The sequence below is a fragment of the Pungitius pungitius genome, chromosome 13 (assembly GCF_949316345.1).
Source record: "Pungitius pungitius chromosome 13, fPunPun2.1, whole genome shotgun sequence".
Lineage (NCBI taxonomy): Eukaryota > Metazoa > Chordata > Actinopteri > Perciformes > Gasterosteidae > Pungitius > Pungitius pungitius.
In genome coordinates, this window is record NC_084912.1 from 16,777,166 (window position 1) to 16,915,219 (window position 138,054).

Consider the following 138,054-nt stretch of genomic DNA (forward strand, 5'->3'; position numbering starts at 1 on the left):
TGTCACATGTCATTTATATTAGCTCACACAAAAGCTTTATCCATTTGTTCCTGGCCCGGCCCCTCTGTCAAATTTTAGAACCCATTGTGGCCCATGAGTCAAAACGTTTGCCCACCTCTGCTATAGACCTATCTTAGGAGGGATATCTAATGGAAAACCTAAGTACTGCAAGTTAGACTATTATGCAGTTGTAGGTACAACTGAGCCTGAGAAGGGAAGAAAAGGAGTACAATATGGCTATTAAATGTGACTAGAATGTTCTTAGTTTTCATTTATGAAAACTAGACTTAAACTAATATGCATTTTTGTCTAAAGACCAAGAGTAAATCAAAAATAGCAGCCAAAATTACACACTGATGCATTGGCACAACAAGACGTCGATGGGCACTTAGAGAATTGCCAAATATCAATGTAATTCTGGGATTTGTTAAATGCTATTATCTTCCATCTGCACAGACAACACAGGAACCTGATAAATGGTTGCCCACTCAAGTCAATAGCTGTCATAAACGCCATTGAGTCAATTGCAACACGTTTATATTTATATTCATTTGTTTGAAGACCTAGGGGGAGACCCTGATTCTTTTGTCTCGTGGTTTTTGCAGTCAACTCCACTAACAGCGAGCTAGATGTACGTGCTGCTCTTATTCTACAAAGTGGTATTTATGTGGAGCACTTGTGTATGTGGACACCACACCGTAAATTGAGCCCAGCCCACAGTCTTTAATCCAAACCATCCATACTGAATGTGGAACAGTATTTACTCACACTGTGAACCCATGTAACGATGGAAATACAGAGACATAGCAGAGGTACAACGAGATGTGAGGGGAGGGGCGTGTGTGTGTGTGTTGGGGAAGAGGGGGGCTGCTGAAAACAGAAGAACAGAGATTTATTTTTTTTGCTCACATGTGAATTTGCTTGTGTGTGTGTGTGGGCGGTGTGCGCGCGCATTTTCAGTGGTACCGGTGCTTTGTCTCAATCTGTCAGCCGCTCTGACTGAGATCTATCTTGTAGCAGTGGGCAAGAGAGAGGGAAACCAAAAGAAGGGACAGTAATTAAACCTTTTGGTGGATGGTGTGTGCACTTTTGCATGTTTGTCTTTTTGTCTCTATATTTATGTATGCAGATTTCAGTCTGCATGCTGTCAGGTATGTCAGTACAAATTCATGTTTGTTTAGTGTGTAATTTAGTGTGTAACAAATGTCTGTAAACATCGTATGCATTTACACTAGTCCGCATTTCAGAGTCCGAATAAGGTTCCGAACTGTGTGTGTGTGTGTGTGTGTGTGTGTTTGACACTTTTATTGCATTGGGATAGAAGCAATATCTTGTCTACGAGGCCAGACATGGGTGACAAAATGGTGTCTTAATTTCCTTTCAGGGAGCCAGGACTATCCCCATCAACTCCACATCAGTGCTAAACTCAATCACCCAGCGGGTTGAGCGACAGAGGCTGAGCGACAGAGGCCTCACGCCGCGCTCCATGTCTCCATTAGCCTAATGTTTATTTACAGCCAAATACCCCGAGCAGTTACTGTGGGCCGATTCAATTCATCGCTTTGACTTTAATGAAGTCAGGAGCGGGTTAAATTGAGGAGCTGGGCGTTGTTTTGCTGCAAAGCCACGTCCAGAGGCTGATGGAATTTGTTTAAGTTTCATTAAGGATTAAGATTTGTCGCTTTGGGCACCAGATGATGGATCCGCACTGAGTCATATTTTATGTTTGCGTCCAAATGCTAATCACATTATTAGGGTCCTCGCTACAATTAGTCGTATAGGAACCTATTGTATTTTGAGGAATTATTAGGGCCTGAGCCGACTGAAAGTTGTTTTTGTCAGAATTATTTTTATTTTTTCGCCCCTTCAATCGCACTTTTGGGGCCTTTATCATATTCAAAAACTCTGGAATTTTTGCATGCGCTTCAGAAGTGCGGAAAAACATAATCTGTAGATAGTAAATATCAGAGCCAAGAGAAGCAGTGTAGTCAACTACTGCTGCTAACACAGCCCGTCGGACCTGGATTATTTATTTATATCCGTTAATGAACTTTTCTCCTCATGTTACCCTGGTAACCGCGGTCATTGCAGACAATTTGAATTTACCAATATATAATGCCCTGGAGGAGAAGCATATCTTACTTAATTAATTAATTAAGCAAAGCTCTCTTCAGGAAGACAGCCACGTGGTCATCCAGTGTGTGTAGTTAAAAGGTTAATATTTCTTGATGCAGCAAAAGTGGTGTGATTAGCTGTCGTCCTTTGCCTTGACTGAACGAAGGTGATCCTAAATTTTATTTACTTTTTGCAGCTCGGCAATAGCCTAGTGTTGGTGGATTCTGTTTATGAAACCACAGACTCAGGTTTGAATACCAGCCCTAAGAGTGATTTATTTAGTCTCTTTTTGACCGCGTGTCTTGCTGACCGCTGCCCCCCCCACATGCAAGGAGAGGCTAAGGCCCGTTCATCGCTGCTCGCAGCTTTAATAATTATTATTATTATTATTCTCCCACACCCAGTGTGCTCTTGAGACCTTGGCCTCTAAAAGTTGCATTTTGCCGGAAGAAATATTAAACTATGTGCTTAGGGACCAATTTTAAAGATTTCGAAGGAGGTTGGGGCATGTATGGTATTTTGAGATGCTTTTATTTTGGGATGGAACATCATAATGTCCTGGTTATCCATAAGTGTCACCTTGGGGATGTGTACTATCAACCTGAAGTGGAATGGTCATGACGGTATTGATTGTTTCCTTTTAAATCTACCCTAAAAATGACTAAATGTAGTCTGGTGATTAAGATATTGAAGGAGATTGGCTCATGTATGATGTCTTGAGAGGCTTTAATTTTTAATGGTACATCAGAAGCTCCTGGTTATATGTTGACATAAAAGGCCTAAGACCATGATAATGTCAAAGATAAAGTTTGCAAAGTGGCATTCCTGGCGTCGCTCCATGCGGTTAATAGCCACTGACTTGCGAGTGCTTCGTCCGACGGCCGCAGGGTTCCTCGGCCGCATTTGCAGGAAGTGCTGAACGATATTAGCCTCCTGTAATTATGCCCATTATTTGGTTTAAATAATACAATTCTATAACAGAAGATACAGGTAAGTAAGAAATAAAGGCCTGCCCCTAATACAAGCCTGCGTAAATAAAAGCCCCGGCCACTATTTGGGGATTTACGGTATAGGCCCCATGATTATGAGTTTGGCAAAAGATCCTGGTTTTACTATCAGAATTTCATACTCTGAACTATTTTTTTTATGCTCCACTCAGCAAAAGGATTTAGGTTACCGCCCCAACACTTTATTCAGTTCTCCTCATACATCCATGGTTCTGCCTCAATACATAAGGACACACTACTTCCTGCACTGACACTAAATGCAAGCAAAGTGAATTATGGGGGGTCACAAGCTACAAATATGAAGGGGAATCCCGAGGATTCTTCACCTCCCACTGCAGCTTGATTGTGATGAGATCAAGAAGGCGATTGCGCAAAAAAAGACACCAGTTAGGTTTCAAGTGCTGCATTTGTATCCGGACCACTGTGATTCTGACAGAGCCAGATCCCTGGCGTGGTTTAGGTTAGTGTGGCAATACACAGAGGTTGTGGATGATTCCAAACAGCAATGGGGGCTGTAATACCATCAGTTCTATCAGATCCAGAGAGTATTTCTGCAATGGAAGAAGAGTAAAGAACAAAATTAGAGATGTTTCCTCGATGGGAATTGTTTTGCTCATGACCCAACTGGCCCAACAAAAGCTTGACTGACAAATAATTAATTCAAGTATTTCCAATTTCAAATGATTTCCAATGTTGGCCTCTGTATGTAATAAAACATCTTGTGCATCCAATTCAATTTGAATTGTTAAACCACACATAGCATGTTAACCAACAGATGTGAAACATACCCCACTATGGATGCATCCTCAATTAACCTTAATCCAGGAGGGAAACTTCAGAGAACAATAACGATAATACACATTAATTGTCAGATTATAGACTATTTTTGGCTCAAGTCTTCTTATCGAAACAAGAAATACATGATCAATCAAACAGCATCACAGCACAACAGTGACTGAGCCTGAGACTGCCACTAGAGAGTTGATATCTGCGTCACACTGCAAAGGCCAGACTGCGCACACATACAGACCTCAAATCCCATCACTACGCTGCCTCCACCTGGTCCATCAGCTGTGTGTGTGTGTGTCTGTGTGTTTGTGTGCTGGCTGTAGGTGGGCGGCTGTGCATAGCCGCAGCCAGTTTTGAGAGGGTAATCCATCTCCATCACTTAAATGATTATCCCCATTAATCTGCTGTAAAGTAATAAAGTAAACACCATTCCCTACCCCCCTCCCCTCTCCTCAGCCCCCCACCCCCTCCTCCACCTCTGCTCTGGATGGAGGTTCATTAAGTCTTTAGTACATTAATACGTCTTCATGTCCCTCTACCACTCCCATCACATGGTGCTTGGGGCCCCTAGAGGCCCCGGTGGAGATTCTCTTGTGGTGTGAAGAAAAGGGGAGATTAGAATGAAGTGGCTGGTGTGTGTGTAACTGAGTTGAGGTGATGAGCTCAATGGATTTAATTTTGCATTGCGGGACTCAGATGGCCCCGGCGGTCGCCACGGTAATTTTCCTGATCAGGTTAGAGAATCGTTGCTGTTGGTGATCAATCATCCATGTTGTCACGGACGACTGGGGGCATGGTCGGCATTAAGCCGCATGTAATTGGCGCAAGATTGATGTGGCTATGCATCCGTCTTATGTCGAACAATAGTTTGGTCAATTAGAGGTTGTTAAACTTACACAGTTAAGTACAGATATCAAGAACTTATTTGTGTGTATGTGTGTGTGCATGCGTGGGCTACTTTACAAGGAACACACATACTTGGTGTAGTTGTGCTGTCCCTGGGTGGGAGAATGACAATGACAAGAAAAGTCACCAAAGGTGGAGACAAGAAACTGTGTGTGTGTGTGTGTGTGTGTGTCAAAGAGCAAGAAGGACAGTAAGGCTGAAGGAGATCTGGACTATTTTAAACTCGGACACTGTTTATGTTGTTGAGTGTTGCCGTGCTGCCCCTACTTAGGACTGACTCAAACATACAATAATTCTATCACATATTCACACACAAACCCACACTTACACAAACAAGCACAGACACACACGGTTAGTAGGACAGTTGGCGGTCAATGCCTCACATGTACCATGAAAGTACTGCATTGCTTTTTAAAGGGGTCATTAGTAATAGTGACTCCATAGTAATAAAAAAAAAACAGCCACTTCTTATCAAACACCAAAACTGTAAAGTATATCTTGTATAGTATTCTGATGGAGCCTACGGAGTCACTAACTGTAAAATAAAGATTACAATTTGGGGAGAGAAAAAATTCAGAGCAAAGGATATATCCAGGATGTCAAGCTGTGCAAGCAGGTTCAAAGGATAAAGACAACATAAGAAAAGTAAATCCTTAATTTGTCCTGCAGCTGGGAAATTAACAGGATTACAGCAGCAAAGGTAAAGTGCACACAGACACGTAGTAAAAACAGGATCAAACAATTATGAATAAGCAATAAGAAATCCACTTAAACTCACTAAAAATCATTTGAATACAGAAAATATTTTATACACACAGATATTATACATCAGTATACCTCCCTTATCTACCATATTTTAGAGGACAACTGAAGATAATCTGGTCTCCATTGCTTCTAAGAGGCAGGTTTTAAGAGGCAGCTTTGTCTTTTTCAACCAAAGCAGCTCTTTTAGAAATCCTCCTAATCTGAGCCCTAATGCGGTAAAATATGAACATTTGTTTTGACTTAAATCAGTGACATCAACTTCGACTGGGTGGATCAATTTATGAATAAATGATAATGATGCATAAACATAATGAATGTAGAATGTTCGATTAAAGTGAACTCTTCGAACAGTACATTTTTATGCAAATAATGAATCACACCCTATGGTCCTCACAGATTAAGAGTTATAAGGTTTCTCTTTGGCCACAGAGATGAGAACTTACAGACACCCTCTGTAGTTCATTCCAATTATAATGTGAGCAGAGGAAGTGTTTGAGTCAGTTCACAGATGCTATAGGCTGCCTCGTGCATCAGCATCAACTGCAGAGGGCCCTTGATCGAGGGTTTGAATTCATTGAGTTTAACATGAGAACTGATTTTTCATCAAATAAGCAGTTTCAAAACATATAGAAAAGTGCCATTAGTACAATTTAAGTGCTACGATTTGTTAGTGTTTTAGTCAAGGTAGAGTCTAAAGAAAGACTTGATTACTTTTTATTTATAAACAGCTTTTTTTAGCTTAAGACTTTCCAAAATTGATCCATAAAGCACAGGCCTTTTTTTCCTCTCTCATTGTTTATTGAACAAAATTAAAACAGTTTTAAACTGATCTCTACTCCCTGAGAACCCTCTGGAACTCCTCAAGGAGCCTTGGCAGTTTGTGGTCATTACTTTGGAAATGTCATAGAGACAAAAAGGCACAGATGGATTTGAACGTACTTTCCAGGACAAGGTCGAGGGTTAGAGGCTATCATAACTCCTGGATGAGTGTGTTTCTCCAGCTTCCTGGGGCCGGTCGGAAGCTCTTGACCGCATGCCTCTCAGGCTTGTCACAGTCAATGATATTTATGAGCTGAAAAGCACAGAGTTCACATACTCTGTTTGCCAAACCGATGCTGGTTTGTAGATACATAATAGGGCAAAATATGGTGTGGCTCGTGCTTGGAACCTAAGTTGCAGCATTTAACTGGAGAAGGTATGTGAGAGAAGGCTAAAACATCTGATTTGATGTATTGATGTATTATTTATACTAGTTATTTTTAAAGATGCCAGTCTCTATAAAGCCTTTTGGTCGATGGGAGAATAGGTAAAGCTCTGGAGAAAAAAAAACAATTCTATGTATTCTATGTCAAACTGTAATATACTGTAATCAGTCAATTTTACTTAGATAAAATGTGTTCCTTCTCTTGTTTGCAACAGAGAAGCTGTTTTATTGCCACATTCTTGTGTTCGGGCCTGTTCACATATGCTCTAAAAATACATTTCCGACTTTAGTTTTTATAAATCCTAATTGCACAACTGCTGTAATTCTTCTGATTTTATTTAAGTGTATCCACAGCTATACTTTTTTTTCTTACTTTTTACTTGGAGTTCATGCCTAGCACAATGTTGAGTAAAAATGAAGAAAGTGAACGATATAAAGCTTCATTTTCTAATTTGTGATTTCTAATCAGCATTCCATCCATTATTATGAAACAATACATCTAAAAAATGTAAGCTAATATATTCAGTGTAAAGGCTAAAAAGCAGGACAGAAATGAATATCACTGAATATATTCGTCTTTAATTACTCTAATTTCAATTGTTATTAAAGTCCCCCCGCGGTCAATATGGACTATACTGTGCCACCTTGCTCTCTTTGACATTTAATAACACATCTTTCAAGATGCATGATCTGTTTTTTCTCACTAAAACTCAACCACCACCAAACTTTGCACATACTTTTACTGTTACATTGCAAAGCTCCGGCTGTTGTCATCCACTGCTTATACTCGTACCTAGGAAATATAATGCAGTGGACTTTGTAACAACCCCTTTAATTGATAGCTAGGACATGCAAGCACCCTGCTAAGGAAATCTGCTGATACAGTACAGACCAACAAAACCTGCATGACTTTCACAGGAAAATAATGTTCATATCCTTTCATACCCAAATTCAGTCATGACTTATTTTTACCTTACTTTTTGATATGAAACAGTGTACTTATTTTATTTTATGTGCATACAAACATAACGTAAAATAACTATTTAAAATAACAATTTTAGTAAACTAAATTACTTTGTCTAACATATATAACTATAAAGTATGTTTATGTTAATTATTTATTCTTGTCATTATACTGGTGCTCCTGTTTTTTACCACGTATGTTGTGTGCACTGTCCTGTGAATTTCCCCATTGTGGGACTAATAAAGGAATATCTTATCATATCAACTCATTTAAAAAAAAGGTAAGAGTATGCAAGTCACATAATAGCCATGAAGTACGGAAATCATAACTTGGAAATATACGTTTAAATAAGTCATCGTTGCTCATAAAAGAAAGGCGCTCTCGGTACCACACACCAGGGGCCACTGACCAAACCTTATAATCTGAGGAGTTGGGAGTAAGACTGCGTTGGATAAAGACCTCTGCCCTAGTCCACAGATTCTCAGTAACCCTATCTTGCTGCTGCATGGCAGTGTTGTGTCTAACACCAACCTGTTTACTGCTTTGTTACTCCTCTCAGGTCCCCTCCGCCTCTGATCCGGGCTGACCCGAGATCTGCTTTGTTTTGGGTCAGGACAGTCCATTAAGCCAATTAAGGCTGACCTTTGACATCTGGAAAACCAGGGAGTGGGACAGATCGAAAAGTGTATTCATGCACTCAATCCTCACAACACACACATTCTTTCAACTCTCACCTTCTAATCTGTGTGGTTCTCCAGTCTGTCTTCACCTTTTAAACACTAACCAATTAACTTGTTTTGATGCTAAATCACTGACCAACACAAAAACACACTCACACACACAAATACTTTGGATACAAAATTTGTCAGTTTGAATAGTAGTAGGACTGGTTTCACTGCTCATTCTGCATTTTAGCTCACTATTGCAACGGCCTTGCATAAACTGTTTCGCTTAAAACCATAGAAACCACCACCCTCCTCACACAAGACGATGGAAAAACAGCAGTGACTGCTGCACTTGAGTTTGTCAGTGTGATTGCAACTTAATGAAGTGACAGAGTGGGTCTTGGTTGGACTCAGAAAGATCTGCTCAAATGCTTTAGAGAGGAATGGGGAGGAGAAGGGGTGAGGGGAGAAGGAAAAGGGAGTAGAGAAAAGGGAAAGCAAGAAAGGCGTAGTTGCAGCAACAGGAGGAGGAGAAAAAGGAGGCCCTGGATCAGAAGCTGGAGGTTTTAAGGAGACGTCTCAGCTCGATCTGGACTTGAGCACGTCATTAAGGCAGCTACACACACCCCTGGGGGCTACAAAGGCACCAGCCAGTCTGTTTTTAAATGTATGTGTGTGGGTGGGGGATGTGGGGGGGGGGGGTTATCACTGTGTACACCTATTAAAACCACGGTGTGGTGTGTCTGTGTGTGTATGTTTAGGCTACAGCTTTGTTCATGGTGTATGTTGCTGCGTACATATAATGAGTGCTTGTAGCCCTCTCCAATTCCTTATGATGACAGCCCTGAGTGTGTATGTGTACTAAACACACGCACATCTAGCATCATTATTTTGCGTTTGTGTTTGGTGTGTGTGTGTCTGTATGTCTGTGAGTTTGTGTCAGTGCACAGTTAACAAGTCTAATAAATTTTCATTTTGTTTAGCCAAACGTACTTTACCTTTGTGGTCCTGATCTGGGCAACACTTCTGGAACAGTCTCTCCGAATAACCGAATGCTGATCAGTGTTTTATTCACACTTTCAGGAACCTTCCATTGGAGGAACATTTCCACTCCATGGACTCATGTTCCAGTAAGAACTGTAGTTTGGATTTTTGCATAACACAAATAATAATCAAAATAATTATAATTCTATACTCTTTCCAGAAACCTCTCAAACCAAGCTCTAGACTGACGCTGCAGTAGAGGCTGTGAGAGTCAGAGGTTCTTCTTGGCATCCAACAGAATGATCCCATCTGTCCAGTGAAGGAGGCTAACGTCTCCCAGCTGCCTGTATACTGGTTGGATGAACGAGAGCTGGAAACCAGCACAGCTAACCACCCGTCAGGTCCAAAGTTTGACGAGAACCCCAGGAAGCACGCACTCGACCCACCAGGGCCGAGAACAGGATGGAGGCACCCACAATGCACTGGGAGGATGATGCGTTTTGTTGGGGGCTCTGGGTGCTGACAGAGGCTATAGTTCCACCCGGACGCAGTCCACCTGTTGCATGTATGTAGAGAGAGGGTCAAGATATAAATCCAAAAGCTAGGTTTCCAGATTTATTTATGTCTATGAAGCACAGCCGCTTCTCAAACCTTGAGTGAAAGCAGTGTGTGCTGTCTTGTGTAAATCTGGCACTAAGTGCTGGACAACACGTTTGTATTTCATCCTTTGAATCAATACTTAGACTGAATTGCAATAGCATAATTATGAGTACTTCATATTAACTGTCAAACATTTTATGTGTAGACCCACGAGGCAGTAAACAATCTACCAAGAGTGCTTATGCTTAGTGTGCTTATGATAAAGACGTCAAAACGGTATTGCACTTATTTCATTTAAAATGCTCTAAAAAAAGCAGGCCTTAACAATTTTCTTATTTCCGTATTATTTTTGCCAGCCAGATCAAATTGTATATAGGACATTTAACATTTCTTGTGAGGATTGCTGTCTAACCCTGGGCAATATTGCACTAAACCAGGATAAGGGATTAAGTCGGGATATTCAGGTTATCCTGGATGAATTTAGTTTTGACTTGGTTGCACGAAAGCAGGTTGAATTAACTCCAGCCAAGTAACCGTGGCAATTTATTCTTTGCAGCTAGCCTGCTCCAGGGCAGGCTGACAGCAAAGCTAAGATTAATCCTAAACATGTGTTAAATCAGCTATTGTCCTGATCCGAATCGGGTTCAAAAGTCTTTCCGTTGTCTTCTGAATGTGTTTTGATTTATTTTTATCAACATGCATTACTTGTCACTATTGCTGTTGGGGGGGTAGTAGTCACGTGCTCTGGTGGGAGAAACTGCGCAGTGAGGAGTGAACAAATGTAAATGTGATAAGGGCAATATACTGTATAAAGTCCCATTTACCTGTGTTCCTTCCTGCACCATGATGCCCATTTCTGAACCACATTTTGGATGAAAAAGCACTGATATTGAAACGTGCTTCGATCACAGTGGCAGTATCTGCCCCGAACATGAAATGAGTTTGACACCCCTGTGTTACATCAAAGAGGAGTTCCACATATGCCCATATGAATGGGTGATTGTGTTTGATGTGCAGTACTGGAAAATGTAACATGTTTGAAGAGGGCAGTTTCTGCTGGTGGAACAGAGTCAGTAGCTGTCCGCCGAATCCCTTCCATCACAGGCCTTCCTTGGTTTAAAACAAGTGCCAATTCCTCAGCTGGGGTGAAGCCTGGTGCTGGTCCCCCCCAGTCCCAGACAAATGAACCTTCTTCTTAACTGCTTAAATCAGTTTGGATAAAATATGTGAACACAGTTTATAAAGATGTCTGCATATGGTTATCTCGCATTGTAAATAAGTGTTTGAAATTAGGTCTAGGTCTAGGCAAAGTATGCTAAATAATACATTTTATTCATATACTGCTTGACATGGTGGGCTACACTGTAAAAATATCTTATTTTTACGGAAAATAACTACATTTTTATAGTACTTTTTCTGTTTTTGAAATTATGTAAATACTGTAAGTATTTACTTATTATAGGTGTTTGGTTTGATTTTTTTTTTTTCTCACTCAATCAACGCAGGTTCTGGTGCAGGCACAGGTCATCTCACGACTTGAGTGATGTAACTTCCTCATAACAGATCTACCTGCCAGTGCCATTCAACCTCTGCAGCTCATCCAAAATGCAGCAGCTCTCCCGGTCTTCATCCTACCCGAATCCACCTACACTACACTCCTCTGCTCGCTTCACTGGCTACCAGTAGCTGCCCGCATCTGCTTTCAAACTGTGGTAATTGCGTACCGTGCAAAAAACAGATCAGGTCCAGTCTACATCCAGAACATGGTCAAACCTTACGTCCCTGCACGCTCACTCATCTCTGCATCTGGAAATCTGCTTCTTGCTTCCTTGCAGAGAGATAAACAAAATCCTGACTTTTTGATGTCCTGTCTTGTACATAGTTTAATGAGCTTCCCAATGACATCAGGACAGTGGAAAGCTTCCAACGCACACTGAGAACGCACCTCTACCCACTATATCTGGAGTTGGCAATTACTTATTGGTGACAACATAACCAAAAACATATTCAAGACAATATTTTATTCTCCACATGATTGGTTGGTCCATCCTGCGTGGAGGTTATTGTAATGGTCATGGTGGCATTTGCCATCAGACGGATGTCTGCGTGATAGATGGTGTTTGGTCTAAAAGGGGACATTTAGTTTCACAGCTCTATTGTGTCTACGCCTTCAGCTCAAATGACACATGTTGCTCTAATTTGTCACCACAGACTTGACTGTGGACACGGTTGACAGACTGAGTGCCAATAACAATATTTTATTAATCAAATTTAGGAATATTTAACATTTTGAACCAATTTACACACTTTAAATCTCCACTTTTTGTTTGTTTGGAGCACTACACGCAATTTTCAAATCGGTGTACTTTCTTCAGGTTATTTGTCCAGTCTGAATCAGTGAAGTCTGTTTTACAGAAGGTAACCTATAGCATTAAACACCTGATATTTTACTCTCAGATACTCAAAGGATACAATGTCTAAATGTATTCATAAGTTGTGGGGAAACAAAAAAATATTAATTTCCAGATGAGTAAAGGCTGAGAGTTATTAATAATATGTTGTCCTTTAAAACACCAAAATTCTGTTACCACCAATTTCTGGATTCACAAAACTTTTTGAATCACAGGCAAAACTTTTGGATTAAAAAAAACTTAGATTGCATAAATACAATTGTAGATGTATTATACCTGCATTAAAAATGTTTTTTATTTTAGAGTGCAAAGTCGGTTTGATTGCATAATAGAAACACCAAATACATTCTACAAGGAACATTTTTGTAATTTAATCGACATAAATAACATTTGACTAATATCAACAAAAGGAAATAAGAATTTATTAACTTGATTCATGACATTATGAAAATTAATATTATTATTTGAACAGTAATATATATTTAAAATTTCAAATAAAAGTGCAACTGAAAAATGGTCTTAGTGTGAACTAGGGACATTCTGTTACGTGTGTGTGCTGTGGGTGTGTGTTGTTGGCGTGCGTTCAACAAAAAGCAAGACTCCCACTCTCAGGCTCTCTCATTCACCAATCTAAACTTCGAACTAGCATTCATCCCCATGGAAAGCCCCCCACCCCATGACTCAATTAAAATAATCAAAAGGGGTGTACAAAATGACACAAACAACAGTAGTAGTCATTTTAATGCAAGACTAAAAACTTAAAGAGAACGCTGAAATGTGAATATTTTATTAACTGATTTGACAACTTTATAGATGTATTCATAAGCCAAAGTTTGTTGGTCCACTTACATATTGTGTCATAGGTGTAGATGTGACCTGTATTTACATTTACATCCTTAAAATTCTAACTTCAATCCAATTTTGGACCACTCCGCTGGTCCCAGGCTCTTTCACTCTCTCTGTCTCATTTGCTGGCTGGCTTCCATCAATCACTCAAAAATGGGATTTTCTGGAAGTCACTGACATTGGGATGATAAGTGCACTGATAGGGAGCTGTCAATCACGCAGAAGGAAGGAAAACAGCAGCCCTTTGCCATTTTCTTGCGTTTAAGTTTAACAATATTTAGTTTAGGTTTTTGAAAACATGTCTTTTGTGGTTTAAATGGCTAGGTAAGAACTGTCACTGAAGTACACAAGTTACGTGACAGATACAACAATGTTGCCTCCTCATTAAATGCAGGGAAGACACAGCAGTGTTCTGGATGAAAGATTGCGTTTCTTCGAGCCATCAACCCGTGGGCTTAGATCTGTATTGAAGGTTACATCAATAACATACAATATAAATATATTTTTGTGCATTGTTTGTGGAGGTGTAGCTAGGAATCCTTGTTTGGAATAGCCTGCACTGAAACACACTTTGTTTCATAAACCCAAACAAGTAAACGTCTACAATGGGGGTTTATCTTGAAAAAATTCGAACCATGTTACGATCTGTAATTGGCATAAGTTCTCTGACACATCCAAAAATGTTGACGAAGAGGAACCTAGACTGTCACAGCTTGAAGCCACTAAGCAAGAGTAAAGAGTTTGTGTACAGTGGGCCATGTGAGGGGAGCCACTCTCTGGAGGTCCGTTGTCAAAATAAATCTGATATATTCGAATGAAAAGATGTTTATTCTTCAACAAAGCCCAATGCAGTCACAGTGTGAATCACAACCAAAAATATTCACTTGAAAAGAGCCTCAACGTGGAAAAACCCGTCAGTCTGACGTCTCCCATTCTAGCTAACCAATCTAACTGCTTAAGACTGGCGATATCTTCAGACTGAAGTGTTTATAGTGTGAAGTGGTTCCACCATTTTGTCCATGCGTCATCAATGCGTTTAACTCCAGGATTGACTGTATTCGTGTGTAAACCTCACCCCCCTGATGTCCTGTTTCTCCATTATTGTGGGACACGTGTAATGACAGAAAATAAAAGCAATTTAAACCTACTAGGAATGCTTTTAAGATTCAATTTTCTTCACACAAGCGTCAGTACTTTTTACGTTATAAAAGTTCAAACCATGTTAATAATAAGATTGAGGTTTTGCTCTGTCAAGGATAGTTTCACACGGTTAGGAAGTCAATGGGCAAATCAAACAGCCCGTTCCCCTGACAATGTGCACGCCTGTGTTTGTCTCCACCATGGGATGTGTGGAGGGGAGGGGAGGGGGGGGGGTCTTCATGTTTTGGGCTCTGTGGAGTCCATACAACGCAGAAACCCCTTGGTGGCTGCCGTTTTCCTGTTACTAAACAAACAGGATGATCACTCACTTATCTCTTCATCTCAGTACCTCAAACTGTTATTTCAGACCTGACGGAGAGGGACTTTATTAACGTCTGTCATTCTCAAATATAGCAGCTCATTTTGTTCTACTCAGCCCGGATCCAACACTGTCTAAAGCTACACCGCTCTGGATCCTATTGTGTCAGAGGGGAGGATTAAAGCTCGATACAACCTGACATACTATCCTGTTTGATAATTCATCCATGATCAACCTTTTTCCAGTGGGTTTCCAGTTCACGAATGTTAATTGCAATATGGTGTGTCTCAGGTAAGGACTCAGGTAGACCCCCACACTGCCACACCCACATTCCTTCAGAAAGGGAAAAACTAGTCAAAACAGGAGCTGAAAGCCGTAAACACCAGCCCGGTCTCGTTGAGTCATGTCTCATGTGATCGCTTAGCATTTTTTGCTTTTTGCGCAGCACGAGGTTCACCCAGGAGATTGGTGTTTTCATTTCTTAGATAACTTAGTTTAACTTATTAAACATCCTTAGTTTAACAAAAAACATGAACATTTATGTTTTGCTTGAATTTACAATGATCGCCGTTCCTTTGGCCTTTTATTGCGAGAGTCAAGCATTAGGCCAAAACCAGAAAGTGTAGCTTTTAATGAATATGTCCTTGATGATTACCTGTGCCAACAATAATTGGTCCCATTGTCAGAGAATCACTGAAAAGCTACTGGTCCGGTTTTATTGGAACTTAGTGGAAATGTTGGGCATGTCATCCACTCTGCTGAGAGGGTGATTGGCTGCAATCTTCCGTCTCTTCAGGACTTGTTCGCTTCCAGGACTCTGAAGCGGGCCAGAAAGATTGTAGCCGACCCCTCCCACCCTGAACATGAACTGTTTGTGCCCCTTCCATCCGGCAGGAGGCTGAGGTCCATCAGGACTAAGACGTCCCGCCACACGAACAGTTTCTTCCCTTCGGCAGTCGGGCTCATCAACAGAGCCCGGGCCCCCCCTGACTGTCTCTGACTCCCATGCTCATTCATCACTGTGTCACTTTCACTTGTCACCCATCACTTTGTTTAGCTGGTGCACTTTATCCTTATTTTTATTCCTAATTTTATCTCATCTCCTCTAACTTACTAACCCATAGCTTATATTTTATATTTTATTATACTTTTATCTCATTTGCACTATGTTGTCTTTATTGTACTGTCTTCATGCACCTTCCGCCAAGACAATTTCCATGTATGTACAACATACTATGGCAATAAACGTTTCCTGATTCCTGATCCTGATCTGCGTTCTCCAAATGCCCCTTTAGTTCTAATTAGCACCCCTTAAATCATACCCCTAAGGCATAACTCAATCTGTTGTTGATCGTCGGACAATGATATCACCACTGAGGATAATCCTGATATTTAAATACTGCTCATGTTCATGTATGATAATATGTCTATTAAATCCACATCTCAAAACATTTCATACTTTCAAATGCACCTGCAAGGGCTTTCTTAAAGTGCATTACTGGGCATAATGGATTACAGGGATGCGAGCGGTGTGTGGCAACTGCCATCACTATCCAGAGAAGGGTCACCTACCCCTACAAAGACATTTTTGAGTCAAGGCCAGATGCAGCTTTTGAGTCTCATATGCAGGCCATCAGAAAAAAAACCTCTAATCAGTGCTGGAGTCCTCTGTGTTAAACAATTTGCCTTGGACTACATGCACCTAATTTGTCTTGGTTTGGTAAAAAGATTGCTCATTTATCTTTTGCGTGGACCTGAGAATTGCAGGCTGGCACCAATACTGAGGCAGGAAATCTCACAGCGCATGACAAGGCTGCAGGGTGCCATGCCAATGGAGTTTGCAAGGCAACCGCGTTCTTTGCAAGAAATTGATCGCTGGAAGGCAACAGAGTTCCACCAGTTCCTGTTGTATACAGGGCCTTTGGTTCTGCAGGACATCTTATTGGACAATGTCTATGAACACTTTCTATCTTTGACTGTGGGCATGTCAATTCTCCTGGAGTCGGATTCTCAGAAGAGGGAGGCATATCTTGGTTATGCTTCCACCCTGCTCAAACACTTCATGGCCAACAGTGAATCCTTGTATGGAGCAACGTTCACTGTCTACAATGTCCACAGTGTGCAGCATTTGCATGAGGATGTTACACACTTCAACTGTTCACTGAACGATGTGTCGTCCTTGCCATTTGAGAATCACTTACAGGCATTGAAGCAAATGGTGAGGAACAGCAAAAATCCACTTTATCAAGTGACGAAAAGATTGGCTGAGATGGAACATCACCAGAGGGGCCGATATGTAGGGTTGAGTATCGTTTGAACGATTCCGATTCCTTGTTTCGATTCCGGTTCCCAGCGATTCTCAATTCCGGGTCAAAAAGTTTTAAGATATTTTAAATGAGCTAGCTAACCAAGGGTCTTTCTGAAGGAAATAGTCTGACCTTCTCCATCAATGGTAATTCTATGAACTTTTTACTTTTTATTAACTTTTCTATGAATTTCTAACAGGGCTGTTTTCAACTATAATATAAATATCAAACTATGAACTTGAATATTATATTTACATTATAAATTATGAATATATTTGAACAGGGGTACACTTTCCTCAAGAGAGCTTTATTTTTGAAACCTCACAAAAACACATTTACACATGAGTGTATGATACTGCAGGTACTTAAACGTTACCCTTGGAGTCAGAGGAAGAGGCAGCGGAGGACGGTCGGGGCACACATAGGGTGCCAACTCTCCCAACCCCAAATCAGAGATGCTGACGGGGTAGGGGTTCTAGCAGTCGACGCGGGGGGTGCTAGCACGATCTTTTTTTTCTTTGCAGTGCCAGCCTCACTGCTCATTTTAACAGATAGGACAGCTCCGCTCTGGCCACCCGGCACCCACGCGCACACTGGTCTGATGCGTCACAGATTCATAACAACCGGGAGTTTTACGCGAGTCATTGACTTAGTGGACTTCCACTTCATGACCTCAGAGGTGCTTAATCATATTTGACGCGCACCCTCTTATGCATGAAACAATTTAGCTGCAAATGTTGCATTTTGCCAAGTTTTCGGTTCGTGTAACCACACTTTGGAGCGCCGGCGCACGCTATCCATGTTCGATCGCTCTGTTATTTGGCGCCGGCGGACTGAGAATCGAAACAAGGAATCGAATTTTAAACTTTTGAACGATACCGGGTAAATTGCAAAGCTAGTGCCGATTCCAATCGATTCTCGATACCCAACCCTACCAATATTTGTCTACAAAAACACGGGACTGCTGCTTTCTCCTCAAGGATGACAGTTATGCCTTTGTGTTGGAGAAAAGATCCAACGGTACTTTTGTTGCCAATGTTATTGGGCAGGATGATACACAGGACTTATTTGAGAGTCCCTGCAAGTCAAAGCTCCTTGACATAGTTTATCTGAGAAGCCCCATGGAGAAAGCAAAAAGATGCCTGTTGCAGCCCAAAGACTTGCATAGAAAAGCTGTGTGTTTACCGTACGCAGAAGGGTTTGCCACCTTTCCCCTTCTTCATGACATGGAATGACTGTAACTTGGGGTAACTAAATTATACTGATAAAATCTGTACAAATTGACTGCAACCATTTTATTGAAATCCTTATTAACTATTTTTTATATTCCCAGGAGATGGCTCTGAACCTGGTAAAGAGTCAGAAAACATACGGTTTTTAGAGATTTTGTCGAAAGTGAGTTCATCTAGTGTAGTACCATTCAGATTATGTAGTCTTGTGTGCTGTTGGAAAAATAACCTGTTTATTCATGCTATCTGAACGTTTTTTAATAAACCACCTTACTGTTGTGATGTCAGCGTATATATCTTATAGATGTTTCAACTGATGATGACTGTGGTATGTTGGATCGAACACTCGGTGCTCGATTGTGTTTGACTGTCACTACGAGTTCTGTGATCGTTGGTTCGGGTCTGACAGCAGTGTATGGAATTTACCGCCAGTAAAAGTACGTCGTTCATGTCGCATCCTCGTCTCCGTGAGTTTGTATCTAACAGTGATTTAGATAACCTACATGAGTACCCGACAACTATAACAGTATATATATAGAGCATAAAGCCACAACAGAATTTCAAAAGAAGCTGTAGCGAGTCCAAGGATTCCCGCAAGAGAAAATCCTTCACGTGAGTATGAAATTACTTAATTAATATTTGTTATACCATTTTGGTTTTCATTTACATATGCTGTTTGTTTATCTGAATATATACATGTATACAAAGATTACTCGGGTGCTAATATATATTTTTTATTATATGGTTCCATTTTTATAAACCAACAATCTTCTATCCTAAACAGAATCAAAATCTCAGCGAATGAATCGGCTAGCAAGATTTCCTATTTCACCACCCACCCCACCCCGTGAGTGATAAGGGATATTGCTAAAAGTTTGCTTACCCATGTCAATACTGTAACTATTTTTACTTCACAGAGTATTTGTCTCAGAGAAGTCTGCCAGTGCCCCCGAAAAAGTTTTTAAAAAATGCAAATACTACACCATCCTCTCCACCAAGTGAGTATTAAGGGATATTTACAAAATGTACAAACCCTTTGTCATAACATAATTTTGATTTGATGCATAAAAAATAACTGAAATTTTCACACATATAGCACACAGTCTTTATCCAGAGTCTGAGGACCTTTTTATATGTATATTTTTCATGTCCACCGCAAGTAAGTAAGCGCTTTGCCAATTCTATATTTGGCTGTAATATATACATCAATGACTATGCAAACAACATTTGATGAATTTTCAATGTTTTTTTAAGAATTCCAAAGGGTGGGCCCTGGGAAGTTGGTGGACCTGACAGAAGAGATTCAAAAAATTCAAAGGGAGGTGGAGCCCGAAGGGTTCATCCGAGAGCTCCCAAATTTAAAACGTCCAGAGGACCTTGATGTGCTGGAGGGGACATTAAAAGAGGCAGAGCATCATTGGTAAAAAATAAGATAATGGTTGAACTTTTGGGGATTTTTTTTAAAGGTATTTTTCATGTAAACAACATTAACACAAATACCTTAACATTATACATATTTTTGACAGGTTCATTTGCTGGCCAAAGTCGGGGGAAAGACAGTAAAGGATGCAACCAATAAAATATTGGATAGGTATGAACATCATACAGAGACTAATATCTGCCAACTATAGAAGTCAAAAATAAAATATTAATTAACAACTGAAATGGGATACATAAGGGAGAAATTACTCAAATGAAATTGCATAAGTGACACCATTTTCTTATTCTCAGACTTTTCACAAACCAGTTGATGGCTACTTTCAACATGAAAAGGGGTGGCCAAAAAAGAAAGAAGGCCTTCAGGGTCACTGGGCTGTACTCAGTGATTAAAGGTAGTAAGACTTCTCATGTTAAATACATTTAATGAGTGGTTGTACAGTAAAAGTCATTTCATGTTGATATATTAACAATAATGCTCTTCTCATAATATTTTAGAGGCCGTCATGCGGTCATACAGCAGTGCCACTGAGGTAGAGGTTGATAAGGCGATGGCGGACCATTTGAAACAGGCTCCTGGGGGGGAGGTCCGAAACCAGACCAAAATATTTTTATTGTTTGATCAGAATGTTCTTTTTCAGATTCAGTTCATGTTTATTTCTTTGAAATATTTTTCATATTTTTATTCTGTTATTTAAGAAACATTTTGTATCTTGGAATTATTTTTGTTAATAAATACTAATTCAAATATTTTATTTGTTTTTTTCTCTTGTGGAGGACGAATGTGACTAAGTATGTAACTTGTACGTTTGTAGCAAGTAGTGTATCAGTTGAAAAGACGTCGCAAATTGGTTTAAAAGTGAACGTTTTTTCAACATCTATTCGTAGACGTTGAAATGACGTACACGTTTAGACCACATTTCAACCAGCGAGCATTTCGCCGTTGAAAAATGGTTTAAAAGTGAGTTTTTTCTACGAATAGACGTTGAAAAGACGTCTATGTTTAGACCCATTTTCAATGTGATTTTTAATATCGGTGGTAAAAGTACTAATGTGGACGGAATTTCTTTTTAAACCTATAAAAAAATGCTATAGCACAACGTAGAGGACGACATTTTACCGTATTAAAAATCACGTTGATATGTGGTCGAAACATAGACGTCAAAAAAAGCTTCACTTTTAAACCATTTTTCAACGTCGGGCATAGACTATTCAACGTCTTTTCAACCAAAAAATGCTCACCGGGTAGTTGCAGTCGCTTTGGATAAAAGCGTCAGCTAAATGACATGTAATGTAACTTGTAGGTTTCCAGCAAATAATTTATCCGTTGAAGAGACGTTTAAAAGAGGTTGAAATTACATACACGTTAAGACCACATTTCAACCAGTGAGCATTTTGCCGCTGAAAAGACGCTGAAAAGACGTTGAAACGACGTCTATGGCCCGACGCTGAATATACATTGACCCTTGGTTATTCGTATACGTCTCCGTTTAGACCCGTTAAAAATCACGTTGAAATGTGGTCTATATATAGACGTCTTTTCAACATCTACGAATAGACGTTGAAAAACTCACTTTTAATCCCTTTTGCAACGTCTTTTCAACGTTGGGCATAGATGCAATCAGGAATCATTGCCGTAATATGTCAGACATACATGGAATTTGACTTGACGGTTGGTGCATGACAGCAGACACAGACAGTACAATAATGGACAACAGACAACGTAGAATATATGCTATGGGTTAGTAAGTTAAGAAATAAAGATTAAATAAAAAATAAAGATAAAGTGCACCAGCTAACAAAAAGTGACAAAGTGTACCCAGTGACCACAAGACGTAATTTCAAACGTTGAAATATGGTTGAAATCAGGTCTGAACGTCCAAGACCTCATTTCAACATCTTTTCAACCGGCCAAAAAGTGTGTGATGTCAGGTGGCAGCTAAAGCAGGTTGCTGGGAGGACTCAAACGCAGGATTTCTCGAACAGAGTGCTCTTTAATCAAACACAAAACCAAAACGACGTGCACCAACAGCGACTGACATGAGACAATGACGCGACAAGGGACAACAGGCACACGGGGATTAAATACACAAGGGAGGTGCAAGTGATTGGACACAGGTGGGAACACTCAGGCAATCACAAGAAAAGGCAGGAAGTGAAGTTCACCCAGAGACACGAGAGACAAGAAAACTACAAAATAAGACATGAAGCAGAGCCAAACCGTGACATGTGAAACATCAACGTGCTAATTTGGTCTACGCAAAGACGTGATTTCAACGCATTTCTTAAAACGTCATGAATATGGAAATACAGAGTGTGTGTCGTTAACAATATGCTTTAAGGACATAACAATGCGGACCATTTCAAAGATTACTTATAAACACATCTGTAAAGCGCAAGCGCAGGTTCTTAGACGCTTGCAGAGCTTCCACCGGGTGCAGCGCGAGGGGAAGTGTGTCCGGGAGCAGAGCGACGTGAACGGGCTGATACAACCACGGCTACTGGCTCCAATACTCCAATGTAAGTACGTGAGTGTTTGAATGAAGCACACCTTTACTTGTGCTGCAAAACTCGATACGGGAATAGGCTTGGGTATCGAGTATCGAGGATCGATTGGAATCGGGACTAGCTTTGAGATTTACCCGGAATCGTTCAAAAGTTTAAAATTCGATACCTAGTTTCGATTCTCAGTCCGCCGGCGCCGACCGGAAAAAGAGTCCGCTGATCACCAACAAAGAAGCGTCCACCGGAAGTGTTGGCATAACAGCGATCGAACATGGATAGCGTGCGTTGGCGGTCCAAAGTGTGGTTACACTTTTCGAAACAAACCGAAAACTCGGCAAAATGCAACATTTGCAGCAAAATTGTTTCATGCATAAGAGGGTGCACGTCAAATATGACTAAGCACCTCCGAGGTCATGGAGTGGAAGTAAATGTGTGCCCCGTCTTTGACGCGCTGCGTCGACCGTCCTCCGCTGCCTCTTCCTCTGGCTCCAAGGGTTAGCCCATCAGTGGGAGCAAGGTAACGTTTAAGTACCTGCAGTATCATACACTCATGTGTAAATGTGTTTTTGTGAGGTTTAAATAATAAAGCTCTCTTAAGGAAAATGTACCCCTGTTAAAATACATTCATAATTATATATAATGTTTATACAATATTCAAGTTCATAGTTTGTTATTTATATTGTAGTTGAAAACAGCCCTGTTAGAAATTCATAGTAAAGTTAATAAAAAGTAAAAAGTTCATAGAATTAACATTGATGGAGAAGGTCAAACTATTTCCTTCAGAAAGACCCTTGGTTAGCTAGCTCATTTAAAATATCTTAAATTTAAACATTTTTGACCCTGCCGCTTAAAGGAATCTAAATCAGAATCGTTCAAATTCAAACGAAACCCAACCCTATACGGGAAAGACTGTTATTTTTGGTAAGCTAGTTAGTGTTATTGCAGAGAGTTTGCTAGTTAGCATGCTAGCTTGGAGCATGCTAGCGCTCAACATGAACTGGACCAAAAGTATACGTCATAGAGTATTTCTGTGTGTTTGGTGTTGCTAATGCGTTAGGTTGTTGCTGTTCCCATTTCATGTAGAAAATACACGTTTTTAAAGCAACTCGGCCTAAACACAGATGGCAGCTGAATTCAACAAGTTGTGGCCTGTAAACAAGCTAGCTAACATTTTAAGTTACTGCATGCTTAAAGCATCATTGTAAAGTATGGTACTGTGTAATATACCTGGAAATGTTACTCCAGAAATACCATAGGGTTAGGGTTGCAGATGAATTGTTATCTTCTTTATAATAAAATAAGTAAACAGGGTTAGGGTTATAAATAAGGGTTCTAAAACAACCTGCTGCTGTTATCATTATTATTATTATTAGTCACTTTTTTTATTACTGTCATCATAAACCCAAATTACAAACTTTGAATTTCCCCTTAAGTCTTTGTTGTTCCCTCCTCACAGGTTCCTGTGGATGGAGGTTACATTTGATGGAGGTTGTCCTGCCTTACACCTGGCGTAATATTTCATTTTGGGTTGAACAAAATAAAATGATTTGAATTTGAATTGAATTAACATGTTGACTAGAGGCATCTGCAACTGAGGGGTGTTCTGCGCATTCTGACTCCCTTTACACAAAGAATCATTGAATGACGATGAGGGAGACGGAGCTGATTTCAGGTATACTATCCTGATTCAAGTGACTCAGAGTCAGATCTTGTTACAGAATCTGAAAATGAAGTGCCAATGATTCAGAAAAATGGTTTACAAACACAAAATTCTAAACTAACTGGTTCATGTTGTTGCTGCACTTATAATTTCATAGTTTATTTTCACAAAATATATTTTATTTTTGTATTCTGTTTTGTATAGGAAAAGTGTTTAATGTTGAATGTTGAAATGAATAAATAATCAAATTGTGTTGTCCTTGTTAAGGGCTGTTGACGTACTGTGTAACGTACTTTTCCAGCGAGCAATTTATCCGTTGTAGAGACTTTTAAAAGATGTCTACCCAAATGCTGGGTCAAATTAACTACAATCAAGGTTGTTTAAATCACTATCAATAAAATGGGGCTTCAACTAACGATTATTTTCATTATAGATGAATCTGTCAATTATGTAAACGATTAATCAATTATTTGTTTGGTAAGTAAAATGTCAGAAAATGTTGAAAAACAACAGGATGACATCCTCAAATCTCTTGTTTTGTCCACAAGCCAAAGAGACACTGCAGTTTATTGTCATAAAGGATTAAGAAATCACCTGTTTACATAACATAAAAAACTGTTAACAGGTGTCATTTTCATAACCAGCTGCCCTTGAGGCTCTACTTGCAAGCAAGTTATCTAGTTTGGAGGAACCATCCTGGCATTTCATATATAACACTCTGCAGGAATTCCCACACATGTTCGCATTGCTTTAGGTATTTGAGATCTAATACAAAGAATGCCTTGAAGCAGACATCAATTGCCTGAAGCAGTGTGTCGTGTAACAAAGCCTGTCCAGCAATGATGACGAAGGCCTGGGATGCTTGCCGTTTGTTGTTTCCCAGTGTCAGGACATACGGGTGCGGTTTGGATGCCTTGGCCTCATGTAGGTACCATGTTTGTTCCAGGCTAAAAAAGAAGATACAGTAAGATGGAGCTGTATTACTTGTGCAGTTTAAAAATGTATAAACTATTGAACTGAACAGTTTTTGCCTATCATTTTGTATTCGAGGCTTATTGATCACTAGATAGCAATGACTTTATTTTCTGTCTGATCTCCCGTGAAACAAAATGGGGAAAAAGCAACAAAACTGAAAACTGATGGAAAACATTGTGTTGTAGTTGGTTGTAGCTGGTTGATCAGGTGAATATTCAATTTCCCAAATCCAAGTTTTCCTCTGGATGTAAACATGCTGTGAAAAATGAGCACACAGACCATGGAGCCAGAGATCAGCAGAGGAGCAAACTCTGTTTTCAGCTCCTGCTAGCCGCCACACGGCTCCTTTTTAGCAGTAGTTAATGAAAACAGCCAGTTTTTTTAACACTGTAAAACTTGTGTTAGATAAAGGAATAATACAGCATTAGTCTCCCGTGTCTCTTCTAACTCTGCCTCTGTCCTGAACTTTCACCGTCTGCCGCTGCCTGTCCCAACAAGTATAGTGAAACAAACCTGGATATGTGTTTGTGTGCACAAATTCTTAAATCCAGGAACAGGAATTTTATGTTATTAAAATTCACTTTTTAAAGTCCACTTCACAGCTGGGGGACTTGCAGGCTTATGGTCAATGAATGCCACGTTGCATTCCTCAGTTGTGTGGCGAACCGTTTTTGCACCGCAGCCCCGGCCAACTTTGTAAGATGGAGGAAGCAAGGCTGGTACTGCCTCAAGGCAAGTTCCCCAACAGCATCTGTAGGAAGACATTATAGGTGATGTGGAATGCCACCTGTGATTTTGTCATTCAGTATCCAACTAAAATAAAACTTATGCTGTTACATGCAGCAAATTCCGTCTCTGCAGCTGGTAGGTTTGTAGTTCAATTAATCCCAGTATTAAAAACCGTCAGGGATTTCTAGGCGGGGCTCTCGGAGAAAGGGGTGTGCCCAATGTTTTTTTAGAGGGACACTACCTGAAAAAAGGGAACCCAGAAGCAACTCTGAGTGTGTGGTGAATGTGCCAAAACCACAGAGAGACTGTCACTGTGCTGTGGGCTCTTGCCACGAGTGGGTGTGGTGGCGGGCGTGGTTTCGGCTCGGCTGCAGGGGGGAGAGAGGGGGAGTGGCTCGGGGAACAGTGCCAGGTTGGAACGCTTTACAATCAACTGGTGATAATTGACGTGTGTGTGTCCTCTCCCCGCTATTTAAACACAGTGAGGCGGGCGAGTGAGAGAGAAGGGTGAACGAGCGAGCTGGACGCCGGCGCGTTTGACTGAGCAGAATCAGCGAAATAAACATATTGAAAATCACCACCCTGGTGTCAAGTGCCTTTGTCCGGAGCCGTACCTACCCACACCGTACAGTGGCGCCCAACCCGGCGGAGGATGACGGACGAGGGGCAGCAGGGGATGCCGGCCCAACCAGTGCTCGCACTGGGCCACATGATCAGGGAGCTGGCGGCGATCCAACGCGACCAAGCAGAGGCAAACCGGCAGTTCCTGGGGGCACTCCAGGCCCAGGTGGGGAGGCAGGCCCAGGCGCTGGAGCAATTGGTGGCGCGGTCGGGACCCGTTCAACCACCACCGGGCCCGACAGTGTATGACGGCGGAGGACGACGCCCAGGCGTTTTTGGAGGCCTTCGAGGCAACGGCGGAGGCGTGCACATGGCTGGCGGGGGAGTGGGCAGTGAGGCTGCTCCCGCTGCTAACCGGGTAGGCGCAGACAGCCGCCATGGGGCGGCCCGGCGGGACTATCTGACGGTGCGAAAGGCCGTAGTCGACCGGCTGGGGCTGCTACCGGAGGACCACAGACGGCGATTCCGGGGGGCCAGGCTGGGGACGGAGGACAGGCCATTCACCTACGGGCAGCGGCTCCGGGACGCGGCCGCCAGGTGGCTCCTGCCGAACGGGGTGGGAACAACGTCGGAGGTCCTAGAGAAGGTGGTGCTGGAGCAGTTTGTGGAGGGGCTCCCGGCCCGGACGGCGGCGTGGGTCTGGTACCACCGCCCACCGACACTAGAGGCAGCCACCACCCTGGCCGAGGACCACCTGGCGGTGCACACCAGCGGGCGGGGCGACCGGGAGGGCGCGCCGCCTTCGACCCGAGGAGCAGCGCCACGGGGATGGAGCCAGCAGCCGACCGTGGGGCGGCCCATACCGGCCCCATGGCGGGCGCCGATGGCCCTACACCGGGACCCCCCGACCACAGCAAGCCCCGGCACCCTTCCTGACCCACCGGGGGGTTCTCAAACGCCAGGGCAGGAGTGCTGGAGGTGCGGGCAGCCCGGCCACCTGCGGAGGGAGTGCCCACTGATGGAGGTGGGGCAGGTGATCCGGGTTGCCGGCGCTCCATCACCCTCCCCCGGCCCGGGAGCGACGTACCGCGTTCCGGTAAGAATTCAAGGGGGTACACGCCAGGCGATGGTGGATTCGGGCTGTTCGCAGTCCATGATGCACCAGAGCCTGGTTCGGCCTGGGGCATTGGTGGAAGCGTCGCGGGTGAAAATTAGGTGTGCACTGGGACATTCACGAGTCCCCCATAGTGAGTATCCCATAGTGTCCGTTAAACTTAGGTTCAAGGGGAAAAAATATAGGATAAAGGTTGCGGTTAGCTCCCACCTGACGCACCCTGTAATTTTGGGAACGGATTGGGAGGGATTTAACACGCTAATGGGACAGGCTACGGGGGTGCGTTCACGACGGACACGGACATGCGGTATGTGTGCTGTGCTCAGCGGTGACGCTCGGTCGTTCCCGAGTTCCGCTCCATGGAAGATTTTCCACTCGAGCAGTCTCGTGACGATACTCTACGCTCAGCCTACGACCAAGTGATAAGAATTGATGGTCAACTGGTGCGCCCTGACGCAGCACAGTCGTACCCGCACATCTCATTGATTAGTAGGGTTGGGTATCGTTTGAATTTGAGCGATTCCGATTCCGATACCAATTCCTTGTTTCGATTCCGGTTCCCAGCGATTCTCGATTCCGATTCTTTTAAGAGGCAGGGTCAAAAAAGTTTAAGTTTAAGATATTTTAAATGAGCTAGCTAACCAAGGGTCTTTCTGAAGGAAATAGTCTGACATTCTCCATCAATGTTAATTCTATGAACTTTTTATTAACTTTACTATGAATTTCTAACAGGGCTGTTTTCAACTACAATATGAATATCAAACTATGAACTTGAATATTGTATAAACATTATAAATAACAGGGGTACACTTTCCTCCAGAGAGCTTTATTTTTGAAACCTCACAAAAACACATTTACACGTGAGTGTATGATACTGCAGGTACTTAAACGTTACCTTGCTCCCACTGATGGACGAACCCTTGGAATCAGAGGAAGAGGCATCGCGTCAAACACGGGGCACACGGAGGGGGGGGGGCGCGCAACTCTCCCAACCTCAAATCAGGGACACTTTCGCTGACGGGGGGCTGCTGGCGGTCGACGCGGGGAGTGCTAGTACAACCTTTTTTTTTCTTTGCAGCGCCAGCCTCACTGCTCATTTTAACAGATAGGAGCGCTCCGCTCGGGCCACCCGGCACCCGCGCACGCACTGGTCTGATGCGTCACAAATTCACAACAACCGGGAGTTTTTTGCCAAGTTTTCGGTTTGTTTCGAAAAGTGTAACCACACTTTGGACCGCCGACGCACACTATACATGTTCGATCGCGCTGTTACGCCAACACTTCCGGTGGACGCTTCTTCGTTGGTGTTGAGCGGTTTCTATTTCCGGTCGGCGCCGGCGGACTGAGAATCGAAACAAGGAATCGAATTTTAAACTTTTGAACGATACCGGGTAAATCGCAAAGCTAGTTCCGATTCCATTCGATTCTCGATACCCAACCCTATTGATTAGGGACAGACTGTATAGAGTGAGTGACACTCGGACGGGGCAGGTAAACACCCAGTTGCTGGTGCCGAAAAGCACTATAATCCGATGGCGGGTCACATGGGATACGGGAAAACACTAGACCGGATAATGGCCCAATTTCATTGGCCAGGCATCTGGGCGGACACGCGCAGCTGGTGTGCGTCCTGCCCGGAGTGTCAATTGGTTAATTCACCAGCCATCCCGCGTGCCCCGCTGCGGCCTCTACCGTTGGTGGAGGTCCCGTTCGAGCGCATCGGCATGGACCTCATCGGGCCATTCCACCGGAGCGCACGCGGATACCGATTTGTGCTAGTCCTCATGGATTACGCAACCCGGTATCCGGAGGCAGTGCCATTGCACAATATCTCTGCACAATATCTCTGCAAAGAGCGTTGCGCAGGCTCTGTTTCAGGTAATCTCCCGGGTTGGAATCCCGAAAGAGATTCTAACAGACCAGGGCACCTCGTTCATGTCGTGCACACTGGGAGAACTTTACGGGTTACTGGGCATTAAGTCCGTCCGCACGAGCGTTTACCATCCCCAGACCGACGGGTTGGTAGAGCAGATGAATAGGACGCTGAGGTCCATGATCCATAAATTAGCGATGATGAACGTAATTGGGACAAATGGCTTGACCCTCTGTTGTTTGCAGTCCGGGAGGTCCCCCAGGCCTCCACAGGGTTTTCCCCCTTTGAGCTTCTGTTTGGCAGGTCACCAAGAGGGGTGCTGGACCTTATTAAAGAAAGCTGGGAGGAAGGTCCGATCCCCGGCAAAAATGAAATCCAGTACGTCCTGGACTTGCGAGCAAAGCTCCACACGCTGGGTAGGATATCACGGGAGAATTTGCTCCAGGCCCAGGAATGACAACAACGGCTGTACAACAGAGGAGCCAGGCTGCGAGAATTCACACCGGGAGAAAAAGTACTTGTATTACTTCCTTCTTCCAACTCGAAACTCCTGGCCAAGTGGCAAGGGCCCTTCAAGGTCACACGCCAGGTGGGGGATGTTGATTATGAGGTGGTGCGGTCTGACAGGGGTGGTGTTACACATATATAATATACCACCTTAACCTCCAGAAAGCCTGGAGGGAGGTGGAGTCTGTTTCTCTGATTTCCACAGTATCGGAAAGAGAGGACCTGGGGCCGGAGGTGCCAAAAGCGGTCAATCCCTCCCCGCTCCCGTGTGAGGGCCGTCTCTCTGAGGACCAGAGAACATACATTGCCCAGTTGCAGAAGCGGTTTGCTGATGTGTTCTCCCCCCGGCCAGGCCGGACCGACCTGATAATGCACCGAATCGAGACTCCCCCGGGGGAGACGGTAAGGTCACGACCCTACAGACTACCCGAACACAAAAGAAAAGTGGTTCGAGAGGAATTAGCGGCTATGTTGGAGATGGGGGGGGGTAATAGAAGAGTCCAACAGTGCCTGGTGCAGCCCCATCGTTCTGGTGGCCAAGAAGGATGCGACTGCGGTTCTGCGTGGACTATCGCATTGTGAACGACGTGTCACGATTCGACGCCTACCGAATGCCCCGACGAACACCTGGACCGGCCGGGCACTGCACGTTTCTTTACGACCCTGGATTTGACTAAGGGCTACTGGCAGATTCCCCTGTCAGAGCCCAAAGAGAAAACTGCTTTGTCCACTCCGTATGGTTTGTACCAATTCACCATGCTTCCCTTCGGCTTGTTCGGTGCCCCTGCCACATTTCAGCGGCTCATGGACAGGGTGCTGCGCCCGCATGCCGCATATGGGGCCGCCTACCTGGATGATGTGATTATCCACAGCACCACCAGAGCGGAGCATGTGCGGCGGGTGGACGCGGTGCTGGGGTCGCTGAGGCGGGCCGTGCTCACCGCCAACCCGGGGAAGTGTGCAGTTGGACGGAGGGAGGTACGGTATTTGGGGTAGCACTTGGGGGGTGGGCAGGTGCGTCCTCAGGTAGACAAGACAGCGGCAATTGCAGCCTGCCTGCGCCCCAAGACAAAAAAGGAGGTGAGGCGGTTTTTGGGGCTGGCGGGTTACTATAGGCGGTTCATCGCCGGCTTTGCGGACCTCACCAGCCCCTTGACCGACCTGACCCGGAAAGGTGCGTCAGATCCGGTCCAGTGGTCGGAGCAGTGCCAGCGGGCGTTTGAGAAGGTAAAACAGACTCTCTGTGGGGAGCCGCTCCTCCACACACCCAACTTTTCTCTCCCTTTTGTTCTGTAAGTAAGCTAGGTCGGACGGCTCCCCGGCCTAAGTCGGGCGGTGGGGGTGTGTGGTGGCGGGCGTTTGGCTCGGCGACAGGGGGGAGAGAGGGGGAGTATCTCAGGGAACAGTGCCAGGTGGGAACGCTGGCTTACATGCTGTTACATGCAGCAAATTCCGTCTCTGCAGCTGGTAGGTTTGTAGTTCAATTAATCCCAGTATTAAAAACCGTCAGGGATTTCTAGGCGGGGCTCTCGGAGAAAGGGGTGTGCCCAATGTTTTTTTAGAGGGACACTACCTGAAAAAAGGGAACCCAGAAGCAACTCTGAGTGTGTGGTGAATGTGCCAAAACCACAGAGAGACTGTCACTGTGCTGTGGGCTCTTGCCACGAGTGGGTGTGGTGGCGGGCGTGGTTTCGGCTCGGCTGCAGGGGGGAGAGAGGGGGAGTGGCTCGGGGAACAGTGCCAGGTTGGAACGCTTTACAATCAACTGGTGATAATTGACGTGTGTGTGTTTCCTCTCCACCCTATTTAAACACAGTGAGGCGGGCAAGCGAGATAGAAGGGCGAACGAGCGAGCTGGACCCCGGCGCGTTTGACTGAGCAGGATCAGCGAAATAAACATTTTGAAAATCACCACCCTGGTGTCAAGTGCCTTTTGTCTGGAGCCGTACCTACCCACACCGTACAGTGGGACTGTCAGGTGACAACCTTTAAGAAAACTATTTTAACCTCAAAAAGAACTGAGTAGGAGAAAAGACAGGGAACAGCACAGAACAAAACTGCAGGAGGCTGCTACACATGGTGGAAACCAGGCGAGATGACCCCATCTGTCTTAAATCAAATCAAACCATTTATATAGCACTTTTCATAGATTAAAAAATGCAACCCAAGCGCTTCACAAAAGTTAAACATACATATGTTTTAGACCCGTTCAACGTGATTTTTAATATCGGTGGTAAACCTAAAAATGGCGATGTAATTTCTTTTTAAACCTATAAAATAATGCTATAGCACAAAGTAAAGGACGACATTTTACCAAATTAAAAATCACGTTGATATGTGGTATAAATATAGACGTCTTTTCAACGTCTACGAATAGACGTTGAAAAAACTTTCACTTTTAAACCATTTTGCAACGTCTTTTCAACGTCGGGCATAGACGTTTATTCAACGTCAGGGGGGGGGCGGGCTCTGTTGATGAGCCCGACTGCCGACGGGAAGAAACTGTTCGTGTGGCGGGAGGTCTTAGTCCTGATGGACCTCAGCCTCCTGTCGGATGGAAGGGGCACAAAAAGTTTATGTCCGGTGTGAGAGGGGTCAGCTACAATCTTTCTAGCCCGCTTTAAAGTTATTCAATGATTTTCAACCAAAAAATGCTCACTGGGCAGCCTCGGCCGCTGTGATCATTAATGAGGTCTTAGACGTTCAGACCTCATTTCAACCCGATTTCAACCATATTTCAACGTTGAAAAAACGTCTTGTGCTCACTGGGTTGGGCCTGCGGTGGGTGACGCTGGTTGCAGGAAATCAATTCGTGTCTCCTTTTGAAATAAGGAGATCTGTTTTCTCCTGCAAACCCCACCCTGGAGCTGCAGAGTTGAAAATTGATGCTCGATAGATGCCGTTGCTACTGCCAGATACAACAAACCTCAACGTAAAGAAGCCTGACCACTAAAAGGATTTTCTATTGTATTAAATAATAGCAAAAGCATGATAAATATATGTAATATTTAGAGCATCACGCTGCACTAATAATGCCATTTATATCCATTTATAATTTATTCGTTATTTGTTTTTGTTTTAAGAGAAAACTCTGACTGCATTATATTGCCATCTGATTTTAAATAGAACACCATAGGTTCCATATCCAATCTACACTCACCGCCCTGCTCTGCATCAGTCCCTAATGGTCATTATTGGTGCGCGTCTACCCGGGAATAATGTGCCTCGAAGTGCGGATAGGCTGCATATAGGTTCACCGTTTGATGCCGGTCATTTGGCCAATGAGAGCGGTTCGAGGCCTATCAAATATTAATGATGTAATGACCTTGCGTTAAGTAATTAAGTCCCTCTGGTTTTATGAAGCAACGTGAGACGAATCAATGGGCCAAATGGTTACTTTTTTCATTTAATTGTGTGGAGTGGGTGGATCCCGCGCAATGGTCGTTAATAAGGCGCTGTTACGTAAAAAAAACGCCACTCGTTATTTATGATCTACGATTAAACTGAGTTGCATTCATTTGTTATGGCGGAAGGAACACCCCTCTAATTTAAACCCGCTGTATGATCTGTGATCGTCTCGGATTCATTAATATTTTTAATGAATGCAGCCGAATGCAATGGCCTATCATTTATTTATAGAATTAAAAAACCCACTTTAACTCAGAGGTTTCGGCTAGCTTTAAAATAAATATGTATGTTAAAAAAAACATGTATACCCCTGTTCTGTGCCGGAAACAAATGAGAACGCATCCACGTTTGAGGCCATGTCATCACTCTGAACATGAATTAATAATAACGCCGGCTCCAAAACAATAAATGAGTCGCCTGCATTAAACATCAATCATCTTTCTGTGAATACCGTCCGGTTTGAACCTGCCGGGGTCAATTCATGATGGTACCCGAAATTCCGCAGAATAAATCAAAACAGACGGATGTTTCAGAAATATACGATTAAATGTCATAGTTTATTGAAACTATGGAGTGTTCGACTGAGGAAATGGACTCTAATTGTTTCGGTTAAATAATATTAATAACTTTCATCTTTGTTTTCATAATTATTTATTTTGAGTGTTTCTGCAATCATTAGAACACGATTATAAAACGTAATAACAACAAGAAATTGTTGATAGAAATGTGCAGTTTTATTTTCAATGAGAGAAACAGCACCGTATTGATAGAGCCCTACATCAGCCGACCGGATGGGAACGCTCGTTTTGTTCAAGGTGCCAACATTTAGGCCAAAGATTAAACTGTGTGTGCACCTGCCCCGGGGTGAGTGTGAAGCGGATTATGGTTGTGTTATTGATCTTGTCTTCAAAAAGCTGTTAATCACTGCTTTATGAAGTGCGCCATAAAACCTCCGATGAGCTCATACACTCTTTAGCCAATCGAGTTTTCAGGCCTAAAATTGGGTCTTAATCTCGCGCTGTCTTTTTGGCACTTTGACGGATGTCCCCGCGCGCCAGAAGGGGGAGGGGGCAAACGTTTCCTGCGCTCTCACTCGTGCCCGCACTCACCACAGATAAGGACCAGAGCTGGAGCGGAAGCAGCCCCGTAGACGTAGAAGAGTCCAGGGGAGCGGCGCGTGGAGCGACCTCTGTTCCTCGCGCCGCAGCTGGAAGGGCTATTGGACGGCCATGGACCCCAGAGGGATGCTGCACGTGGAGCCCATCAGCTTCGGCATCGACCAGATCCTCAGCAGCGTGGAGCAGAGCTGCATGCTGGGTGCGAGGATGCCCGAGCCGGACTACGGACACGGGGCCTATTCGTGTGGCCCAAACAGCGGGGGGGGCGGCGGCGGCTACACGTACGGCAACGGCGGATACAATGGCACCGGTGGCTCGTGCGGGATGGCCTCCTTTGGCGGAGCTTATCACATGAACGTGGGCGTGAATGCGAACGCGACTAACGTGAGCTCCGCCGGTGTCATCCGCGTCCCCGCGCACCGGCCGCTGAGCTGCGGGAACTCCTCCGGGTCGCCAATGAACGGGAACATCAACAATTTGACGTCACTGACGTTCCCCTGGATGGAGAGCAACCGGCGCTACACCAAAGACCGGTTCACAGGTATCCATGTTATGCTATGATATAGAATATATAATGTGCATTCAGTCCAAAAAAATACAGCAGAGGAATAGAATCGATCAATAAATACAAATATCATCAAATATCCAATATATCCATAATCATTTAAAAGACGGAGCATTTTTTCTCAGAATGTATAAACGCCTCCACCAGTTGCGTGCTTGCTTCTAGTTGGAGAATCAGTGATTAATGGCTCAAAATCACGGAGTCATTAGGCACACATTTTTACATAAATATTTGGAGAAAAGAATTATTATTTTTTCATACTTAAAAATAATAAATACTATATTTTGTCTTGCTTATAGCAGTTTTATTCATCTACCTTTTATACAAATAAACCGCACAATCCAAACCGTTAGTATAGTTAAAAATTAATTAATATTAATACGAGTTCGATATGATTCAATTAATTAGGGAACACCTAATGACACCTCTTCTTTTGCCTAAGCCTATAATGTGTATTATTGATACCTAATTTGTTAGCTCATTTCTGTTAAGCAGCACGGTATCGGAGACTCCTGTGTATTGTTATAATTTCTCGATTATTAGTATAGTATTCTTTAAGGGTGTTATTTACGTGTGTGTGTGTGCGTGTGTGTGTGAGTGTCAATACGGGTATAATCACAATTTTTAATTTAATCGAATATTTAGCTGAATGCAGATCAAACGTGCTTCAAATATCTTAAATTAGGCCAATATGCTCCGGTTATTGTTGAAAAAGAAATAAATATGATATTTACAAAATACAATTTAAAATGTCTGTTTGGGGGATGAACAATTACAATCCAAATTACTACATTGGATTTCAAAAGGTAAATTGTTGTAATTTAAGTGAAATGGACAGACCACCATCCTCTCCTCTCCTCTTCCTTTCCTCTTCTCCTTTCTCGCGTCCCATGCCGCCTAGTGTCCCTCTCCCCCCTCACTGTGACGCGTCGCGTGGGTCACCCCTACCAGAACCGGACGCCGCCGAAGAAGAAGAAGCCCCGGACGTCCTTCACACGGCTGCAGATCTGCGAACTAGAGAAGCGCTTCCACCGGCAGAAGTACCTGGCTTCGGCGGAGCGAGCCACTCTCGCTAAAGCGCTGAAGATGACCGACGCCCAGGTCAAAACCTGGTTCCAGAACAGACGCACAAAGTGGAGGTTAGGTGGTCATTTTTCATTTATTTTGAAGGTTGAATACCGTGCAAAGGACCCAAGAGGCTTTTTATTCTGGAGGCTTTTAGGGGCCCTCTCACGGTGCACTTATTGGCACAGTATACATCAAATTATAAACAAATATTGACTTCATTAGCTACAGCTAAAGCTAATAGAGTTCTGTTATTTGAGCAGTTGTATAGCTGGAGGCTGCTAGAAGCAGTAAAGACATGCTGTCGGTTCTGCTCAAATATCTTTGTTCATTAATCTGTGAGGCAGAAATGAAACACTTCTGGGGGAGGTTAAAGATAACAATTGTGCTACCTCATATCCTCTGGAAATCATTTCTCAAAAAGGAATGTGGTTAGTAAAGAAATAAAATGTTATACATTTCTTTTTTTGTTTATTTCACAAAATAACCAAATAATGCCTTGCATACCAAAACATAACAGTTCACATCACTTTTGATAAAAAAAGATGAGCAGTCCTAATGCAACTAATCAACCGCAAGATGCTCAGATATTATAGCTTTTACCTCCTGAAGTGCTTTCAAATGTATTTCATTTTTTAATAAGAAAAGATTTGTTTATGTCCTATAGCCTGATCTAAAAACCTGGTGAGAATTGATTTTGAAATTGTTTCTCATGCAGTATTTTCTGATAAATGTAATGATAAAAATAATTCAAAATTAAACAAGAATTATGAATAATTGGCATTTATCCAACAATCAGATATTTGAAAAAGTCTGCAAATCTACATCTCGTAATATAATAGTAAAAGTAATCATTGGCATCATGTGCTTACCTGCAATGTCTCTAAATAGATTCATCATATCCCATACATCTTCCTTTTAACATAAAAGTGTATTTTAATTGTAAACAAGTCTGCTTAAACTTACTGCAATTTGACTTAATTTTAAATTGTTATTTTGGACATCCCCAAAATGATGAATCGCATGAAAAATGTAAAAATATATATCAACAGCCAACATCATTGCATTACTGCGTGACAAAGAAAATAAGAAATATATATTAATGCAGATTTGCTTTCAAAGGGAATATAAGTCAAATATATTTCCATTGATATTGATGGAATTGTGGTTTCTTTGGAAATATTAACTATTAAATGTTTTCCGCAGGAGACAGACGGCGGAGGAGCGTGAGGCCGAGCGGCAGCAGGCCAACCGGATCCTCATGCAGCTACAGCAGGAAGCCTTCCAGAAGACCATCAACCAGCCGCTGACCCCGGACCCGCTGTGCCTGCAGAACAGTTCGCTGTTTGCCCTGCAGAACCTGCAGCCGTGGAGCGAGAACACGGGCAAGATCAGCAGCGTGTCGGCCTGCGAGTAGAGCATGCCAACCACCCCCTGTGGAGGACAGACCCCATCCGGGTTATCAAGTCAACGTTGGGCTCTTTTCACATGGCCGCTGGTGCTGCAGCTAACAACAGCTTCATCGGCACCACCCATCTAGTGGGAGTCCACTGTCTGATCTGGATCCCTCCCAAAGGTCTTCACAGGGACATTCTCGGGACACAAACAATTTGCTCCATGCAGGAGCAAAAAAACAAGAAGTCCCTGAAGAGGACAAGGACGGATGTGCATCAATGAGTTGTGTTCCATAGTTTAGCTTTAAGGGACTTGTGTTTCATAAACAGCATATTTTCATATTGTGTGTACATCAGCGTCTGTCTGTGTTTATCTGCCATGTAAATGGACCTTTTTTTACTCAACTGTAAAATAACAGAGCACTTGTTTTTAGCACCTTTGTATATGAATTCAATATACGAACTCCATGAAGCTAATTCACAGCAATGGACCAGGATAGAACTTGAATTTGACTCTTTTTTTCATAATTTAGGAAGAGATTCATGATTCATTGTAAAAGCACATTCGACCACAATCAAATAGCTTAGATTTCACATTCCTATTGGGCTGTAATTTTTTTTACAGACTGTATTTTCTTATGTTGTGTGGAAGCAGATCTCAGACCTGTGAGCTGAGACCAAACACAAACAAACACCAGTCTTGTGTGTGAGTTCATGCTTCAAACTATGCTATTCATACTGACCACAATAATATATATTTTTGACACTGAAATTAATTTAGCTTCACCCTAAATTCAAAGTCTATCCAACATTTTCAACCTTATGTTACCTTGGTTTCGTAAGAAAAAAATTATTTCCAAGCCACATATAGATTTAGTCCCTCTTTATTAACTTCAGGGCATATAAATTGTCCCTTGTTCCCACCTTCAAGTTTTGACTCACTGATGCTTTGCTCTTTTTTTGATCATCCAGCACAAAACACAACTATGAACGTGACACATTATGCATAAAATAATGAGCAACACGTGTCCCGTGTTTGAAGTTACACGTCATATTTGGAGAACAATAGAATAAAACAGCCATTATTCAGAACAACCGGGACGCAAAACTAATTTGATAAGCAGAACAAACACATTTTACTTTAATTGGAGACGTGGGAATATGCAAGCGTTAAATACAAAATTAAGGGCTGGAACAACTATGCAAATAATCCTTAAAAATATGCTTAAAGGAACAGTGAACATTTAAAACTTATTGGGAGAGATGTAATATAACAAGTATGTTTGCAAATAAGACCTTACATTAGAATTAGCCCTTTATAGTTACATTACATTACACTTATTTATTATTTCATTTTTCATATCCTTAACCCTAATTGATTTCGTTGCCTAAAACTAAGCTGGCAGTGTCTCACAACATTAACCACTTGCACATTAACTTAAATCCCCCCCCAAACCCATGATGAAGGGGCTTCGGAAACACATGACAAGCTGAGGAGAAGAAAACAATGTCAAATAAATCGAACATGAATTCAAGGTCCAATTGTTTAAATAAAGGGTAAAGAAATAGCAACAATGTGTGAGACTGTTCTTTGTTACGTAATAATTCCTGTGTTCATTAATATTATGAGTGAAGATATTCCTGATTAACCCTTTAATGAAAACTGCTTTCATACTTTTATAATTATTATTATTATAAAAAAGTGAAATTTAGTAAGTTAGGGTAACAAGATAACTTGTGTGATAACAAGTGCCTAAATGAACTCTCTCATGAAACGTTACACAAAATGCGTAACGTCATAATTTCATTTGAATATCATACAAATGATGGAATGCTAGGAGAAAGTCCTGTGTTTGTTTTTTGTTTTTATACGTATTACTATACCTTATATTTTTCAATATTCGGGTTACTATCTACAATATACGTTACTATGTACTCTATATGTGTTACAATATAAATATATATAACTTGTTTTAAGGAATCCAACCATCCCATTCATTAAAAAGTGTCATTTAGATGTTCAATGGCACTGGAGGGGAAAGATGACAAGAAACAGGTCAATCTGCAAGAGGTTCAGCTCCAAGATATGAGTAGAGGGTTTGTGTGTGCGTGTGTGTGCATATGTTGTGTGCGTACGTGCCTCCATGCATCTGTGTAAGGAGGGTGATGCTGAGAAAAACTGAGAAGATGTCTCAGTTTGGGTTGTAATGACGGCTTAAACACTACTGTACACAACACACCCTCATGTCTCCTTTGTCGGTCTTACTCAAACATCAACGTAAAGCAAATGTGTATATTTTGATACATATATGAAATTGGAGTCGGCGCAACAGTGAGGCATTTGTGTGTGTGTGTGAGTGTGGGTTTAGTGTGTGACATGACATTCTCCAGGGCGCCTTCTAAAAGGTTGAAGAGGAATGTAAAGGAGAATTTCATCATCCACTCAGAAGTATCTGGACTAAGCTGCTGGAGTTGAGCTACCCTGAAGCCTCCTGGAATGGGTTTAACACACACACACACACACACACACACACACACACACCCTGGGGAGAAAGCATGGTCACTCACCAGAGCCAATAAAGATGAAGCAAGTTAAGTTGAGAAAATACTTCCCCCATTGCATGCCACATATTTTTGTATAGTTATTACCTCTCATCTTGACACAAAGAATGTGTTGAAATGAACATGAAAACGGTTCATGGTTGTGCTTTGGACTTTCTTGTTCATATGTTGATTTTAAGCACCATCTCCCGTTTTCAGAAACCGCGATTAGCCCTTCTCCTTTTTCATGAGTAACCTGAAGCTGTGGAAACTACAGCTACTCTGAGAGAAACCACGATTCTGTTGCATGTAGTTCACATTTATGTAAGAAGTGGTCATCATTGCCATGGTGACGTCACAGATGTTTTGAAGCGTAGAGCTGGACAAAGCCGCCCGGGGAGTAGTAGGGGTTCGTTGTTTTGCTCAGTAAGCAGGACATGTAGCAGCCAGGGTCTGGTCACAGCACTTCCACATGGGCTTCACTTACAGAATCAGAGCTGGTTGCATGATACAGACTTATTGAGCCCGGCCGTTTATTTGCGCATTGCAGCTGCAAGCAAGTGACGAACAGAAATACAAACATTGTGAACATTTTATAGTGTTTTCCACCCATATACAATAACTGGCTAAAGACGATCATAATAGGGGGGGATTACATTTGCACAAAACCTCAGTGTGCTAAATCCTTTGCCAAAATGTGGATGTATTCAATATTAAATATCTGAATCAGACTATTACGGCGACGACACACTGAAGTAACTATTTGTGATTTGTGTCCCCCCAGTGACGTTTAGGAGACATTACAGTCATCGGCTTCTTTCCGTCCATGGGTGATGACGATGTCTGCGCGACATAAAGCGCGACAACCACCACCAACAACAACACAACAGTTGTGTAAGCGTCCGTGGACACGAGAGGAAAGGTCTCCCAACAGCGGACATGTCTCTCCTGCGGCAATGTGCTCCGGCCAGAAGACTTGTAGTACTGTCCAAGTGTGTAGCCACGGAGTCCAGCTTTAAAGGTGTGTGTGTGTGTGTGTGTGTGTGTGCTATCCTACCCTACTCTACGTAGCCGCTTTGTGAGGCTAAAATAACATTACGTTCACAAACCTGCTGGTTCAACGTGTTTTCTCGAGGCGGCTTTTGTTCTGAAACCCGTCCGTGCGCCTCGGGCAGGTTGTTGCCGTGCAGCGAGCGGGACGGTGAAGGACAAGGAGCCGCTGAAGAAAGCCAAAACCCCGCAGGGCCGTTTTGACGGACCCGAGGAGGCGAGCCAAGCTGCTCTGAAAAGTGAGAGCTGTCTTTTTTATTTAGCCTCAAACGGAAGATCAAGATGAGACACCCCCCTGCCCCCAGAGATTCTCATAATCCGACAGATGGTCACATACATACTCCATTAGATCAACATATCTATGGGTGGGGGGGGCGTATATTGTCTTACATAAATATATAGAAATATATTGAGCTTAAGTGTTGCTTTTTATGTTGAGCAACAGCTGAAGTTATTTTACTGTGAATGGACACAAGCAAGGAATTTCTTTATTCATTTTATCGTTTTGCCTGTTTGATTAACAAAACCAATGAGGAAAGGTTTATTGGTCAACCTCGAAATTTACACATCCAAACCCCATTCGAATTTTGCCGGAAATCTATCTCCATTTGATTATAATAAAAGGGTTATTAACACATGTTTAGATTATCCAATTGATAAACAAACGGGTCACTTTTACAAAGTATTAGGGACACCTAGCTAAACCAAATGCAGTGTAATTACAGAGCCCTGCAGAAACTCCTGATATTCACATCTGGTTGAAGCTGTTTCAGATGTGGTAGTTTGCAGAAAAAATTGTAGGAGAGAAATCATTGCATCTTATTTTCAAGCCAAACCATGCTCTTGTCACCCTACAGAGTTCCCCAATGACGTGAACCCCCAAACCAAAGAGAAGGGAGGTCCACGGGGACCAGAGCCCACCCGCTACGGAGACTGGGAGAGGAAGGGCCGCTGCGTTGACTTCTAGTTCCGTATACGCAAAATAATCACACCTGTGTTGTATTATTTTAGCCGATGCCTGTTTTTTGCTGGTCAATTTCTGGAATCAGAAGATGAGAAGACGGTTTAAACAGTTTGTGATGGTGACTGTATTAATACTAACAGAAGTAATGGCATGGCCTGACATCAATCATCTGGTTAATTTGAGCTTCCGAGTAGGACATTTCATTGATTTAGTTGAACCACATACATGGAATAGGGCCCAGAGCTTATTAATTGATACTGTAACGTGTAACGGCAATAAACAAATTGTTTGTTTCCCCCTTTTTCATTTGTGTTCATAGTGTATATTTACAGCATTTAGCCAATGAAAATGACTTGAGAGAATGGCTTTCAGTTCAATGTCATCAGACATCTGTTTGCATGTGGCAAGAGCTATTCATTTGATGTTTGTTGTGATGCAAATATGGCACAGTCATTAGTTTATAATTATGGCACATTTGAAGTGTTTTTGCATTTTGTAATAGATATCAGTTATGTTATGCTGTGTATGTTTTTCTGTGTTGAGAGGCTGCGGTATAATCAGATGAGTATGCACTTATTATTATTATGTCCACTAAAGGGCGGAATAGCAGCACAAATTTTGCTGTTTTAAATTGAACTCGTGTTGCCTTCAAGTGCCATCGGCAAAAAAAAATGTTAAATTTCACTGCGCAAAGCAATAAAAGAGCGATCCCGAGGAGGAGATCCCTGTCGTCAATGACCAATTAGCTCGTTAAACAGCTCTGAGACTTGTTGTCAATGTAACAGCGTATGTGTGAGATGTAACTAAATATCAGGAATACAAAAACTAGGCTTTAAAGCTTCACAACCGCTCTGTTGCTGCAGCGTCGCTCCGCCCCTTCCTCATCCCTCCTGCCTCCTGCGGCCTTCACCGACGTCTGCCCCGTTCAACGGGACACCGCTAGCGCAGCTACCGGTGGCAAATGAAGTAAGTTTGGTCTCGTTCCGACTCCGAGGCACTGTTGTACCTGTCTGGAGATCAGTCGACCTCCCTGGGCGTTTCTTACGTTCATGTCTGACGTACTAAGTTGGGTTTGTCCGCTCTGGCTGGATAAGAATGTCAAAGAGATACCTAACGCCTATTGCTAACCATCATTCCTTGACTTTCGTGGAACACGTCACTGGGTCAAGGAAATATGGTTAAGACAATTCGTGACAAGTTAGGAAAAGAAAACGTCGACTGGCCGACGGACTCGTTTCAATTCATGGTTCTGCCACAACACTAGGTGGAAAAACGTTTTTTTGTTGAAGGCGACCTAGAGAGTGACGTCTTTGTGTGTGGAAGTCAGATACTTTTTCGCCCCGTGCACCACTGCTGCTTTTCATTGCATTTTTTTCGCGGAGATATTTGTCCCGTATTTTCCTCCACAACTTTGTACACCTCTGGGCCGGCAAACAGACGTCTGCAGAGATCCGCGCGTCCTTATAGTCCGCCGATGACTGGTTGTATCAGTGGTCATGTTTGCGTTTTCAACGCAGTTATGACGCGACGGTAAAAGATGAGTGACGTCAGTTAGCAGCTTTGCTTAAACTCACTGATCTCTTTAATGAATGGGGCGGCTTTAATATTGCATATTTTTCTTTCTCCTTTCTCGCTAACATTAGCATTTGGGCTAACGCCTAAGAGGGCGTTTTCACCTGAACAACCTCTACAAGACCACTGATGGAGTCTTTAAGTTCCTCGTACTTTAGTCCTTGTATTTATGGATTATTGAGTTAATAAATATCAAATCTTGCTCTTTTATAAAAGGACCAAATGGAAAATAGAAATCATGTTGGTATCATATCAGCACCAAGTTGGACAGCCTTTCCCTTCAAATCATTACTGGCCTGATGAGTGGAGGGTGTGTGTGTGTGTGTGTGCGCGCCCACCTCTGAGCATGCAGTCTCAATGAGCTTACTCCGGTGAGGATGGGGCATATCATTTCACTGCTGATTGATCCCACACGAAACTAATCCGTGTGATACACTCTAATCAGCACAACATTTACAGTGTGATAGTCACTGCGTGTACTCTGGTAACCCTGTTTCTAAATGACCTGACATGGACTTCCTTGAGCATGCCTATCTCTTTGCGCTCGTTGTTCTGGTTTTGTGGCACATTTTTATCGAGTCGGTAACCATAAAGAAGCCTTTAGCTACTTTTAGGGCCCGATATTTCCCTCAAGAGTTGGTAACTTCCCTCTTTCAGCCAACAAAATGAAAAGCATTAGGAATGCCACTTTAAGGACACCAATGAAGGTTGGGTGTGTGTTTCCAATTTAAGACCTGTATAGAATACTGTAGGGAATACAATGTCAGATGTGTTGTTATCAGCTCGCTCTACTTCTCCCATGAAATGAATGTGGCCATGAAATAAATGCTTCTGGTCTTCATGTGTTGTGTTTCTTCCCCGTTTCACCACAGTTCTCCTGGGAAACATGACCGCTGTTCTTCCACCGGACAGAACACTAACTCACAAGCATGTGGTTCCTTCAAGGTGCTCGAATGAAACCACCACCAATCAAATAAAGTGCCAATAATCCAAAGCAGCACATTTGAACTTTTTTTGTTCTAAAATTATTATTCCATTCCTTTCAGTTGACAAGACCTTCCTACTTTACACTTTGTCCGATGGAAGGCAAACAATACAGCCCAAGATGGAAGAGGCACCTCCCAGAGTTTGAACCTGGCAGGATATTGCCGAGTCCCACGGAGGAAAGAGGGCGGGACAAGATTGTCACAATGACCCCCAGGTCCACATTATTGACAGGCAGACAGTACCTATTGAGAAAGCCTCTGTTCTCTGCAGAACAAGACGCCTCCATCTTAAAGAAGACACACGCGCAGAAGAGCCCCGATGAGGTGAGGAGGATCTATAGACTCGTTTCATTCAGGTCCACCCAAATGTTTCCATGGTCAGGCCTAAACCATGAGCATATAAAGTTAGAAATATAAAGTTAAAGTTAGAAATGTTTTTTTCCTCTGATTAATACCCCCTCTTGCAGCTGTGAAATCTATGTATGTCTATGAATACATGTCATGGCAGTGATTTGCCTTGAAATTCAACAATTGTAAAATGTTCAACTTCATCCTGTAATTTATTTGGGCAGAGTTTTCATGGTAGCCCAATTATGTGGTAATAATCGGATAGTATCAGTCTTCTTTTAGAACCTGTCACTTTGAGCTGTACGTCGTTCAAAAACGTCAGACTTCTGTGAGAAATGATGAGTGTGAGGAAATCTATCCGCTGCAGTTTGAACATTCACTCTGGAGGACTGTTGAGCTGAGGTGTGTGGAGCCGTGGGACCTCCCATGTGAATCCCTAACAGACAGCGGCGTCACGTTTTCTGCTTCCTAGGAGAAACAGTCAGGTGCCAGCAGACAAGGAGACATCTTGATCGGACGGAGTCCAGAGCCGATTCGGGAGAGCTTTGGCATCGCTGGCAGTGATGTCTCCAGAGCTGACCGGGGCTCGCCCCTAGGTGTCTGGGATCTTTGGACTGGGCCGCCCCACGAAGGACCTACGTTTGGATCCCACCGCAGCGGTTCAGCCCAGCGGAGCCTCTCCAGCTCCGTCCTGGAGGTCCAGCGACTGAGCCCTCCTCGCAGGCCACTGCTGACCTCCACTGTTCTGTATCCTACTTACACCCCTCGCACAGGGAACTCCAGGCCGGGCCAGACCCAGCTCAGGACGGGGGGAAGAGAGGAAGACTCCGAACCGCACTCTTCTGCGGGAGACACAACAGGACTCTCGATGTCCTCGCATCAGGCAAACTACTGGGCCTGTGCCATCCCCAAAGCTTTTGCCCCGTTTCCAGACAGGAGTTCTCCCGGCTGGGACCCCAACAGGGAGTACCAAGCCCTGCTGGATTACACCTACCCTCTGAGACCCGGTCAGGTGGTCTGCAAGGGGAGCAGCTCCAACCACCGGAGGGACTCCCTCCTTCAGACAGACTCCAACCTGCAGGACTCAGGGATCGAACTGGACCACCTTTGTAGCTCCACCAGCCAGTCAGGGTTGGACTTTTCTCTCAGTGCGGATGCAGGGTTCAACAAATCTTCTGCGAACCCCGTGGGTCTGTCCCCGGGCTGCAGTAAGCACAGAGGCGGGATGAGTGGGTTTGACGGTCGCTCTTCCGCCTCCTCTTCCTTCGCTGCTTGTCCCCACTCTGCCAGCATGCTCCTGCGCTCCAGGTGCGTGGGCGGGGAAGTATACGAAGAGTTCTTACCACTACCGGATCAACTGGAGGAGCGGCAGCTGCTGTCCAGACGGGTCAGTGAAGGTCCACACTAATCACTTGCACTCTAATTTATTGATCATCTTTGTGTGTGTGTGTTATGTACTTCAATATATAGAGAGCGAGAGAGAGTTTGATTGATTGATATTGTGAGTTCTAAGGACAGTCTTTGGTCCATGTGTGCAGGTGAGGGAGGTGACTGCTCAGCTGAGCCTGCCTGTCACAAACAGCTGGAAGTGTCTGGAGCCAGGCACCCCCTCCATCTCCCTGCCTGAGGAACAGGACGAAGAGGTGGGGTCTGTAGTAAGAGAGCTAGAAGGCGACAATCAATACACTGATAAAGGAACATATCAAATGGACAGAGGGGATGGGAGAGCCGCTCAGACAGGTACAATAAAAGACTTCACACATTTCTTTGGGCAACCGTGTTTGTGGTGCCTAACCGCACTGAAAAACTCAATCTTTTAAAAAAAACAGTGGGGAGGAGTTCTGGAGCCCGGGTGGAGCCTGTAGGAGGTGGGCTGAGTCCATCCAATCTCAAGGAGGTGGAGGTTTTGACGGAGCAGCTGTGCGGCCTTACGCTGCCTCGCGGTGGGACAAGCAGCCAGGACGGATGGGAGACCAGTGACTCCCTGTTGCAACAAATCCAGGTAGAGGCACAATCACACTTAGCGCACAACTGTACTCCTCCGTACAAATGACTTTATGTGTGTGTGTGTGTGTGTGTTTTCCAGATCTTCTGCTCACACCTGGAGCAGCTCATCCAGCAGCTCTACTCGGCGTCAGAGACGCTCGAGCTGCTTGCTGCGCCCACGGGGGACATAGACAACGTGAAGTCGTTTCTGGCCGAGTATCAGGTGAGGCCCTGTCGTACTCAACACACTGGGTGGCCACATTGGGCAAGTGTTCTTCTGCTTTTGTTTTTGCTATGCTGCGTTCACACCAAAACCGAAGCAAATTTTTTCTGCGCGAGTAGATTCCAGGCCAAGTCAATGCACAGACGCGTTTGGTTGCGAATGAGGCAAAGTGAAAGGAGCAAATCAATTTTTTTCACCCAAAGTTAAAATATTTCAACATTGGGCGAAAAATTCGCCCGACGCAAAAGCCAAGCAGCGTTTGAGATGCTCCGCTCGTCATAACTGTACTTCTGTCACAGCGTGAATACACTTTATGAAACGCTCACCGGAGACACACTGGCAGCTAAGACTGAACGCCTGTAAGTTAGTTGGTGTCTAACTGATCCGACACAACAGGTCATCTGACCGGCTGCTGGTCAGCCCGAAGAAGCGCAGGAAGCGGCGTCATCCAGACTTCCCGGAGGAGTCTGTGAAATTCAAGCTATGTGCGGCTACTGATGATGTCATGAACCCGAACACAACACTGTTTGCAGTCCCGACGTTTGTGTAATTCACACAACAAATAAAGAACAGAAATAGTGGTTATTTATTTTCATGGTGGATAGCAGAAAGTATTATAAATGAAATTTCAAATCAAAGGCAAAAAAAAGCCAGAGATAAGCCACGCCCCCTTTCTGGCGCGAATGAAGGGGAAAAAATGGGATGCGAAACTACTTGCGTGAGTAAACAGTTGTGAAAATTTGCTTTGCTTTTGGTGTGAACGCAGAGGGGCCGTGGCTCTGTCTATCACAGTAAGCCCTCCCTATAGCACCCTCTGCTTTAATGCTGTATTGAAGAAGACTTGAAACTGGATATTCAGACCATGAACTCATGTTAACAATGTTTACTGAGGGAATAAATGAATGAGAAGTAGTCATTTCCTCATTACTTACTAACATCATTTTCCATCAGTTTGTAACGTCCAACATGACGAACAAAAACAGGAATGGCGTCTTTTTAGTGGGATCTCCCTGTGTTTAAATACAGTACGTACTGCATACGTGTGTGTGTGTGGTGTTTGTTACATTGGAAAGTGTTTTCCTCAGCAAACCTGCCCTACTTGATGAGCCAACAGGAAGTGAGCTGAGCTTTGTGTCATGCTAGCGGTGAAATGTGATGCTTGTCATTTTCAGAGAGAAGTGTGCGGCCACCAGCCACTGTCCTCACGCGTTCTGGACACTGGACGCCGTCTCCTTGGCTGCATCAACAACGCCTCCCCGGGTCAGTCTGCACGCACTCATCACCTTCATCACCCCTTCACTTTTCCTCACGGTCTTTCTCTGTCTGTCTTTGCGTTTCAGTCTTAAGAGACACCCTGCTGCTGATCGAGAGGCGCTGCCGAGCTCTCGAGACTCACAACGAGCATTTCTTCTCCTCCCTCCTGTCCACCATGGACACCCGGACCGGACCGTTCAAGTAGAGCAGAGAGGAGGACTCTGGCCCAGCGTGTCCCAGGGTCTGCTCTGTGAACAGATGCTGTGATATGTCCTTTCACGTTCATGTGTCTTTTTTTAAACACGTTAGGGTATGTGTGGCATAACCTGTCTCAGCTGAACTGGTCACAGTGAATATGAGGATGTATGTTTTTCAATATGCTTAAATGGGGATGTTTTCATGGTTATTTTTATAGGTAGGGGAAAGCGGGGTGATTTGTGCCTTGGGAAAGTAGATCCACCGCAGGCCACACAATGAGTCTATAGAGTTAGCATGATGTGATAGGAACAAATGTCCTCTGTAAAGATCTACGACTAATATGTCAAGTAGAACAAGGATATTTTTAAACTAGCTTTATCCAATGTTCAGATATCTCTTCTGGAATTAACATTTCAGAAATGTTGAAAAACAGGAAGATTTTGTCTTAACTAAGAGATAACCCCTTGATAATCTACATTATCAGTAGTATAAGTCCAGACACAAGGCAAAATGATTCAAGGGGTTCGATGGGTTACCAATGAAAGAAAACGAGTGGGTCTTTTACGCTGGCACACAGCAGTGCCTCCTTCCTCTGTCATCCTTGATATCCATTGGTTCAGCTTTTATACCCAATGTTTCCTGTTAAATGTCCACTGGCACCTGTCTTTCATATTCGTTTTAATTTTACCCTCATGCCTCTATGTGACCTTCATAAGGTAACAAGTCCATCAGCAAGGAGCTGGTCTTCTAAATTTGTCTAAAATATTGAATACTTCAACGCATAATCTATTAAAATCTTGCAGCTTCACGATGAAATCATGCAGCACCTTCTGCAGCAAGATGGGAGGTTTTTAAAGGTACCCTAGTGCTGAGACATTTCTATTTCTGCTCCATTCAGCACAAAACGAAAGCTCCTTGTACTAGCTTTAAAGTCAAAATTAGAAAGAAATTAACTTATTGGATTGTACGTTTTATTAATTCATACCTTTTCACAATAATGAGTGTTTTTATAAACAACTAACGGGCTGTGTCCCATTGAAATCAGACAATCAATATGTCCTCTGTGTCTGTCCTGCAAAGGCCCGATCAGTCTGATCTCTGGTCAGTTGCCAGATGACCGTCACATGGCACGTACTTTTCTGAAGGATGTGTATACTGGCGCTGTGATTTGTTGAACACTCTGAGGTTTCTGCCTCCAGCACAAATGAACAGAAGTCAGTTTGTTGTTCCCGAAATATCGACAAACACTCCATGTGGGATATAATTGGTGTGCTATTTCTGACTGTCATGGCTGGATACAAGTGTCTGCCAATTTGAGTGAACTTGTTGGAAAAAAAAAACGAAGCAGTTTCACTATACTCTAATTCTATCAGTCATTAAACAGAGCGTGTTTAAATTGTTTGTGTTTGCTATATTGTGTGCTATGTGGTGTACACCTTTTAGATGAAACTGGAAAGGTGCTGCACACAGTTTAACCAGGTCAGTGTACCAATTCAAAGACTTTGAATTGACTAGATTTATTTTTTATTAATGCCAATTATGAGGGAAAGTGGCTGATCATGTTTCCAAGGGAATCTGCGTTGGGGATGTTGAGGTTGGAGAACGTCGCCAATGACATCAAAGACATGGACCGAAGGTGGAAAGAGTCCACAGGCGTTCAAGTCATCGTTTGGCAAGTCTCAAATTTAGTCCTAAACTTCAAGTCTTAAACATGTCATGCTACGATGGTGTTTAAAGTTATAAACATTAAGCTGATTAAAACTTTAGAAGTAATCATTAAAGAGCCTCCAGAAATATTTGTGACTGAACTTAGAATAGAATAAAAACAATTGTCTGTCAAGGAACCTGCAGTTCTAAGACAGTTGGCTTGTCAACCAGGCCCTTCAAAAGAGTCCTTTTTACTGCAACCCCTAAAATGAAATGAGTTGCACAATGACTCCTTACATACACTCACCTAAAGGATTATTAGGAACACCTGTTCAATTTCTCATTAATGCAATTATCTAATCAACCAATCACATGCAGTTGTCTCAATGCATTTAGGGGTGTGGTCCTGGTCAAGACTGAACTCCAAACTGAATGTCAGAATGAGAAAGAAAGGTGATTTAAGCAATTTGGAGCGTGGCACGGTTGTTGGTTCTGATAGAAGAGCAACTTTGACTGAAATAACCACTCGTTACAACCGAGGTATGCAGCAGAGCATTGTTTCTGACCAAGTCCATCCCTTTATGGCCACCATGTACCCATCCTCTGATGGCTACTTCCAGCAGGATAAGGCACCATGTCACTAAGCTCGAATCATTTCAAATTGGTTTCTTGAACATGACAATGAGTTCACTGTACTAAAAGGGCCCCCACAGTCACCAGATCTCCACCCAATAGAGCATCTTTGGGATGTGGTGGAACGGGAGCTTCGTGCCCTGGATGTGCATCCCACAAATCTCCATCAACAGCAAGATGCTGTCCTATCAATATGGGCCAACATTTCTAAAGAATGCTTTCAGCACCTTGTTGAATCAATGCCACGTAGAATTAAGGCAGTTCTGAAGGCGAAAGGGGGTCAAACACAGTATTAGTGTGGTGTTCCTAATAATGCTTCAGGTGACTGTTTATCATGGCAGAAAAATTGCAAAAGTACTTTTTCAAAGTGCTAATAATACCATACATAACTTCCTAAAACAACAAAGCCAGTGTCACAACCGTGACTAGGAAATGACCAACATAGGTTTCTGGTGTGACTGGAGGTTTATTTATTTTATTATATTTTATGTTGATCACCTCTGATGATGTGTTTTATTGTCACTAATAAACAGCGCACAGGCCCAATAACAATGTCTGATATATGTCATCAACAGGGAACCAAAGGGTACAGTTAAACTGTTTATCACTGTACAGAAAGGAATGTGTCAAGCTAGCGAGATTCAAGTAGGAAGTGACCGGAAATGATACGTATGGGTTCGTTTTCCAGCATAAAGTGTCGTCGTGTTTCACCGGAAGTTGTGTGTAATATTCCGTTTGACACGGGACACTGACTCCCCTTTGCCACGTACACTAAATGACGTAATCCTTCCCGGGACTTGACAGTTCGCTGTTGCGGCAGTAACACAGTCACAGAGAGATAGAGGGAGAGAAGGGGACAGGCTAGCTAGATATTTACAGATATTTACCTGTCAATTCGTTTTAGATTTGCGGCCGTACAACGTGTCAATAGTCAGAGACATCTGTTCAACCGAGATACGTATTTTGTGTTATTCCCGATTTGGCTAACCAACTGGCTAATGTTAGCCGTTTCCTGGTTGGAGTTGCAGCCATTTTGGATTTTTACCGACGAAAAAGTATCCGGTCGTGGTTTTTGGGAGCACTGCAAGCTAGCCAGCGCTTCCGCTTCCATATCTGAACACCGCTGTTTATCTGCAGACGGGGGGAAAGGAGACGTTTGACGAGAGGGGATACACTATACAACGAGTCAACAATGAATCCCGAATAGTAAGTATCACTCGCCGGAGCTACTGTGTTGACCAGTAAGCTGAGGGGAGCGGTGTGCTAACAAGTAAATTAGCACAAACAAATTGAAATTAGCAGTCGAACTAAGATCAGCTGACACCGTGTCCACCTGCGCCTTCCCTGCCCGAGACGAGACACTGACCATTTCCGCGTGATCCCAGTGGGACATTTGCGTTAAAGACTTGTCACTCGGTAAGTTGGATAGATATCGGTGACAAACAACAAATTCTACTCAGTTTAAACCAGCTGTTGGGCCGACGCTTTTGGGGGCTGGTTTGGGCAATGCGCGAGGTACGCCGTTACCTTTTAAACAACGTTACAGGACAAAGGCGCCTTGTTGAGTGGCTTAAATCAACTGTAACGCAAACCTCTTTGCAGTTAACGCAGTAGTTCATTTCGTTTTATTTTGTTTGACTTGGCTTTCATGTAACGTTAACATTGACGTTAGACCGGTATTGGCGACAATACCCAAGTTAGCTAACGTTACTTAGTTAGCACTAATTTAGTCTGAACAAAACAGGCTCGACAACAATGGTTGCCATAGTCAACTTTACTCCTTTTTTTTTAATACCCTTCCCCGCTGTCAGTGGTTATGCTCCAGGCCGCGTTATCGCGTGTTCTCGTATTTATCTATTGCTTTCACTAGAGCAGCGTTCCTGTGTTGTTGGGGTCCAGGTCCGGTCATTTGGTGACACGCGGCGTTACCGGCTGCAGTTACCTGCTGGTGGCCATGACTCAGTCCTCAGTCATATGTGCTGAAGCAGCGTCTCAGTCATGTGCAGGTCACGTGCTACAGGCCTAGCCCTCGATTTCAACAGGGCAGCGTTGCGCAATCTCACCGCTCCCCGGTTGTGTATTCATTCATGTTGACGTGGGTGGATTGGAATTTTTTATTGAGCAGGAGTTACTTTACTACTCTAAAGTGCAGAGGCCCCGATTATGTTGTCAGTTTGGTGATGTTTGGTCCCATTTCCACATGTTTTATTAATGATTCATCTGCTTGGTGTAGACTAGATGGCCCTAGGTCCACGATCTACTCACTCAATGAGTCACTGTAAAAATCAAATCTAGGATCTATTAAGTTAGATGCACCATCAGCTTGTTGAAAATGACACGTCCACTTCAAATAATAAAGAATCATGGACTGTTTCTATTAGTTTTCTACAATGGAAGTGGATACATTGGAAGTCGTTTCTTATATTTTGTATTATTCACTGTCACAACAATGTCTATTTATGTGTTGGGTCGATCAACACATAAACATGTGTTACAGTGAGAAGAAAGGGAGGATGAATGAATAAGAATAACGCCTTTATTTTGCCATTGAATTGTAAAATTGTTATAATGATAGGAGAAACACTGCGTCGTGCAATCACACACACACACACACACACACACACACACACACAAGGCTGGTAAGCAAATCGCTGAGGGTCCAATGAGGTTTCACCTGCGGCCAAGGAGGACCAAGACCAGCCACTGGTTGATAGTCGTTAGTGTTTCCCCCAGGTTCGACCAGGCCATGCCGGACTGGGTATACGGACATATGCGCACACGTGTTGTAGCGGAATCGGCATGCAGTTTTTCACGGGTTCGGGGGATAATTACAGCGGGGGGGCGCCCCGCTGTTATAATGGTAGGGGAAACACTGGTCATTGAGGTGAGGTAGAGTTGATTTCTTTGGTACATGGACCAGGCACGACGTCTTCCACAGCCCCGAGACTTCCTCCAGCATCAGGCTCAGGTCAAGAGACTTCAGCTTTGCGTTGGTGGAGTCTCTCCAGCAGTCGTCTCACCTGGCCAGTCGTCAGGGAGGGGTGGAAGGGTGGAAGAGCCCTTTGATGGAGAGGTTACTGTGCTAGTGCCGCTCACCGGGAGGATGGGAGGGGATTGTGTTTCGGAGGTGTGATGTGTATGGCAAATTAAGTGAGCCAAATGTGACATAAATATTTGTTCCAAATGCACTAGCATTTCTAAAAAAGATAAAAGAAATTAGGTTGTTCAACCGTAGGATGAAAAGCTTAATCAACTCCTCGAATGTGAACATTAATTAAACTGAACCTAAATTGAAAACAAAGGACGTTTTGGAGGCAAAGTTTGTCCTGTTTCTGTCACTGGACAATAAAATGAATCTGCAGAGTATGTAAAACATTTATGTGCGTAAGGGACACTAGTTGGGATGCCCCCTAACTACTGTATTTTTTTTCAATTTTTGCAGTGACTATTTATTCAAGCTACTCCTGATCGGTGACTCTGGTGTTGGAAAGTCTTGCCTTCTCCTCCGATTTGCAGTAAGTATATTTATCTAATCTCCATTCTCCCCTGGTTATTTTGGCCTGCGTGATTATTTTGTGCAGACTGTTGAAAGCGGACAACATTATATAATGGCTATTTTCACTGGTTTCTTATTAACGAAAGTAGTGCCAAACAGGATGCGATGCTCACATGTGCAAATTCAAGCCGCTAACTAGCCTATAGGTCAATCATTCAACATTCTCTGGCAACACCTCGGCTGCTTCCCACCGGGGCTCGTAGTGACTGATGGTGTTTCTCTGTGTAGTGGAGCAGGAAGGAACTGAGCAGGATGTGTGAGCCAACTAACCTACTCATTCTCTCTACAGGATGACACTTACACAGAAAGTTACATTAGCACTATTGGTGTGGACTTCAAAATACGAACCATAGAACTAGATGGAAAGACCATTAAACTTCAAATTGTAAGTATCCCAACTGCTTCAATTTAATATTGGTGGCCTTCAGTAACTATTGCTCAGTCTGAAAGTACTTTCATATAGTTTCATAGAGTGTTCATATATTTAGCTATTATTCTAGATCTTTCTTATTCATTGTAAAGAAATCCTAAAATGTGATCCCCAAATTATGTTTTTTTTTTTTGTTGAAACAAAAGTAAATCATGCTTTTGTCTGGAACTATTTTCTGCGGCGGATTAATCCTCGTTTATTGCTCTATTGAGTATTTGTGGGATATGATCAAATAAAATGTATTTGGTTGAAACTAAATACTTGAACTCAGAGTTGACCAATGATCACATTTCTTAAAGAAATGCCAGTGAGAATGTTGGTGCTGATCATCAGAAGGTGTTAGTGCGTCGCTTTGGTTTTCATCAAATGCATGCATCTCTTTCCTCTGACAGTGGGACACGGCGGGTCAGGAGAGATTTCGTACCATCACATCCAGCTACTACAGAGGCGCTCATGGTATCATCGTAGTGTATGATGTCACAGACCAGGTCAGTGTAACTGCGTACACTACGAGATCACCCGCCCCATGGCGAGAAAGAGTGTCATTGACCTGGTTTCTGATGAATGGAAATGCAGAGGGAGGGCATGTGGGAAAAGTGTTTCCCTTACTGAGATCATGGCTCTGTGATGAGGGGGAAAAAAATATTTTTTTCAATTGTATTTATTTTCTGATATTCACTGTATTATATTTTTTGTTTGCTTCAGATCTTTTTTTCACCTTCAGGTTTCTTTTTCGCCAGAAGGCAATACGGTTGATGACACTGTCACTCATGATGACACGCCCCTCCCAAATGATGCCCCACCACTTTACGCCACATCAGGGTCAAGTCTGAATGTGAATAAAAGATCCGAATCTGTAAATATAAAATCTGCAACCAAAAAATATAATACAGTGAATATCAAAAAAATAAACAAAAGTGAAGAATTAAAAAAATATTTTGTTCAAAATAATAATAAAACTGAGTCAGCTATATTCAACAGAAAATATTTTTTGTCCACTTATTTTTATTTTTAATACAGTGTGGTATTTTTCAATGTTCAACAACAAAACTTTTGACCTGGATTTGGCTGCATATAGCTGAAGTATTCCTGCGCTAATTCTGACACGTAGACATGAATTTCCAATAGCATAAGACTATGAGGTTTTGTGACAGACATGGTTGTAAAGGGTGTGTAAGGGGCAGGGTTTCACCAGATGCAAGTTAGCCAAAATAACGGTACACAGGAACACATTGATTGAGACAGAACTGTTAAAAGTTAACCTGCTCACTGCAACCGAGGACACTGTCAAATCTACATCATTGCCCACGGCTACCAGCTGGGAAATTCTAATCTTAAGCAAACCCAAGACAGTCATTATGAAGCAAAACAAACTTTTAGAAAGCCGCTTCAGTAAAGTACTGTTTCCTAACTTACAGGGAGACTTGTATGTTTGTATATATCAGTATTTCACCTACCATTGAACAAGGGGGCGCCCCGTCCCTTTGTCGGCCGGTCCGTTCGGCGCCACAAGGATGTAAACCTGGGAGAAATATTATCACCTTTCACAAGTTGCAACCAACCCCTGACCGGTCCATGCGGCATCTACACTGTCCCCTTTACGGTTAGCTGGAGATATGTAAGAATAAGGTGTAGCTCCCAAAGTTCATGAGCTGCATCATTGGTGTGTTTTGTATTGATTTCTGTCCTTGCTGTGTGGACCGCAGTGACCCCACCCTGTGGAAAGCTGCTAGTGTCCCAAACAGCTTGAGCTCAGTGCTGACGTCAAACTGTCCTGTTTCTCAGGAGTCCTTCAACAACGTCAAACAGTGGCTACAGGAGATCGACCGCTACGCCAGTGAAAATGTCAACAAGCTTTTGGTTGGGAACAAGTGCGACCTGACGACAAAGAAGGTGGTGGATTACACGACAGCAAAAGTAAGGCCGCCTGGGTGATCCTCCCACACAAGCAAGCTGTTGTACATCAACATTTTCATGCTTTTTTTTGTTCCGCTGAGTTGGAGTCATTGAATTGATGTGACACATACAGTGAAGAATAAGTATTTGAACACCCTGATATTTTGCAAGTTCTCCCACTTAGAAATCATGGAGGGGTCTGAAATTGTCATCGTAGGTACATGTCCACTGTGAGAGACATGATCTAAAGAAATTCCGAAATCACAATATATGATTTTTTAAAAACTATTTATTTGTATGATACAGCTGCAAATAAGTATTTGAACACCTGTCTATCAGCTAGAATTCTGACCCTCGAAGACCTTAAAATGTCCACCTCCACTCCATTTATTATCCTAAATTAGATCTTGCTGCAAGGAGAGAACTTGCAAAATAGCAGGGTGTTAAACTTATTTTCCTCACTGTACATGGTAAAAAGACTTATTAGCTAGCCGAAAGAGGGGTTACCTTTCAAACCTCCATATTACAATGAGGAACTTAAGAGTTCCCTCCAATGCTGCGCCATAATATAAGCACAGTGGTTCCCAAGCTTTTTAGGCCACCCGGCCCATTCTACACTGGGTTCATGCACTGCTAAACCCCCACAAAAAAGGTAATAACAGATTGGTTAGATTTTATTGCAGCTGTAAATACAACAAGAGAACATTTTGCTTGTGCGTGATGTTTGTTTACAATATTTAGTCCGCTGTTAAATGTTGCCTTGTGCATGCAATGTTGTACATGTTAATCCTGAATCGGAATAAACAAACAAACCACAGGTGTGACCCCATTGATATAGCGAATATTTATAGAAAAAATTAGAATTTTTTTTTTTAAGCAGTGCCAACCCATAATCTAATCTTTCTTAATCATTGTTTTAAAATTATTTTAAAAATGGTGCAGAGCTTTTTTGTGCTCTCCTTTACACTGTAACGCTCTTCAATTAAAATAAATGAGAACCTGTGACGTTAAATGTACGACACGATGGGGGGGGAAAGGCCAGTGCAGCGGCATGGCATTCTGGGTTTTTAGTTTAATAAAACCTGTACGGATGGAAAAATGCTATAAACACTTCTCAATGCAACAGCATTTACTGTTGTGTTGTGTTTATTTGAGCTTTGTTTTCTTCACAATGGGGGGGGGGGGGGGGAAGAGACAAGCCTGAAGCCTAACCTGCTGCTGTACTGTCCTCCTCTGTGTCTAGGAGTTTGCAGACTCTCTGGCTATCCCCTTTTTGGAAACTAGCGCCAAGAACGCCACCAACGTGGAGCAGGCCTTCATGACTATGGCTGCCGAGATTAAGAAGCGAATGGGCCCTGGGGCCACGGCCGCAGGAGGGGAGAAGCCCAACGTGAAGCTGACCCCCGGCACCAGCGTCAAGCCCTCGCCAGGAGGATGCTGCTAAGAGATGAAACCCCCCCCCCCCCCCCCCCGGGACTCCGTCCCCCTCAAACTCCACTTACCACAACGTAGACAGGACGGGGAGGGGCGTCCCCGCGAGATCCAGATGAAGTTGCCCTCATTTGTACTGTAGTGTAGCTGCACTACCAAATAAAGGTGTGTGTGTGTGTGTGTGTGTGTGTGTGTGTGTGTGTGTGTGTGTGTGTGTGTGTGTGTGTGTGTGTGTGTGTGTGTGTGTGTGTGTGTGTGTGTGTGTGTGTGTGTGTGTGTGTGTGTGTGTGTGTGTGTGTGTGTGTGTGTGTGTGTGTGTGTGTGTGTGTGTGTGTGTGTGTGTGTGTGTGCGCGCGCGCGCTTTTTTCCTTTCTGTGAAATCTATTGCCGGTTGTGGGTCAGCATGTGTGAGTCGGTCTCCATTTGAAGGGTGTTTATTTGGTTCTCATCAACCTTTGCACAGCAGTGTGCCACCACTGTCTAGCATCTAAAGTACAACAGATGTGTGTGCATCCTTATGCGTTTTGCCTGTTGTGTAATGTTCAATGCGTCATTGGGCTTGTCTTAACTCTTTATCTCTGCATTACATTTGTGGCTGAAGACAACTGTACGTTTGTTGCTCAACATGTAACACTTAAAAAATAAATCTTGTACTACCAGGCTGTATGAAATGGGGGGGTCTGCAATTCTTGGGCGGGATTTGTCAAGGGGAAACTATTTATTCTCCATTTGTTTTTGGCGTATCCTGCCAAGTCATAGGGTCTGAAAATTGCTGTGTCATCACTGTTAAGAGTTCAAATACAATGTCCTTGTTTTCTTAATAAAGGCGACTGAATTCAGTTGGAAAGGAAGTGTGTGTGTGTGTGTGTGTGTGTGTGTACGTGCACAAATAGTTGAGGTAACAAATATTCTTTCTGATAAAAAAAGATATCAAAAAAATCCTTCTCACTGGGTAAGCACCTCACTGCTACCTTGCATGCGCAATTAACTTCCTGACAATGAAAGTTAATGCAGTGTTTGCATATATAGGATTTTTTAATGGTCCAATAAAGAAAGTGTTCTGTGAAAGACTGGGTCATGGGTGTGATTAAAACAATGAGTAGATTTCTGTACACTCCTATCAAATTCAACAATGAGATAAATGCAGTACTAAGGCTGTCATTATTGACTTCCACATGAATATGAAAATCACTCACAATAATTACTCTTAAATATAAGAACTTCGGATAAAAATTCTGAATATGGACCTGGGTCCCTGCACACTACAACAAAGAGAACCGGCTGTATTGTTTTCCAGGTTGGTTGTGAAAGACTGAGATCCAGGCTTTCAAATTAGTCATATTAGTATAATCTAGTTTAGGTTTAGTATTTATCAAAAGGCTATAGACATCTTAAACAGGGCTAACATATGAATAAACCCTATAATACCCTGTGATATATCTACCCAATAATATTTAATAAGTTCATCATATGATTATGTATCAATATACGTTTACCTACAACCAGCTTTCGCGGGAAATATTCGATTAGGGGTACATATTTGATCTCACAGGGGTGTTTTTGTTGTGAAATTATTTACTTCGTCCATTAAATCCTCTTTAGTTTGTAATGTGTTTTTGACACTTTAAATTAAAAGGCTTGTCTTGACCTTTCTTTAAAGGAATAAACGTAGTAGCTTAAAACAATACTAGAATATGTACAATTCAATCACACAACACCCTATTTTAGATGCAGTAGTTTGGTCCAAACTGGCGCGAAACGAATAGCCCCGCCCAAAGAATACACCACTTTCTGAGTCAAGTGGGCCGAACTATTGTACAAAACAGTGCAAGTAAAGCCTGGAAAATGAAAGCTTCGCGTGAGCTTCTTAACCCAGTTCCCTGTGAGTGGCTTTATTTTGAAAGGTATTGACCGGAGGTGTGCTGCTTGTTCGTAGGCACTTTTCGCGCTTCAGAACCACACGCTGTGCGGTCTGCAGAGTGGACTTACTAGAAACTTTAACTTAGTGTCGCATGCGGAAATATTTATATATCATTGGTTTACCTTATCTCACTCAGAAACGACCGTAACCCGCAGCAGCTAGCGTTACTTCAGAGCAACTTAACGTTGACGTTAGTTGAGCTTCCCGTGAGTCACCTGCTCGTGAAACATCGACCCACGTTGCTGTTTCACTGAGCAAAATTGCTCCGAAGCAAATTGGTCTGTAACTGCAACGCATTATCGTTAGCCCTGCCGCTGTTGGCAACGAATAGCCGGTAAGTTCTCGTTTTTCATTGACCTATCCCAACAAATGTACCGGTGCAATTAATACTGCGGTCGTGTGGACCACATTTCGAAATGAAGTGCACCTCTATTCATTGCTGTGCGGACAGGGGCTTGTACAGAGGCATTATTCATAATTTCTCAACCGTTTTCAAAGTAGATCCACAAAAGGTTACATTATATTTTCACTTGCAATTCACCGCCAGAACACTAGGTGGACAAACGTCTTTTGCGAGCTCACGGGGCAAAAAAAAGTTCTGAAAAATAAACAAACCAACGACTTCCACACACAAAGACGTCACTCTCTCCAAACATTACTCCCAACTAGTGATCTGGCGGTGAATTGCTTTGCAACACGCGCAAGCCTTTTAGAACCGTGAATTGAAACGAGCGAGATCCTCTTTGTGGCACCTCGTCGCACGTCAGTGGCAAAGGCCAACGCCAGTAATTCAGTGGCGAGTCAGACTACATGAAAAGGAGGAGGAGGAACAACGAGAGCGCAGAGAGGCACCAACACAGCGCAGAGGAGCTGTGTCTGTTTGGAGGGTTTTTGGTTTAGATAAATCCGACATAAGTTACTTTAGATCAGAAAAACTATTTAATGCCGTGTCTGTCGAGCCTCTGGTGGCAACGCTGACAGCCAAAACAAGCTAACAGCTGTTCGGGTAGCCAAAGTTGTTTTCAGGGTCAGTGAATGGATGTGTTTACTTGTAAAAGCAATACCACGATATACCGTCAGAATGTTACTTAATATTGTGATACGGATGTTTGGCCATACCGTGCAGCCTGATTACCACCCCATAGTAGAACTGCCAACTGATGGCTTAACATCTATGTCACACTATGATATGAATCATCAGTACTAACAGTCAATGACATTTTCTAAAATTGTGTCAAATTGATGCCTGAATCTCTCTGAAGAGCACCTGAACATAATATGCTTTTCACCAAAGAGCTCTTTGCTAAAAACATTGTATTATCCTCATTTTGTGACTGGTTACGGAACCAGATGCAGTAAAATCGAAGAATTGGTTCGGCAAGCTTTATTCAATGCTGACTTTACAAAACACAAACCGTCTATGATCTACGAAGAAAAAAGCCTACAGTCCTCCGAGGGATACTGCACTCGCTGCTATTCATATAAGTAGTTACATTATTGGGTAACTTGTCACTTAACTCTGTCTTCAATTTTTTTATTTACTTCTATCAATAAAGGTATATCTTATTTAAATGTAATTGCTGTGTACAAAAATATTAACATTGCCTTATTTTGTACATTTTACTTTTTGCATAAATTATCAAAATAAATGGTTTTGCTGGAGATTTAAAAAAGCGTGATACTCTTCTGCATGTGGCTGCTAGCCTTTATTTGAAGCAAAACTCAAATGGTATCCTTTTGCTTCAACCATTTATTTTGAAATTCTCTGCCATTAAAGAAAATATAAGTTAAGCATAACCAACCTGTGCGTTCAATAGTACAATCCTTCAGTCAGCAATGGACAATAAATATCAGAGCCAAGAGCAGCGAGTCTAGTCACTACCCTGGTAACCGCTGTCATTGCAGACGGTTGCATTAATTCTTACTGTGAAAATCTACGTGCTTAGCGGCTACGCTTCGTATTTTAATTTTATGGGTAAAACCACAAAAAGAATTACTGGAGTAAAAAGTTGTCAGTTGGTCTCGGGATAGTTGAAAGTTGACACAAGCGGTATGTAATACGGACTGTGAGGCGCATGACGGCAGAGTGCATTGTGGGATTTGTAGTATGATGGTGATGCGTGCGATATACCGGCGGGCCAGCTCTAATAGTAAATAGATTTGATCATGCGGGCCAAAGAAAATTCATTCACGGGCCGGATGTGGCCCACGAGCCTTGAGTTTGACACATGTGTTCTACAGCGTTTGTAGAGAGTCAGAAACACAGGAGTATTCTTTTCCTGCTAACTTGGAGCTTCCATTAAAGTGAAGCTAATGTACCATTAGCATGCTTTACTGATACAGCATGGTAACATTATTGATGCAAGCATTAGTTATGGGGAGGAAAGCGTGTTACTGGCTGATTAAAATAGCTGACCAGTACGCTTGTTGTTTCTGAACACCAATTGTGGTTAAGGTGATCTGGTACGGAACTATGAAGTGAATATTTTATGTTGACTTGCATCGCCTTCAAGAAAAGCCTGGAAAAACTGAATGTTTAGTGATTTAAACTTCACTTTTCCCTACAAGTTCTGAGAAGCCTCTTCACCATGCTGATGTGGCACAGACATCTGACTCCTTCAACATTCAAAAGGAATATTAATTGCCACTAAATAAGTTTTCATTAGTTTATATATTGAGTTTATATTTCACAATATCTTAAACTGTGTTTTGGAAAATTATTTTGTTTATTTTTTTGTATCCATTAGGTGACACTTTTGATGTCTCTTACACAATAATCACGCAAGTTGTCCATAATGTTATTACATTTTGTTTCCCATTTGAATGCCCATCTAAACCAAGAACTAAGATGGTACGTAGTTACCAAGTATCACACCTTATCTTTGTTAATATTTAAATGTAATTACTAGTTGGATGCATCATTTGGTTGATGGGAATCTGAACAATGAAAATGTCTTTCAGTCTGTGTAAAGCCCTGTTTGACTGCACTGCTACACTCATTTAGCAGCTAACTTGGTGCAGATGGTGTCGCTGTTGGGCCATTGTCACTAGGGTTGGGTACCGAGAACCGGTACCAACATGGCACCGGCACCTACCGAAAGGCGACGCAGATTTCGGTGCTTGATTTTGGTGGTTGGTTTCAGTTCCTGAGCCGATTGAAACACTTTATTTACGCACCATGATGACAACAGCTAACTATAGCCCACCGTTTGTGTAGCTACAGCGGCAAGCTAGCCATCTACCTTCTATTTATTTAGGTCTGTGTTTCCCTCCGTAACGTCCTTTCACAGCACACGGCACTATTGCTCCGATGAACGCAGGCGTTCCTTCGGTGTTGTTCGTCATGAAGCCGCATTGAGATGCAGACACGAGACTCCACTTCCTTACACGGATGATGGCAGATCGTTTGATTCTTTTCGTCTTTCTTTTACGCAGCGAAGCGTTGACAAAACTTAGAAATAATCAATTCTATCACACGGTAGAAAAACTATATCGTGCTTAATGCAGCTCTGTGTTGCACCTGCTGCATTCATGACGTCATTACATTGAGACAAACGAGGAGGTTCAATCCAACAACGTACTCAAGCCACACATCACAAGTTCACACGCTAAAAAAAAGAATCTGCGATAGTTCATCGCCAGCCTCGCTGAGGGTAAATGGCCCATTCACCTGTGTTTCTTCCTGCACCATGATGCACATTTCTGACGCACGTTTTGAATGAAGAAGCACTGATATTGATGCGTGCTTTGAGACGTGCAAGGTTTGGGGACAGATCGGACCAGCATGAAGCCATGCTCACCATCCCACAGATTCATTGTATGGCACTGCGCTTTTATATGCTGGACCTGCAAATAAAGGCACAATTTGCCGTACTATCAGAAGTGTGTGTTTGGCACTGAAGTCCTTAGCACTCATCTTTATTACCTTCCCTGAATAATCTGTGACATCAAAGGATTTCCACATATGCCGTATAAATGGGTTTGATGTGCAGTACTGGAAAATGAAGACAGTTTCTGCAGGTGGAACAGTTGGTAGCTGTCCCACACGATATCCCTTCCATCACAGGCTTTACTTGATTTTTTTGCATTCAGCACATAACAGATACAGCAATCCAAACACATAAAATTATCATATTAAAAGTAATAAACAGTGTACATCTTTTACTTTTGTGCAATACCCTCCTCCCTCCCAGGTGACTAGGGATGGTAAACAAATCATGCAGTGTTGTTTTCTGAAATTCGACAGCAGCTTGACAATCTCTGTTCTTTTGAAGATATCAGCGTGAAAAGTGGGAGGATGACATCTGAGGGGGTTGTCACCAAAGAAATGGAGGAAGAAGAGGAGAAGCTAATGGAGGAAGGGGAGAGGAGAGAAGAAGAGATGATGCAGAAGGTGTGGTTCTAATCTATTCCTTTATTCTGTTTGTGTAAAGCTTGCTATTGAATTATACGGACAAGAGCATCAAAAGTTGGGGGAGGTTTTCCAAAAAAACATTCATCAGCATTATTTATGTAATCTAGTGGCTTATAGCTGTGAAGAACAGTACATTTTCCTTTTATCTATTATATATTGCTGTAAAACATCTCTCCAAATATATATTTTTTCTTTTCACTTTTGAACACATGATGGCAATAACTTTGCTTTGTCCAAAACTTTAAAAAAAGCTTTAAGTATTAAAATCCACCAGGTATCTGGTCATCAATGTGTGGTTTCATCTTCTAGGCCCTGCAAGCGCAGGAGAGGGAATCCCACGACATGCGGTTCAAGAGGCTCCAGCACTTGCTGCAGAAGAGCAACATCTACTCCAAATTCCTGCTCACTAAGATGGAGCAGCAACAAAGCGAGGTGTGTGTGTGTGTGTGTGTGTGTGTGTGTGTGTGTGTGTGTGTGTGTGTGTGTGTGTGTGTGTGTGTGTGTGTGTGTGTGTGTGTGTGTGTGTGTGTGTGTGTGTGTGTGTGTGTGTGTGTGTGTGTGTGTGTGTGTGTGTGTGTGTGTGTGTGTGTGTGTGTGTGTGTGTGGTTCAGTGTTTGTATTGCCGACTGCTGGCTACATTCTTAATCTTGCTCGATTTATTTTCTGTCTGCAGGAGAACCTCAAGAAGGAGCGCTGTGAAAAGACCAAGAAGGTGAGGAGAGCTTTACTGAACACAAAGCAGATACCCTAGTTCAGCAAGTACTTTTCTCTACTCTTTTACTGATTTTTGTCTTCTTTAAACGCAGAACAAAAACGGCGCCGAGCCAGTTAAAGGTGAGTAGATCTTCTGATATCTGCTCTGATGCTGGATATATTGGTAATTGCTCCACTGAACACTAGTTCTACGATATGACTGAAACGTTTGTTGACCCTGTTCCCCGTTGGACTAGATAAAAGGAAGAGGAAGAGGGAGGATGACTACAAAATAGCAGACGTCATGTCAAAAGAAGTAAGGCTACATTCAACCTTTTTTGCCTGTTTTGCAGATTTGAAATTTACTGATCAGCTCATTGATTCTGTTTCATTTTTGTCTTTCAGGAAATCCTGTTGCAATCAAAGAAAATAAAAGTTGAGGAAGTGGTAATGCTTTATTTTATTCCTTCCTATCATTCCAATATGTCAACAAGGGAAGTCAAATATGTAAAATATACCGGGCCACTTTATTTTCAGGCAGAATCATGACTGTTTTCTGGTTCTTTCTCATAGAACAAAACTATTACTGTTACACTTTTGGGCTACTTTCTTTAATATAGAGTAACACAACACCACGACAAGTTCTGTTCCGTACTTTAAATGGTTGTCAGTCACTTTCCAAACCGCGCAAGTCCCTTCACGTTGGCATGAATAAGATCCACTGCACATTTGAGAGGGAAACCCGATACTTGTTAAGCCGTTACACTAATTTTTTCTTGTCCTCTTGACTCGATCTCACCCAAGAAGACACCGGAGACATAGAAATGCAAACTCTGACCGTGACCTTTAAAAGGATGATTAACAATCGAGTGTTGAAGGCAGGTTTTGCCGACATTGCAATCGTTCAGTCTAATGTCATATTGCATACCCCTCATTCCAAGATGTGTAATAATCCAGTAGAGCAAATGGCAGTGTAGACTTTATACAAATTGAACGTGACTTAGTCAGCCTTCTATTGTCAGGACAAGGCGCCGCTCCAGAAGAAGCTTGAAGCCGAGGACATCGAGAAGATGTGTGACTCCAACCAAGCCATCAAAAACCGCCTGTCTGAGGCGGTGCGAGACAACGCCCAGCAGCTCCTGGATCCCCACCGGAGGGTGGCCGACCAGCGGGTGCCTGCCAAGCAGCCGCTGCTCTTCACCGGGGGGGTTATGCGATCATACCAGATAGAGGGCACTGAGTGGCTGAGGGTGAGCGGTCCACCAACTGCAAGTCCATTCAGTTTTGAGATGGTTATTGTAAACTCTGTGGTTTCTTTCAGATGCTGTGGGAGAACGGCATCAACGGGATCCTAGCTGACGAGATGGGGCTGGGGAAGACCGTCCAGTGCATCGCTCACATTGCCATGATGATAGAGAAAAAAGTGATGGGCCCTTTCCTGGTGGTGGCCCCTCTCTCCACACTGCCCAACTGGATGAGCGAATTCAAGCGATTCACGCCAGAGGTAGGGGGTGACCCTTGCCTCCGTCTCGTGGAGGAGAGGATGACCTTTCTTCGTTAATGTGGATAAAACACAGCTGACAATACGTGGGGTTTGTTTGTCCCAGGTATCTGTGTTGCTCTACCACGGCCCCCAGCCAGAGAGAGCCAAAGTTCTGAAGCAGATCCACAGACCTCAGGGGGGCCTCAGCATGTGCCCTGTGGTGCTCACCTCATTTGAAATCGCCATGATAGACAGAAAGTCGCTACAGGTAGGATCCCTCCTTGTCTTTTAACTCATCTGTGTTATATGTAGAAAAATGCAGCTTTTAGAGGAAGGCTTGAGGGTACTCATCACTGTTTTCTGAAATTTTAGACAGAACCATCAATCTAGAAAACCGGTTTAATAGATATTCTAAATAATTGAGCCGTTCACTGTTCTGGGTAGTGTGTAAGAGGTTGCTTCATGTCTGCTCCGCTGCAGCGCTTCCAGTGGAAATACCTGATTGTGGATGAGGGCCACAGGATCAAAAACCTCAACTGCCGGCTGGTGCGAGAGCTGAAGATGCTGCCCACCGACAACAAGCTGCTGCTGACCGGCACTCCACTGCAGAACAACCTGGCCGAGCTCTGGTCCCTCCTCAACTTCCTCCTGCCAGAAGTTTTCGACGACCTCAGGAGGTACGGAGCTGCACCGCGTTCTGTTGTAGGATAATCATTGTTCTGGGTCGATGGGTTTCTTGTTTTACGCTAATTTATATATGGAAATCTGTATCTGAGCCTTTTATCTTCTTATATGTATAAATATTTTACTCTGGGGGAATGACTAGCTACGCATCGGCACCAGCATTGCTCTGTTTTTTTGTATTTGTATCTTTCTGACCAAACGGAGGTAGTCAGCAACGTGTCCAGAGAAGATCTTTTCTAGTTTTATTCTGATTCATCTTGGTCTCCTTTTTTTGTAACCCTTATTGACCTGTCTGCCGTGCAGCTTCGAGTCGTGGTTCGACATCAGCACCATCAGTGAGGCGGACAACGTGATTGCTACTGAGCGCGAGCAAAACATCCTGAGCATGCTGCACCAGGTCAGTCCCCATGAACGGACGCCGCACACTGCAGTTAGTTACCAGTGCAATGACTTTGAACTGCTGTTTTTAAATATAAAAGAATTTGAGTGCATGCACCGTGCATGCATTTTTCTAAGCTTGGAACTGCCTTTAAAATGTTTTCCTCTATTAGCTTTAGGTTTTTCTGCTGACTCGGAAAGAAAAGGAAAAAAGTGCCTTGTCATTGTTACAGATCCTGACTCCATTCCTGCTGAGGAGGTTGAAGTCCGACGTGGCGCTGGAGGTTCCTCCGAAGAAGGAGATCATTGTGTACGCACCTCTGACAGCCAAGCAGGAGGCCTTCTACACCGCCACGGTCAACAAAACCCTCGCCAAGATGCTGGGCCAGGAAAAGGTCTGTGAGCACTCGAGATTGGTCTCTGTGGCTTCTGGCTCTATCACTTCTTGCCAGGTCAGCCGATGAGCTGATGTTGTAATGGCAGATACATTCTGATCATCCTTTGTCAGAGTTATGTTGTAGTTGAAAGCAGCGATGGAGCTCGTGTTTCATCACTTTAAGAGAGATCGAGAAAGCTGAGTGCCCCGAATCCTGTTTCTCTGTTCAGACGGAGGCTCCCGTGGTGTTTAAGTCCAGCGGGCGGCCCAAGCGCCGCACCTCAGTGGTGGACTACAAAGAGAGGAAGGGGGACACGCTACACGACCTGGAGAAATATCTGGAGATGGTGCAGAAGGAGCAGGAGCAGAGGTCAGCACCTCCCAGATGGGTTTCATTTCTCTCCCTTATTAATAAAGTTTGTTCAAGGCGAGTGTCCAAACCGAACTACAAGCTATGGAGACTTGGGAGATGAGAAAGCACAACAAGCTCGGGAAGAAGCTGAATTGTTGATGTGCATTAATACAATGTGATTTATTGTATAGAGTCAAGAGAGGAGCTCTCTGTGTGTCCGAAGTCCACCAGCAGTCTTACCCTAGAGCAGCTTAACTGAAGGCTCGTCCAGGCTAACCTGAGCCAGCCCTAATTATAAGAGGTATCAAAGAGGAACGTTTTATCTTAAATGATCTTGCCAAATCTGCCCCCCCGGACTGAAAGTGGAAGCTGGTTCCACAAAAGAGGAGCTTAATAACTGAAGCCTCCGGCTCCCATCTTTTTTAAACTCTAGGAACCACAAGTAACCAGCATCTATGGAGTGCAGATGCCTTGTAGGGCAATATGGTGTAACAAGCTCTTTAAGATAAGATAAGTGCCTTAAATTCTATTCTTGATTTAACAGGAAGCCAGTGCAGAGAAGTTAATACAGGAGTTATATGATCCCATTTCTTACTTCTTGTTAATACACGTGCTGCAGCATTCTGAATCAACTGGAGAGGTTTAAGCGATTTACAAGAGCAGCCTGATAACAAAGAATTACAGTAATACAGTCTATAAAAGTAACGCATTAACTAGTTTTTCTCCATCACTTTGAGACAGGAAGTTCCTGATTTTTTTTTTTTAATATATTCCGCAGATGAAAAAAGGCAGTCCTTAAAGTCTTTACATGAGAGTTGAAGCACATATCTTGGTCGACGAGAACTCCGAGATTGTTGACGGTGCTGTTGGATACCAGAGCAATTCCATCCAGAGGAACTCGATTACATGACCGCTGACTTTGAAGGCGCTCTTCCCCGATAGCACAGGAAGCTCAACACGGGCCTGCTTATCAGTCATATAAGGCGTCATGTTGTGGGTTTTTGTGCCCTTAAATTCATTTTAGTCATTGAAGACCAGCTCCAAATAATTGAATGCCGTCGTGGTGTACAAGCAGCTGCCAACAAAGAATAGACGTAACCTTTTGGATTACTGCAGAAGGCTGACTGTTGTCTTATGTAAATATCAGTCCACCATAAATGAGTTCTATTCAGGACAACCGCAGGCCTTACAGCTTCAAAGTACTTCCCACATCCAGTTAAAAAGGGTCCAGACCTTTAGTCCCAGATGGGAACTTACTAAGCAACATTTACTTGTAAAGTTGCCAAAAGGGGGAACTAGGGGGAACTATTTTACCTTGGGACATCTCTTCAGTCCATCGTCTCCGGGGGCTCTCTGCAGGCCCACTGCGGCCACACATCCCGTCATGCCTGATGGCGTGTGACCACAGTGTAACGTGACTCCTCTGGTCTCTCCCAGCTCATCCCCGGTGGTGGCCATCCAGAGCCCGCTGGACTCCCTGATCAACCTGAAGCTTCAGAACATTCTCATGCTGCTGAAGAGGACGTGTAACCACCCCTACCTGGTGGAGTACCCGCTGGACCCCGCCACGCAGACATTCAAGGTAACTCACAGCAGCGCTGGAGCTGCAGGTGCCCTTTGAACCCCACCCCCACCCCCTGCCGGCTCGCTTGTCTTCACACGATGTGTGCGTCCGTCCTGCAGATTGACGAGCAGCTGGTGCGGAGCTCCGGGAAGTTCCTGATCCTGGACCGACTGCTGCCTGCACTGAAGGAGCGGGGACACAAGGTGAGCTGGGACCCTCTCACCCCTTCTGTTACTATATGTTCTTACGTCCAAACACTGCTGGGTCTGCAAGTTCAGGTAAACAGAAATCCCTTATGCCCTTTCTCTCTACCAAAATTTGTGCAAGCACGTCATAACCACCGTACAGGTAACGAGTAATCGTTACTGAAAAAAGTAATCTCCCCCGGCTTCACGTAGCCGGGGGCTTCTGTGTGTCTGGTCCACTTGGACTCATTTGTGTGACTGACATCACATGTAATTTGAATTCAGGTTCTGATCTTCAGTCAGATGACGTCCATCCTCGACATCCTGATGGATTACTGCTACCTGCGTGGTTTCCAGTACAGCCGACTAGACGGCACCATGTCCTACTCCGACCGGGCCGAGAATGTGAGTTTTGGAACCACAGGCTTAGCGGACGTCCCGTAGTTTTTATAATGACTAATCACCAGGTTGTTTATGCCACCCACCTCTCAGATGGACAAGTTCTCCAATGATCCCGAGGTCTTCCTCTTCCTGCTCAGCACCAGAGCCGGAGGACTCGGGATCAACCTGACGGCCGCTGACACCGTCATCATCTTCGACAGTGACTGGGTGGGTGCAGACGAACAAATCGGTTTTGTCAAAGCCGGTCTGTCTGTGTTCTGATGCTTGCGACGCCTTCTCAGAACCCCCAGGCCGACCTGCAGGCTCAGGACCGCTGCCACCGAATCGGGCAGACCAAGCCAGTGGTGGTGTACCGGCTGGTCACGGCCAACACCATCGACCAGAAGATTCTGGAGAGGGCCTCAGCTAAGAGGAAGCTGGAACAGATGGTCATCCACAAAAGTGAGTGGAGTGCGCCAAGAGTTGTTGCAAAGGAGAACACAAAAAAGGGTTGCCACGTGATTATTGCATCATCGTATTATAGATTTGAAGTGAGGCCCATATTTAGATGGTCCCCCCTACAATTTGACTTGAGTCTTGGGCTCTTAGTGAAATTAGTGGAATACAGAACTCTGTCTCAACATCTTATTCACATTGACTATACACTTGAAACTAGAAGTTTACATACACTGTGCAAAAAGACACACTTTTTTTTCCTCGTTTCAGGTCCGTTAGATTACCAAAATGATTTAACTTTTGCTAAATGTCACAATAATGAAGACTATTATAGAGAATTTTTCATTACTATTCAAGTCATGCAGTTCAAAGGCAATGCCACTAAATACAAAGGAACTGTATGTAAACCTTTGAACTTGAAGAAAGTAATAAATTCTCAAATCTGTCTCATCATTGTGACATTTAGCAAAAGTTAAATAATTTTGGTAATCCTAACAGACCTGAAACAGGAGCGGTTTAGTCTGATTTAACTTCAGACAGTGAGGGGAAAAAAGTGTCTTTGCACAGTGTGTGTAAACTTCTGGTTTCAACTGTAGATATTGTCGTTACCAAATGACCTACAGCGGGTTAGGAGATGTCTGCTCTGACAATAGCGCACATTTATACCACCTGCTCCCAGATTGTTTGAATTTTTCGAACCATTGAATAGAATTGACCTTATTTGAAGGCGTAGCGGTGATGGTAGCAACCCGTCATTCACAGTAAGTATTGGTTTTGGCTGAAAAGTGAGATGGTTTTTGCTCCACAGATAAGTTCAAAGGTGTGAGGGCAGAGCTCAGCCACAGCAAGAGCTGCATCGATTTGGACGAGCTGAAGTCGATGCTCAAAGCCAGAAGCACGGAGAAGTAAGGAGAGCCCCCCCCCCCCCTTCCCTTGCTTTCAGCTTGTATGTTTTTACACCGATGTGAGGATTAACGTTTGTCTTTGTCCCACTTAGGGAGGTGAAAGCCTCGACGGGGAAGGTGATCAGCGACAAGGACCTGCTGCTCTTGCTGGATCGCAGTGACTTGTTGGGTGAGGAGATGTGTGTGTACCGTGCAGAAGGTCTCCTCTGTCTGCGTCTAACACGTCATCATTTATTTAAATTCTTTTGTTTTCTACCTGTACCAAAAGGGAAATTGAGTGGTATTAAAGCCTGCCTCTTGCTTTTCCTTTGATGCCTTGTTCAATTGTGACATTGAGTGAAGCGTCTGTGATCGGCCTTTTAGGTTTAATATGGAGCGACATTTTGGATTGCTTTCTCTAAACCTTTCCTACAAACAAATGTGACTGTTGACAGTAGTCGCAAAAATAACATTTTGACTCAAACGTCACTTAAAAAGCGTTTCCCGTATAAAAACTATCAATCGTAACGTTATGTTCTTTGAGAAGTCCCATCTTATTATAGATAAACTGTCTGTTTTGTCATGAGTACTTCCACACAGACTTGACTTCATTTGACATTTCATTGCTCCTTACCAGAGGCCAATTCACTTAGTACGCATTTGTTAAACTTAACTTTGGATCAATGTGAGAGGAACCTTCAAGTGGGTCAGTAATGTGAGATAGTGAAAGTACTACTTGTGTTTTCAGGCAAGGCAACGCAGAGTGTGAAGAAAGAGAAGGTGGGAGTCTTCAGAGTGGTCGATGGCAAGGACTCGTCGGAGATTGTTTTGACCTGAGGACCTTCTGCGGCCACATGTGAACTTGTGACCAAAGTTCCCCCTGAAAACAAAGGAAAGCTAAAGGTGCAGCCAGATGCCAGGAAATATCCTGAAACTGCTGTTTGTTGACTTCTCCTCAGTCCACTAAAGTCTTGTCTGTTTAACCACTAAAGCCTTGTGAAGTGGTCTCGTTTGGGTGTTTGACAGACGTTGCTGCTGCTCCTGCCTTTGCTCCTGCTGTTCTCGTAACGTCTTCTGCCAGTTGTAGTGACATGTTCTAGCCGGTTAGTCAAAACGTTTGTTGATTATTGTTGTAATTCTAGCACTTTCCTGCAGGTTGGGCAGACATGTTCTTTTGTCTTTTTATATTGAATAAATATTTCATCATTTTCATGTTGTTGAGTAGAAAACTCAATTTTCATTGACTCTAATAAAAGCTTTATTTGCTCCTCTGAACAATTTTTATTTGATAATTCCATGTTCGCAGTTGTAATGTCTTTTTCGTCACAAATGCACTGAACCTAATTTGGGACCTCTTAGTGAGACCTAGTAAGAGGCCTCACTAAACCTTAGTGAGAAGAGGTGTGTGCGCGCTCCTTTAGTAGCTGTATAAGTATTCACAGTTCGCTCTTAGTGACAGCTAGTTTTGTTAAACTAGTCGTATCTGTCTTTTCCGACATAAGCAGTTTTCACAACTAGATTATCAACCATTCATGCACAAATAGATGGATCTCATGGTTGAAGGGGACTATTAACACTGGAATGCTAAATAGTGAAGAAATCCGACACTGGTATGGCGCACATTAAAAATCTTTTTTTTTTTCCAAGCTTTGGTGTTTTTACAATGTAACTGCTTGTCTCTTGACAGATCATACCATAAAGGAGGGCCTTTGACACTAATAAAGGGCTACGGTAGGAGTGCGTGACGTTGTGACCGTCCAATGTGCTTCTGAGGTTTTGTTTAATGTCGGGTACTATCCGGCCCTACAGGCTCTGCTGCTGGGAGTCAGGGTGTGGCCTCAAAGCGCTCTCACCCACCCTTCTCTATTCATGCACTCGAACTCTCCCCAGATCACTACAGGACTCTCAGTCAGACATCAACCGAGAGCTCTGGGACTGCTACTTGTTGATTTGAAGACCACTTCACAAAGGAGAAGTTCACATTGGGAGCATAAGCGGACAGATTTTCTTCAGAAATTATATTTTTTCACTGATGTCAATTACAACTGGAACTGTTTTCATCACTGGTTGCACTAAAAACCAGAGCGGCAGGAGTTGGATCACATTGCTGGATATTGTGACCAGTATATTTAAACCATGGAGCGTATGAAGTTAGTCCTGCAGTACTTTCAGTCCAACTCTGAGTCCATCTCCAATGGAATCTGCATTGTCCTGGCCTTAGTCAGTGTCAAGCTCTACACCAGCTTTGACTTTAACTGCCCGTGCCTTCCTCAGTACAACAAACTGTACTCTCTGGGAGTGATGATCGTCCCGCCTGTTATACTGTTCTTTGTCGGGGTCCTGGTCAACCGACATACAGATGTCATGATGGACGAGTGGATGAGACCCATCGGGGAAAGATCCAAAAATCCTGCTGTGGTTAAGTGAGGCCAGATTGACTTTTTTTTTTACTAAATACTAAAACCGTATTCATTCTGTATTTACTCACTCGAAAAGCTCTTAAGTACTGTCCATTTGCTATTTAGTGTCAAACAAACTGCACTCTGCCTCCTTTTCTTGCCACTGACTGTTTCTCCTGGATTGACCAAATCTTAAAAACCACAGGCTATTGTTGGACCATGACTACACTTTGAATTATCTTAACATGCTCGTAAACTGTGAACTTGTGAAACAATCTGGTCGTACCTGTACCTGTTAGGCACACATCTCCAGTTGCTCATGGGAATGCACAAAGTGAGTAGCCCACAGCTTTCCATCCTCTTGCTTGCTTATCCTTATTCAGACTGAGAGGGAGAGTCCTGACAACCCACAATAACTGGTTCCTAAAATGATATGTACAACACATTTTAAAATCTGCACACAATGCCTTGCGAGTAAATGCATTAAAATGTGGACTGCGGACCGTGACCTACAGACGCTAGCAAAGTCTTTTTGCAAACTGCAGCAAGTTGTAAATCTGCTTATTTAATGAAATTGCACTTTTTAGTTCTGAGTTTGTATCCTTATGGTTGAAATGCACTTATTGTAAGGCGCTGTGGATGAAAGCGTCAGCTAAATGACATGTAATAGATTATTAACTTTATTTGACTCTGCGCTGATTTACGTAATTTGTTAACTAAATAAAGTGATTCCCTTTCATCTAGTCATAGGACACATCACTGAGCACTGAACAACTCTGCCTCGAAGATTGCAATCTAAGATCTATCCTTGTTATGCATTTGATTACTATGACTGTACTTTTCCTGCACATGGTGCTAATGCTATGTTAAAGGATCAAGCTGTGAAAAGTATGAGCATGAAAACTTGTTCAATGGGCCTTTGCAGATACCTGTTCTCAGCCATGCTGCAGAGGGCCATGCTGGCCCCGATGGTGTGGATACTGGTCAGTTTGATGGATGGAAAGATCTTCATCTGTGCCTTCAGTGTTAGTGTAGACCCTGCACCCTTCTCAGGTATTTCCAAACCCTTCATAGAAAATATATATATTCAATGCATTCTAAACTGTTCCTGTTATTGTTTGATGTATCATGTATGCTTTTTCAGGTTTGCCCAACAATACAGGTCTGGATGTGATTAAAGTCATGGCCAAAGTGCCCTGCAAGGAGGACATTATCTTCAGGAACAGTTCTTTCCGCAAAGCTGTTTCCCGTTACGTTCGTTGCTATTCACAAGTAAGCTGTTACGACCATAGTGTGCATACACCCAAACCTGTACTTTTCATGTGATGACCTCAATGAGTCAGTGATATTACATTAGATGTTATTTAGCTGACCCACTTATTTTAATTCGCTTTAGATACAAGCATTTCAACCATAAGGATACAAACCCAAAAGAAAAAGAAACAATAATGTGCAATTTCATCAAATAAGCCGATTTACAACTTAAATCGAAGTACCAGATTAGGCTTATTATGAACATCTGGTGCTTTTGTTCCCTCTGTGTTTGCTAACCTTCCTCGCTCTGTCTAGGCAGTCGGCTGGTCCATCCTCCTCTTCTTGATCGTATTGGGAGCAGTGGGACGCTTCGTCAAGCCCTATTTCGACAACCAAGCCACATCCCTGCAGACACGCTACTGGAGCAACTACCTCGACGTGGAGCAGAAGCTCTTCAATGAGACCTGTGTCCTGCACGCCCGCGACTTCGCCCGCAAGTGTGTGGTACAGTTCTTTGAGGACATGCGGGAGGACGCGGTGCTGCGTCTTCCCCACCCGTTGTTCGTCGCCAACACCAAAGGGGAGTGGGAGTGGGAAGAGAGGGAGGAGAGACTCTACGGGATCTCCAAGCAGGAACAGGTGGACCAGCTGCTCGACAAGTGGTACCACAGTAAACCTGAGCTGGATGTCACCAGGATAGCCCACAGGCCCCAAACGTGTGTTACCTGGGAGGACCGTAGAGGAAAGACCTTGTACTCTGATGTGTAAAGCTGCAGGGGGGGGGTCAGGGTCAGAAATCATGGGCGTTCTTTTCATTTGTTCTTACCCTGATCTACATATATGGGTTGTAAGAGGTTTTGGAGAGCCAAAATGTGGATAACAACAAAAGCAAGTCAAGACAAGAGAATACCAGATGTGTAACGTTCAATGTTGCTGTGAGATACTCACTACAGCATTGAAAAATTCAAAAGGGTCACATGATCACAAAACAAAACATTTGCAAATGAATGTTGGGTGTGTTTAATCATTGTGTGTAGAGTAAAAGGACCTACATGTGTGCTCGCTCACCCTTTGTCTCATCCTCATCTGTCCCTTTCTCTGTGACGTTGCACTTTGGTCACCTACCAGTGTATTAGGAGTAATAGCTGTGCGATATCTTTCCTTCACCAAAGTGAAGCTTTTTCAAGTCTGACATTTCCCGGGCCGATCCATAAGGGCTTTGCAGTAGTAGGTTTTATTAAAGTCCAACAGATATAAGGTCCAAGATCCACTGACTATGATGACTGATGATTCCGAACAATGAACTTCATCTTGCAACTGTCATTGAGCTACTGTAGCTGCCACAGAGATCCTCACAGGAGTGAATCATTCCCTCAGAAGGCATTTTATTACAATGGTTAACTGATTGATCTATGAAATTAGTTCCTTTATGTCACGATTTAGGTATTTGGCTTTATTATGTGTTTTTCACTTCTAAAATCAATAGGCACTGTCTGGGCCAAAGTAATTTGACTGCCTCACTAGTTTACATATGGTGGTTCACAGATTGATGGAAACATGCAAATGGCCTTATGGAATCAAATAACACTATGACTCTAAATAAAAAGTGCTAAATAAACTTTTAGACTGCTTTGAAGGGGCACTTAAAAAACAACATTATGAAGTTATCACATTAAATGACATGTGATTTAGCTGACGCTTTTATCCAAAGCGTCTTGCATTGTATTTGTAACCCAGTTTTACATTTTTAACGTCCCACACAGTAGGAGTAGTGTGCAGCCCTAAGGACTGCACTGCACCCACCGTCACCCTGTAAAGATATGTAATATAAACCAACTCTCCTTAATGCAGTGTTCATTTTGTTGACGGAAACTGGGACAAATGGTTCGTTAACGACCTTTTTCCCATGACTAAGACGAGACGAAAACCGACTAAATCTATTCTAAATATCGTTACCGAGACGAGACGAAAATGTTGGTGGTGACGAAGTCACAATACTTTGTTCCCCTCGCATGCACAGACATGGACAAAGTAACCCCCCGTACGGCGGTTAAGTGTCATCCACGAACCCGGACCGCTCGGTCCCGCTCGGTCACTGTGGGGACAGCGGTGGTCCTACGGACCGCGACTATTTTACACGTGGGCGGGTGTGAGCGTGGCTTCCTTGCTTTAGCTCCGCTGGCTCAGTTTAGCTAACTGTTAAAAGGATAAAGCCAGAGACCCATGTGTGTGGAGATGAAGACCCGTTTCACAGCTCGGGGCTGGTCGGCCAGCAGAGATGTTCATGTGGACCTGGCTGCTCCGTTCTCTGGTGACAGTGAGCCAGCGTTTGGAGACACGCGCACTTCAACCAGTTCACGCAGCACATCTTGAGAGGACGCCGTTAAACCGTCTCGGCCACCGTACCGTACCGCTCGGTGAAAACGCACCATAACGGACTACTTAAGTACTGCAAGCTAGACTATTATGCAGGGGGTCCCTTGGCCTTAGAAGGGAGAAAATGAGTTTAATTAGTTTTCGTTGACACCTAGACTAAAACTAAGAAGGATTAAAGTGACTAAAATATGCATTTTCGTCTAAAAGGCTAAGATTAAATCAAAAATAGCTGCCAAAAGTAACACTGCCTTAATGCAAGGGAGCAATAAGCTTCTTGCGGCTAAAAGCAAATGATTGATGATTTATGATGCAGCTGCATCTATAAATTGGCAAATTAGTTAGCTAACATTAACTTTTTTAAAGTGAGGCTATATTTTACCAGTATTTTTGTTGGGTAAGAAAATAAACAGAAGGCTGACAAATTGGAGGATCAAGACTAAACATCCACAGCTAAGCCAGACAACTTTCAGAAAGAATTGTGAAAGAAAACGTCTCTGTTTGCAAAAAGTAATAGGATTGGTATCTAAATCCACTAAGTGTTATCTGATGTAAGCCATCCAGTGTGAACTCCCGCACATCTACAGCTGGGCAATTAGTGAGTGGCTCTAGTTTGCTACGTTTCCTAAATTCTCGCAGCCTTTTAAGTAATTTACAAATAAATATACAGTAACAAGCCAAATAGCGGATACCAAAGTAGATTTTGCCATGGAGTTAGCTTCTGTTCCATTTGTCAGTGTTTTTTGTTCAAGCTCTTGTGTGTTGTCAGTGCTTCTCACAGCTAATTGTGTTTCTCTACTGCATGGTGGTAGGCAGTTCTGACTTGTGTGTAACCAATGTTTGTACAGTAATATTTTATAATTTTCCTTTCATTCAGTAGTATTAAAAACTTTCCCTCAAAACGGCAGCGCTAGGATTTCTTTTTTTTTATGCAAACACAATAAAAACAGGAAAGGAAACTTGATCTTTTGAGATTTTTTCAAAATAAGGACGAAGGGTAAGAACTTTTTTAAAATAGTTAGAATTGCCTGTAGGTTATTTTATCTAGGCATTCGAGTACTAGTCGAGCTGTTTAGTTAAGCTAGACTGGTCATTTGGAGCAGCGTCCCATTTCCTGGTTTGCCCTGTTTTTTTCTTTAATATGGCGCTGTGAGCAACACATGTTTTCATTTATAGACGACATTTTGTTCCATTGAGGAGGAAACCGGAGGGCAGTTCCTGACTGAGTCATCACTGGTGCCTGGACTGCTAACAGTTTCAAAGCAGCAACCTCTCTTTCCAGTCTTATGTATTAAGTTGATTTTGTTTTTGGAAATTTTTTAACAATCTTTGCTGTTGGATTAAAAAGTCTGAGTCACATGTCCAGCCTCAGGACACTGGCAGAGCGTGAGTTTGCATGATTTTCTTTGCTTTCAATGAAGTGGCAGGATTTATTAAAAAACATTTAAACAAAACATTAATTTAAGTCCGTTTCCCTGAGTTTCTGACTTCTTTTTTGATTGAGTAAGTATGACTTCAGTGTTTGACTTATTTTCTGCAACTTACAGGGATGCAGACAGCACACTTTTCGGCACCTCTCGCTTTTTTCACGTCAGTTTGGGTGACTTGAGTGAATCTTGCAGATCCAAAGAGTTTTTTTTAAGGAGGGGGAGGGTCTGATAATAATTTTGATTCGTTGTGTCGCGTGATTATTACGTCACTCACTGGGTTGCGGAGATGAGCGCGGAGCAAAAGTAAATAAGCCGAGTCGATGCAGAGAAAAGAGCAGCCAGCCGCGCCAGCGGTTGTTGAGAGTCACATGACACACACGTCTGTTCGAGTGAAGTTGTCCAAGGTGTGCGAGCATTTTGAATGAACAAACTTAAAGCGCGTCAATGGCATAATATGCAAAGTCAACGTAACAGGGGTGGGTCGGGGATTTCGCGGGGTTGGTGGCAATGTAAATATATGAATATTTGCCGCGGGGCGAGGGCTTCAATTACCTCTTTTTTTTGGGACCATATTTGTGTTTGCGTCCCTAAACTTAAGTGAATCCATTCCTCACAAAACATTCACACTACAATAATAATCCATTCCATTGTGCTACTTTGAAAACAAAAAATAGTTCATTTCTTTCTCTGTCTGCAGCGCAACATTCCTGTAAACCAAACTCACAGCTCTTCGGTGTTATCATCAGTTATCAACACCCAACATCCAAACATGGCAGCTGCAGCACTCGTCACAGAAAACTTTAAGTTTGTGGCCCTCTTCTTCAAGAGTAAAGATGTGATGATCTTCAACGGTCTGATTGCTCTGGGCACTGTGGCCAGCCAGACCGCATTCAACGTTTTTGCTTTTGAATGTCCTTGTTCGTCTGGGAGGAATTACCTTTACGGCCTCGCTGCCATAGGTGTACCGGCGCTGGCCTTTTTTCTGGTAGGAATAATGATGAACAAGAGCACGTGGGACCTGGTGTCTGAGTGTCGCCTCCGAAGTTGCCGAAAGCTGTCTGGAGCCTCTGCCTTCGCTCTCTTGGGAACCATCGTCGGTCGGAGTCTGGTGGCTCCAATAACGTGGGTGGTTTTCTCTTTGCTTCAGGGCCAGGCTTACATGTGTGCCCTCAGCGAGTTTGTCGACCCCGGCACCCTGGAGGGCTTCCCTTTAGCTCGAGGGTTGAAAGTAATGGCTAACTTCCCATGTCGAGACAGTGTTCCAACAGAACTGCAAAGCTTCTGTGGCGAAGTTGAGCGACGATTGAAATATGAATCCCAGGTAAAGTCTTTGATTTGTGTTCTCACTGGACAGTCCATTGACATCGGTTTAGTGCAGCTATTACAGATGTTCAATATCAATTGAAACCCGTGCCATGAAAACTTTTATTTAATTTATTTGCTTTACAAAAAACAGTGAAGCCAAAAATAAATCTTAAAGTATGTATGCACAGGACTCCGTTAGCTTAGCTTACACTGTGAAAAAAGATCATATTGCTATGGAAAATAACTACATTTTTACAGTCATTTTTCTGTTTTTTTAAATTATGTGCAAAACCCAAATGTAAATTTAAGTGCTATGCTAATAATGACAAATTAAATGTTTTTCTCATTTGACTGTTTTCTTAAATTACATTCAAATCATGTATAATAACGGCCAAATGACTGGCAGCAGCGGCTGCCAAACAAAACACGTAAAATTAAGGTAAAATAACTAAAATCAAATAACGTGCGAAAACCATACATTTACAGGACTTTCCCATAACAATTTTACAGAGAAACACATTTATTTTATAGATTTTTCCTGTAGTATTACAATGAAACACCTTTAATAGAGGGTATTGTGTACATATCTAAATATATATATGTATATACATATATATATGTTGGCGGCACAATGGTATGGTGGTTAGCACTGCAGCCTCACAGTAAAAAGGTCCTATACGACTCCACCACAGTTCTCCCCAAGTTAATTGGTCACTCTAAATTTCCTGTAGGTGTGTGGGTGTGAATGGTTGTTTTTGTCTGTGATAGCCCTGTGATTGGCTGGCTACTACAGGACAAATCTGTAAAATAATATTGTTTTACTGCAAAAACTTTTGTGATATCACTTTATTGAGGGTGTTTGCTCGTGCAGAGAAAATGTATAAAATTAATGTGTTTCTCTGTAAAATTCCTGTAATTTTATAGTTTTTCACACTTCATTTGAATCTAGTTATTTGTCCTTAATTTGATGTTTTTTGTTTGGCAGCCGTTGCTGCTAGTCATTTGACCTTTTTTTTACAGTGTAGCTTACACACTAGAGGCATATGGAAACAGCTTGTCCGGTTCTGTATAAAAACACACCTACAACCTTACATGCTAGGAGTATTTATGGTTAAAGCATATTGCCTACTGTTTCTGTGCAGCATCTCAGTCATTAGTGCAGGTGGCCAAATTCATTGCGTTCTCTGTATACTACCGAAACCTCACATTGTGACGAGAAATGGTTTCTATATTCCAACATATATTAATGTTATAATAATCCCTATTTAATTGTGTAAGTATGGGTATAATAAAGAAAAGTTTCTTTGAGCCAAGCGGCATCACATGACTGATCCCAGCATATATGATTCTTGCAAGGATGTTATGAGGGGAAGTTTAGACAAAAGTATACATATGAACCAGCTAACGTGTACCTGATCCATTTTATCGGAACCTGCAAATAGTGTTCACCTGAATGATCTCTGATCCTTTCAGCTATTTGGCTGGCTGCTGGTGGCAGTAATGTCCCTGACGGTGTTCCTGATGCTGTGCTTGAAGCGCTGCGCCTCTCCACTTGGCTACCAGCAGGAGGATTACTGGTCCCAGTATCGGTCTAACGAAAGGACCCTCTTCCAGCGCACTGCGGCTGTACATGCCCGGCTACTGGCTGCGGAGAACGTTAAAAGCTTCTTTGGCTTCGTGGCTCTGGAGGCAGAGGAGAAGGAGCAGCTGGCTGAGCATCAGAGGGCCAGTCCCATCTGCAGCACCAACTGGAACAGGGTGACTGGTATCTACCTCTACAGAGAAAGGAAAGGACTGCCTCTGTACAGCAGGCTCAACAAATGGGCCACGTACAGCCTGGAGAATAACTTTGAGGCCATGGAAAAAGAGATGGATGTGCTCAGCTGAGCAGATCCTTTCTGGACGGTTGTCCGGTGACTGGGAGCATAAAGGCGTCAGTGTGCTTCAAACAGAGCGGGTCATCCAACAGCTATCCTCTTGTCTTTCCATTACATTGCATGTTATTTAGCTGACGCTTTTATCCAAAGCGACTTACATTGCATTATAACCCGTGCATTTTATTTTCTGCCTGGGGAGCAATCAGGGGTTAGGTGTCTTACTCAGGGACACTTCGACATGGCACATGTGGCAGCCGGGATTTGAACCACCAACCTTGTGGCCCCCAGCGCACTGCACTGCACTACTCCATGCGCCACCATCACCCATTTCCCTGTTTCAAAACTTTCTCACAGTCTTAGTGACTTTCTCAATGTCACTAATCATATTTATGCCGCTTTAATAAGACCCATTTAGCACTGAAACATTTCGTTCATTATCAATACAATTTGTTAAACCTCAATTATGCTCCTAAACGGGAAGCCAGGTTCCACACATGCTTGGTAGATTAATACGTAGACTGCTACGCTACCTCACGTAGTTCGGTAGCCTAAATGTTTAAAGTGTTTATTGACAAGCCTGCCTACTTTGCAAATCAAATTTGATGCAGCCTGAAACTATCCAAGGAAAATGATCATTAGCTAATTTGCAAATCAAATTTGACGCAGCCTGAAACTAGCCAAGGAAAATGATCATTAGTTTATCACAACCGGGTGGAAAAAAGGGTTTATGGGTTGTGAAGTCCATTTATAACTCAAACATCTGCTGTACAGTCCTTTTTTTAAAATTTTCATCAATAAAGTTGGAGGTCTTGTTGTGTATTAAACCCCCAACATCCAACTTGGAATGGTACCTGTGTTTCTGCACTGATGGTTTATTCAAAACAACAATTGGGTTTGATTGATTTAAAAGCTTTGGTCTGATCTGAGTCGGTCATCCTGTTTGGGGGGGCATGGATGACGAAAACGTTCCTGGTGGTCTTGATGATGGAGAGAGCGCACATTCCAATACAAGGAAAAATAAGTCCATTAAAAAACGCAAACTGTACGGTCATTATTGTGACCTACAGTATATAAGCTTGATCCAACAGTTAAGGAACCTCCTTTAAAAAAATACTATTTCTAGGAATATTTTCAAACAATGTCTCGCTCATTGTAGATCAAATTATGTCTCATAACAATACTGCAGGGTTTATTTTAGGGACATTTGTTATCCATAATCCATAATCTATAAGACACAAACCGTATTGGTGTTTTTGATGAGAGAACTGAACTTGTTTCAATCAATGTTCTGAATGTTTTTTTTAATTTCCCTGCTTGGATGTTTATAACATCGGTGCTCGGTTGTTCAAACTAGCTACTGATTATGTCGTATCTTTTCATACTATATATATTTGTTTTTAGGCTGCAGTCCCTACTTGAACAAACAAAGCGAACAGAACGTACTCCGGACCAGACGGTGGCGGTAATGAGGCTTAAAGGAGTACATATCAGTGACGACATCTTTACTGCGCATGAGTAAAAGAGTGTTAACTTTTGGGCGGGCTGATTCAAAAACGTAAACAAGATGTCTCTGATATCCGCGCTGCAGTTTCTGAGGTTAAATGAAATCCCCGAAGGTAAATAATGTGTATTTCTGTACGTTGTAAACAATCTTTTCTATCGTATTGCATATAGAGACCACGCGAAATTGAATGTGTGCAATGTTGACACATCGCGGAGCGCTTTCCCGGGATATGTACCCTGACCCGCGTCACGTCACTGGAAGAACTAACTCCACACACATAACCTAACTCCATTTAACTTTTTACCCAGCGGTTTGGGCTTCTCCAGACCAAGATTAGTTTAGCATTAACTAGTAAGTGGCGGGGTAAAGAATGCGTGCGTATAATTACGGCTGAACTCTTGGCTGGTTTTAGCAGCTGCTTCAACAGATCTTTGATGCGTAAAACCTTCTCCCTCAGAAGGATGGAGCTCTTTCAGGTTAAGAAAACCGGTACTGCTCACTTGGCGACTTGATATGATGGTTGTGTTTTGCAGCCTGGGTGAACGCAGTGTGGGACTTGGAGTTCACAGAGAGGAAACCACTGGATGACACCATAGCGGAACAACTCTCAGTCAGTGGAGACAAGGACTTCAGAACTTTGTACCAGTGTCTGCTGGACCATGCTGTGGACCAACAAGACGGAGCTTTACAGGTAAAAACTCAATCTCATGTCCTCTCCTCCATGGAAAACAAATCCAAATGTATGTGTCAGAAATGCAGCTGGCCTTAGGTGCCCCCAAAAGGCTGTGTACTTTTTCTTTTCTGGTAGCAGCAATAAACTGTCTTTGCACTGCAGAGTATCTGGTCGATTCTGGGAGAGAACCACGTGTCCATCAAGTCCCTAGTGGCTGTGCTGTCCTTCTTTGTTCTGGCTGGAAAAGCTAAAAGTGCCAACGTCCAGCAGAGGGTGAGCAGCCTGCATGCAGCCTCCCTCTACCTGCTGCTCCTGGGAGTCCAAGGTGAGAATATCTGAGAAATAACACACACGCAAGAAAGTCTGCATTGAGTGTTGCTACAGCGCCATGGAGATGTTAAAACACAGCAGTGTGGTTTTCTTCTGTCGAATAACAGTAAGACGATACTGTCCAGCTTGTTGAAGTTCAGTACAGGTGATGGTAGTTTGGGGGCATCTAATTGCACAAATCAAGTAGAATGACATGTGTTGTTATGTTTATAACCTGCAGTGTGCATTATGGAGCTACTTCTCAATTGTGCTGCACCACCATATTTCTACAGTAGCTAAGGAGAGACAAAGCAACATCTGGTTCTAATGAGACATTTTTATGAGCAAACTGTTGACCAAGGTTATGGAAAAGAAAGAAAAACAACTGCTGAAAATGAATATGTGTTCTAGAATAATTACAAGTAGACTCTTTAGCTATTTAGATATATTTTTTCATGTTTTCAGTTTGTGCTCTGATTTCTAATGATTTAAAATATCTTTTGGTCAATTATTACTATACTATTAATTTATCTCAATGTAATTTTGTAAGATTACATTTTTTGAAAGAAACCTGTGGCAGATCCTGATCCATTGATTATACATTCGCCAAAAACTTGAGAAAACATGAGATAATGCTATTCATTAGGGGTGCAACCGATCATAAACCTCACATCACGGCTTGGATCAGCAAAGAAAAGGAGAAGAAGTCAAATATAACTTTGCTTTCCATTAAGTAAAGAAGTCCAAAAACACAGTACAAAAGTACTATTGGCTATAGTTTTATATACAACTTAAGGTTCAATTTTCAAAATAAAACATTAGAATAGTCGATTCTGTTCTGTTCTGATTCTGTAAGTGCAACATGAATTGTGACGACTTGATACCCTGTTTCTCTACTCAATACTGAATAATCAATTGTTGCTGTAATGGCTTCAGCCCGTTTGGACTCAAAACCCCTTCCTTAAATGCTGATACGATGTTGCTACGCCTGTACTCTGTCGCTGGTAGACCAGGATCGTGGTGCTTCAGATGTGTGGCATTTATTGCTGGGATCATACCACTTTCTATTCTATATTTAACACAAAAATGATTTGATACCATTACGGTTGCAAAATTCAAAGTTGGAAACTTTCCATGTGAATTAACTGGAATAAACTGGAAATTCTGGGGTAATTTAACTGTATTTACCTCGTCATAAGCAGACATGCATGCAAACATTTCTAATCCAACTTTAAAAAATGATATTTTTTACTTTTTTGATATTTTGTGAAGAATTTTTTCATTCATACATTTTTTTTAATCCTTTAATTTCTCTAAATGTTTTCAACGTCCTCCTCACTGTCCACTTCTTCAACATCTGACTCCCAAACAGTGACCAGTTTTGCTCAGACGCTCTGAACGCGCAGCAGGACTCTTGTGGTCAGTTTGCGTGTATCGCGTATTCGCGCCCGACGCAGCTGAGAGGGGGCGTGGTTTATCACCCTGAAACAGATCAACTTTCTGCCATTGCTTTTTCCTCGCGTCATACTTTTTTAGTAGCGTTTAGTTTAGTCCTTCATGCAAATTACCTGTAAATGAGTGTCTTACAACCATGGGTTTGCCAAGTGTATTTTTTTTTTTTCAAACTAGAGAGACCTACAAGTAGCGCATCGTCTTAAATAAAGTGAAGTACGTCTTAATGAGGCTTTAGAAATCAACACAAAGGGATTCTGTATGTGTTCAGAAAGTTTGAAGCATTTGGCCAATGTTTAGATTACCGACGGCAGCCAGCGGACCGACTACTTCCCCTCTCCCCCGTCCGGCCAAACCGTTCGTCAGCCCTGCAGTAGTGTGGTCTCAATAGCCCTACTGCAGTGTGATAAGTTGCCCTACTCTCGCTTTTTGATGCACCCCAAAAAGCCGCGAAAGGCTTCCCCAAATCCCCGAGCCAAAATTCCCGTGGAAACTTTCCGCCCTTTGCAACCCCAGATACCACATAGGGCTGCACGGTACACCGGCTCAAACGGGACACAGTTATAAGATCTCCTAATGGTCGTTCATACTGGTGTACGCCATAACAACTAAAGTTGCTCTTCGACAGGCGGCAGATTTTATTTTTACACGCCATCACAGAGCGCCCGGCGGTTGGAGCTAGTTGTCTTACGTGTGTTGAGAGTGAGTCATGGTTATAACTTTATAACAACAATGAATAACCCACAACAAACTCTCTTTACAGGGTAAAACACCACAACACAACAGCTTGAGACACATCAACATTTTGTAATACTAATAACTGCAAATTTATAAAAAATGTCCCTGCCGAACTGCATGCTGGGTACAGCTCACAACCAGATGTAACTTAACTAACTCTGTTGCTACGGAAAAGAGCGATACAGGAGGAATAACGAGCGACCAGAGATGCACCAACACAACATGTGCCCAAGAGAGGAGCGGTGTCTGTTTGGAGGGAGTTTCGAGCAAGTTGAGCAGCTGTTCGGGTAGCCGTGGTCGTTTTCGGGGTCAATGAATTAATGCATTTACTTGAAAAAGCCATACCGTGAAACCGTCAGAATGTTTCTTAATACCGTGGTATGGATTTTCGGCCATACCATCCAGCCCTAATACCACAAATACAACACTGGCATATTCATCTATAATAGTATAACAAAACATCTGTACTATATGTAGCGTACTATAAAAGGAACATCAGCAGTAAAACTTTGTTATACACTCATGATTACACAATTAAAGAAAAATAAATTGTTGCTTCCAGGGAGCATCGCCGCCAAGGTTTTCCATGAAGTTCTGCTGGACACGTGTTCCGATCTGACCTCTCACTGCTGGCCTCAGGACTCCAGAAAGAAGCGCAAGAAGGACGGCCCAAAGAGTTCTCAGGCTGACGGCAAGCGCTCCAAACCGCAGGGGAAAGACGCTCCACAGGTAAAGTCCTCCTTCTGAACCCCCCCCAAACTGCCAACAGATACGAGGTAACACAGCGGGCACAAACACTGGCCTCTCATGTGGTGCTACCCAGCAGGTTGATTAAGTTAATTCAACCTTCTGGGATTGCCATGATGTGAGAGTTAGAGTGAATGTCTACTAAGGGGGGATTTTCTCTGCCAATGCTAGTGTTTGACGCCGGGAGAGGGGAACCATGGGGGAGGGCCACACAAATGTTCTTTGAATTTAGGGTACATGCTTCATAACTTTAAAATACAATGTTGTGGTATAAGTTCATCAATCAATACATTTTTAAATATATTCACATTTTTTACTATGTGATAAACCGCTCTTTCTTATGATAAAATGTGAATTTAAAAAAAATATGATGAAACAAAAAACACCAAATATAGGGAAACAAAACAGAACATGAAACCAAACAAACACATTTTTTTATGGACCTAATGAAGTGTAAAGGATTTTGGGAAATGATATTGCCTGTCTCCGTTGTCCTCAGTGGGAAGTGAACGAGGCAGATGACGAAGAAGAGGAGGAGGAGGAGGAGGAGGAGCTTCATTTCTCCGCCCAGGACTTGGTAAAGATCAGGGATGCTGTGGTTCTCCTGGTTCGAAGCCTCCTTAGACTCCTCCAGGCGTTTCCGCTCAGAGACAGACCACAGAGTGCCGACAACTGCACGCAGGTAGCTGGTGGTGTCATTGCTCCGCCCTCGCTCCGCACCACCTGCTGCCCTTCCAACGTGTTTCTGTTTCATCCGCAGATCTTTTGCAAGTTGCTGCACTTTGAGCCGGTCCCTGGGGAGATGACCTTTGCGACTCCACAGTGAGTTTTCGCCTTCACCTCTCTCCGTGGTAAAAGAATCTGTGCAGGATTTTGGAGAACTGATGTTCGTGTTGCTTCTGCACAGGGATGTCACCCAGCTGAGGAGTGTGCCTGAGATGGCATTCTGCGGCTTGCAGCTGCTCTGCTCGTCTAAACACGGAGACCAGAAAGAAGTAAGCTGGAGTCATCATGGTCCACTATTTGAACATATCTCACTAAATGTATATACATGGATATACATATATATCCATATACACACATATACAAAAATGTGTATATTTCAGCTGTTGTCTTTGCTTTCCATAACTTTTTGCACCTCCTTTTCTTCATGTGTTCAATACCTTTTCCCTGCGTCATTTCACATTATTACACATAACTTTATTTCTGAACTTCTTTGTTTTGGTTTCTTTGTATGTATGTATCACTTGGGTTGTTACCAACTTCTGGTGAAAATGCCAATAGGTCAATAGTTCCTTTGGAAATATATTTACTGAGACAAATGGTGACTTATTTCACTCGCTGTATGTGTGTGTGATGTTTCTGTTGTCCAGTCGCTGCGGAGGGTCTTCCACCGGCTTCTCTACATCATCCTGATGATGAATAAAGAAGGCCGAGGGAAACCATCGCTCCTCATACCCAGCCAGTCTGTCCTTTCCACCCGGGACCAGACCATCCATTTTGTTTGGTAAACAGCTTTGTTTTCATCAATTGTAGATTTACTTCTTTCAAATTCCAAATTACTTCTGTTGGCTCATCAGAACAGACTACAGATTACTCTTTAGCCATTTAAATGTATGACTTCGTACATACTTCATGTGTTTTATTACAGTCATCTTGTGGATAAGTTGAAGGAGATAGCGCTGCCTGTCCTGCAAATCCTCCTGCAGCATATCTGCTTCCAGGTAAATCCTGCAGCCACCTGTTGGTATGATGCACTTCCCGTCTGTGAGAGTTCAGAGCATCTAGCCCAATCCCAATCTCTGTTTAGATGGTGGAGAAGAGCGACTTTCGTAGCCACGGAGCCCAGGCTGTGGGTATGTTGACGTCCCAGATGAGCAGTAAAGACTATGCCTGCTTCATCAAGTGGCTGTTTAAATTCTCCAATAGCTCAAAGGTAACATGAACATGATGAAGGTAACATTCCAACAATAAAAAGTCTGAAAAAGATTCCGAACAATACTTTGGATGCTTCAAAGCATGAACCCAACAATGACGTTCTGTCTTAAGCAGGTTTGTTGGTTGTGAAACAGAAAATGTACTGTATATTCATAACATCCCCCAGGGGGGTGTCTCTGTCATCCATGAAAATATTTTGCCAATGCATTGTCTATAGAGCCAGTCCACTGTAGGACATGTAGTCCTAATAATTTTGAAAATGGTTTAATAAAGGCAACATTTAAGGACAGATATATATTCAAGCCTTCAGCCGGCAGAAAATATCCCCCATAGACTGAAAGCTATAGTCTGAACAGTAGTCAGGCTTTGTTTCATCCTGTCAAATTGTTGTGTGCACTGAGCTCTGCTGGATTCTGCAGATGGTGTGCCGGCTGTTTTCTGTGGACGTGGTAATGGTTCTGCTGGAGCAGCCCGAGAGGGGGCCGCAGGAGTGTCAGGATGCAGATCTTTCCTGCTTCCTGTCGCACAAGTTCCTGATCCAGAACCTTCTGTTTGCCCGGCGGGTCGATGAATCGCCCTCGGTCCAAAGTCACGCCCTGGCCAGTCTGGCGCAGTGTCTGGAGCTGCCTTCATTCAACGTCACCCGGGCGGTCCACAACCTCTTCTCTGCCAGTGAGAACACACGCACGCACACACACTTTGGACTAGTAGAAACACACAGGTTGGGTGTTAGAAGAATTCTTGCGTGACACCAGTGTAAAATCATTTTAAAAAAGGACATTTATCAAATTCTACTTGAAAGCAGGATAAAGAATTGACACACGTGGAGTGGGAATATATAGTTGTAAGATAACCCTGGACAAACTGGTGGGCTCAGGGTAAACACTAAGTACTGGTAATCGACATTGGATGTAGACAATCATCTTTAGCAGCACGAGATTATAAACAGCGACGCACAAATATCTTAAATATAAGATGACCCAGAACAAAAGATGCCTCTGTGAGAGAGCACAGACTTTCTGTCATCCAAGTAATTCTGACTACGGTGGAACATTATTTAAGTTTTTCCAAACAAAACAACAGACTTGTTTCCCCACAAAGTCTGTGTAGATGTAATGAATTTGGTCTGATCTGAAACTACGTTGGCAAAGCACTTTGTAGCGCTAAGAGATGTGAGGTGATATTCATATATATATGTGTGTTGCTGTGTTTGTATCTTAAACTGTTCTGTGCTGATCCATTTCCACTGAAGTAACTCGTCTCCTCTCTGTGTTTAGCTGGAACCCAGACAGTGTTGGAAGGCGAAATCACAGAAGGTACGATCATTGGATTATTGTGCACCACAGAGGCTGATTGTGACAAACATGTCTCTCAGAATAGGGAAGAGCTTTTTTTGGAGACTCTTCGCTGGGTCATGAAAAGATGAATCTTGACAGACAGCGGGGACCAGACCCCCGGGACACCGGCTGGTTTCTTTTGAATGATTCAAACTAAACTTGGGTCAGGATCTAACACATAGTAACTGTTTTAAATGTATAGAGCAGGGGTATTAAACTAATATGTAAAGAGGTCCAGTTAGAGCATAATGTGACTACTTTGTGTGACTTTGGTTCAGCTGCCACACGGACATTTTTTCACAGTAAAAGAAATGTTTGTGTGTTGTCAGCTTTATAGAGATTAAGCCACTCGTTTATAATCATAATAATAAAGAGTGGCTTAATCTATGCAGAACATTGATTTATCATTTACAAAATTTGCAGCAGGATACAAAGGAAAAAAAGCAGGGAAAAAAACCTGGGTCTACGTTTGCGTCTTATGTTGATGGAATCGTTTCAATTCATGGTTCTAAAATACTAGCGTGTGTTGCAACGCAATTCAAAACACTAGGTGGAAAAACGTTTTTTTGTTGAAGACGACCTAGAGAGTGACGTCTTTGTGTGGGGAAGTTGTTGGTTGGAATGCATTGATGTAGATCTGTTATCGGGTGATGACAATTAACTAAATGGAAGTTAAACGAGAGCGTACAGCCGCTCACAATACGCCTCTTCTTCTAGTTTTGAATTCATTTAATGATGCTTAGATCCTTCGACAAGCTGTTAGAAGTGATTGGCAGGAACGCGCTTGAAGAGGCACATGAGCCGCTGTAGCGTAGTGGGGGGGCAGCGGCTTTAATGGAGCGTGTAGACTCATAAACCCGACAGGACATGCAGGAATAACTGCAGTAGCGCCGAGTGCGGAAAGTGGTCGGTGGAAGGATCCTTTTTAGAGCGACACAAGCCGATCTCAGTTGGGTATTAAGCGGCATGTGAAGTCCATGTAACGTTAAATGAGTATTTTCATGACCATGGACCAAGTTTGTGTATTGCGTTTCTTAGAGTGGAGACAGAGTGAGAGTCGTGTCAGAGTTCAGTAAAAATAAAATGGCACTTTTGACTTCACGGGAACACTATTCACTTTTCGCGGCCGTCCTCCAATCAGAGGGTTGTTGGTTTGATCCCAGGCTAACCTGCATGTCAGTGTGTCCTTGGGCAAGACACTTAACCCCAGCATTGCTCCTCTAGCTGTGACTACAGTGTGTGAATGTTAGTTACTGATGGGCAGGTGCCACTGTGTATGGTAGGTCCTGTCATTGGTGTATGAATGGGTGAATGATGTTATGTAGTGTTAAGGTGCTTTGAGTGGTCAGAAGACTAGAAGAGCGCTGTACAAGTACCAAGTCTATTTATTTTGAATGACAAACATTCTTTCTCCCAACCCCCCCCTCACCCATTTCCATTATTTCAAAATAAAAGCCTCAATGATTATCTGTACCTCAACCATAAAGCACAGAATGAAGTTGTTTTGTTCAAATACGAACTGCTCTTTCAAATACTAGTACAACTAGTACTTACTGCTACTACCACAATTACAACTATAACTAGTACTAAACCTTAAATTACTACAAAAATATTATTTCTGTATTTTTTTGCAGAATGCAGGAATTGGCCATACCTACATAATGCATTTCTAGTTGTCGTATTTTCCTCCACAACTTTGTGCACCACTCGACCGGCAAACCGACGTTTGCAGAGATGAATTGGACGCCATCGGGCGTCCTTATAGTCCGCCAATGACGGGTTGTACAAGTGGTCATATTCACAGATTTCTTCCAACAAAAACTCTTCAAACTGTTTTCGTCTCTCGTAAAAAATTCTTCTTTTTAATAATGGCGGAATTATGTAGAGACTCCGGTAAGGATGTAATTAGTAGACCAATCACAGCCTTGCGGACTGCGTGAGCTTGCGTAGCTTTTGACGCTGAGTCTAGAAAAATTGGTCAACGCATGCAAGAGGCGGTGAAAAGGCAGCAAGAGGCTCTTGCGTCTGTGTGTCCTTGCATTTCTCTGAAAATGCAGAAGCATAAACTAGGCTTTACACTACAATAGAACATTAATCGTTAGTCGTTAATCATTAGTCTCTTTTTGGTCCGGATCCGGATCGCCAGTTAGTGACCTCTTGTATAGAGGTTTGATACCCAGGTATTAATAGTTGTTTGTTGTTGGAAGTGTTGATTTCTTTTTTTTTTTTTTAGAAATGTGACTGTGTGTTTCAGAAAGCCTTAGTTGCCATCGGACTCAGAAAAGCTACCAAACTCTCCCGTTCAAGACTGTGGAGATCACCAGCGCAGACAGCTTCCAGTGTGAAGGTGAGGATCGACCATTCAAATGATCTTTATTGTATCAATGCATTGGCATCTTCTAAATATATGGGCAAGAACTCGTTTCACCTTAGTGTATGTGTGTATACATTGAAAGTGTGTTGATATGTTTGATCAATGCAGCAAAAGAGAACCTGGCTCACCTCCTGCGCCGGGTACAAGACTCAAAGACTCACGTCAGAAAGTCTGCACTGCAGGTATCAGGAAAACTGAGCTTCATGTTACTAATTCAAATAAAGGACCCTTTTAACCTTTGTGCTCTTGCGTCCCCACGCAGGCTCTCGTGGGGCTCCTGAAACACAGCGTGATTCCGCTGAGCTGGGAGAACCTGGCTACGGTGTCCGAGCGCTGCAGGGACCCGGCCGTGTCTGTGAAGAAGAAAGCCATGCAGTGCGTCGCAGAGCTGCTCGCCGTGAGTCCCAAACAACATGAACTGAGAGAAAGGGAAATGTGTTGTACAATTTGTGTTTCCTCTGACCGCCAGGCTAAACCAGAGAGTAGCGTGGTGCAGAAGGTGTGGCTGCAGGGTGTAGTGCCGGCTTTGGTGGACCCTGAGAACTCTGTGCGGGACAAGGCCCTGGAGGCTCTGGACCAGGTCCTGCTGAGCCAGCTCAAACCGTACTCTGCCAGCCGCCACCTGGATGCTGGCCAAAGGCTGACCTGGGACTTGTTGGGCCTGCTCTCCAGCGAGTGCCGGAACCTCAGGTTGAACCAGCTGCATTCAGTCTACATTTACTTACTCTATCCTCCGAACAATTATATTTTTCAGATTTATTTAAAATGCGGCAGGTCTCTCTCTCTTTCCCAGCTAACTCACTTTAACATGAACATGTACCAGATTACGGGTCAGTCGTATTTGTTCAAAATATGTCTCTTAGTTTTTCCGCCTCTGTGAAGTCTCTGGAGGGAATTGATGCTTTTGTTCGTTTACAGTTTCTTTGCAAACTTGACAATAGTTGTGCAGAACTAAATGAATATTGATAAGAAGAGGAAAATCCTCTGTTTTGTGTCCGGCACCCTCCTCAAAGTGTCATAATAATAGCTTGATTCCTTCTCAAAATGCTGGCTCTAATTAGGAATCATTACAAAGCTTTCTTTACTGACATTCAAATGGTGCCATCAGATTACCACTGCTGTCACTCACGTTGCTTCTTGTGCCGGGTCTCCAGCTGGTATTTCAGCAGGGCCTTCACCATCTGGTCCAAACAGAACAAGTTCACAGAGGTGCTCATCGCCAACCTGATCTCGCACACGGAGGCAGATCACGCCGCTGGGGCCTGGCTGCTGCTCTCCAAGGTAACCGCCTCGTCCATCAGCGTGCCCCACGGGAAGATCCTGGACGCCTGGCACAGTATGGTCAGGTGAGAGGGATGTGTTCAAAGTTTATTGCCAACATTTATAGCTGAGAACCTAGTGCTGCCTGGGTGATTTCATTTATTTAACTTAACCACTTAAATGGCTTTTAGATCAAAGAACATGACCGTGACAACCTGCTGTGACATCTTGGGTGTGATGGGAGACATTGCTGAGGATTTAAACAAAGACACCAAGGAAAGGATAGTTGGTTAGTGACAATATGTGTGGCATGATGGGAGATTTGACAGGAATTTGGAAACTTCATAATCTCTCTTTCTGTCTCGGTCTCTCTAGCTGATCTGATGTCTTGGTTGAAGACTTTTACTTTGTCTCTGGAGGTAATCTGTGCCGCCATGGAGACACTTTATCAACTTGGCCGAAGCAAAGACATCAAACAGACTCAGGTTGGAGATTTTTCCTTTACAACTGCCTCACATACAGTTTAGTAATGAGAAAGGTTGTGGTGCAAAATGTATGATTCTATTGCAAAACAATTCCATCCAAATCTTAAAATAAAAAACATCTTTGCAGGAGTAGATTACATACAAAATCAATGCAGAAATAACCAAGTTTAACAGCCCATGGTTGACAAAACAAGTCAATTACAAACAGACTCTAAACCTGCCAGAGTCACAGTTCATCATCCAGCGTTAAATAGCATCTCCCGATATGATGTTCTATAAACACCTCATCCCTAGGTTCGTCCCGTCAGATGTGATCTTTTTTTTTGTTTTCCTCAGGCTTTTCTGAGCTTGCACTGTGGTGAGTTGATGTCTGTGTGCGAGGCTTATTTAGCCAGCGTCCTCCTGAGAGAAAAAGGAGCCCAGAACCTGAATGAGGAGCTGATGGTGAGACTATACACAACACTTCTAAAAGCATCTTCTGCTCCCCGTTCTCTGACATGGTATTCATAGGAGCAATGAAACAGAGCTCTTAGCGTCAAAGCCAGACTCTGAGCTCATAGGCACATCAGGATGGTAAAAAAAAGACACGTGGTCATCATGAAACCATAAATGTCTGGGTGCTTTGAACATTTAAATATAGCCACCGGTGAACTCATTTAAAGGCTTCTTCTGATGCGCACGTTTTTTCGTTCTATTATTCGACATAGAACAGACAGTTTTTCATCTGTTCAAAATACGGCATGCAAAAGTCATGTTTAGGGTTGAATCTTGTTCCCGATCACTGACAACAGCTCTGCTGTCTCATCAGTTAAATTAACATTTAGGAGAATTGCAGGAAAGTTGTAGGGGACTGAATGTGGTTCGCCGCGTCATGTGAACCTGAAAATGCGCTGTCTTCCAGGTGAAACACCTCCACACTCTGGGTGTGGCATCACTCCACTGTCCCGCCAAGGTCAGCAAACGGACTGTGCTGCTTGTTGAGTCCGTCCTGATGATACATTCTGACAAACTGGCAGGTAAGGAGCATTATCACCGTGGCAGATGAAACCACGTTCCCCTGCTCGCTAAGGTACAAACCCGGTTTGGTGGTTTGAGGAAAAAAACAGGTCTTCTCCTCAACACTGTTGGACCAAACACATATACGTTATAATGGTAAGGGAAACACTGGGCTTTGGTCTGAATTTCACTCACATGAATATAACATGGAAAAAGTAGGCTGGGAAATAAATGGCATTATGAAATAAAGTCCCCTAACACATATTCAAGTAGTCCTTTTTGAAAGATGTGGCTTTGAAGAAAGAGCACAAAAATATTTGTATTATTTGTATATGTATTGCCTAACTCACTCATTTCAAGATTAGTTTAAGTGAGTGTGTGTGTGTGTGCGCGCGCATCAACATTTAGAATAAGTGATTGCAGGAAAGGTATAGGGTACTGAATGTGGTTATCCACGTCATGTGTACCTGAAAATGCACACAGATATATTAATGCTAAATTTTATTTATTATTTTTTTCAACCAAATTTAAATGTCTTTAGAATCAGAATTGTATTACTTGTCTTTAAATACACATTAACATGAATCCAAAGTGTTACGGATAGATTAATGGAGAAGACGTTCTCTTTCAGTTTGCAATACACACATTTAGCCACCCACAGGAGCTCTTTCAAGCTGGGAACCAGTTCATTCACAGCACCTCTCATGCAAATACTCGTTTTTATTTTTTTTTATACTTTTGAGAGTAAAGAAAAAATCCACCCCTACATTTCTGGGCATTGAAATGTAATCTGACCTCTGAAGTAACATGCTCTCCATGATGGTGACAGAAGGCCATGAGGAGCTGCCGGCATCACTCTCCCAGTTCAAAGCAAACTCTTTGCCCACCAGAGTCAGAGCCCACGGAGTCCTCACTTTAGGTAACCGGTCCTTGCCTCATTCTATCACCATACTCTAGGTCTGCATGAACTACTTTTAAATCAAAGTTGTGGGGTGATGGTACGTGTCCAGGAAACTTTGTCTGGATGCACAGGGTCATGTAGCTTAACACCTGATGGTCTGCTAGTAGGTACAAGTCCCCGTTTTCCATAATGTGGGTCTGAATTAATTGCAAGTGAGATTAAAGTATTCCTTTTTAGAGTGACAACAGCTAGTTGGTTTAACAGATTTATTTATTTTTCAAAAGTGACAATTTGCATTGGACACACCTGATTTGCATAAAGTATGCTGGACCAACAATTCATGCAAATGAGGGAACCATCTCGATGCCCCTGTCTCTCAAAGAGCAGAACTTTGCTACCAGGATGTGTTGCACAGCTGCTTACCGTAGCCTCACCTATTGATTTGTACATTTCTGAACCATCGAATTGTGCATTTTGCCATCTAGTTTTTCTGATTTTACGTTTTCTTATGATGGATCCTGTGTATCATTAGAGATTGAAGCCTTAACTTCCATGCATTTCAGCCCTCTAATCACACATCTAACAGTTTCTTTCCCGTGGCTGTCCGTCCGGATTCAGGCAAACTGTGTCTACAGCACGAAGAACTCGTCAAGAAATACCTGCCGGTGTTCGCCAGGGAGCTGGAGGTTGGCACGGAAGTTGCCGTGCGTAACAACTTGGTTGTGATCATGTGTGACCTGAGCATTCGATACACCAACAGGGTGGACAACTACATCCCCAACATCTCTGCTTGTCTGCAAGACAGCGAAGCAATCATCAGAGAGCACACTCTTATCATGCTGACCAACTTGCTGCAGGTGGGAACTGTTCTACGCTTTCTTCACTAGGCTACAGTCAGATGAATGTTTTCTTCATGAATTATTCATTGAAGCTTCTTAAAGAAATATTGATACCTATAGTTTTCAAGCTCACGTTTAGATTTTTTCCTCTGTCAAATAAAAATGTTTTACTTTAGTTGACCTTTATATCAGAACTAGCAAACTATTGACAAGCTAATTGAAAACAATGGAATGTGGGCTAACTCTAAAAAAACAAATATGAGGCATTTTCAGTCCCCCTGCATTTGTCAAACGTCGACAAATATACCGCACTCCAAAAACTTAATTAAAAACCCCAAGTCTTCAATCACCAGCAGTAAAGAGAGAGAGCTGTCGGTAATGGTATAGCAGAGTTGGAAAATGGGTAAAGAAACCTATTACATTACATGGTATTTAGCTGCCGCTTTTATCCAACGCGACTTACATTGAATTGTAACCCTTACATTCCGCCTGGGGAGCAATTAGGGGTTAGGTGTCTTGCTCAAGGACACTTCAACAAGGTACATGGAGCAGCCGGGATTCGGACCACCAATCTTGTGGCTCCCAGCGCATCACGCTACTCCATGCGCCACCATCGCCACGATAGTTGCAGATGACATGTTAAAATGTATCAGATCTGGCCAGGATTTTAGTTTAAATAAATAAACTGAATATGAAGGTTACAATGTTGACATAATGTGAGAGCGGTTGTACCTTTTGAGGGGCTAGTGACTCCCTGCAGCGTCCACTCTGTCCTCACCTCACCCATCGGTTTGTCGGGTGCTCTTTTGAAGTCTCATGTTTGTCCTTTACCTAACTGAACATCTTAAGACCATTAAGACCATAAACTCATGTTTATAATGGTCTTCTCTACAACCAGAGGAGTTGCCCTCTGCTGGTCAGTGGAGAGAATGCAAGCTTTAAGACACCCCTACATTTAAACAACATCGGCTGATGGTCCGCTCACCTTGGACTGAGGACCAAGAAGTAGGGCTGGTCAAGACTACGTGCATGTTATGATGCATTTTGTTCTATTGTACACGTCCCATCAGCATATTTAAGCTTGCTGCTGTGGCTGAGGTCAGACCCAGTGCTCCAGCAGGCATTTGCGATTCCCAGCACCGTCGTTCCTGTTGGCTGAGTATGAGTATGAGTTGGGGTGCTGACTTGGGGGTTCGATCTTCCACCGCCGATTCTCCTCCTGTGAGCGAGGTCTCCAGACTGTGGGGGGATTGAGACAAAGATGAGTCATTTCTTGTGACGGCCACTTTGGATTTAGCCCAACCAAGTCCCTGATTATTCCCAAACACACAATATGAAGCATAGGCTGTTGTCTCTTGTTAAAATGATCATCTCTCTGAGTTTTAGCCCTGCTGTAAGCTAGTGCTCTGTTTGTTTTTACAATATTTAGATTGTATGGACAAGGCAATTAAAGGACAAACGCTAACCTCCATTCCCTTTCAAACTTGGTACCCTTTTAAGGATTTGACCGGGGTTATTCTTTTTGATTGAACAGAAAAAACTGTTGCCCCATTTGAATCTCTTAGTCCCTTTGATTATCCCTGTATTTTAGCTATTGCTCTTTCATTAACTAACTGCACCTCTGTAGGCTGTTCTTTAAGGGTCTTTTAGCAAGCCATGTTTTCCATGTCCAGTTGCCTGTATTCTTAAGTTTCAATTAGTTTCTTTTTTTCAGGAGGAATTTGTGAAATGGAAGGGCTCCCTCTTCTTTCACTTCATGCTGGCGCTGGTTGACCCGGTCCCTTCAGTCGTCAGGTAGATCCCAGTGTGTGCCACTGCAGAGACCCGGGAGGTTGTTTCAAAATGTATCTAGAAACGCTGCTCACCTTGTATCAGACAGATAAACTGACTATAAAAGAAAAAAAGGATTTTTGCACAGATATGAGCATTTAAAAGAAACAAAAAGTACATAACCTGAACATCAAGGCCCCAAGCTGCTGGTTGTGTTGGAAAAAATTGGAAGCAACTTGTTCTGTGGATCTTTAGCAATCAAAACTGGGCTACATGATATATTATAGGATTTTCCATGAAATGACAATAATCCAATGCGTATGTGAATTAATCCTTTGGCGCTGGGTACAACAAGCATACACACATTTTTATTTTAGTATTGTTACCCAATATTGCTGCGAGGGCTTAAAGAAATCCAACACTTTGTCTAAACCCAAGTGCGTCTGGTTTCTTGTCCCAGTCTGTGTGAATACTGCCTGGTCCAAGTGCTGCTGAAGGACAACCCAGAAATGTTCAGCCAGCACTTTATCGAGTGCATCTTCCACTTAAGCGACTACAACAAACACAAGTCCTACAACAGGTTACCTCAAAGTGAGAGGTAGGATGCTGCCTTCTGTCATCCACTTCACATGTGGCTGTATGTATGTCTTTTGTGTATATTCATTTGCTCGTTGCAAATCATTTTTAATGCAGAGAAAAGGGCCGCTTCTCCTTGAAAGGCCCTCAGCATCGTGAGAAACGGTTTCGGATCTACCGCTTCCTGTTGGAGCACTTCACAGACACCCAGCGCTTCAACATCACTGTCAAGATCAACCAGACCATCCTAGGTGCGTGTGCGTGCGTGCTTTAAAAAGAAAGGAGGAATTCACTTGTAACCTCTACTCTTTCTTCACCAGCATGCTTTGCGGACGAGGAGCTGCAGTTGGATGAAGATGGCGCTGAAGTTTTGTCAGAGACTTTCAACATCTTGAGTCTGAAGGAGATGAAGCTGCAGGCCATGTCTACGCCGATAGAAGGCGCCGGGGGGGAGGAACCAGAGGATGAGAACATGGCCACCATCATGAAGGCTGTTCTGCAGGTGGCACAGAAGAAGGTGGTGTCACAGGTGAGCAATCAAGTTAGTTGCATCTCAAAAAACAAGATGCTCCAAACTTTTGTTGTGTCACATTCATTGAAACCCTCACAAGTAGAAAAGGAACCAGCAGCAGTTCAACATTTAGAGAACCATCAAACGGCACTGTAAAACATTGTTTGTGGCTTTTGGATGAGCTTCTCTCAGTTTCCGGCTTTTGGTCCACAGGTCCAGAAGAAGGCCTTCATTGAGAACACGGTTCCTCTCATCATCAGTTTGAAGAGCTTGCTGGAGAAGAAGCGCTCTCCGGTCCTCAGAGACCTCATGGCCTACCTTCATGTGAGACCTGCGTATTCATTTGAGGAGGGACTTGATGTGCAGTACTGTGTGGTCCAGAGGCTCCTCTCTGTGAGCCTGCACCCAACCTCTGTGTGGTCCCCTCCCCCAGGTAACAATGCAGGACTATCCTAACGAGGTGATGGAGCTTTTCTCTGGAGATGAGCAGCTGGCGGCTGAGTTGGAGTTTGATCTGAAAACGTCTGAGAAAGAGAGAGAGATGTCAAAGCAGGTAGACAACTGCAGTTTGACGGAAGACGCCCAGATTCCCCCTGCACAGGTTAGAGAGCACCACACATAGCATAATTAAACTCTTGTAGATACTCAGGGCAACTTTGAAATAAACATAGACTTTTACATATAAATATATTCATACGATGGGACAGTCAACGCGGTATTATCCTGTTCACACATTCATTCATTAAAATAATGATATTGTGCATTACTCACTAAGCTCACTGGCTTTGAATATACGCACAGACAAACCAGGAGTCACGGGACGGGGCAAAGGTAGCAAACTCTTGTGGACATTTACATTTGAAATATCTTCCAGACGGCGGAGTCAATGGAAACAACATTATTGACCCACATCACTGAATGGATGTGCAATGGCTCCGATAAAAATAAAAAATTAGTGCAAAACACTGCAATGTTAATACTAGGGTATTTTAGTCCCCTATGGTCAGTGAAGGTGTCATGGTGGTGGTTCTGCCCCCTCCTCAGAGTTTGGTCCAGGGTTCTCCTGTGAGGTCCGCTCCCCTCCTGCCGTTCAGCTTCGCCACACCTCAGCCCCCACGCCGCAGCCCCCTTGCTGCCCGACTCTCACACACGGACAGGTAGGTGTTCTACCAGAACAACATGAGGGATTCACTGCAGGGTCTGAGTGTTTAGTGTTTTTAGTTTAAGAATAACTGTGTGTGTGTTCGTGTTCCAGGCCGGCGCAACATGTGCAGTCAATGGCTCTGGAAGGAACAGGTAAAAGGCCAGGGGTTAAAATGTTTAAGTTTGGGGTTAGAGGGTCAGAGGTCGCACAAAATATAGTTCAATCAGCCTTATAAAACAATCGTGTTTTCATCCGGATTGGAGAACAGAAAAAATCCACGTGATGTTTCACAAACTGCTGAAATAGGAAATCTGTAAATAGGTCATTGTTAAACAATTTTGCATTTCAAAGGTGATGTCTCGTTAACAAATTTGTTTCTGCGAAAACAATAAAATGTTTAAACAGGTTTTACTTTCTGTTCAAAACTTAGGAGTATGGGGTCAGATCCGTCTCAATAATTGCAAATACACACAGAATGACTCACAGATGTGCATGAGACAATACACAACTGTATTTGATTTCCAATTGCACACAGAAAGATTTACAACTATTTTAATGCACACAAATAAATTACAATTTATATTTGCGGATCGGACTGCATTTATCGCTTCACACGTGTGTGTGTGTGTAGGTTTTTTGAGACTCGTCTTAAGTCGCAGAGGCCTTCTGCAAAGCGACATCACAATGGTTACAAAGAAGTGTTTTTTGCGTTTCATCAACTTTTTGCTAACCAGCTATTAAACCAGTAAGTCCGAATCTGAATACCAAAACTTTGAGGCTGTGGATTTGGCTCCATAGTATGCAGTGTCTTATGGAGCTCCAAGCAATTTTGAATCCCTTTTTTCTCGAGTCTTTCAAAAGCCTTTTAAAAAGCTGATAGCGTTCATACTTTATCAATGTAAGTAGTTTTAAGTCTTTGACAGAAATCCAAGGGTCCTGATTATTTGTTTTGTTTGACTCCTCAGTGATGCATAAAGGAGCTGTGGATGCCAGAGCCATCAGCACACCAAAAGGTAGAAGCGTCACTATGAAGAACAGTGTTTTTGAACATCTTAAAGAAAAATCCTTTCCAGGGCTCCCGATATTAACATGGAAACTGTCTCATGTCGGTGTTTCCGTTGGAAGATGTTGTTAGCCTAGCTTATTTTAAGGATAGACGCAAGAAGCAATCAATAGCTTGGCTTTGCTCAAAGTTAAAGAATTTATCTAAAAAAGTTTTGTTAAATACTTTTGTCAATTAACCTTAAAATGGAGTATTTGTTTCAGTCTTTCTTCCCTCTATTCCAGGAGTCAACATTAATTTGACCTTTGGTGAAGGAGTCAGCGTGATCTTCAGTGACCAAGGAACAAGTAAGCCCCTCTGACTTGTCACTCAACCCACTTATCGGGTGTTGTGGTTTGTAAGCATGCGCTGATGTCAGTCTGCTGTGTCCCACGCAGGTTTGGTCAGCGAGACTAGTGTTGTGCACATGCGATCAAAAGAGCAGCAGTAAGTGCAGTACTTCCTTCATAGGGTCCATAGTTTTGTTTTTTTTGTTACCATTCTACTAGCACGTTCTCCTAAGTCAATGAAAAATGTTAGTATTTACTGGACATGGCAAGTAAAGGTGTTCAGAGCTTCACGTTACGTATATGGTATATTTTATTATTTTTGAAACTGATACATTTAGTATTCTGGATTGTTTTCAGTATAGAAGATGTCATTTTTAATCTGCTTTTACTCTTGTGTTTCAGAGCACCTGGGCTGAGGCAGTGGAACGTGCAGTCTCCTCTCCGCCAGAGGAAAAAGTCCTCTAAAGATTAATACCTTTGTTCTTTTTCTACAACTATTCTTACATAGTTTATTATTCTCTTATCCTTATGGTTGATACACTTCTATTTTTGTTAATAAAGTTACGTAATATTTTTTTGTTGTAGTTGTACACTTATTCGAAAGAAATACATAAAATAACATTTATTAAAAGATCGCCACTATCTGGATCTGGATGTACAATTTCTTTTAATAGTATTGAAATTAGCCGTGACACTTCAAAGCTCGGTTGGCCGACGGCGTAGCGCCGCCCACTAATGATGTATTGTTGTTTTGCTCGACCGGGTTCGAATCCAGATTGTGGCGATCTTTTAATAAATATATGTTCTTTTATGTATTTCTTCATACGTGGCAGTGATGTAGTGCTCACTTATACAATCGTAATCGCTGCATTGGATATGGGATGCATTTTGAAACATTTTCAGCAATATGTTGGCAATGTGTGACGAATCAGGTGACCGAGGCAGACAACATCTGCCGCTGTCAAGGTAAAACAGAAGGTTCAAAACCAGTATGCACGTAACACCGGGAGAGAAAAGAATGGCTTTGGATGTGCGGAGAGTGAAATTCATCGTTTTCCTCCCTCTTTCGCACAGGTCATGATTTATCCAGTGCTTCATTTGTTAATTAAACTAAACTACTGTATGTACCGTATTTTCGCGACTATAAGGCGCACTCAAAATCCTTTTTTTTCTAAAAAAACGACGCGTGCGCCTTATAATCCGGAGCGCCATATATATGGATCAATTGGTTGATTAACGAGGATCCATTGGAGGGAAAGTCTGGTGCCAGCAGCCGCGGTAATTCCAGCTCCAACAGCGTATTGTAACGGACTGTGTTTTCATGTTCTGGAGCGGCGTTGCACTTTACAGAGTTTTGGGATGGTCAGTGAAGGGCGCACAATGTGACGTCACTCATCTTAGTGCCACCTATGGGGACGCGGGAATTGTTGTTGTTTTGGAGAGCGATGGTGTGTTTTTGTTCGGCGTAGGCTACGGCCGACAGTAGCCTGTTTCTCCACAATAAAACCAGAAGATAAGCACATTGTCCAGAGATTCATTAGCGAGAGTCGCTACAGTACATTAAAGCTCGTAGTTGGATGTCGGGATTGCGCCGACGGTCCGCCGCGAGGCGCCACCGTCTGTTCCAGCGCTGCCTCTCGGTGCAAGATGCACGAAAGCATTTGCCAAGAATGTTTTCATTAATCAAGAACGACAGTTGGAGGTTCAGAGATATTGTTAATATCCACATTAACGTTTGAACAACGTTACCATGGGAGTGAAGAGTTTTCAGAACGCTTAATAACGTTGTGTAACCTAGTGGGTGCATAACACAACCCCACTCAAACGTTTTACTGCAGTATCTTCTACTCTATGCGCCTTAAAATCTGGTGCGCTCTATATATGAAAATAGTTCTAAAATCGGCGATTCATTGAAGGTGCGCCTTATAATTCAGTGCGCCATATAGTCGCGAAAATACGGTAGTCATTTAAGAGGCTGTAATTTCCGTATTTTGTTGTAGATGTCCTTTTCACGCCAACCTTACTATTGACTCAATAATCAACTTGAATATCTACTTGTGTGCAACAGAGGAATAGCTATGGATTTACCCTTGTATGGTAACTTGGCATACTTTACTATTTTGCCACCGTTTTTTTAGATATGACATTGCTGACAAGATCCCAAGATCAGTAAAGTTCATGGGGGGGTAAATCAAGAAAACTGTCATGTTACTCATTATACTCTGTAAACTACATATGTGCTGTCATCAGACAAAACAATTTTCACAATATTAACTATAAGAAGGTCTACAGTACCGAAACGTTAGGAGTTTTTATTGTCTTTTAGGGTCTACAGCCTCGCTGATTTTAGCATATGGTTTTTATCAGATGGTCTTTTTATTTTTATCAATCCCTCTAAGGAGCCCGGTTTTATCCTGTTAGAACAACTACCTGAGTATTTTATCCCATATTTTTAATAGGAATTGAGGTTTTAAAGCACTGAGCCACCTTTGGCGTGTGGGGTGGCTCCATTATCCAGTTTTTTAATTAGTTTTATAAGTGTGTGTGTTTTTTATTTTTTTTAAATACCAAATACAAAAATATTTAACTAGCCAGTGCTTTTATCAAACCTACTCCTAAATATGGCATTTTAAATCAATACTCGGTACAAAAAATAGTTTTACCATCTTACCTTGGGGCCCTCAGTTTGTACAATAGATTGATTTTAATCAATCCCATCTAGATCGGTGGCTGAAGGCCCATATCTTTTTTTATTTATTTAACTTTATTTGATTCTTTTTAAACCTCTCTTGCTGGCTAGAGTCAGCCGATCAGAAATTATTGCGAGGCGGTTGGTTTTTAGACAAATAAATTATCCCCCCTTCCCCTTGTTTTTATTTTTCTTTTAAATTTTACATCAGGGTCTTATCCCTTTGATAGTTTTCTTATACTCACCATGTCCCACCAAACTCGTCGTCTATCACGAAGGACAGGAGAAACCAGGGGCTCACCGATAACTGAAAATGGAAAAATTCATACAGTATTTCAGACTACTACAAGCCATTCATCACACAGAGGTCATGGAAATGACACAAAGGTCACAAACCTTCCCTGTGGGAATAATGAAACAAGTTCAAAAGCTTACTGATTACACCGGCATCTCCTAATGAGGAGACAACGGAAAAAATCGGAAGAAATACTGACCAATGGATGATGGAAGTCAACATCGACATTCTCCATCATTATCAACGGGTCATACAAAGCGGCCTACGAGAATTATACCACCTAGATAAAGGAGCCTTGGAGAAAGCCATTTTATATGGAAATATCCGATACAAACGGCGACTCCAAAATTCATCTGTAGCCAAATTGAAGGCAATACTGAGGGAGGGCACTCAGTCCGCACCGAGGCTCTCGGATGGGACCACCAGTATGGAGCTGGAAACAGGCCTGGGCAGCCCACCGAGAGCCCAGGCCCCTACCCGCTCCCGGAGGGTAAACCCCGTGGTCCAGGACATGGACCCAGGGGCCCACTTGATTCCCGCCCTGGGGATGACCCACACAGTTATCAGCATCTTAGCCCCGACCTGATCAATCCCAACTCCTCTCCTGACCCCCATCCCAATTTCTTTCCCGTTTCCCATCCCCTTGAGGCAGACAATGCTGGAACAGTGGGGGCCTCCCTCTCGGGATCCCCACGGGCCCAACTAGAATCCTTGGACGGTAGTGAAATTTTGCACATTTCACAACTTACCTGTCATTGGACCTCTGATACGAACCTCGACGTGGACCCACCATCTGCAGATCACATTGTAGCAGAAGCCTCTGAGGGGCCCCTTAGGATCTCCGAACAATCACCAACCGCAGGAAGACCCCCTCACCAAGGGAGTCCAACCATCTTGCCGGAGACCTTTAGGGACGCCTCAGCATCTTTTCACTTTAAAAAACCTACCATACATAATCCAACATTTCATGGTCAATTGGTCCCTCAAGGTTGAAAAACCGTATATTTATCTTGGGGGATACCAACCTGGGCCAGATTCAGCACATTAAACATCCATCGGTGCAGAGAGACAGTTTTCCGGATGCCCAAATAAATCACCTTACGGGCATCCCAAACAAGCTGAAAACCTGCATCACCCCTTGTAGGGTCATCTTCTGTGTTGGACTCCATAATTGCCATGCAAAAACAACTTAAACAGCTCACAATAAATTTCCGGAGGCCGAGATCACATTTGCCACTAGTGGGGTGGGGTGAATTCATCGCTGCCACTGAGCAGGCACGCACTTAGTCCGACAAAGTCTCAACAGGGACAGCAGCTGAAACCTTAATTTTACAGCAAGCTCAGGCGACATTTTTCCCTGAGGAACTGGTGAGAGTTTGAGGAAGACTACGTTGATCCCTGGACTTTATTCTAGACCCAAAGCATCTTACTACGCAGCTCATTTTTAAGGACTATGACGAATCTCTGCTGCATCCGGGTCCAGAGAGAGTCTTTGGAGAATAGAGACTCAAGTATTGGATCATAGGAGGAAGACCAGCCATCCGTAAACATCAGCATGGTTGTCGTGAGTGTCAGAGATGGAAATCCTCTCCGGACGTGCCGAAGATGGCTGATCTCCCCACAGCAAGGCTGAGTCTCTTGAAACCACCATTTTGCTCCACCGGAGTCGATTGCTTTGGACCCTTTGTTATCCATCATGGCCGTGGAACGTGGAACAAAAGCGATGGGGAATCATCTTTAAGTGCTTGACTACCCGTCTATTACATCTTGACTTGCTTGGAAGTTTGGATGTGGACGCCTTTCTCCTAGCTCTCCGTCGTTTCATCTCACGTCGTGGGAAACCCTCGGAGATCTGGGCAGACAGAGGAACAAACTTCCGTGCTGGTGACAGAGAACTGAGTGAATGCTTCCAGGCGATGGAACCTAAGCTACAGGAACACTTGGCCAATCAGCAGATTTCATTTAACTTCAATCCACCAGGGGCGCCCACACTTGGGTGGAGTCTGGGAGCGTGAAATCAGATCAATTAAAAATGCTCTGCGAGTGATACTTGGAACGCAGACCATCTCTAAAGCCGTTCTGCAAACTGTCTGGATCGAGGTAGAAGGCATCATGAATTCGAAGTGGCCTCATTGTTTGACCCACAACTACCCTGGGCCTCTTGGCCAACTGGGCGGGTCACGACCGGGAGGGATGGGCGCGTTCGGTCAGTGGACGTCCAAGTTGGTAGTCGGATTTATACGAGACCAGTGTACCATTTGATGGTGCTTCCTGAGCTGGCAGAGGAGTGAGTCTGAGTCTCAGGAGAAATTGATCCCAATTCCGGGGCGGCTATGAAAAGACTCCTATTTTGCTCTTCAGAGATACTCGCCACCTGACCACGCCCGCCTCACCTGTGGCCTATAAATTGATTGCGAACCCTTTGCCTCATTCTTTGCACTCTCTCCCAGCACTCTGATGTGTACTGTGTGCGTCTACGTGAATTAACGTGAGTCAATTTATGTTTAATTGGATATTCGTGAAAAAGATGTCAATGTAGTAGATGGTGGTCACATGTCCGTGCAAGATTGGCAACAGTTTCGGACCGTTGTTTGTACAAGCCTTGATCAAGTAGGTTTCCTGGAATCGCTTTAAGCTGTTCAGTGGTATAGTGCATCAGGCCCGAAAATATACCATCTTACCGCAGACCGGTATAACAGACGCCATGATTTAATTTTTTTGACTGCGTGCGAGGACCGCAATCAAATTGTGGCTAATAGGGGCCGTAAGGGACGGAGGGAACAGCCATATCCTCTTACAGACGAAGAGTATAACACATGGTTCCCACTCATTTTCTTTATCCAGTGGTGTGACTGGCCTGCTCTGTAAAAAGTGTTAAAACAAATTGACGAAGCAATCAAGAGAGACAGGGTTAATCAGGCTTACGTGTGTTAGAAAACGTCTTGTTTACGACAATACAGAGTGGTGTGCCTGCTACCTTGCGTAGACCGAAAATCATCTATATATATATTGGCGGGGGGCGGCGCTTGGTTGTTATTAATGAATCGCTTTTTTATTGGTGCATATGTATTAATTAATTGTAAGAATGATGCCGTTTTGTTTTTTTTAATCCAGGAGGTATTTGATAGGCCAATCAGAAGAGGTGGGCGGGGTTTTGAGGTTCGAAAAGCAGCTATTCGCCATTACTATTTGAAAAGACAAAGAAGTTACGTACCGTCGTCGAGCTATACATTCGTAAGTATCCATTAGTATATTGATTTAATGAATGACAACAAATTCATTGTTAGGTAAGCTAACGTAGTACCTGTGTAATTCATTTACATCTGTGGAAAATAATGCTGACCCACGTTTGCGGATAATGTGGTATGTAGTGTTTGGCCTGTAGAGTTGTTTTGTTGTTCATTGGAAAATTCAAAGTCCAACCAGATTCGCCCAAATTAATGACGGGGAGGTGGAGAATGTGAGGCAGGCCTGCCAAATTCAAACTAAGTACATGCGTTGATAATTATTTGAGTGTACTCAAGTGAGCACAGCTGAAATATTTGCTGGCTGTGGTGCAGTCATATTATTTATTTATTTATGTGAGCTGAATAGTTCCTGGCAGTGGTGAAAAGTCCTAATGTATTTCATTGGCGTCATGTTTGAAGTTATGCATATTTGTCTTGCAAGATATCCTACAATATAGAACACATATATTCTAATGTATTGATATGTTATAACATGCACCATAGAAGATAGTTGTTATTTGAAAAGGATCAATATGTACATTTGTTTGTTTTTAATTTCAGTATGCATGCCTTGATCAGGCGTTTTCTCGCCAGGACCTCTGTCTTATCTTTGGATTGCAATAAGAAGGTAATGCAGGTCAGGAGGCGGAGAGCTGCTGAACAGCAATTGGCGGCCACAAGAAAGGAAGTGGAAGAGCTGAGACGGGAGGCAGCAGCCGCAAAGGTCCAAATGATTCAAGAGAAGGAACACTGTAGTGATGGTGAGTGTGACAATATTCAAGGAATGTATTCAAAATCAGTTATTAGATGTGACTTACAATATGTATTAGGATAAAGACAAAAAACATGTCAAACTATCAAACCTCCAAGACAGGTAAAGCATGTGATATTATAACATTATTCACTGAAGGGTGGATAAGTGAAGGTGAATGAAAATTTGTTATTGACAGAGCTGAATATTTTATATTTTGATTGGCTGTGTTAATTGTAAATGTAATTTTGTTGATGGCATTATCAAAGAATGCGGCTATAATTCTCCCAGTTAACGTGTGTTTATTCATTTCTTTAATCTGTGCAGATGGTTTGACGGACACTGAGAGGGCAGACCCAGATACGGAGGAGATCTTCCAAGATTTAATATTTTTGTTAATATCGATGCAGCTGTTTATTGTGCTTTTAGTAATTAAAATGTAATATTTATGGACAGCATGTAGTTGTGTATTGTATATATCTACATTGTGTGTAGTTCTCTTCCTTTTAAAAACAAGAGGAAAAGAGCTCTGTATTTTTATACATTCATATCAAAATGCTATCTGTGGGGACTTTTTAAATGCAGTTATTTAGCAGTTGGATCTTAAATGTTAGTTTGATAGATTGAAATGTAGGATCACCTTGGTACAGTCAGGGCAAAGGACGACAGCTAACCACACCACTTTTGCTCCATCAAGATATGTTAACTTTTTAACCAAACACACTGGATACGTGGCTGTCTTGCTGAATGAAACAATTAATTAATACATTGACTAAGATCCGCTTCTCCTCCAGGGCTTTATATATAGCTAAATTCAAATTTAATCAGTTAAGCCATGTACTTTCAGCTAAAAGTAATATTGCAATCTTAAGGCAGAGGAGATTCCAGCAATGTTGTCAATGGATTGTCAATTCAGGTTGATGACATACCCAGATCTACAGATTCCAAAGCATCAAGCCAACCTCTACAAGACAGAACTTGTTGTGAATCAATGATCAAAACGTCACTAAAATATTTTGATCGCCCCCATTCAGTCAAGGCAAGATTGCTCTCCATGAGCTTTTTCATATTTGGCATTACAAGCTCTTTACCCAGTTGCTTAATGAATTTGCAGAGAAAGGTTGCAATAAGCAAAAAAAAGATCAAGGTACACACTTGACATAGTGAGAAAGAATTAATCACAACAGTTAGATGAAATACCAAGCAAAATTCAATTGTGGAAGCAGTAAAATAATAAGAGGTGATAAAGTCTTTAACTTTATTATGGGCGCCAAGTTCAGTAAAGAATAGTATCTCAAAATCAACTTTGTTTCTTATATCAGCTGGACACGGGGTTAAAAAGAGAAGAAGAAAAAAAACTGCCTCTGAGGGGATTTGAACCAAAGCCACCAAAGGCAGAAAATACACACTGCGCCATGAGCTCACTAATGGTTGCGCAATAGAAATTACACTAAAAGAGGTTGGATCATCTCCATTCCGTCAGGGCAGAGAAATCGATCTGTGGGGACTCTTTTGCAGCATTGTTCAATAAACACAATTTAAGTCACCTCTGAAGTCTAATTAAATAAGTTGGGGTGATGTACAAAGTGCAAGACCCGAATAGAGGTTACTTTAAAGAGAAATACATTACGTTAGAGCTGGCGAACTCTCGTGATAACAGCATGAACTCACGCGAGACTACGCGTATTTAAATCCATAGATGTCAAACTCGCGACACGCTGCCCCGTCCGCCACCGTAGTGCGTAACGTCAGCTGTTCCTTCCGTTAGTATGTGCCACGCAGCAGTTTCTGGCAGTAAACGCAAATAAGTTTGACAAACCTCCTCTAAAGTGTACAAAGTCAATAACCTCAGCAAGGAGAGTAAACTGAATCGTTTAAAAAGAGGAACAAAAAAAAAAGTATTCTTTCGTCGGGACTTGAACTCATGACTACAGCATCAGGGGCTGAGAGCTTAAGAGGAGAGCTATACCCTCTGATAGGATTGGTCACTCTCCGGCAAAAATACAGGGAATTGTCAGACTAAAAAAAATTATAACTGACTTATTTGCTTTAGAGCATCGTCCTTAGAGACTTTAAGTCTCTCTTTAATAAATTTAGTAAAAAATCAGCAGACTTGTAGGTCAAAATCTTCCAGGGGGTGCAATGGAGCCAATTTTTCACTTTTGATCCAAAACTCCGAAGATGTCGTTGTCACGGCAACAAAGTTGGTCCAAAGTTGAAGTTGATCAGATTAAAGGGCTAGGAAATAGACATCTAAAATGTAGAAACTTTGCATTGACCTAAGCCAATAGGTGGCGCTATACTTTTTTGAAAATCACTGCATGGGAATACTTGCAGGCTTACACAAGCATCACGAATAAACATTTATAGCCAGAAATATCAATGTTCCTTGGAGTTATACCATTTTACATCTTGGAAAAAAATCTTCCAAAATTGTCCAAACTGCACGCAAGCTCACGCCCAGGTACTTTTATGAAAACTCTTGATTTTAATAACTTTTGAAATGATTCGGATTTAAACTCTCGGAGTTCGTTAGTTTGTAAATGCAAAAATTGAAGGAAAATGCCGACAATCACTATAGCACTATAATGAAAAATGAGATATCAACATTCTTTTTGTGGCATTGAGCCGATTAAGATTTCGTAAGAATCGGACCAAGCGTCTGGGAGGAGTTCGCAAAAACGTGTTTTTCATAAAATTCCAAATGGCGGACATAAAACGGTAGGCGCATTTGCATACCATAATTGACTTTTTTGTAGAGCACAACCAAGAGCACCTGTGTGAAAAGGTTCCAGCTCAATCGGTAAAAGTGGGGAAAAATTTCCCCATAGGGAGCACTTACTTTTCTCCCCTAATTGCGGGACCCGAATCATCTAAATTTTGCACACTTCTGAAGCGCGTGCAAAAATTCAAGAGTTTTTGAACATGAAGTCTCCAAAAGTGCGATCGAAGTGGCGAAATAATAAAAAGAAGAATTCTTGCAATATCAATAGGGCTTTCAGTCGGCTCAGGCCCTAATAATAATGTCCTAGCCTTTAACAGCAGTGGAGATTAAGAGCCCCTGAAAAAAAAAAAAAAAAAAGTAAAAAGCACACACCTCAAGCCCCCTGTAAGCGTTGGGATTTTGACACGTGGGCTGTCGCACAAAATACACATTGAATAAATTAAAATCATACAACACTAACCAAGTTGAAAAAAACAACAACTTAATTACACATCTAAAATAAAAACGTGTAATAATGAATAGGTTTACATGTGGCTGGGGAAGATGTGCAGGCTGTCAATGACCAAGATGGCATTCAGGCAATAGAGCGCTACAACGCTAAGTACCGGGTGGTCAGAAAGAGAGGTCGCTGATTGACCTTTGAGAGGTTAAGGACAGCTGTTGGCAAAAGGGAATAAGTGCTTGGAGATATGATGCTTTACGTCACAAAAAGGAGGGTAACGCCCGTCTTTCCCCTGCTTACACTCTGCATTCAATTGCTTATCACCCAACCCATATATCTGTGACTTTGATCAATTACGCGGAATGACTGACTACCCGTTGTGCTTTAATGATGAACGCAAAAAAGGCATTTGTTTGGAATCTCTGGAGTCCTCCCTGCCTGCACGCACTTGTGACAAACTGGTTAACGTACACTGGTATTCTGTTCAGTAATTTGTGAATAAAGGCTTGTTTAGAGCACTGCAAAAGGTGCCATGAACACCTGGGCCAAATGGGAAGTCCAATTGTCAGAGCCATTATCTGTGCCTCTGGAATTGTTATTATAATTTCCTAAGAGGTTGTTCATTCCCACCGAGGGAACCACTATTACGACCTCTTGGACAGGGTTGAGTTTCTCCAGAACTTTGATGAGGCGATGGATTTTAGCCTCTGGAAAACCTGGAGGTCGTGGTGAAGAAAGTTTGGTCCCTCAACACCACAAAGTTCCAATGGGCTATTTCTTTCATATACAAGTATATGAAAGAATAATGGCTATGTAAAATAAATTTCTGCCAAAATACTAATTGGAAGGAGGCACTAAATCATCTTAAATGTTTGCCTATGTAAAATCACGTGTTTAGTGTTAAATCCCTTTTGTATAGTTCTTGTTTTTGGATTCAAATTTTTTAACAAAATATGCTTTTCCACAGTAAATTTGAAAAAAGACCCTAAGATAGGATAATTCGAGATGGGACAGACATTGGCCAGTAGTTAGTTTGTTTTGGGCCCACCATGCTACAAAGTTCAATAAAATATACCAAAAAACTAGTGTTGTTACCTCCAACCCGCTTGTGTCGAAATATGAACAAGTGCACAACGAAGCAAATGTATCTGCTTGGTTCATTCGCAGCTGATCACGTGATCAGTGACATCCGAAGCTTCGTTCGGGCTTGTCAGTGTTGTGAGTACTAGTAGCAAAGAGACGTCGCTCCGAGATGTAGGAGCACTTCAATTGATTTCGTCTGACATTTGTATTGTGTAATTATTAAGGATATTTTTATTTGTGTTTTGTAGTTAAACTATACATGTGCCTTTGTAAATTGTGTTGTCGTCAGGTTCAATGTTTGGTTTTCCATCAGCAATTGGCCTATAACAACAACACCTCATCTATGCTGAGGCCCTTTCGTGCCAAGCATGAGGGTGGTCGAGCTGCAGCAAGCATCCATGGTGGGTACAATTGTTATAAATATATATATTTTTATACATTTATTTTATGCCAGCATTTACTCATGAAGTACTTGCATTGGTAATATATTATGTATCAACAACCTGTTGTGTTGTAGGTGATAGGAAAGCCAAGATTGATGAGGCACTGGTGAACATGATTGTCAAAGATTCGCAGTCCTTCAAGGTATGATATTTATTTGCCACATACATTGAGGTATGAGTAAAACAAAGTAAAATCTCTTTGATTAGGTTGTGGATGATCGAGGCTTTAGGGCCTTGGTGTCTCTTTTGGACCCCACCTATGTCCTTCCTTCAAGGCAGACCTTGAAATATATGGTGGAGGCCAAGTATCACGAGGAGAAGCAGAAGGCCAAAGAAAAGGTCCAGTATGCTTCTGATATGTGGACATCCATCCACATTGACTCGTACCTGGCCTTCACTTGCCATTTTGTGGATGAAGAGGGCAACTGCCAGCAAGACAGGTTGGCTACTGTTTTGCTGGCAGTTACCAAGTTTTGGGAGTGGCACACTGCTTCAAATATAGCCTCTGTGTAAGGGTCCACAATGTCCACTAAGGCAAGGGATATTGCCACACACAACCAGCACTGTAGCTAGAGAGCGCCTTCGGTCTTCAGAAGCATGGGTGCTCAATGGACAAAACTCATTCAAGGAGGTGGAAACAAGATGGAACAGCACCCTTGTTGACATGCTGCAAAGGCTGTATGAGCAGAGAGACCCAGTGGGTGCAGCCTTGGCCTCTCTGCAAACAGATGTGTCACCACTCGCCTCAAACCAGTACGCCAGTATTGCACTTTTGGCCTCAATCAAAGAAGCAACAGTTGAGCTTTCTCCGGAGAAACATGTGTCTAGTTCGAAACTAATTCCCTTGGTTAAGTTGTTGCGCCACACAATTGCAGGGAAGCAAAGGCAGCTGACTGATGAAATGGCCAGAGTTTTGGGAAAGCATTTACTAGAGTAGTAATAGTAGGGCGGGTAAAATGGCGGAACTGTCAATCATAATTTATGACTGTGCGTGCGTGGTTCAAGGAGACTGTAAAGGGTGTTAATGGTGATAAAATAAATTGGTTTTAGAGTAAGCATACACACAAGTTTTACGACTGGTCACCACACTGATCCAGATATAAACACTGGAGTCTAAACCTTCAGGTGACCCTGTTTGAGCAGTCAGAGAGGTGTCCACAGACATGAGCAGGCAGAAACACACACAACAAAAAAAGTAAAATCAAGTGCCAGTTTGGGTTGGAAACAAAAAGATAATTGTAACTGGACAAAGAGAAAGAGAGGGAGAAAGTGTGCGTGTGTGTTTTTTGGGGTGCCAGTTATCCCTATTTAGTTTTCCTGTAAAAGCTTCATTGAGGTGTTATAGAACATTAACTCTTTAAAACTAGGTTTTGGGAAGTTTTCAAACAACGTTTGCAGTACCCAATCCTACATTTTGTCATCCAGGGGAACGACGTGTGTGTGTGTGTGGTTCAAGGAGTCTGTTAAGGGTGTTAATGGTGATAAAACAATAAATTGGTTTTAGAGTAAGCATACACACAAGTTTTACGACCGGTCACCACGCTGATCCAGACTCCAGATGGAGTCTAAACCTTCACGTGACCCTATAGGAAGTGTTTCCAGACAGGAAAATACGTCATTGAGGTGTTATAGACCACTCCCACCCACAATACTAGGTTTTGGGGAGTTTTCAAACTACTTTTGCAGTACCAGATCCTACACTTCCCGGAGCGACGATGGAACACTATGGCGGTGAGTGTCGTGTTTTACTTCTTATTACATATTGTAGTACAAGTGCATTATACTTAAAAGTACTGTATATATTCATTAAGGTTTTCTCCACAAAATGGCTTCCCTGACGTCTAAAGAACCAATGAGGTTTATATTTGTTTCATTTTCATCATCTTAACGTATTTACATGTATGTATATATCTTTTAGAAAGCAGCTACAGGAGGAATGCTAAAGATTGTGGAAAGTCATCTACAAAAATAAGGGAAACAGCTAAGCTAAGAAGCCTTCAGGAAATACAAAATCAAGTTGAAGCGCATAGTAAGGATCTTGTGAATGGTAAGGGTGATATCCTAACATTTGTCTTCTTTTATTTACCTTATATAACTCTGGTATATTTTGTATATGGCGTTCTCCAAAAGGCCCAAACTGGGTTAAACCAACAATAAAAACGTGGGCGAAAGAGTCTACATCCAGGGAGACATGGGGAGGTAATAATATCATTATTAAAAAGGACAACATTACAACATTTCAGGTTTTCCCGCACTAGATAACATTCAAAATGCTTTCTTCACAGGTCGTTGGCGTCCATCAGGAGGGGCCCCGTTGTATGACCCCCCCAATAAAAAGGCAGGCTTTGGGCTCCAGCACGCAGGACATCACTGCAAAAGGCCCAAACTGGGTTAAACCAACAATAAAAACGTGAGCGAAAGCATCTACCTCCAGGGAGACCTGGGGAGGTAATTACCGTGTGAGATAATCTCAAGCTACATTATTTAACTTTCAAAAATGTTTTTACACAGGTCCAGACAAGCTTCGGAGACACTGGCTGCACCGGGTGAAGTGACGGACCTATTTTCCCCGAGATACAACGAGTGGATAACCGGACGAGGAAATAATACGCTGTGTTGAGGCTCTCGAAGCGGATGTTAGCGAACGGCAAGATCAGGAGGCTGTAGGTGAGCAGAGAGATGCTGATGGTGCAGCACTGTTTGTACTGAATGCCGAAGAAAATAAGAGACATGAAGATTTGTTAAAGGAGATCTGGGATTTGCGCCATGCTAACCAGAATTTAACAACATTAGTGACAAATCTCTGTAAAGAGCAGGATGAGATGAAGCAAAACATAAAACAGGTGTGACTATCATGGGCGTCCTATAATGTTTTTTGGTGTCATAAAGGGTCTGCAGTGTGTAATATGTCACCTCCCACAAAAGTTTTGAAGCGTAGTACGGAGGATTGTGTGCAAAATCATATGGTTATTGATGACAATTGGAGCCCCGATCCGGAGTTTTGGATCCTTCTCCAGTATGCAGAGAATAACTTTGAGCTATTATGTGCTTTGGCTAGGAGTGAGAGTGAAGCTGTCGATGTGATTGATGTTGCTACTGCTGAGCGGCATCGCCCCCGAAATAACATCCCGACCCGGAGTTTCGAATCCTTCTGCAGGGTGCAGAGAATAACTTGGAGCGATTATGTGCTTTAGCTAGGAGGGAGAGTGAAGCTAACGCCGTAACGGATGTTGCTACTGATAATGGTGTATCTGGATTGAGACGTATTGCCCCCGAAATAACATCCCGTACTGCTGAACATGTAACGATAACACAACCCCCCTGTCGGGGCCAGTTCCCACGGTGTAAACCAGTGGGGGGAGGGGCCACCTCCTTCTCAGGTGTGACCGGAGACACACGCACCGCAAATGCCTGAGGGGGCTGGGGAAAGTTTTCATGTTACCAGGAGAGAAATACCCTCATTCAACGCTTTTGAACTGCGGCAACGTGTTGATTTCAGAGACATCAATCTCAGACATTGAGCGAGTGCCAGACCTGGTGAGAGACCGCGTGTCTGCTGTTATTGACCAAGCCATTGCCGAAACGCCTGAAGGCAGCATTCTCAATGTTGTTTTACGTGGTCCTTCGCTGGCTAGCGATGTGCAAGCAGTTCTCCGAGCAGACGACTCCTACAATGTAGATCTGTTTATGGAACAAATACCCCAAGTGGTGCAAAGTAATGATGACTCTATATCTGATGACGAATTGGAATTTGTGGTCTCAGTGGCCGGAAATCGAAGTGGCGGCTCAGGGAGGCGTTTAAAACTAGGGAATGTCCCTTATGATCAGATATTATCAAAAAAAGGGTCGCAATCTGTACACACCAAACAACAGGGATAACAATCTCTGTTTCTCTTTGTCTAGCACATTTTAACCATCCAGATGAGGACACAAGTTATAAATTAAGATATGCATTACAACTACACAACTCTTTGAATTTTGACCCCAATCACAAGGTCTCATTCACCAATGTAGGTGTTTTTGAAAAGCATCTGGGATTGAAAATCATAATCTTCCCACCATACTGCAGGACGTAAACATCTGCAATGTTTCAAAACACATGACACACCCCACCCTCAGACAGTTGTTATATCTACACAATGACCATTACCACATGATTCTAAACAAGACAGCTTTTTTTGGGGCTTCATATGTGTGTCAGTATTGCTACGAGACATATGAGGTACGCATGCACCACCAACTGTATACAACAGTGTCAGACACGCGCAACCAAAACACAGAAATGCAACGACTGTAAACGTATATGTAAATCAAAATATTGTTTCGATCAACACAAGCATCCAGAACCAGTACACTCCGTCGTGCCATGCACAACTATGAAATATTGCGAGGCCTGTGGAAAAACACACTATGCCGGTAAAAAATCACACGTGCAAATCGAGCGTCTGTTTACACTGCAAGGCGCCCCGGTTGGAGGGTGAGGACGAGCACAAATGCTTCATACAACCCATTGAAAAGAAGGAGCCCCAAACAGCATACATTTTGTACGACTTTGAGACACGATTTCACGGTGGTAAACACGAGGCGAATTATGTATGTGCGATAGATCTCGAGGGGGACAAAATTTGTTTCAGCACTTTAAAATGCGTGGACAACTTTGAGACGCTATAGGAGGCCAAAATACCGGGGTTATACATTCATAGCCCACAATGCATCTGGTTGACAACTGTATTTTGTAAAACAGAAGATAACACCCGAGGTGGTCATGAGAGGGAGCCATGTCATCCTGATGTATGACAAGGCATACCAACAGAGATGGGTAGACTCGTTTAGTTTTCTATTCATGCGTTTGTCGAAAACACCAGCGGGTTTGAGGATCTCGAAAAAGGTTATTTTCCACACAAGGGCAAATGTTGGCAAATACCCAGACCCGTCATACTACGGATATGAGGCCATGTGAGACGCTGAAAAAACTTCATGCGCTGGTACACCACTGTTTGACGAAAAATTTGATCTCCAGGCAGAGCTTCGCCGCTACTGTGTAAATGACGTAGAGGTGTTGCGGAGAGCGTGCACCATTTACCGCGAAACATTCTTAGAATGTACGCAGCTTGACCCTTTTTCTTTCACCACGTTGGCATCGAGTTGTATGGGTGTGTTCAAAAAATTGTTTCTCCCCAGGGACACTGTGGCTCTGACACACGAGGGGGCCTACACGAGGCAGAATAAAACATTCTGATGTTTCCATGCAGTGGCTTGTCCCACACGGAGAATAGAGAGATCAGACACACACTCTGCCACGGGGAGCAAAAGTTCTGTTCTATGTGGACTGCTATAATACGGAAACAAACACTTATGAGTTTGCCGGTTGTTTTTTCCACGGTTGTGTCAAATGTCACGTACAGAGGGACATGAACCCTGTCACCAAAGTCCCGTATGGTAGACAATACAAGGCATTTATGGATAAAATAGATGCCCTGCAAAAACAATGGTTTGAATGTTGTAGGAGTGTGAGTGGGGCTCATTAAACTCTCCAGCGCTTCTGTTCAGGCCTTTATGGCCGCGTACAAATGCTATACCACTGCGATGATGAAAAAATCAGATACTACGACTTTACAAGTCTGTACCCAACTGTACAGGCAAAAAAGCAGTATCCCGTTGGACACCCCCAGATTATCGTCAGAGATTTTGAATACCTACTTTGGGTTCATAAAGTGTACGATGCTTCCACCCAGTCTTACCTTACAGGTGTCACGGTAAGCTCATGTTCCCCCTGTGTGGGTTGTGTTCTGAAACTTTGAACCAAACTAGCGCGTGTACTCACAGGGAGAGAGAGAGACAACTGTCTGGGGTTTGGGTCTCCCTGGAGTTGCAGAAGGCTGTGGAAAGGGGTTAGAGTTGTGTCTATCGATGAAGTCTGGCATTTCCATTGTGGGGTCGGTTTAGCATGAGGGGCAACATGGCTTCCTGTGAGTTGATCACTGACCCATCCCGGTTTACACAGTTGATGTTTAGCGATCAATTCGATGTGAGACAATTCCGTTTTATCTCACACGAGGTGGCTTTGGTGCAGTGGTGTCATGCAGACAGTGGCAACTCTCGCCTAAAAGATGTCAATGTTTTCATAGGAGCCCTGACAACGGCCAATGAGAGATTATTGCTTTACGACCTGCTAGATAAGCTGCAGGAAAGGGTGTTGTATTGTGACACAGACAGCACAGTCTTCACATCAAGGGGCGACGACTGGGCCCCTATCTAGGTGACTTGACTGACGAGTTAAACAGTGGTGATGTGTGTGGTCAGCCCGAAGAAGACTATATTAGAGTTTGTATCGGGGGGCCCCAAATGTTATGCATACAACACACTCCAGGGTAAAACAATCGTCAAATGCAAAGGCGTCACACTAAATGCCCGAAATGCAGCTGTTGTCACGCCTCGCTCTGATCGGTCTTGTTCAATCTTTTGTGGCCAATCAGAACACCCCTACATTGACGACTGTGTCTGAAACCATCAGACGGGACAAAAAGAGGTTCCATCTTAAAAACGAGACACTTTTCAAGAAAGTCCAGGTGGTGTACAATAAACGTCGGGTGTTGTCCGATTACACAACGCTCCCTTATGGCTACTAATGTTGATCAAGGATTTGATGCACGGTTACAACATCCATTTAGTCTGGTATTGAGTGGACCATCAAATTGCGGAAAGACTTGTCAGGAATATTATTGAGAACGCCGAGAGGGTTATTTCACACCGTTTTGCCAGATTGCATACCACTCGGTGTATTGTCGTAAACAAGACGTTTTCTAACAGACCCGTAAGCCTGATTAACCCTGTCTCTCTTGATTACTTTGTCAATTTGTTTAAACACTTTTTGCAGAGCAGGCCAGTCACACCACTGAATAAAGAAAATGAGTGGGAACCACTTGTTATACTCTTAGTCTGTAAGCGGATATGGCCGTTCCCTCCAGCCATTACGACCCCTATTAGCCACAATTTGGTCGCGGTCCTCGCACGCCGTCAGAAAAATGAAATCATGTCGTCTGTTATACCGGTCTGCGGTAAGATGGTATATTTTCGGTCCTGATGCACTATACCACTGAACAGTGTAAAGCGATTCCAGGAAACCTACTTGATCAAGGTCTGTACAAACAACTGTCCGAAACTGTTGCCAGTCTTGCACGGACATGTGACCACCATGGACAACATTGACAGCTTTTTCATCCACCGGGTTGATGTGTGAGGCCAGAGTCACTTTTCCATCATAGTATTCAACTATATACACATACCAGTTAACTCCCTCATACTGTAACTCTACCGATGGGTCTTTCTCTGCAGTAAAGCTTGTAGCAGGCCTTCTCTTACGGCGGGGGTAATCAACATCTGAAAGGTCGGCGTTGTCTGTAGACATACCTATAATGGAGCCTGATCCATTTTGCAAAGATTTCCTAGCGAGCAGCAGCAACAAAAAACAGCTTCAGAATCAGGAGCAGTGGTCCCAGCGGGGATTGAGGGCAGAGTGAAGTATTTCTGTGGACCTATATACACCCGCTCGATGATGTATTTTCCGGTCTGGGGACCCCCCTGTGAACCATCTTCTGCCAAAAAAAACAATTTATTGTTTTATCACCACTAACATCCTTAACAGTCTCCTTGAACCACACACACAGTCATAAATTATCAGGGTCATAAATCTGTCAGTCATAAATGATTGACAGGTCCGCCATTTTACCCACCCTACTATTACTACTTACTAGGCCTAATGCACGAGAAGCTCGGAAACTATGAACTGACTGGACAGCATGCTCTGGCCACGCTCCTGGATCCTTGTTTCACAATGATAGGGTTTAGCAACCCCACAAACCAGCAAAATGCCATTAAAAAAAAAACAGCCACTGTGATAAGGCAACAATCACCTGATCCTGCACCCTCACATGAAACACCATGATGCAGAAGATGCACCTTCAGCGTCTGATTCCTCAGGTAACTACTGTCAATATATTGTTTATATGTATAATATACATCTTAATGCATTCCTATACCATTTCAGGACTGTGGGATCTTTTAGACACACAAGTTCTTAAGATGACAGTGAGAAATGAGTCAGCCAATGCTACTGTGGAGACCACCAGATATTTGGCTGAGCCAAACATTCCACGGAGTGAAGACCCGCTGAAATATTGGGTCAAACAAACATGCGTACCCACATCTATTTGTATTGGCACGTAATCTTTTGGGCATCCCTCCCGTGTGAGCGTGTTTTTTCTAAAGGTGGGGGAAATAGTTTATGTAAAAAGAAAGACTCTGTGGAGAAAATTGTGTTTCTCAATAAAAATTAATTTCATGCCCCATCTCATGTGTCCACAAGCACCTCAATATCCTGTCATAACAAACCTGGCCAAAAGCACAATCAATGCCCCACTGACCTTTCCTCTGTAAATCACTTCCCACATTCAAACAATTCACGTAAGTCCCTATGACTGCCATGAACTGCACATGCAGTAGGAAGCACTTGCTGGTATTTCAAATTATATTGCTTACATACAACTATATATCTCTATAAATTCTTCTGCTAGTATGATCACAAACATACACATAGGTGCAGAAAGACATAGATAAGGGTTTGTTCCACATCTTCCAATGTACAGAGAATTGAAATACAAACAAGGACACAATTCATACCTGAAAAAACAAGTTTTATTCATATAGCAATCCTTGTATTTATTGGTTCAACTTTTCATTATCATGTTCAACCCAGAGAGACTTGAGCCAAAAATATACTGGTAGGCTATTTGAAACATGCACTACAAGTTTTCAACAGCAGAGGTCATCGTAGAGTTTGCGATGCATGGAATGAATGAACCCATTTCCAATGCAATTGGCTAGAAAGCTTCACTTTGCAATCACTAAAAAAAACACTGTAAACAACCACCCCACACTCTGTCCGATGGCCTTTCTCAATTGCCCAAATCTCCCACTGGAAGATAGGAAGTTAAAAACTAAAACTCTGGTGCAATTTTGTACAAAATTGCAAAAAAGAGCATAAAAGGTACTTAAGTAAAAAGGAAATAAAGTAATTAATAACCCACGAAAATGAAACCTACATATTAAAAGCGGCAAGATAACAGTCTCTTGGAAAATAACCAAGCTCCTGACATTTCAGCACAACTGCCTTCTTCAGAGGAGGATTTAGGATTGACCAAAAGCAGGGGAATACTTATACAGGAAGTGGGAGTTCCCAACCAATTGTAACTTCCTGCAGACTAGGGCTTAGGGTGGACTCAGCTGTAGATGGTAAAAGGAGACACCTGTCTTCACTTCGGGATAACGACCGTAACTTCTAGTACGGATTTTGTATTTTCATGAAAGTGGGTTCCCAATAATAAAAAAAACACTGGAGTAAAAGAAAAAGTGAATAAATAATCCTTCATTATTTGTTAAGATCCTTAATAAAAACCCGAAGGTGTGTTAAAACCATATATACTGTGTCCTATTAAAACATATGAGGATCCCCAGTAATGGATAAGGCATTTCACTATGTTTTTCTCTGACTTTGAAGTTTAAAAACCAAGTATATTAAGATTCATGGCACTAGCTGGTTAGGTACAGGAAAGCAGGAGGGTTCTGACTGCCTGTTGGCAATCAGAACAATGCACGGGCTCAGTAATCTGGTTAACATACACTGGTATTTTTAAAAGTGTGTTCAGTCGTTGAGGAATAAAAAGCTTCAGGGGTTCTTCCTTGATAAGTTCTTCATATAAAACCTTTCCCAGTGAGCACAAAATGTAATTTCAACGTTCAAATATGGTTGAAATCGGGTTGAAATGAGGTCTGAACGTCTAAGACCTTAAGATGTTGATATTGTTGAATTGTTTGAATAAGCTTATGTTAAACTGTTTAAATGAATGTGAAATATATAAAAAGAATCCACCAATCCACCAGCCACCACTTCTACTCTGCTATGATTGTTATTAAAGTTCATATGACAGATTAAATAGTTAATAAATAACTAAATGTAAATACGAATAAGTGGTAAATCAGCAGTTAATACATAAAACTAGCGGTTACAGACAACGCATTTCATTTGTATTTATTATGCCTTTTATGTGTTTTAGTTTTACTATTTATTACGCCAATAAACCTGTGGACAACGGACAATTGTCTTCAGAGTCTTGATGTCAGGAAGAAGTTTGTCTAACTGCCAAGGCATATCACAGCACATATACCAAGGGCAGCATAATGTCTCCCAGCTGCACCACCCGCTTGGTCATCATATCGGTTGGCATCCACAAAATCCTCAAGGACCAGAAACCTTTTCTATACAAAAAAAACAATTTAGAAGCTTGTATTGGGCAGCAAAAAGGGCTTTTCCACATTTGGAATTTGAAAATCTTTCAAAATTGTATCTCCCAACTAAACCCTTGGGTGAAAAATGACCCCTTCTTTTAAGTGATCTTATCGAATGTGTGTAGTTCCTAGGATTTTTAATTAGTTTTATTAATAATTTGTAATTATTCATTTTCATTTTGTAATAATAACGTTATTATTACGTTTTTTAATAAAGCTTTTAAGTAATTGAATCTGTGACATTTTCTGACTAAGGACCAAAAATGACTTTGCTTGTTGAGCTCGTGCACTGAGGTTAACTCTTTTCCGAAACTTCCCGTAAAAAATCCACACTATACAAAGTCCCTATCCTGCCAGTACCATCAGGAAACTATTCTTTCTTATTTGTATATATTAATAACTCACAAATACCAAACATACATTTTTTTTCAGGAAGATATCTTAAAAATATATTTTTTTAAACCAAAAGTGTAGTCTTTTGCTTTTTGTTCATTTGGAAGACTTTTTCTCCCGGTCATTAGAGGTGATGAAGAACTGATGTGTTAAACATCTCCAGGTGGGACAATTAGGTTCAGCGAATCAGGAGGCTTCCCTCAAGCCCCTCCCCCTGACTACTTCCCCTACTTATGCCTCTGTCAGGTATCATTTTGTGTCTTCTGAAGTAGGTTGAATTGAATGAAACAGCAGACATGTGTTTATTGTCGTTGAGACGCCTAACCTTGATGATTTTAACATGGGTTTTTAATTATTTTTTCTTCTCTTCCTACTGTGAGCACATTGTACTTTTGTTTGAAATTTTATTGGGATTAAATAACATTGACTGAGTCACTCAGTTTTTATCCGCCAAGTGAGTTCTAAGGGGAAAGATATTAGGTCACCTTTACAAGGGTGAGGTGGATTTTTTTTTTTTCTCTTTGAAAGGCTAAGGGTTTTCACTCCCAAAATATATCATTTGTAATGGTCTAGGGCGCTAATGTCCGGCCAGTGGTACTGTCTCATATAGCCCTGTTCAATGTATGCCAAAAGGCGGAGTTTCAGCTCTGTGTCCCGGCCATGGAGCTGGAGCCAATGTATGGCAAAAGGCAGAGTGTAAACCCCCAGGTAATTCAAATACATTCGGGCCACCACACTCAAGCACCCTTCCTCGTCAATCTGTCAATCCTTTCCGTGTCCGGGCCGGGTGAGGTTTCCCGTGTTGAGTTAAATTAAGCCGATGCTCCACTCCTGGTGGTGCCCTTCCGTCAATTCCTTTAAGTTTCAGGCTTCCTCGTCCTGCTAGCCCCTGCTTACAAATGAGCCGTGGGTGAAAATCACGCCTCTGCCACCCCTAAAAAAGCTCAAAATGTGACTCAATGAGGTTCGGGTGGGGGGGGTGAGTGGACCGTGTGAAGCCCGGGATCCTGCTCTGGAAGCCTCTGTTCTCGAAAACTGGGTTTCTGAAATTGGGCGCAGGGTGGCCCCTGGGGTCCGCCTTAAAGCACCCAAAATCGGAACAATAAGCAAAGACCCAAAGACCCTCTGGCCTTATATTACGATTCTGACTTAGTTTCTGGAAGGGCAAAAAATGAAGCCCAGAAAATTCCCCCCATTGTCCGATTTTTACTTAGTCTCTGGAGCTTATTCTCCTTATTCTTAGGAATTTTACTTTTAATTAAACAACTAAAACACTTTGATTTAAACTACTAAAGAAATAGGTACATTAAACCACTTTAATTATAGTGCCCCAGGTATTATATAAAATAATACTTTGAAATAATAAAAATTGTTTATTTCAGTTGCAGACAATGCACACGGGGGTAGTGGTTGGCAACAACTTCTTCCAGCTGGATACGTAACTGTTTGGCCTGCCTCGGATTCAGGACGAGTGTGTTAAAGCGGTCAGCAGTTGATACGCGCCTTCGGACATCCTCGGTATGAAAGTTTTTGGCCTAGACAGGAGAATGGAATGCGTTTAGCAGGGACCAAGCATTCAATGTTAGAGAAATACGAACACGGAAGTTATCCTTACATGTGCTGCGACTGCGGTGCGGAGGTCCATGAAATTTGGCCGGCCAGGCAGCCCCATTTCTATCCAGGCACCCTGCATGCATTGGAGTAGGTTGGTGACTGGCCCTCCTCCATCGCCAACCATAAAGTGATCCGTTGTGGGGTTGCATTTCCCCCGCACCGTCAGCCACTTTTTAAACCAGGAGTACTCTTCAGAACGCAGGTACATCTGTGCTGCGCCAAAGTCCCGGTTAGTCTTATGCTCCGCCACCTGCATACAGAGAAAAAAGGAAGGTTAGTCCTTAATGAAATACTTTGATTTTCATTTAACGATGTGGGGAGCACACACCTACCGAAATAACATAGCCAGTGTCGGGAATGGTGACGGTGTCCGCCTCGCCATCAAGGCACTATTCCTCCTTCTCATCCTCCTCCGCACCTCAGTCACTGTCATGTTCGTAAATACGCCCGGCCGGTGTCCATAGAGTAATGCCAGGAAGGCGGACAAGTGACCGAAAAAGGTGTACCGTTTCCGGGTGCTGTTTTCACGCTCCATGCAGTCTAAGGAAGTTCACATTAAGTCAAACTCAAACACATCATGTACGGTGGATTCAAGGAACGCAGCACACTTACCCAGAAGCTTTGGGATTGCAGCTTTCGCCCTCCTCTGACAGTTACGCAGCGTCTCACGGGAAACCAGCCGGGACAGTTTATCCGACTTCACCTTTAGCTGGTGGAGGACTACTGGCGTATTGATGTTAGATTTAGAGGCATTCAGAGCCCGTATAACACTGACTATCTGGCCCAGGGTAAGTCTGCATTGTTTCGGGGGCGTTTGCTGGAAATAGGTCATGAACTGAGACATATTTTTTTAGATAAATTGCAGCCGTGGTGACTGTTTTGCTGGGCTGGAGGCTTGCTGCGTAACTGCACGGGGAAAAGGGGCAGAGATTAACACTCAAATTATTTAAGTATTCATCCAATTCAATCACTCACCTGAATATACGCTGGGGGTTGTCTAGGTAGTTCCACAGGTGGAGCTTATTCTTTCCAGCCCCCATGTAGGCTAAGAAGTCGCGGACTCTTCCCACCTTGGATGTGGCGTTTTCCTTCCGCTTTACCGAGGGATTGGAGCCCTGGTGCTGAAGGCGGTAGGATTCTTCAGAGAGGCAATGAGACAAAGTCAGTAAAGCACAAACTTAAAATGATGGAAGCCATATGTGGTTGTGTGGCTTTTGAGACTCACCCACAGACTCGGGAAACTTGGGACATTTTGATCTACTTTGTCGGACCAAACCTTCCGTTCTCCCTGGTTGGACAGGGATCGGGGCCGTGGAGAGATTCCTCCTTTTCTTTGAGAGCAAAGCCACCTTCCTCTGCAGCTGGCAATACCTAGCACGAAGAGAACTCCGGAAGACAAGGCAGCTCCTCATGCTGCAACCACCAGGCTCCGTGCCATGGCCGCTTCCCTGGATCACTTCAGAGTGAGGCAGCTCTGTGGGGCTGTCCTCGGTCACTTCACAGGCAGCCGTGTCAAGCCGCGACACCATGGTTATTCCCGGCAAGGTGGCCCGCAGCTCTGAGAGGCGCCTCACCGCTACACACTTCTTTAGATTTGCAAACAGTCCTGCCAATTCAGCGGCACTCAGTTCAGGATGCCCATCAGAAAGGTGACTGTCTAACCTTTTTTTGTTGTAGCTGCACCCCACCACCGGACAAGGTTCTGCACGAATGTTTGTTCTGCCACTGGCCAGCGACAACAGCAGGCCCCTCTCTTCCGCGTTCTGCACCCCGTGAGCTCTCCTTAAGTGTTGCGGCAGAGCGGGCAGGTTGTCACAGGATCAGACATTGCTAAATTCGAATTTCAAAGTACACCTTTCAGTACTCCCCTCCACAAACTCAAATGAAGAGACCGGACTCTGCTTTTAAACACCGTAAAACAGGTTTTGTTAATCAGTGAACACACCCGTTCTCCGCTCACCATCCCCCTACCAATTAGACACAAGTTCCTCTGTTAGAAATAAGGAACATGTCCTTAAATGAAGGGACACTTTGCAGCTCACCTCCCCAGCAATGAGACACATGTTCTGGGTTAAAGATTTACAGAGCGTGCAGTTTTAGTGCTGATGGGAAAGCACTGACTTGACCTACTTTCGCCTTCCATTTGCCTGTGAGTGGTATAGCTCCGGGTGATGCGCATCGGGCTGGGGACTCTGTGGTACCCGGTTCGAGTCCCTGCAAAGCCATTTTTGATATTCACCTGGGACATCTGCAGCCAGCCAGGCCTAGTGTGGGTCAGATCGGACTTTTATTTTTTTATTTTTTAAATGGCCGATATCTGATTCTGCCTCCCTCTCCCATATTTATTAGGGGGTTCTTACCTTGACACTCTTAAAGTCGGGAACGTGTCTAAGACAAATGTTCAATTGGAGGTCTGGACAATAAACTTTAATAATTTTTGACTGTCATTGAGATATGTGTTTAGATAAGTTATTTACAAAGTGTTTGTAAATAACTTCTATAAACCCCAACGAATACTATACAGTTGACAAGTGTTGTTTGAAAACTTGTTTATCATGAAACAGATTTTATGGGAATTTTAGCTTTTGACCAAGTTCCTAAGGGCCTTGCGCAAGTATCTGGCTATGACAATTGTAAACACTCACCCCTCTAATAAATCCGGAACGCGCTGGCTATTTATATCACAAAACACAAGCATGTTTTTTTATTTGATAGTTTTGGAAACTCAATTATAACTGCACCAAGTCTTATTCTAGAAAACAGGTACATAATAACTGCAGACCAAGATGTTTTCAGGACTGCTTCTGACAATCTGGATGACCCCATAGAGGCTATAACTTCCTACATGGGCTTCTGTGAGGACAGTGTACCATCATGCACTAGGGTGAGTTATAACGACAAACCCTGGTTCATAGCGCAACTAAACTACGACTGCAGAAGGATCAAGCATTTAGGAGTGGGGACGAAGAGTCAAATTACAGGTTTAGCAAAACGACGGTACTGTGAGAAACTCCAAAAACAATTCTCCGCTAATGGCTCTGCTTCAGTTTGGAGAGGTTTTAAACACCTCACAAACTAACAGCCGAACCCCCCCCCCCCCCCATGAATGACCTCTGCCTGGCAGACGAGCTGAATGAGTTGTACTGCAGATTTGAAAGACAATGTCCAGACTCCATCCCCCCCACAACTCCACCGTCCTTCTCTGTCCTGGAGAGAGCCGTTAACCAGCTCTTTAAAAGACAACCCCGTAAAGCAGCCAGTCCAGACTCCGTCTCGCCCCACACCCTGAAGCATTGTGCTGACCAGCTGTCTCCTGTGTTCACCGCCATCTTCAACGCCTCCACCATCATCCCTGTTCCCGAGAAGTCCAGGATCACAAGACTGAATGACTACAGCCCCGTCGCCATGAAGTCCTTTGAACGGCTAGTCCTGTTCCACCTGAAGACACTAACCGACCCCCTGCAGTTCACCTACAGAACTAACAGGTCTGTAGACGATGCGGTCAACATGGCCCTCCACTTCATCCTCCAGCATTTGGACTCGCCAGGATCCTGTTTGGACTTCAGCTCTGCTTTCAAAACCATCATCCTGTCTGCTGCACGTGCCCGACTCCACCTGCAAGTGGATCACTAACTTCCTGTCCGAAAGGAAGCAGCACGTCAAGCTGGGGAAACATGTCTCTGCCTCTCGGTCCATCATTCTTCCTGAGGCAGCTGAAGAAATTCAACCTGCCTCAGACGATGATGGTGCACTTCTACACGGATCATTGAGTCCATCCTCTGCTCCTCCATCACCGTGTGGTACGCTGCAGCCACTGCCAAGGACAGGTTGCAGCTTGTCATCCACTCTGCAGAGGGTGATTGGCTGCAATCTTCCTTCTCTCCAGGACTCTCTTTAATTCTCAACTTACTAACCCATAGATTATATTATTTTATTGCTGCACTACATTGTCTGTTGTCCATTATTGTACTGTCTTCCATCATGCACCAACAGCCAAGTCATATGCTCGCAATAAACTATTCCTGATTATCTTGTTACAACCTGTGTGCAGCACTGCATGTTTTTTTCTGTTCCATACAAAAAGGCTTCTCTTATCCACGTGTGAGTTTGTACGAAGACAATTTATTTAATGATGCAATGGTCAGTCAACAAAATACACCCCTCTGAGCTGCGGGGATACTTTTCACGTTTACAATGTGCAATCTAATCCTGTAACACTGAAATAAAGTGTAGAAGACATTTTTTTGAAACAGCAAGCATCATTTTATATTTTTTCCATTGTTGCAACACAAATAAAACAACATACATTCACTACATTTGTTATGAAAACACAATTGCGTGTCAAAGAATAATGATCTTGGAAGTTAAACCAGAAATCACTCGTAAGCCTATGAGATTTAGTCTTTTTGGTGTCTTAAAGGTTGTGCTGTCTAAAGACCTACTTAGACCTCGGACTGAACGAGGCAGGTGTGTCATAGTCACCCCCCCACTTTATATTCAGCTATAGACCTGGGTATTGGGGATAGCCGATAGTGGTATGTTTAAATCAGCTAGTGTTTTAAAAAAATTACAAATTATGATGATAGTGATAGTGACAACACACCTTTCTCACCACAGACAAGTATCTTTGTAAAATACCGGCATATTTTTTTGGCCTTTTCATACATGTCTGTCAGGTTGGTTCAATACATCAGTCATGGCTTTATCCAGTTCATTTTGGACGGCGTGTCGTAGCTTCTGGTGCAGGGGGACAAGAAACATTTTGTGCGCATGCTCGAGACTTAATAATGAAAGGAATAGCGGCGCCTAATGACGGTAATAAAAACCCTCCTGCCTGAGCATCTTTTTAACGGTTACCAGTCTGAGATTTCTAAATGTACAAACTTTGTCGGTCAAGGGAATGTTACCTCTTAACACGTTGAGGGCGATCTCACACAGCGCGTTAATAAAATCTGTTGGCATTAGCCACAATGACTCTCCTCACACGGGGTGGGGATTTATATATCAATTCTAGCAGTCAGATTCCTCCGCATGCGTGACAACATTCTGTATTACCTTTTTGTTTTTCGGTAAATACACCACTTGTTGTTCCGCTAGCAAACCCGTTCTGAGCCTCAAGTGTTCGGGCGTCATGGCTTTATAATCTATGAGGCGATAACCATAGGCGGGGTACATTGCATCATTAAATGCTTGTTGAAAAAATGTAGTATTACCGGGAAACATCTGTCTGGCCATTAGTGTAATTTGATATTTATCTCTAGGGTGTTTAAACTAATAGTGCGGCTAGCCTTGCCCTGAATAAACAAATTCCGCACTAAATATATACATCTGAGGTTTCTATGATGTATGTATTTGGTAAAAACATTTGGAACTTCTATATTACTGGCATCATTCATTAAATCATCTATGATGACTAGATTGTTTTTGTCCTGTGGTAACAAGTAAGCATAAGTCGAAGCACACTGTCAACCACAAACCACTTCTCCCCACTCAGCGACACACCCTCTGAGAAGCCAACTCCATTCTGAGGAACGTGAAGTTAGCGAAACCAGGGGCCATAGTTACTTGTATACCTGGGGCCAGAGCGGGCAACATTGAGTCTTATCTTAAACTGCTGGCTAAGGATAAACGTAAATACAGTAAGAGTGTAATTCACGTCGGCGGTAATGACTCCTGGTTACGCCACTCGGAAGTCACAAAAGTTAACGTGGAATTGGTGTGTACATGCGCTAAAACAATGTCTGACACCGTCGTTTTCTCTGGGCCCCCTCCCAAACTTGATCAGTGACGACATGCATACATGTCGTCATGGTGGTGCCCGGTAAATAATGTGGGCTTCATTGATCACTGGAAGACGTTTTGGGGAGTACCTGGTCTGATTAGGAGGGACTGCATCCATCCAAATTTGCATGGAGCTCAACTCATCGACTTGACTCAGTTTCTTAATGGACTTAATCCATGACCCAGAGTTCAGACCAGGAAGCAGAGTCGCAGTCTTACACATTTCTCTGCGCTTCCTTCCGAGCAGTCACTCAGCCATAGCGTAATTAACTCTATAGAAACTGTTTCTGCCCCACGGACAGTTATTTAAGTTAAAAGGTAAACAACACAACAGTGCAACAAACTAGGAGAATTAAAGGGGGACTTTTGAATATTAGATCTCTGTGCTCTAAGATATTTAATTTACTAAAACAGCTTGACAACCATGTTGATATTTTCGGTCTTACTGAAACATGGCTATCGACTGGGGAGTACTTTAGCTTACACGAAGCAAGTCCTCGAAGTCATGTTAATACTCCGAGGCACAGGCTGCGGGGGGTGGAGTGGCAGCTATTTATGACTCCTGCCTTTTTAATAAACGTTAAACCTAAACTGGATTATAACTCATTTGAAAGTCTGACTTTCACAACCAGCCGGTTCTTTGTAATAGTGTGCAGGGCCCCAGGTCCTTAACTAGTTTTGTCCTTAAAATGGACAAGGTAATTATAGTGGGTGATTTTAACATTCATGTGGATGTTGATAACGACAGGCTTGCTACTTCATTTCTATCGGAGTGTAAACAAACCAACTTGTTGTTTTAACCACACGCTCAACTTTGTTCTTGTAGATGGTATTGTGATAGAACATTTAACAATATTTCCACAGAACCCTCTCCTGTCGGACCATTGTCTGATAACCTTTGAATTTCTACAGTCAATGTTTATCGGATACCGCTGTAGCCTCATTTAAAAAAGCCATTCCCTCTGCTATAAGTTCAGTGTCCTGTCTCAAGATTTCAGAAGACTCCTGTGAAAACTTCAGTCAGTCACAAATCGACCATCTTATCGATACTGCCATAGGCTCTTTGAGAATGGACTGTATTGCTCCCCTCAAAAGAATGGCAACAAGGAAGTTCGCCCCTTGGTATAACCCTCAAACACGGACGGTTATGGTGTTCCACCAAATCAGAAGGATCTAGGCTAACTTGGCAAGACAGCGTTAAAACATATAAGAAGGCTCTCCGTAACGCAAGAGGATCTTATTGCTCATCATTAATCGAGAAAAATAAAAACAACTCCAGGTTTCTCTTCAGCACTGTAGCCAGACTGACTGAGTCACAGCGCATTCCCGTGGACCTCAGTAGTAACGACCATTATGAACTTCTTCAATAAGATTCTGACTATCAAAGAGAAAATTGATGGTCTACTGCCCCCAACCGGAGCCGACCCGTCCTCTGATGTAGGATCCTTGGCTGCAGCCGTGGGTCCTGATACCTACTTGAATGGTTTCTCTTCCATCAACCTTGATCAACTGACTTCTACAATTTTGAAATCCAACTCTTCCACTTGTCTCCTGGATTCGATTCTAACTAAGCTGCTTAAGGAAGTTTTTCAGTTAATTAGCACATCCCTGCTGGATATTATGAATCTTACAAATGATCTTCTTCTTGCTGGACGTCAGTGCTGCATTTGACACCATCGATTACTGTATCCTGCTGCAAAGACTGGAACACTTGATTGGCATCAAAGGAACTGCACTCAGCTGGTTTAAATCTTATTCATCGTGTCGATCCCAGTTTGTGTTTGAACGGTGAATCATCGAGGACCACAATTGTTGGTCACGGAGTCCCACAAGGTTCTGTGCTTGGACCGATTCTATTTACCCTGTACATGCTTCCTTTGGGCGACGTTATCAGAAAACACCGCATAAACTTCCATTGTTATGCAGACAATACTCAACTGTATCTATCGATCAAGTCAGAAGACACCAACCAGCTTGTTAGACTTCAGGATTGTCTTGGAGACTTCAAAACTTGGATAACCTGCAACTGCCTGATAAACTCAGAAAAAACTGAAGTTATGTGATACAGTCTCTGGATGGAATTGCTCTGGTATCAACCAGCACCGTCAGAAATCTTGGAGTTCTCTTTGACCAGGATATGTCCTTCAACTCTCATATAAAGAAGACTTCAAGCATTGCCTTTTTTCATCTACGTAATAAATCAGGAATGTCCTGTCTCAAAGTGATGGAGAAAAACTAGTTCATGCAACTGTTACTTCTAGACTGGATTACTGTAATTCTTCCATCCCATCAGGCTGCTCTTGTAAATTGCTTAAACCTCTCGAGTTGATTCAGAATGCTGCAGCACGTGTGTTAACAAGAACTAACAAATGGGATCGTATTACCTTTTCTGCACTGGCTTCCTGTTAAATCAAGAATAGAATTTTTAAGGTACTTCTCCTCACCTACAAGGCACAGTCTTATCTAAAAGAGCTTGTTACACCGTACTACCCTGCAAGGCATCTGCGCTCCGTAGATGGTGGGCTACTTGTGGTTCCTAGTTTTAAAAAGTAGGATGGGGGCCAAAGCCTTCAGTTATCAAGCTCCTCTTTGGTGGAACCAGCTTCCACTTTCAGTTCATTTAAGATAAAGCTTAAAACGTTCCTCTTTGATATAGTTTATAGTTGGGGCAGGCTCAGGTTAGCCTGGACCAGCCCTTAGTTAAGCTGCTCTAGGCTTAGACTGCCGGGGGACTTCTTAGGACACACCAAGCCCCTCTCTCACCTTCCACAATCATCCATGTTTTATTAATGTACATCACTAATTCAGCTTCTTTCCGGGAGTTCTTTCTCGCCTAGCAGGTCTCCGTGGGGACCCCGGTTCTGAGTCCTGGCATGGTTCTGCTGACACCTGCTGCTGCCATCATCATTACTTTAAATTTGATTAATCTTTCTGCTCTCCCTCCCCATAGAAGCCTCTGTGGATGGTGGTTGTCCCGCTAGAGGAATTGAATGTATTGTACATTTTTTTTTGTTGATTCTGTACAAATGACATCCATTGCAGTCTGTCCATCCCGGGAGAGGGATCCCTCCTCTGACGTTCTCCCTAAGGTTTCGGGACAGAGGATGTTGCATGTGTACAGACTGTAAAGCCCTCTGAGGCAAATTTGTGCTATACAAAGTAAAATGAATTGAAAAGCATCATCACAGACTGTGGTAGCCCTTCTACAAACCTGATGTCTTTATTTTAAGCAATTGATCATGTAAACAACATTGTCAAAACTGAAATAACCCTCGGCGTTCAATATTATTCCTGACAAAAGTCCGCAATTTGATGTTCCGCTCAATACTAAACGGATGTTGTAACTGCGCATGAAATCCTTGATCACCGTTCGTAGCCGTAAGGGAGCGTTGTGTAATCTGACAACACCCGACGTTTGTTCTACACCACCTGGACTTTCTTAAAAAGATGGAACCTCTTTTTTGTCCCGTCTGATGGTTTCACACCGTCAGTGTATGTTTTGATTGGCCACAAAAGATTGAACGAGACCGATCAGAGCGCAAGGCCATTTCATTTGACGAGTGTGTTGTATGCATAACATTTGGGGCCCGCCGATACAAACTCTAATATAGTTTTCTTCGGACTGACCACACACACATGACTACTGTTTAGCTCGTCAGTCAAGTCACCAAGATAGGGCCCTAGGGGCGGGACCCAGTCATCGACCCTTGATGTGAAGACGATGCGGTCTGTGTCACAATACAACACCCTCTCCTGCAGCTTATCTAGCAGGTCGTAAAGCATCAATCTCACATGGGCCGTTGTAAATGTCTTCATAGGAGCTCGGACATCTTTTACACGAGCGTTGCCACTGCACTGAAGCCACCTCACCTGAGATAAAACAGAATTGTCAAACATCAACTGTGTAAGCCGGGATGGGTCCGTGATCAGCTCACAGAAAGCAATGTTACGCCTCATGCTAAAATCGGCCCCACAAACAAAAAACAACCGGCAAACTTTTGCTCCCCGTGGGACACGTATTCAAGCCACTGCATGGAAACATCAGAATGTTTTATTTTCTCTCGTGTAGGCCCCCTCATGTGTCAGAGCCACGGCATGAAGGAAATTTTTTCAGCGTCACACATGTCCGCGTATTTGCCAACATAGCGTTCATTTGCCCTTGTGTTGAACCTGTGTGGAAAATCTTTTTGACAAACGCATGGGTAGAAAGCTAAGAGTCTACCTTGTTACGGCCAGCTAATTTCGACCTTACGGTAGTCACTCCGCAGTTTCTTGCATTTAATGCGGCACTGCTCGGATGTCTGCTGGTAACCCTCGACAGCCAGCCTCTCAGAAACATGCTGAAAAACCTTGATACCCAAGAAGATCTGCACCTCCTGGGTAGACCACGGTAAAGTAATGCTGCGCGCCGATACTTTATCTCATCTGCTCCATATTTCTCATATAGCATGAACTTCTCACCCTTTAAACATCCATATGATCATTTCTAACCTGTCTTATGGTTAATGAAGGAGTGTGGCTTAATCTGGCAAGATTTATAACTTCCTAATGGCTTGGCCTGCCCTCACCAACATTGCAGGATGTGTAAACAGGGAAACCCTCAAGACGCCCTAATTTTTGAAGATTAGGAGGCACTGCATTTAATCATTAAATATGTGCCTTATTGGCATATTTTCATATTTACTTACATTTGTAAAAGACCAAATTCACGCAGTGTGCTCTTGAGACCTCGGTCTCTAAAAGTTGCATTTTGTCGGAAGAAATATTAAACTGTGCGTAGGGCGCAATTAAAAATAAAACACCTTTTTTAAAAGATTTCGAAGGAAGTTGGGTCATGTATTTTTTTTGGACTGGTACATCAGAATGTCCTGGTCATCACCAAGTCACACCATGGTGATGTGGAATGGTCATGAAATTATTGATTGTTATTTTCAGATTAGATTTAAAAGTAAACAATGTAGTCTGGTGATTGAGATATTGACTTTTACATTACATTACATTTAGCTGACGCTTTTATCCAAAGCGACGTACAATAAGTGCATTTCCACATAGATACAAACTCAGAAGAACAAGTAACAAGAAAGTACATTTTTCAT

General features: G+C 43.0%; 8 protein-coding genes across 11 annotated transcripts; all 8 read left to right on the plus strand.

Annotated features, from left to right (window-relative positions):
- The first annotated feature begins 34,166 nt into the window (after positions 1 to 34,166).
- On the plus strand, positions 34,167 to 38,723 carry tlx1 (T cell leukemia homeobox 1). Its single transcript, XM_037465889.1, has 3 exons — positions 34,167 to 34,678; positions 35,604 to 35,841; positions 36,974 to 38,723. The coding sequence occupies exons 1-3, from the start codon at positions 34,249 to 34,251 to the stop codon at positions 37,182 to 37,184; spliced, it is 879 nt and encodes a 292-aa protein (XP_037321786.1). The 5' UTR covers positions 34,167 to 34,248; the 3' UTR covers positions 37,185 to 38,723.
- A 1,818-nt stretch (positions 38,724 to 40,541) lies between these two features.
- sdhaf4 (succinate dehydrogenase complex assembly factor 4) lies at positions 40,542 to 42,017 on the plus strand. The gene is made up of 3 exons (XM_037465936.2): positions 40,542 to 40,723; positions 40,878 to 40,991; positions 41,610 to 42,017. Exons 1-3 carry the CDS (start codon positions 40,642 to 40,644, stop codon positions 41,717 to 41,719), a joined length of 306 nt encoding a protein of 101 aa, XP_037321833.2. The 5' UTR covers positions 40,542 to 40,641; the 3' UTR covers positions 41,720 to 42,017.
- A 142-nt stretch (positions 42,018 to 42,159) lies between these two features.
- cep68 (centrosomal protein 68) lies at positions 42,160 to 49,415 on the plus strand. Its single transcript, XM_037465935.2, has 9 exons — positions 42,160 to 42,682; positions 44,161 to 44,233; positions 44,335 to 44,598; positions 45,095 to 46,009; positions 46,161 to 46,362; positions 46,452 to 46,624; positions 46,709 to 46,831; positions 48,004 to 48,091; positions 48,172 to 49,415. The coding sequence occupies exons 1-9, from the start codon at positions 42,678 to 42,680 to the stop codon at positions 48,288 to 48,290; spliced, it is 1,962 nt and encodes a 653-aa protein (XP_037321832.2). The 5' UTR covers positions 42,160 to 42,677; the 3' UTR covers positions 48,291 to 49,415.
- Positions 49,416 to 51,344: 1,929 nt separating this feature from the next.
- Positions 51,345 to 58,727, plus strand: LOC119214341 (ras-related protein ORAB-1-like). The gene is made up of 6 exons (XM_037466058.2): positions 51,345 to 51,769; positions 54,006 to 54,078; positions 54,409 to 54,504; positions 54,942 to 55,037; positions 56,335 to 56,466; positions 57,689 to 58,727. The coding sequence occupies exons 1-6, from the start codon at positions 51,756 to 51,758 to the stop codon at positions 57,887 to 57,889; spliced, it is 612 nt and encodes a 203-aa protein (XP_037321955.1). The 5' UTR covers positions 51,345 to 51,755; the 3' UTR covers positions 57,890 to 58,727.
- A 962-nt stretch (positions 58,728 to 59,689) lies between these two features.
- hells (helicase, lymphoid specific) lies at positions 59,690 to 72,914 on the plus strand. 3 transcript variants are annotated; one of them, XM_062566699.1, is made up of 22 exons: positions 59,690 to 59,758; positions 64,072 to 64,190; positions 64,521 to 64,643; positions 64,885 to 64,923; positions 65,018 to 65,045; positions 65,162 to 65,220; positions 65,310 to 65,351; positions 65,927 to 66,154; positions 66,226 to 66,408; positions 66,512 to 66,655; positions 66,868 to 67,064; positions 67,375 to 67,468; positions 67,683 to 67,844; positions 68,056 to 68,195; positions 69,615 to 69,759; positions 69,861 to 69,944; positions 70,212 to 70,331; positions 70,419 to 70,535; positions 70,610 to 70,769; positions 71,572 to 71,668; positions 71,761 to 71,837; positions 72,396 to 72,914. In XM_062566699.1, the coding sequence occupies exons 1-22, from the start codon at positions 59,722 to 59,724 to the stop codon at positions 72,482 to 72,484; spliced, it is 2,484 nt and encodes an 827-aa protein (XP_062422683.1). In that variant the 5' UTR covers positions 59,690 to 59,721; the 3' UTR covers positions 72,485 to 72,914. The 3 variants fall into 3 exon arrangements, with proteins under 3 accessions (XP_062422683.1, XP_062422684.1, XP_037322333.1); XM_062566700.1 differs by having other exon boundaries at positions 65,310 to 65,339; XM_037466436.2 differs by lacking the exon at positions 59,690 to 59,758 and adding an exon at positions 59,766 to 60,131.
- Positions 72,915 to 73,051: 137 nt separating this feature from the next.
- On the plus strand, positions 73,052 to 76,494 carry calhm3 (calcium homeostasis modulator 3). Its single transcript, XM_037466438.2, has 4 exons — positions 73,052 to 74,070; positions 74,972 to 75,099; positions 75,191 to 75,318; positions 75,616 to 76,494. Exons 1-4 carry the CDS (start codon positions 73,784 to 73,786, stop codon positions 76,066 to 76,068), a joined length of 996 nt encoding a protein of 331 aa, XP_037322335.1. The 5' UTR covers positions 73,052 to 73,783; the 3' UTR covers positions 76,069 to 76,494.
- A 2,386-nt stretch (positions 76,495 to 78,880) lies between these two features.
- Positions 78,881 to 83,277, plus strand: LOC119214256 (calcium homeostasis modulator protein 2-like). 2 transcript variants are annotated; one of them, XM_037465915.2, is made up of 3 exons: positions 78,881 to 79,059; positions 79,801 to 80,424; positions 81,882 to 83,277. In XM_037465915.2, the coding sequence occupies exons 2-3, from the start codon at positions 79,873 to 79,875 to the stop codon at positions 82,293 to 82,295; spliced, it is 966 nt and encodes a 321-aa protein (XP_037321812.2). In that variant the 5' UTR covers positions 78,881 to 79,059; positions 79,801 to 79,872; the 3' UTR covers positions 82,296 to 83,277. The 2 variants fall into 2 exon arrangements, with proteins under 2 accessions (XP_037321812.2, XP_037321811.2); XM_037465914.2 differs by lacking the exon at positions 78,881 to 79,059 and adding an exon at positions 79,386 to 79,507.
- A 223-nt stretch (positions 83,278 to 83,500) lies between these two features.
- Positions 83,501 to 103,736, plus strand: ncapd3 (non-SMC condensin II complex, subunit D3). The gene is made up of 35 exons (XM_037466565.2): positions 83,501 to 83,901; positions 84,323 to 84,480; positions 84,625 to 84,787; positions 87,524 to 87,690; positions 88,208 to 88,390; positions 88,469 to 88,530; positions 88,616 to 88,703; positions 89,082 to 89,215; positions 89,360 to 89,432; positions 89,519 to 89,644; positions 90,066 to 90,318; positions 90,924 to 90,962; positions 93,238 to 93,330; positions 93,466 to 93,539; positions 93,620 to 93,754; positions 93,827 to 94,047; positions 94,512 to 94,703; positions 94,809 to 94,906; positions 94,993 to 95,102; positions 95,439 to 95,546; positions 96,004 to 96,118; positions 96,928 to 97,017; positions 97,618 to 97,856; positions 99,553 to 99,632; positions 100,069 to 100,206; positions 100,302 to 100,435; positions 100,505 to 100,713; positions 100,909 to 101,019; positions 101,129 to 101,296; positions 101,740 to 101,852; positions 101,951 to 101,991; positions 102,805 to 102,852; positions 103,127 to 103,189; positions 103,280 to 103,328; positions 103,574 to 103,736. The coding sequence occupies exons 1-35, from the start codon at positions 83,850 to 83,852 to the stop codon at positions 103,641 to 103,643; spliced, it is 4,197 nt and encodes a 1,398-aa protein (XP_037322462.2). The 5' UTR covers positions 83,501 to 83,849; the 3' UTR covers positions 103,644 to 103,736.
- The last annotated feature ends 34,318 nt before the right edge of the window (positions 103,737 to 138,054 follow it).

Excerpts from the sequence above, each read along its gene's own strand:
- tlx1 (XM_037465889.1), top strand. The coding sequence starts at position 34,249 with ATGGACCCCAGAGGGATGCTGCACGTGGAGCCCATCAGCTTCGGCATC. Across the intron at positions 34,679-35,603 it reads CACCAAAGACCGGTTCACAG|TGTCCCTCTCCCCCCTCACT; the intron begins GTATCCATGTTA and ends CATGCCGCCTAG. Across the intron at positions 35,842-36,973 it reads AACAGACGCACAAAGTGGAG|GAGACAGACGGCGGAGGAGC; the intron begins GTTAGGTGGTCA and ends TGTTTTCCGCAG.
- sdhaf4 (XM_037465936.2), top strand. The coding sequence starts at position 40,642 with ATGTCTCTCCTGCGGCAATGTGCTCCGGCCAGAAGACTTGTAGTACTG. Across the intron at positions 40,724-40,877 it reads CACGGAGTCCAGCTTTAAAG|GTTGTTGCCGTGCAGCGAGC; the intron begins GTGTGTGTGTGT and ends CGCCTCGGGCAG. Across the intron at positions 40,992-41,609 it reads GAGCCAAGCTGCTCTGAAAA|AGTTCCCCAATGACGTGAAC; the intron begins GTGAGAGCTGTC and ends GTCACCCTACAG.
- cep68 (XM_037465935.2), top strand. Across the intron at positions 46,363-46,451 it reads TGGGAGAGCCGCTCAGACAG|TGGGGAGGAGTTCTGGAGCC; the intron begins GTACAATAAAAG and ends TAAAAAAAACAG. Across the intron at positions 46,625-46,708 it reads CCCTGTTGCAACAAATCCAG|ATCTTCTGCTCACACCTGGA; the intron begins GTAGAGGCACAA and ends TGTGTTTTCCAG.
- LOC119214341 (XM_037466058.2), top strand. Across the intron at positions 54,505-54,941 it reads AGACCATTAAACTTCAAATT|TGGGACACGGCGGGTCAGGA; the intron begins GTAAGTATCCCA and ends TTCCTCTGACAG. Across the intron at positions 56,467-57,688 it reads TGGATTACACGACAGCAAAA|GAGTTTGCAGACTCTCTGGC; the intron begins GTAAGGCCGCCT and ends CTCTGTGTCTAG.
- hells (XM_062566699.1), top strand. The coding sequence starts at position 59,722 with ATGAAAGCTTCGCGTGAGCTTCTTAACCCAGTTCCCT. Across the intron at positions 59,759-64,071 it reads GCTTCTTAACCCAGTTCCCT|ATATCAGCGTGAAAAGTGGG; the intron begins GTGAGTGGCTTT and ends GTTCTTTTGAAG. Across the intron at positions 65,221-65,309 it reads CAGACGTCATGTCAAAAGAA|GAAATCCTGTTGCAATCAAA; the intron begins GTAAGGCTACAT and ends TTTGTCTTTCAG.
- calhm3 (XM_037466438.2), top strand. The coding sequence starts at position 73,784 with ATGGAGCGTATGAAGTTAGTCCTGCAGTACTTTCAGTCCAACTCTGAG. Across the intron at positions 74,071-74,971 it reads AAAAATCCTGCTGTGGTTAA|ATACCTGTTCTCAGCCATGC; the intron begins GTGAGGCCAGAT and ends GGGCCTTTGCAG. Across the intron at positions 75,100-75,190 it reads AGACCCTGCACCCTTCTCAG|GTTTGCCCAACAATACAGGT; the intron begins GTATTTCCAAAC and ends ATGCTTTTTCAG.
- LOC119214256 (XM_037465914.2), top strand. The coding sequence starts at position 79,424 with ATGCAGAGAAAAGAGCAGCCAGCCGCGCCAGCGGTTGTTGAGAGTCAC. Across the intron at positions 79,508-79,800 it reads TTCGAGTGAAGTTGTCCAAG|CGCAACATTCCTGTAAACCA; the intron begins GTGTGCGAGCAT and ends CTCTGTCTGCAG. Across the intron at positions 80,425-81,881 it reads GATTGAAATATGAATCCCAG|CTATTTGGCTGGCTGCTGGT; the intron begins GTAAAGTCTTTG and ends TGATCCTTTCAG.
- ncapd3 (XM_037466565.2), top strand. The coding sequence starts at position 83,850 with ATGTCTCTGATATCCGCGCTGCAGTTTCTGAGGTTAAATGAAATCCCC. Across the intron at positions 90,319-90,923 it reads CCACAACCTCTTCTCTGCCA|CTGGAACCCAGACAGTGTTG; the intron begins GTGAGAACACAC and ends CTCTGTGTTTAG. Across the intron at positions 94,048-94,511 it reads AGCGAGTGCCGGAACCTCAG|CTGGTATTTCAGCAGGGCCT; the intron begins GTTGAACCAGCT and ends CCGGGTCTCCAG.